Below are 144,179 nucleotides of genomic sequence, written 5' to 3'. Positions count from 1 at the left end.
ATTATTCATCTGAAAGAAAGAAGAAAAGAAGCAAGCAGTTTAGAAACCATGTTCTTAGGTGTTGTACCATTTTCTAACACCCATAAACTTTCTACTTTTGATATCTTGACATTGTCTGATAAGTCAAAACAATGATTTGTCCTGAATTTCAAAGAAATGGGAAAACAAAATCATACCAGGCTCAGCTATCACCTCATTAGGTGACTTAGCAGATATTTATATGATATAGTTACTTCTTAACTGCTCTTGATGGTGGTGGTGATGATAATGATGATACAAGAAGCAACACAATACTAAGAATTAAAGAAGAATGTCTGGGTAAATAATGAACTTGTCATGAAATGCTCAGTACCTCCATGAAAAAATCAAGTGCTGCCTATGTGTGCAAACTCCGAGATTTCATTTAGTAATGAAAACATGATAGGAGAGGCTGAATCCATCAGCTCTCTGATTCATCATTTTGTTTTTACTCAGAAATTAGATGCCACCACAACAATTGCTCAGCAGCACACAGTACTTAAAAAATCCCCAAACATTTTGTTTGCCAGTGTTGGCACCGAGGCAGACTTTCCATGCTGGCCCATCACATCAGTGGTTTATTAGTCACAGATACTGTCCCTTCCCAGCATCAAGAAAATGTGCTTTGCATCACGATAGAAATATCCTCATGTTCCAGAACAAGAAAAGAACCACTTTGAGGCATAACTTTATTTATTTGTTTAGGGCCCAATCAGAGCCAAGGTTTTCTATCCTGCTGTGGGTGTTAAATTAGCAGAGCCAACCTACGAAGATTGGCTGATTGTCAGTTGCTGGTTGCTATCATTTGGTTACTGCATTTCTTGTAAATATTTGGAGCTTTACAGACAAAAGTCACAGGCAATACTTCTTGCATTTCAATTTTTTGGCGTTAAGTTTCGCAGTTTACATGATTCCCTCTTCAGTGTGTGTGTAGTTTCCCTATATTTTAATAAATTAATTACTATATAAACTAAGTGTTTTATTTTATGATTTCTTCCATAGTGATGTGTCATGCATGTTTGGAAAAATAAATAAAGTACAGTAGTTTATTATTGCTCATAATCTTATTCTATGTATTTGTAAGGCAGAACCCCAAAGAAGACCTATTTGCTTAAAGCTCAATGGAACTGATATACAGTGGTACCTTGGGTTAAGAACTTAATTCGTTCTGGAGGTCCATACTGAACCTGAAACTGTTCTTAACCTGAAGCACCACTGTAGCTAATGGGGCCTCCTGCTGCTGCCGCGCCGCCGGAGCCCGATTTCTGTTATCATCCTGAAGCAAAGTTCTTAACCTGAAGCACTATTTCTGGGTTAGTGGAGTCTGTAACCTGAAGCGTATGTAACCTGAAGCATATGTAACCCGAGGTACCACTGTAGTAGAGGGTCTACCTCCCTCTTCAGATTAACTCTAGTGCGCGCACACACACACACACACACACACAGAGAACACACACACACACACACACTCACTCACTCACAAACATGAGTAAGTGAGAGAGACAGAGACTGTCCTGCCCCGCTCCTTTTGTGAAGCTCAGATCTATGTATACTAGAGCACAGGATTTGGCCAAGCCCTGAGACAAATCAGGGATCTTGGAAGTCTGGGGTAAACACAGCCACAAATCGCTGCAAGTCAGAATGGATTGGCTCAGAGTGATCAATGGTTGTCAAGGGGTGGGCCATTTGGAAGGAAGGAGGTGCAAGCAGCAAATTGCAAACTGCAGCCTGGTGTGGAGGAGTGAACTGAAGATTGGAAAAATGAGAGACGTTCATAGATTTGTGCTGCACACCCCACTGATCTCAGGAGGAGAAAGAGTCTCCTCCCTGGAAGGGAGGGGAGTGGTTGTGGGCGGGAGACTGAGCCCCGCCCCTGGTAGGGGGCATTAGCCCCCTCCCCTCCTACCTGGCTGGCGCCCACGCCCACCGGAGGTGGCCAACCAGGTGCCTCCGGGGGGCGTGTGTAGCAGCTTAATGCTGTGGTGCTAGCTCCGCCTCCTCCTCATTCGTCGTCGTCCCTCAGCGAGTCATATATTTATTTATTTATTTATTTTTCCTGGGTAACCTGCCTTTTTCTCCCAGATCAACTACAAGAGCAAGACCACAGCTTTAACAAAATGACAGCCCAAACAGGAAGACACATGGGAGCAATGGTACTGCTTTGAAGTGTTCCAGATCCATTTCCTGTTCTCCCAATTAGTAGGGCAGCTGTGGGCATAATTGCAAAGAAGTACAATAATGATTTAGTCCTTAGTCCTATAATCTAGTAAGCCTTTAAGCCCATTCAATGCTTTAACTATATTAGGGAACATGTATAGTTAGTAAACAAATTGCTAGTTTGGTGAGAAAGAACACTTCACTGAAGTGGATAACGCTTTGGCCAAGAGCTCACCTTTGGCAATCTTCTAGAACATGTTGCATATGTAGCAGTTCTTTCTAGCTCGAGTGAAACTCAAACCTGACATTTACAGTACCAGATAGAAGTGTTCTGGAATGTCCTGGCTGTGTCTGTAGTACAACAGTTTTGGGAAATCTGTAGGAGAGCATCCCACCAATCTCTTGTCATACTAACAACCGTGTTATCAGCTAACAATCAAAAGTGCTAAAATTTTAGCTACATTGGCAACAGGATGTTGGCTAGAAGCAACTGGTTTTCTGAAGCTAAAACTTACAATTTTGTTCTAGGAGTTACTTGATCACAATATAGAACTATTTGTTTATTCATTATGAGTTTTACACATGATGAAAACGTATACTCAAGCAGATATTTTATAATCACTGTACTATATTATGATACAGTGCATAATGGACATCCTCATTCAACTAGTCTGTGTGCCAGCCCCCTTCAGATTCAGCACAGAGAGCACCAAGTGACTCAGAAACAAATCAGAAGTTTAAAAGTCATGATACAAAATGAGGCTTGGGGCCTATGTGCATATCTAACCTTAAAAATAAAATAAAATAACAAAAACAAACAAACAAACAAACAAACCGCACCACAGGGTAAGACTCCCAAAATCAGTTAAGACAAACCTTGAGATCTGGATCACGTTTCTGCAACGCTTCAATGTAGTCTCCTTATGGCAGGAAATCCTCAACCTGTCCTCAAATTGCCAGGTTCACTGATGCCGCTGGGTCTTGGGCTTCAGTTTATTCTTTAGGGGACGCTGGGGTGCTCAACAATGGCCAGCAGAGAAGCAAGGCGAAGCTATCACGTGGAATCTCACTTTTCTGGAGTTTTTTCCCCCTTAGTTGTGGCTATTCACATTTGGACTGAGGAGTTCCAGAATCGCCGGGTGTGCTTCAGATCTGAAAACCAGGCAGTGGTCAACATACTGGCTAAACAGTCATCGCGTTCCGAGAGGGTATCGTGCCTACTCCAATCATTCGTCCTCCAGTGCCTCGCTTCTGAGCATTAGCTCCCAGGGCTCAGCCACTGCCAGAACCCGTTCCGGAGCACCTGTGGAACCTTGGAGACGTGAAGTGATTAAGGGAGTATTAGCATCTGTCGCACCCTCTACGCTTAGATCATATAAGAAGGTCTGGTGTGATTTCATGGGGTTCAGGTCCAAAGTATCCTCCCTTTCCACCAATGTTACACCCTCCACAGAAAACGTTCTGCAACAGTATTAGCGTCTGTCGCACCCTCTATGCTTAGAACATATAAGAAGGTCTGGTGTGATTTCATGGGGTTCAGGTACCTGGAGCACAGCTGTTGCCCGAACCCTTTCCGGAGCACCTGTGGAACGTTGGAGACGCAAAGTGATTAAGGGAGTAATAGCGTCTGTCGCACCCTCCACCCTCAGGTCTTACAAGAAGGCCTGGTACGATTTCTTGGGCTTCAGGTTTGGATCTTCGGGGCTTTCTGCTAGCGCGCCTCCCACCACCTATGACGTTTTTGCAATACCTTTCACACCTTGATGACCTAGGGCGCGCACCTAAAACATTAAAAATACATGTAGCCGCCATTAGCTTCTTTGCTAAGGCCACGTTCTCCTCCGATCCATGCAGTGACTTCCTGGTCCGTAGAGCTATCGAAGGCTGGGGCAGGTTACTACCCCCTAGGGTTCAGGGCCGTAAGCCAATTTCTTACGGGTTGCTCTCTCAAATATGCAAAAAACTCTGGTCAATTTGTTGGTTCCAGTTTGAGGCTCGCCTCTTTTCTGCGGCATATGCCATCGCCTTTTTGCCGCCCTAAGAGTGGGCGGGTCGTAGTCAAAGGTAGTGTGAATGGTGAGATGTGGGGCCTCCTTATGGAAGATGTACAGCTGTCTGAGGCGAGCATGTTGGTACGGATATGACAATCCAAAACTGATCGGGCCGGTAGGGGTGTCCTTCTAAAACTCACAGCGTCCGGGGGCGCAGGGCCCTTGTCCGGTAAAGAACACCAGGCAGTATCTTTGCCTCAGACCACCTGGTCAGGGTCCGCTTCTGCTACACGAAGACGGGTCCCCCTTACTGAGACACCAATTCACCAGGGTACTCCGCAAAGCTATTGATGCTTGCGGTTTAGCTTCCCGGGCTTATGCCGCCCACTCCTTTAGGATCGGTGCTGCCTCAACTGCCGCGTGCCTGGGCTTGCCTGCGGACAAGATTAAAGAAATGGGCCGATGGAAATCCAATGCTTATAAGGGTTATATACGTTAGTTTGCGCTCCGCTACACTGAATCTACTTACCCACTTTCTCCTTTCTTTCGTTCTCAGCTGTTTCCGGGGGCACCGTGTGGATTTGCGGCCACAGTATTGTTCATTGGGCCCACGTTCGGGCTGTCTGCAACGGCCTTACCCATCATCTTGGTTTGCCTCCTGGGATACAAGTTGCCTGGTTGTCGCGACGCGGCATGGGGTGGGAAGAGCTTATGCCATTGCTGATTGACAGAGTTGCCATGTTTGGCCTCCTGACATCCTTATCATTCACTTGGGAGAGAATGATCTGGCCAATAGGTGAAGCGGGGATTTGTTGGGGTGCATAAAAAGAGACTTGGAGTCGATTGCGGCCTTGTGCCCTGGAACAATGGTGTTCTGGTCCTCCTTCTTGAAAAGAATTGTCTGGCGTGGTGCACAGAACTGTATGGCCATTGAAAAAACCAGGAAACTCCTGAACCGGGCGGTAGCCCGTTGGGTGCGTTTTATGAATGGCCGAGTCATTTGTTGTGGCGCATAAAAAGAGACTTGGAGTCGATTGTGGCCTTGTGCCCTGGAACAATGGTGTTCTGGTCCTCCTTCTTGAAAAGAATTGCCTGGCGCGGTGCGCAGAACTGTATGGCCATTGAGAACCGGGCGGTAGCCCGTTGTGTGCGCTTTATTTATGGCCGAGTCATTTATCATGACCGTATCCGGATCGGCGACCAAGCCATGTACCGGAATGACGGAGTTCATCTAACGGACATTGGGAATGATATTTGGTTGGACAGTGTCATTAGCAGCATTAGGGATTGGTTGCAGCTGTTAGGGTATTGGCGGCGAGCCCCTTTGCGGCTCGGGTGGCGGTTAGGCATTGGATTCATGTGTTGTGCTGTGTCAAGGGCTAGGTGTGGCCATCGCCTATGCTATCTACCGTGGGTTATTCCGTTAAAGGAATCTGGAGGTCGTGTATTCCGTCCGATGCCTGCTTGGCGGGAGGCCATGGCACGACCCTCGGTGACATCAGGGAGTGAGCCTATAGTTGGATGAGCATCAACAGGCTCCACCTACTGTTGAATAAACCCACCACCTATAGTCATCCAATGCCTAAGCCAATACCTTTTCACTGCTGTAATCAATAAAGTTGTGGCCTTTTCTTGCCCATTAACCTTATATCACGTGTACTTGTGTATTTATTTCACATAGCAGGGTCGGGCCCTCGATCCACAAATGCAAGCTTGTAGTTAAATGCTTAATATTGAAATCAAATCAATGTGACTTAAAGTGCCTAACTTTAGCAATATCACACCTAATTTAGACCATGGCAGAATTCAAATACAACCCCCATCCTGACGGAAACTTACCATACCCCTCAACTGTCCCGATTTGGCTGAGACAGCCACGGAATTAGTTAAGCTTCTACAGTTTCTGCCTTGCTCCTGGGATGCCACAATTTCTCCTGGCCAGCAGACGGGGGTCGCAGAAGCAGCTACAGTGGTACCTCGGGTTACATACACTTCAGGTTACATACGCTTCAGGTTACACACTCCGCTAACCCAGAAATAGTGTTTCAGGTTAAGAACTTTGCTTCAGGATAAGAACAGAAATCAGGCTCCGGCGGTGTGGCGGCAGCAGGAGGCCCCATTAGCTAAAGTGGTGCTTCAGGTTAAGAACAGTTTCAGGTTAAGTACGGACCTCCGGAATGAATTAAGTACTTAACCCGAGGTACCACTGTACTGGGGCAGCAGCATTGAGAAGGAGGTACGGTGGTTCCTCCCCAAAGCCTAGTTAGTACTTACTAGGCTTTGGGAAGAATACGGGTGGACTCTAGGACCTTGTCAGAGCTCTCACACCCCCTGCCCAAAGCCATACAAGCCCCTCCCCCCCCCCGCTTTCTTCAGGTGAGGGAGAAGGGGCTTGCCTAGCCATCACACTGCTCCCACACCTCTGTGTTGTTTCGCCTGGGCAGTAGTTAAAAATGGTTGTGTAAAGCAGTGCCTTGAAAAAACAACACCCCCAACCCCACCTCACTCCATTCTGCCTCCCCCCACCCCTGCAAAAAGGAAACCTCTTGAAATAGAAACGTGTCCAGGAAACATGGAAGTAGATGAAAAAACACCCTCTGCTGCTTCTAGCAGCAGCAATGAGCCACCCAGACCCCAGGAGGGACAGAGAAATAAAAGTCACATCACGCAAGGCTTGGGAGGCAAGGATGGGGTGGGGGGGGGAGAGAGAGAAACTACCAACTTTTCCCCAATTTTAAAAACTAACAAAACAAACTTTAAATGGTTTTCCTTTCCACCAGTGAGAGATTGGCTTCACTCACCCACCTTTTTAAATATTTGTGTACAACAGCAACCTACAAGATGCATTTGTAATGGAGGAGGGGAATAAGTAGATAAAACAGTGGAGTAACCAGGGTAAGGAGGACTGAAGCTGGGGATCTTGGATTTTTCCATTCCATTTTTCCATTCCATTCCCTCAGAGCTTGGTGCTTTTCAGCAGCCAACAAGAAGGATATTGAGGGAAAAGAATGCAAAACAATAAAACCTTATCCTTTACCCTCCAATGTAAGCTTGCAGGGACTACATTGCCTCTTACAAAGCACTATGAGTACTCAGGGAGAAAAAGTGGGGGCACTGAGAAAGGCAGGTCACAGCCCCTTCATTGCAAGCTGGTCCAGCACCAAGGTTTGCGGGCAGGACTCTTCCCCAACCATCCACTTCATGACCTTCTTCCATTCTCAGGGAAGTGGCACATTTCTCTCTTCCAGCAATGGCGGCCCTAGCTGCAAAACCACGAGGAAGCTGAAGGTGGAGTGGGTCCTGCAGAGTCTACAAGCGGTCACATGGGGGGAGAGGGGAGCTTGTGGAATCCATTTGTTTGTTCAAGCCAGTCAGTTTCACAAATGTCCTTATTTTCATCTGATCCATGTTGAAAGGTATACTTAATCTGTGCTCCTAAAGCCACTCCCTAGAGAATAATTTCCATTGAATTTGTCAGAATTTAGGCTGTAGTCCTATCACCCGTCTTACCTGGGAGTCAGCCTCTTTCACCGACAATGGATGCACTATTATTAGTAAATTTGTGGGGGGCTGCACAGCATGTGAAATATTGCTACTGTACATTAGCATATCATAAAAGATTATTTCCCTCCTTTGCAAATTCAAATGAAAATGCACAGTTAAAGGCTTCAGCTTTTTATCATTATTATTTTGCTTTGCAGAGGAGCAGTTCCATTTATAATTGTTTCCTGACAGGCAGAGGGCTACAATTGGGACAGTGTGTGACCTCTGGGATTGGTGCAAAATGGCTATTCATACAGCAACAATAACAGTGCCTCTGATTATGGCCTTGGATGGGCAGATAAGTAGCTATTGACTCATAGTGGCGGCCAATGGCACGAAGGCTGCACACACAAAAATCACAAATAATAATAAAAACTGAACCTGAAACGCTTCAGGTGCATGCTGGGCATGATTGACTGTCTCAAGCTGTGGGCATTAAATGAAGAAAGATCTTTGTGCCAGATAAGCGTGACTGCCTGGTGTTCATCAGTACAAAAGGGTTAGCAGCAGCATCCTTCTCTCATAAATCTATTTTGCACACGTTTGGGGCCCTTTGCAACCTGAAATCAGATGTAACGCAAAGACAGCACAAAATGTGGCTGGAATCTGCTTCTGGGGGAAAGTAGAGGCTGTTTCCCCCCCCCCCTTTCAAAAAAGAAAAGCCCACACAGAATGGAGCTAAGAAGAAACGGGGAGGTTTTTAAACATCCCTTTGTTATGTGCTCGAATAAGCAAAGCTATTAATTATATAGCACAGGCTGTACAATAGAAGTGACATTTGGATTAGAGAGAAATTAGATCCAGAGTTTCCATAACAGGGGATTCCAGCGACACCACACTTCCCTTATAAAAAGTTACCCTCTGCAAAATACCCAGCAGCTTGACAGGATTATTTGAGAGCTAGGTGAGCAGCAATTCACCCCCACCATACCTTCTTCAGCGTTGATGCCAGCACCTGGCATCCTTGGGCAGCTGCCTATGCTCCTATGCCTAGGCAGAGCCAACTGTTGATGACCGCCCTTGCCCTTAGGTGCTGGTTGCCTACAATATATTAGGAGCATTGCAGGAAATGAAAACAGCAGCTACATCAAGTCACTTGGTGCTGCTGGGAGCACTCTTGTGCTGCCGTCTACCACCAGGTAAATCCAGCTGGTCTCACTGACAGAGAAGGATGATAATCTCTTCCTTATATTTGACAGAAAGGGACATGGGTGGTGCTGTAATCTAAACACTGAGCCTCCCGGGCTTGCAGATTAGAAGGTCAGTGGTTCAAATCCGTGCAATGGGGTGAGCTCCTGTTGCTCTTTCCCAGCTTCTGCCAACCTAGCAGTTCGAAAGCACATCAGTGTAAGTAGATAAATAGGTACTGCTGTGGTGGGAAGGTAAATGGCATTTCCTTATGCTAGAAGCAGTTTAGTCATGCTGGCCACATGACCCAGAAAGCTGTCTGTGGACAAACGCCGGCTCCCTCGGCCTGAAAAGCAAGATGAGCGCCACACCCCAGATTTGCCTTTGACTGGACTTAACCACCCAGGGGTCCTTTACCTTTACTGTTTTTGACTTCCATGTAGGTAACAGGATAGCTCCCCCCTGCCCAGTGCACCTGAGAGCTGCCGCTTTGTTAAGGGGTACATAACAAGCCTTGGAAAAATCTATATCTCTGATCAGGCCCTTTACCTTTTTACCTTATATTTGACATTATTCTTTCACCCGTTTTTATATGATTATGATTACATTTTTCTCCCACCTTTTCCCCAGGCACTACATTGTTCTCTCCCTTTCCATTTACCCCATCCCTATGAATTAGGTTACACTGAAAGATGGTGACTGGCCCAGGGTCACCCAGTGAACTTCATGGCTAAGGGCAGATTTGTACCCTGGTCTCCCAGGTCCTAATCCAGGTCTGATCCCAGGTCTAATCACTACTCCACACTGAACCTTGATGTGTTTTATTTCAAATACTGATATTTGTTTTTAGTCTTCTTGCAAGCAGACGTGAAAACTTGGTTACAGAGTGGCATAGGTATATTCAAAATAAGAACATAACAATAGCCCCGTGGGACCAGACCAAAAGCCTATCTAGACCAGCACTCTCTTTCCCAAAAGACCAACCAGATGCCTGTGGAAAGCTCATAAATAGGACATGAGCCAGATAGAACTCCCTCATTCGAAATCCCTGGCAATTGGTATTCAGAGGCAGACTGGAGGTTCAATGTAGTTGTCACGACTATTAGTCAATGATATCTCCATGACTTTGTCGTACTCCCTTCAAAACTGTTCAGCTTAGTAGCCATCACTACATCTTGCAATAGCAAGTCCCATAGTTTTAACTATGTGCCACATGGCAAACTGCTTGTTTTTAGTTTTCAAAAAAATAACTAAATAAATTCCACAAGGATTAAAATGAAACAAAGTGTTAAGGTCACACCTCATGTACAACATTCAGTTAAGAAACACACACACACACATATATATATCTCATTGCCTATGAAAATAAAATGCTTTGGTGATTGTGGTTTTTAATATCTCTATTTTTAAAAAAGTGCAATGTCAGGAACGAATGAAGCTCAAGTTTCTAACACTAAATAATACCTTATCTAAATAGGAAATCTAGCTTTATGGCCCATGTCTCTAAAAGCCCATTATCAAGAGCAGTGATGCATTAAAAAGTTTATGAGGTCCACCATACAACATACCACTTCAGGTTTTGTTTTTAATCCTTCAGCAGTTATGTGTTTTTTTTAAAAAAAATATACCAGGTTATCAATATAAGAAAGATATTGCTACAAATCAGCCATGCCATCTAAAACTTGGACCGTCCCCAGTTTGGTTTTTTAATAACAGGCGCTATCTGAAAAAAAAGTACTTTCCTCTCTGTTTTTTCCTTTCCTGATCTCAGGTAAGACAGAAGGAATCACAACATTGACTTAGGCCACAATCACACTTTTCATTTAAATCACTATTATACCACTTACATGATCATGGGTTCCCCCCAAATAACCCTGGGACCTGTAGTTTGTTAACGGTGCCGAGAGTTGTTAGGAGATGCTCCTTTCCCCTCAATAGAGCTACAAATCTGAGAGTGGTTTAATATGCAATCCCTTTTCCCAGGGAACTCTGAGAATTTTAGCTCTGTGGTGGGAATAGGAGTCTCCTAACAACTCTCAGCACCCTGAATAGAGTTCCTAGGATGCTTTGGGTGAAACCACATTTGTAAAAGGGGTATCATGGTGCTTTCAGTGTATGGTGCAAATATGGACTTAGTTGGTTCACAATCTGAATGGTTAAAGTGTGGAAGAAGGTTACATTTCTTCCACTCATGGTGACCTGTTCTGGTCCCAAGTTGAAGCTGATGAGGCACAGCAAGGCAGGGCAGTTGTTTCAGCACTACAGAGAGCTCCAGTGAGGTTTGCAAGTGAACGGATTCTTCTTTTTAAAACTATTTATTTAGTTGAATTATTATATCAGAGACACAATGCAATTTCAGTAAATGACTAATTTTCTTGTCATATGAACAAAATGATATTTTCATTCTATCCCTGCAGTTAGTTCCAGAGTGTACCATGAATGCCAGCTGCTGATAAACAAGGTGTGAGAGAGCTACTGCACTCAATTCCTGCTTACAGGCATCTGGTTGGCCAATGTTAGAATAGGACACTGGACTATATGACCCCATGGCCTGATCCAGCATGGCCCTTATATTCTGTATGCCTATCAAGGGCTACTAGTGATGATAATAGTATGAAAACCATACAAACTCATCTCCATATCCTATGTACCTTATTGCTACCAAGTGTTTCATTAATTTCTCTGGTAGAGCAATTTGCCAGCTATAATTACACCATTCATATACAGTTTCTTTTCTGTTTTTCACTGCTTTGTTAAAATGTGGGTGGCCTATCATTTTTTAACATTCTTCAAAATACTTGTACCTTAGGACACCCTCACCACATATGAGCAAGGCCCCTATAGACATTCAATCTCTTCTCCAATGTGATGGATTAAGAATTACATGGATTAGATTTTATTTTCTAGTTTCATATACCAAAGGTGAAGCCCTTTTATTTCCCTTTACCTTTGCACACAAATATTAAAATGTATTTTCATGCCAGATTCCTTCCTGTTTCTCCTGGGTGGTACACATTCCCTTCCCCAACTTTATGTTAGTCCAATTAGAGAGAATGTTAGCTGGAGGGGAAATGGCCTCTTCTCATTCACCTCAGTTTCACAGAAGCTCTCAAATGGATTGGCACTCAGGAACTAAGACTTATACCCTTTTATAACATAAAACAGCAACATACAATGAGGTTGTGGTGTTGGGAAGTTCATAACTCATTTTAAAAAATTCAGGAAACCTCACAACTAACCTCTTTTTCAGGGTTTAGGACCTTAGAGAAAGGGGACAACAGGCATCATCCAAACTGTTTTGAGGTAATGAGCAAGTTACCCAGAATGGAGACTACCCCCCGCCTCAACTGTCCCATTGAGCATGAGCAGCTGTGTTAACATAATATACAACAGTGGGTTACAATTGCACTTAGGCCCCAATTCTGTAGTTAAAGTGCCAGCCATAACGCCACAATGGAACATTTAATAACAGAGGTTTGAGGCTCTGTCCCCTTTGTTTGGGAACTGCAGACTCTCAAAGAGCCAACCCTTTTGGCTTGACCATAACACTTTTGCCTGGTGCACTCCATGTGCTGGAGTATGGGGGACACTGGGTTCCTCAGGCCAGGTAGAATGTGTTGTCCGAGTCCTAGCTCTGCTTCTATGGGTCCTGATGTTGTGGACCCAGCTGCTGTTCTTAGGTTCAGTGAGCTCCTAATTACCTGTATGAACCTCAGAGGCAGGAAATGGATCCAGCTTTTCCAACAGTGGCTCTGCAGTCTCTGAGTTGGTGTCCTGGTCAGGCCTCTTTTCCTGTTCCTAATTCTGTGCTCCACATCATGTGAGGAAGAAGAGCTGGGACACACTCCCTGCCCTTGACAATTCTACTACATTCCCCACCACCTTCCATACATTGTAGCTCCATATATCCTCCATACAGCAGGTCTACAGTGGGCAACCTGCTTTACTTACGCAGTGCTTTCAGAGTTTCAAGGGCCAGACAGAGAGGCCTGCAGAGCTGTATTTGTCCCCTGGGCCTGAGGGCCCGCCTACTCCTGAAACAGAACAAGATCCTCCATAGTATCAGAGCCAAACTAGATGTAATAGGAATGTGCTTAATGTTCACATTGTTCAAAATGTGAAACGTATCCATTAATAGGGTGAGCGGCATAAGAGCACAGGGCATAACATAGAATGGGACAGTTTATCCTTTCCATGTGCCATACTCCTGGTGAAAATTGTCCTCCTGAGGCTGCAGTTTGTATTGGGAGCAAAACTTCAGTTGGAATCAAAGAATGCTTTACTGTATGCTTGGGAGGGAGTGAGATTTTTGCTAGGACCATGGTATTGGTGTGTGTGTGGGGTATCTAAGATCTCTCTTCCTGTTGTGGAGGTAAAAGGGCTATAGCTCAGAGGCAAAACAGCTGTTTTTCATGCAGACAGTCCCAGGTTCAAACCCCGGCATCTCCAGGTATGGCTGAAATCCTGGAGAGCTACTGCTAGTCGGTGTAGACAATTCTGAACTAAATGGACCATTGGCCTGACTCAGTTTAAAGCAGCTACTTATGTTTCCATTCCCTGTGATCCTAAGGCCCCTTGCCTCTCCTTGGCCACTAATCACATTGTATCTACATAAATAACATCGCGTCTAGTTTTGCCCGTAGAGAATGTGAAAAGTGGATCAGTGCTTAGTAGTTATTCTGGCATCCTTCATCCAGTTCAAAGTGCTATGATCTTATATGTGCACCCTAGATTTCTTTGTTCAGCGAATTCCCACAGTATCCTCTTTCATTCCCTTGCTTCCTTGCTTTAGTCTAAGCATGCTGTTTATTCAAGACAAATGCAGAGTATCTTAGCATGAAAATGAACTACATACTCACTGTTGTATTTGAGTGAGGCCACATGTCTACCATTTGCCCTTGGGCTAGCTTGGGGAAGAGCTGGAGTGCCGGACATGATACAGATCAGTGACTCACCCAAACATTTCCCCTCTCCCCATGTGGCCATCGCTCACTTCATTTTGCTACAAATCTAAAGGCCTTTAGAGTAAAATCAGAAGGCGAAAAAGGTGATGCTTGTGTGATGAGATTTGTTAGATGAGAAATATTTTGCATTACCGCACTGTATCTCTGCCCCGCCACCCCACATCTAACACTCCTTTAAAAAGGACCCTCCTACTTAGCCCTCTGCCTCTTTTTCAGCTTCCATCCTTTCCCCCACCTACAGATTGTTCTCTGAAACCAAGGTCACATGTTGTAACTTTTAAAGCCAAGGAATAAATTTTATCTTTCCAAATACACTTCCCTTTAAAAAAAAAAAAGGGGGGGGGGAGAAATCCATTATTTGTCTTTGTGATTTCATAGCAGCTGGGCCTAATAGTGCTTCCTACCATTAAAGCACTTTTTTTCTGGATGGTTAGCTACACATCACATGCAAACACAAGAATTTAGAAGCAGTTTTAAAGAAGGAAAATATAAAGGAAATATTTCACCACGCAAAGGTGCAGAGGTGCAGCAGTCGACAAGGAAGGCTGTGTAGGGCCCCAATCCTCTCAGTGATATTTCATGCCTCTCCCTGAAGGTTTAGTTTCACTTTAGCCCTTGCACTCATGGAATCATAAGAAAAAACATTTCAGGCAGCTTTCTACCCCATGGCTCACTAAGATGCAACTGATTAAACTCTCTTCCCCTGTTATTATTAGACTGATAGTGGTAGTAGAACTGGGTAACTATGCCGTGTCTCTTTTGCTCTGCTATGGATCTAATAGCAACTTTCAAGAGGGAGGGGGAGGGAGGGAGTGGATTTAAATTTGGAAATGGCACAGGAAAGTGCTCACCCTTTCCTTCACTACTGTTCTTATCAAGTTTGGAGGCTCCTGCAGCTGTATTTGGGTAAACACATCAGGCAGTCTAATGGCATCTCATTTTCTCTGGCCACCACAGTGCACCTACCTTTCCCCCTTGACAACCCTTTGCACTCACGTGGTCTGCCAGGACTATTCTCAGTCAGAGCCAGCCCTAACATCAGGTCGAGGTAGATTACTACCTCAGGTGGTGAATAAAGGGGATGGGTAGCAGTAGCAAGAGGTTGGAGGACAGAACTGCACGTGCCATGTGGCTTTCCCTATGCTACCCTGTTACCCTCAGGTGTAATGGAAGTAGAAGTAGGATTCAGTGACCAGTCCAGCTGGCTTTTTCTGTACATGGAGTGGGAACCCATATTTGCGTCAGGCAGCAAAACTTCTGTCTGCAGTCACATTCTGCTTCTTTCATGGGCTCATTAGAATTATCCTGTGGCCTTGGAATAGTCACTGTCTCACTTCTCAGCCTCACTTCTCTTATGTGTGAAAGTAGGGAATTGTAACAACAATGTTGCTGTTGTTGAGGAAAGTCAACAATGAAAACTGTGAGGCATTTTGGGAACCACTCAGGAACCTGTGGGCTTCTTTAAGAAGCTGGATTACAACTTCCATTATCCCTAATCATTGGCCATTCTGGCTGAGACTAATGGGATTTGGAGTTGAACATCTGGAAGCCCCCAGTTTCCCCAGCCCTGCTTTATACAGAGGTAAACAGTAAATATATACTTATATAAAACATAGGTATAGAAATCTTTATCCCCCCCCCGTGAAATTGAATGAATGAATATGTTGTTGCTGCTGAAATATCTTAAATAAACCACAACTAAACAACAACAAAAAGAGACCATCTACATTCTAGAAAACACAATTAACAGCTGAATATCACATCCTCTTTAGCATCAAAGTAAACATTACACATAAAAATCAGCTACAAAAATACAAGGAAAATTATATGTATCACAGAACAGTGATTAAAAAATGGAAAATCAGCTACCTTGAGGCTTTCATCTGTTAGAACACAGTCAGATGTTGGTTTGTTTGTTTTATTTCATTTTAAATATATATAGATAAACTGTGTTAACTTGGGAAGCGAGCAGTGGATCTTTAAAATAATCTCTGAAATGAGCAAATGTCAAAGCACAGAACTGGCAACCTCTTTTCTCTTTAAGTCTTGCAAATCTGTTATCACAGATGTTCCTAACTTTAAGCATATAGACAGATATGGTTGCATAATGTTGAAACTATGTATAAACTTCCTGTGTTTATGTCTGAAACGTATGTCACTCCAACAGTGCATGAGAGAATCTGGGGCATCTGGGCAAACTTTTTTGCTGGAAGGCAATGTAGGTTTTCCTTCCTCTCTTTTGCTAGGGGTACACTGAACTGGATATAGGTTGCAGGCATTACTTAAACCTAGGAGATCCTAAATTACTGCAAGCTATTCCTTAGTTATGCTTAGGGAATTGATGGAAGAACAGAACCATCAAGAGAGGAAATGTAATATAAAAAGATTCCCATTAAAAATTTGAACCTTGTAGGAATGGGGAAGAAATTCAGTTCAGTTCACATTTAAAGGCAAATCTGAACACCACTTTCTGAAATAAGGTCTGAAGTGAATATAGCCATCCTTAAATTTGTGCTTCTCCAGGTTTTGGGACAAAGTTTGCCAGCTAATGTACAACAATGTATATATATGAGAGCCAGTGTGGGGTAGTGCTTAGAATGTTGCACCAAGGTTGAAATCCCCACATGGCCATGCAACTCACTGGGTGACATTGGGACAGTCACTTATATTCAGCTTAACACACCTCACAGGGTTGTTGTGGTGATAAATTGGGGAACAGGAGGACTACGTATGCCGCTTTGAGATCCTTGGAGGAAAGGCAGGTTGTAAATGCAAGAAATAAATGAATATACTAGGTTAAAGTGTAACAATGCACATATTAGTGAAAATAACGTATAAAAATGCATTAGAAAAGACTGCTTTGCAAAAATGTGTGTTAAGGTAAAATGGCATATGGAGATGTGGACAGGAAAAAATCACACAAAAATGCTAATGAATTTTCATAAAGGGAGGGTATGCCCCAACACTTCTTTCAGGTGTCATGAACTGGCAGGAAAATGGGGAGGAGGAAGAGGATCCCAATGAGGGGTGTAGCCAGGACTGGGATGGGGAAGGAGAGGTTGGGGTGATGGAGGAAGATGAGGGGATGGGCATCAGTGCATAGGAACTGGAGCCACAGGGTCCATCACCAGAGCCATAGGGGCCCCTGTCTCCACAAACATGGAGGGATCTGAAGCACAAGGAGCAGTGGGCAGTGTGCTCCAAGAGGCTGAGACAGGCAAGAGCTCACAGCCAAGCTCCTTAGCTGGCCAGGTGGGGCTCACTAGCTCTGGGAGGAGGTGTGTGGAGTAGGCTTGTAACAGGTGAGGGTCACATGCCTCAGCAAGCCCAGATGCTGCAATCAGCAGGCAAAGTATAAAAAGGCTGCAGAGCTGAGGTGCTGTGTCTACTTAACTGCCCATATTGATGGATCTTGACTTGGATACTCCTGGACCTCCACAGGACTCTGCTTCGGGCTTGACTTTGGACTGTATTCTGATTTTACTGGACTTTGGACTTGGCTACTTGGATTGGCCCTCAACCTTGTTTCCTGACCTTTGGACTTTGCTTGTGTGAATTGACCCTCGGAATTGGAACTTTGGACATGATATACTGACTTGCTGTTCAGGACATCAGGTTGGTGGTGGTTCTGCCAGGGGAACTGGAGTTATGCATGATCCAGGCCTGGGCTTCCTCACTTCTGCTATCCCTTAGGTTACACAGATCTTTCATAAGCAGCCTTATGCTGTGATCTTAGGCAAAACAAGACTCAGGTTGGGTGCAATGCAGGGGAGGCCAAATTCAGGCTGCTCTTGTTGTACAGTAGGGTTCTAATATTACTTCAGCATGCAACCAACTGAGTCTGAGCCTTATATAGAACAGCTGCTGCATCCCATTTTCTTGCCACACCCCCACTGAAAGGTGCCTTTTCAATTAAAGGACCCCAGCCTTCTGCATTAGTCTCACTGGGATCTCTGCAACAAAGTCCTTTGAGTCTGAGGGCAGCAACATTACACCCTCAGGCTGAAGGGGCACTTGTTTGGTGGAAGTGCTTCTGGAACAGATTCTGCAAGCTTTTCCTGTTTCCGAGGCCTTGTCTTCATCTCAAAGAATAGGAATTTGATTCTGGGGTTGTGGCAGGTGTAGGAGGGCCTACTCTGAAAGGCACCTCAGCTTGTAAAGCAACCTTTCTCAAACTTGGGTCACCAGATGTTGTTGGACTACAACCCCCATCATCCCTGACCACTGGTCCTGGTAGCTAGGGATGATGGGAGTTGTAGTTCAAGAACATAAGGGGACCAAATGTTGAGAAAGGCTGCTATAGAAGGTTTCATCAGGGGCCAATGCCATGTGTGCATTCTGGCCTGGGCTCCCTCACTTCTGCCTTCCCTCAAGTCACACAGGTCATTGCCCCAGGGAATGTAGGAGAGTATCTGCTCAGGTAGTTCTCTCAGACCATTAATGGTTATCAGGAGATGATGGGACATGCTCCTTGGCCTGGGCACCCCAGCTTGTTGAGGCTGTCACATGGTCTTGGCAAGATGGCAGATCAATTTCTAGCAATTACAAACCTAGGTGCAGTTTGTAATGCTAACACAATTGGGTATTTCATAATACATCTCCTAAAAAAAAGCATTTTTATTTTGTTGCTTTATTGTAAGGGCTTTGGTAGCATTCATGGAAAGGCCCATCGCATGACCTCTATTGTGCTGAAACATTTTATCAGCATTGGTGCTTTTCAAGTTCCAAAATACGGGTCAGTTTGTATTTTAGTTTTTGTGAATATTGTTGATTCAGCTGGACATACATGAAGCATCTCTTCAAGCAGAGTCTATTGATTTTGAAATGAAATTTTGCTTGAGTATCATCTCCTGGGTTGTATCCTCAAACTTATAACTCCTTTAGAAAGTGGAGATGACAAGACAAATGTAATAGGGAAGACACCTGATTAGATTCTGCCTTTGAGATTCCAGCCTAGGAAGCTGAAGCAAACTCTGACCAATCGCTAGCGCCCCATCAAATGTTATTGTATTCATTTGTTAACATGCCTTTTGAAATGTATAATGAAAGGTTTCATTAATTCATCAATAAATGGGTTTTGACTTAAGCATATTAAGCAGGTGCTGCTTTCTGTACTGTGTGCAATTCTATTGGGTTAGCTTTGGCATTTCTTCTGTCTCCCCATCCCATCTCTTATTATGTTTGTTACATGTGACTAGCTGAATTTAAATCTGGATGGTTATGTGTGTTCATATACATACCTGCATTCATACCCAGTGGGAAATAGGGCAATGTGGATTGGGGATGGTAGAGTACTTTAAAGAAAACAGAAATGGGAGGAGAAATTGCTGGTATCTGTTTATCTGGCCCATGTCCAGAATGGAAATCAATCCAGTGAATAAGATCAGTATTTGCTGCTGTTGCTGCTTTTAATCAACAGGCAATACGTGATGGATTGTGCCACCCCTCCCCCATTTGCATTGTTTCCTTTGCACTGAAATGTATGGAGTGGAATCATATAATTGGAAAGTTGCAAGAGACCCCAAGGCTCATGAAGTCCCACCCCATGCAATGCAGGGATCACATGGAATGAAACAATAACTGTTTGACTTACGTAAGTTACATAATAATTACATAAATTATGTACCTTATGTAATTTAGCTACAGTGGACAGTGAGACAAATAACATGGTTTCTGATGGAAGATGAACTGCCCTGGAAATGGAAATGGTGTGGCATGCAATGAGTACAATGGGGAACTGAAGACTGTGCTTCCTTACTTCCCTAATGTGACTACACGCTAGTCCTATTAATGCATTTGGGATGAATGTGTGTTGGCTTAAAATGGGGTAGAGAGCAGGGAAGTGCACACAAGGCCTGCCCCAATGCCTCCCTACCTAGTTCCACTACAGATTTCCTTGCATTCAGTGGCAAGGCCTAAAGTGAATTCTAAGCATACATGTGAATCATGTTCTTTTGGCTATATGATAATCAACACTTAGAGAATGTGTTTGCTCTTAGAATAATGGAGTAGGAAAGCAGTTTTAAGAAAACCATGTAGCTCCTCAGCATCCAAACAGTTGGAGTTAAATCTGGGTCTATCTGCATGAAAGGCTCTAGCACTGGAATGGTGCCCCTTCCCCTACTGTAGTCCCTGGACTCTGTTTTTGCTGATCTCTCATTAGTTCCACTCAGCAGTGAAACTCACTGGAAGCAATATTAGTAGGCCTGGGAGACAATGGAATTAGCTTTGTGTCATCAAGAAACTTTCTATAAATGGCCCATTTGGTTTGAGGCACAAACCTGTATGGGACTGGGAGTCATAACAGCTTAAATAAGACAGTCCCATATTTTGTTAAACGTGTTTGCTCTAAATGCAGAACACATGATGAGAACACGGGAAGGAGGCTGCAAAAAAAAAAAAAAGGCCTATTGAAGTTAATGAGTATGACTAACTGTGATTAACTTCAATAGGTCTGCTTTGAGTTGAACTTTGTTGGCTACAACCTGTAGGATCTAACTTTGGTGAGTCTCCAAGGAAAGGGATGCCCATAGCTTAGGGAAATCCATTGAAAAAACCTCTTCATGCCATGGTGGTACAAACTTGGCACATGGGTAAAAGAGTGGGAGGCCCAGGTAGTTACCAGCTCCTGAAAATACCATTGGTGGTCTGAGAGAAGCCCCACAAACACACTGGGGGTACTTAAAACTTTGTGTGTGCTCTGAGAGAAAGCAGGAAGTGAGGAAGAGTAGGTCTGGAAGCTCCTTCAGGAAACTGTCCTGAGAGTACTTTGTCTGCTTTATATTTATTGTAAAATTTATTATAATACTGAAAAGCACCTTGGGTGCCTTGTCAGAAATATAATGCAATCAATAACAGTTAAGAAAGCACCCTTGGCTGATGTCAACGACAGCAAAAAACTTCTATAAAGCGGATATTTGTGTTGTACACTGAAGTTTACTAGAACGAGACATTTAGAAGTTCTCATATATCACGAGAAACACAGGTTTCTGAGTAGCTACTTCTTGTGGTTAACAAAAGGGGAAATCCTTTTTTTTTTAATGGCAATGCTGCCTAAATGCTCAGCATTCAGAGCAGCTTCAAAATGTATTACGAAGCTTCATCAGCCAAGTTGCTTCCACAGTTGCCTGGTGGTGCTTTGGGAGGAGGAGCAAAATCTGAGATTGCACAATTCCTTTGCTATCTTCTGTGTAGCCTGTCTGTTTGGAAGTTTGTACTTCCATCATAATGGACATACAAAGACTTCTCCTTTGAATGTTACAAGGAGCTTCTTCAACCAACTTCTGCCATAAGCTGTGCATTCATCTGGAAGCAGTGCCTTCTTTGAAAATCAGGGACAGAGGAAGCTGCCTTATACTGAATCAGTCCATTTGCCCCAGTACTGTCCACACTAACCAGCAACAGCTCTCTAAGATTTCAGACAATGGAGCCTCTCCCAGCCCTTACCACTAAGCCACTGCCCTTCCCCAGTTACCAGAGGGGCATGATGGGAACGCAGCTTTTTGTTCTCTTTCCCCATGTTTGACTCACTTCTCCAACGCTGCTCCTGTCTCCCTTGCACAGCCCTTCATCCTTAGGACAAAATCCTCAAATCAGAATACGGCATGCAGATTGGATGTATGCATGCAAATGTCTTTGATTTGAATAATTTATTCCATCCTCTGACTACTTTGGAATGTTTATTTTATTTCATTTTTGGCACTGAGAAATGGGGCTTTGCCTAAGGTTGGTGTGTGTGTGTGTGTGTGTGTGTGTAATCTAGTTTGTACTGAGGTTATGGGAGAACTCATTTGGATTTCAGTGGCATCAGATTGAAAAGCATCAGACACTATCTGCTTTCAATAAGGCAGAAATATTCAAGCAGCCTTGTGAATAATCTTGTTTTTTTAGGAGCCATTGCAGAGCCTGGACACATATTCCAAAGCTTTGACTGACCAGCTCCGATTAAAGTAAAGTTCTTCCCTCTTCACATTCATAAAAACTGCTTTACAGACACATTCCTTTATTTCCCAGCAAACTCCCCTAAGCACATTCCTCTCATTTAAAGAATAACCATCTGGACCTCCCATATCTGTTTATATCTATAATGTTCTTGGGTATGTTCTGTTCTTCTCCCCCTCTCATTATATCCTAATATTTCCATCACGGCCAAAAGACACTGAATCCAGGACATCTAGAGTTCCAAATTACAACTGGCATGTTGCTCATGCAGAACCTGGGAGCTCACTCACAATATGTAGAATTTCTAAAGCCATTGCTTTTTTTCCTAAGCTGGTGAAGTTTCTAGTCCTTAAGGCAATGGAGGAAGCTGTGAAAGCACATGGGAGATATCTGCTGAACTCACTGATGCAAAATGCATAGTGATGGTTAGAGTCTCCTTGTTCTATTTATTTAAGTTTTTCCTAGGCCATCTGTTAGGACAAAGCCCTCACAAAGCAGATTACATTAAAAAACACTATAGAATACAATGTCACCGTTCATTTTTTATTTTTATTTTTTTAAAAAAACTGCACTCTGAAAAAAATCAGAGGTCAGCAACACATCATTGCAGTGAACTAAAATAACTTAAAATAGTTTCAGATCAGCAATGCTATAAATCCTTAACAAAAAAAGTGCAACCTGACACCAGTGTTTTTCAAAGACCCATTATAAAGTCTGTTCCTACACAAATAACTGGGGAGTGAATTCCACAGATACTGAAGCCACCATTGGTCTCTCATGCCCACACCAATATTGCTGATCTTACACGTGGAACTATATACAGGGCCTCCACAGCTGATCACAAGGCTTGAGCAGATTTGTACAGGAGAATCAGTCCAACATCCCACTGTGTGTTGACACCCTGCATTCCACCCTAATTTCAAAGAATCATAGGAGCTGGGGGGCACCTCACAGGTCATCTAGTCCAACCCACTCCTGACGCAAGAAATCTATAGCATCCCTAATAGATGGCCATTCATTTTCTGCTTTAAAGCCTCTAACAAAGGAGTGTTTCTCTCCTGCCAAGGCAGTCTGGTCAACAAAATTTTGAATTAACTAAGTGAGATTAAAATTAATTCTAGAAATAAATTGTGCTTGCAGAACCTTTAAGTGCCTTCAATTCTATCTGTATCTTCTTGTCCCTGCTGACATGGCCACAGCTCTGCGAAAGAAGCAATCTTAGGATGATTGTATGTGAGGGTGCAATCAGGTTTGTTTGCTTTTGGGTGCAATGCTGTGCCTCAGTAAATTCTCCCTCTACTTTCTTTCTCCCTTGCTTTATTGTTTGTAGTGTTCTGCCACAGTATTCCATTCTTTGTTCTCTTGTTCACTCCAAACTCTGGGAAGAAATCCTAAAATACAAACTCCGGCAACAATTCTATTAGCCATTTTCCTGGGAGTAAGCCCTGTTGAACTTGATGTCATGTACTTCTGAATAACAGGGGAAGAGATTGTGCCACCAGCAAATTAGTTTATTTGAAATGTTGCTAACAACACATCATTTATCAGCTCAGGATGCCTTATCCCACTGGTTCAACTTACTCAGCTGCCCTGCTGTTCCAGGACTCCCCCTCTCATTAGAGTGGAACAAGGGGCTGTTGCTAGTGGCCTTGGCTCCTAAGGTTCCTTAGGATCTTTGCCTTTTCTTGCTTTGGTTTCTTATCTAAATCAGAAGGGACATTTTGTGATAAGAGTGTCTGATCATATGTATGTGAACAGGAGATTTGTATTTTTGAATGGTGTGTTAAAGGGAGAATACAAGGAACTGTTTTAGCAGAGTCAACAAACTGCAACCCCCCCCCCGCCCATGTGTCTATATCACACCCCCTTTCACCTGTGTTCTGACAAGGGTATTCTCAGAAATTATATGCAAATAACTTGGAACCCAACTACATGATCAGCAGTGCCTGGTGGCATATCTGCTCTGTTGCTGAGTTCTATGGTTCCAGGAAGATGAATGGTCTGGGTGAACGCTTCTTCATTTTAATTCAGTCTGTCTCAAGATATCAGTCTGTTTCTTAGTTCTCAGCACTTTAAAAGTGATGTCTGTGTGTCACTTATGAAAGAAAAAACTTCTCAGAAAAATAAAATTATGCACACAATAGTGGCTTGAAATACATTAAGTTGTCCCCCCCCCCCGCAACGCCACTGCAATGTTTCAAGCAAATTTTTAATGGTGCTATTCATACCAGAAAGAGGAGAGAGATGTCTTCACCCAATTACCAGATTTAAATTGTCATCAGTGCATACATTGTCATCAGCGCATGTGCAATGGCTGCCTGAAATGTACACACCTCTGCTTCACTGCAGCTTCTGTTTCCTAATCAGAAAATGGGAGCTGGTTTGAGGGAAAGTGCATCAAACAGGAACATTTCTCAAGGAATACTACGATCTGCGGGTAGCATCATGTGTACTCAACATCAAACCCTAGTGGTGGGACCACACTGGAACTAGAGTAAGCAATATTGTGCCTGCAGCCTTCTGGAAAAGAAAGCAATGCACTATCCTGACTTTTCCTTTTTTTAAAAATGTCTACTTCATCCCGTGTGAAGATGGAGGATGGTTGCTAAACTGCCAGTCAACATTTAGCATGTGGGTGTGTTCTTTTTTGGGGGGTGGGGAGTCATAGCAACAGTGTCATGGAACATGCATTGGTTCCCATACTTAATATTCTGGAAGAGGTGACTCCTTCATGCTAGCCATCACCCCAATGAAGATTCATCTGCATGCATTGGAGAGTCCATCCTGTCCCATTTCCAAGAAAGCAGGAGACTAGAAACATACGATAATGCCAGCCAAGTCAGACCATTTGTCGTAACTCAAGGTTTGTCTACATGAGAGATAGGAAACCCTCAGGTCTTCAGATGCTGTGGGACACTAAAAGCCCCAGCCCAATGGTCAATGGTCAGACCAATGGTGAGGGATGATGTGAGTTTTATTACCCCAGCAGTATTTGGTGGGCCACAGGTTCTCATTCCTAGTCTGCATGGACTGGAAGCGACTTTCAGTTGGGGGTCTTTTTCACCCCTGCTTTGAGATCTGAGACATTGAGCCTTGAATCTTCTGCCTACCATGCATGCACACTATATCACTGAATTAAATGGTCCACCTCATGCATTGTGAAGGTGGCTATTTGCAGGTTGGCTAGAGTGGGAGTTGCTTCTGAACGTGCACAGATTGCACATGCCTGACCCAGTGGAAACACCACCTCCATCCTTTGTGCATCTGGGCTTAGGATAGAGAAAAGGAGGCTTCCCAAAAAGGAGGAGAAAAGAAAAATGAGCAGGGCCTCCGCTCCCGCTTTGTTGTGTGGCTGAAGATATCCTGATCCACTCCTGCTTCTCCGCTGCTCTGTGGCAGAGCATCTGCTCAGCAAGCAGAAGGTCTCATGTCCAATCCCCAGGGTCTGTAGGTAAGGCTGAGAAGCTCTCCTGCCAGTAACCCCAGAGAGCCGCTTGGAATAGACCATTCCTCAACCAGATGCACCAGTGCTCTGACTGGGTACATAAAGCGTCCCAAGATCCTAAAGAGTGAGCATTTCCCCAAATGCAAAGAACGCCTTTTCCCAGAGCCTGCACTGCCTTTTCAGGGAAGCCCCATGGAAAGGGAAAGATCTGAGGCCTTGCCGTCCCTTTCTGCCAAAAGAGGACAAGTCAGAGCCTCTAGCTTTTCCTCTTCTTCATCCTGCCTGCCTCCACCCTCCCTCCTTCCCCCTCCCTGCTCTCTCCCCTCCCTCCCCCTTTGCCTCCCTCCTCTCTGTCTCTCTCTCTCTCACTCACTCACTCTCTCCTGTTTCTAATTCCTTCCACTAGCTCGAAGCCTCATTCAGCCGCCGTTGCCAGTGGAGTGGAATTGGCTGGGGATGCTGCTGCCGCTGCTCCTCCTGCGCCTCTAGTTGTGAATGGGACTTGCCTCGGCTCGCTTTCCTCTTGCCAGAGGTGACCCAGGGAGAAGCAGGCAGCCGGACTCGCAGGTAAGAGCTGACTCCGCCTGTCCTAGATTAATTTTTTTTTTTGGGGGGGGGGACTTCTTATATTCTTAATTGGAGCGATGCTCTTTGCTGCATCCATGGAGATTTTTTTTTTGGGGGGGGAGGAGGTTATCAGGAAAGGACTGAGGGTAGGGGGAAGATCTGCAAAGTGGAAGCTGCTGGAAAGAGGGGGTTTGATGGGGGCGCAGAGTTTCCTCTGCCATCGAAGCATCTGAGATTGCAGGGGCGGCGCGGGGAGGGGGGGCAAGGAAAGGATTTGGAAGCCCGGGGGTGGCTGGAAACTGACCTGAAGCCAAAGGCGAAGCTTGGAGGGCTGATCGTTGGTTTGTAGCTGGCGGCGGGGAGTGGGGGGGGGGGAGAAAGAAATTATGCACGCAGATCAGACACCTAGACAGGCAAGATCTCTGGATTGTTTGGGATCCTCTTATCTCTAGCTGGCTGTGAAAGTGCGTGGAGATAGAGCCATATGGGTGTTGTTGTTTTTCCCCCAAGCAGAACCTCCGGAGCAGCCCAGCAGCGCAGCTGGCTACCCCAGAGCAAAATGCCATAGCTGGCTTGCTGAGCATCAATTTGAGGCAATCAGATCAGTACAAATCGAGGCTCTGCGGGCAGGGGGACACTGCACAAGAAACGGCTACAGGAGTCTCACGGGTTCTCCTCTCCCTCAAATCTAGACAGCACCCCAGCCTCAAATCTTTGAGGTTTTATCTCTCTCGTTATGTTTTGTGCAAACCTCTCTCATGTCTTTACAAATTCTTTACAAATATCGCTCTATCGCATGCATTGGCAAATGTTCTTTTTTTGCGGGGGGGGGAGATAAAGTGGGTCGATAGGAACTGTGATTAACTCTGGGTTACTTCTGGAGCCTTCGGCGGTGTTTTTTGTGGGGGGGGGGCGGGCGGCGGCGGCGGAAAGCAGTCGACTGTGTGTGTAGAAGAATTGTGGGGAAGGAGACCCCTTTCAAAACATTATCCCAGAGATTCCCTTTCAGAAGATGCATGGTTGTTACCAGAGAGAGTTTTTGTCGTTGTTTGTTTGGCCAACCGCTCGCATCTTGCAGCAGCCTTCACAAGGTACCCGTGGAGAGGGAGCGAGAGAGTGGTGATGTGGCTTGACTGGAAAACCGTTATGCTCTTTGGCTGATGTATAGGTAATCTCAGCCCCAGGGAAGGTGAAATAAATCAGGCTTTGAGGCTGCCAGTCCATCTACATAACGGTCACTTTTTGAATAAGAACCCTCTTCCTGTGGAATCCTCCCCAGAGCCCATCTTACAATCTGACATCACCAGGCAAGCAACTTTACCTTTCTGGAGTGATGCCCATTTATCATCAGTGCCTTTAAATATTTATTGGGCCAGTACCCAAGCAGAGAGGTGCCAAGTTGGCACAGAGCAAGGAATGGGGGGATATCCTTTATTATATGTATTTGGTACAGTTGCTTTTGCAAAATAAAATAGAAAGGGTAGGTCTCAGTGATGTGACTGAGCTCTTTGCTCTGTGAGGACAAAGGAATCCCTTTAGCAAAAGGCAGGTCAGTAGTTCAGGCGAAACAGCAACCTTTAATTTGGGAAAGGAGAACTAAGTGGTGTTTTTCTTCTTTCTCTTTCACATCCCCGTGGCTCATAGTTCAGCTAGGAAACACATGATTCCTGTTGATTCATTTTGATGGCACAATAAGAATTTCACGGGCCATTGACCCACTGTTAAGGAATCAAATAATTTTAATGGCTTAATAATGAAACTGCAAAGTAATAAGGCTGCAATAGACCTACTCAGGTAGGCTGAGCCATGAGCAGGAGAGGGATTTCTTCCTTGGCTTTTTGTGTACGTATTTTCCCCGCTTCATGTATCCACTTCTCTGGTTTAGAAGCTGTTTCGTCAGAGTTTGGAAAACATGCAATGCTCATTAGGAGGTAGATCTGAAACACTTGGCCTCTTCTCAGATTCAGTTAAGATTTGTCAACAAAGCAAGTTCTCTGCAACAATTAAGCCGAAGTTTGCCTTGGTGACTGCCATCTTTTGGGATTTCAGATGCAAATTATGTCACTCTTAGGATTATTTCAAGCTCCAGAATATGATGGTGATGATGATAAAAGCTGTTTGCTTGCACGCCACGGTCCTGTAGCATTGCATCAGCACATTTCATGGTAAGGCAGTAAAGTAGACCTTAATGCCTGGAAGAGTTCTTCTTTTGTTTCCAACCTCAGAAGGCTGTTTCAGCACATTTTAAAAGGTGCTGCACCCCAGGAAATGTAAAATTGACCACAGTTTGAAAACATTTTGCCTTGCTGCTTCTTGAGAACAAATAAAGTTAGAGAAGGAAGAATTTCAGTCTGCAGGCTTAAAAAAAAACCAAACAAAGACCTCTATGCCCCCAAGAAAACCCGTATGATGGATGTTTCCTTGTTGCAGTTCTGCTTTATATAATTTATATTTAAAACCCAATCCTCTGATAATGCAACCAGAGGAAAAGGGTGATAGGGATGTGCTATTTATAGGCTTCTCGTCAGTTCTGACTTTGCAGAAAATAAATGCACAAAGTTTGCACATTTGGGTGAGTTCATTAGCATAGGAACTATTACAATAAGCTCTGTCAAGAGCGAAGCAAAGAAATTCCCTTTGCAGTGTTGATAGTTGATCTCTCATTGGTGGGTGGGGTGAGGTCTGTGGACAGATAATCTGACAAAGTGCAATGATTTATGTTGTGGAATTATATATGGAAGATGGGATGCATATAGAATGGTGACAGAGGATGGTGGATCTTGGGATTTTTTTCTTCTTCACCTGATAATACCATGTATTTCCCCCCATTTGTCTGACAAAGCATGATTAACATCAGCCTAATAGGAGGGGCTACTTCCTCGCTAATGAATCGTGTTTAGAGTCCAGGCAACTTAGGCTGCATTTTTATACACGCTTCCCTGAGAAATAAGGCCCATCGAATCCAACAGCAATTACTTCTGATCAAATATACATAGGACTGCACTCTTACAAACAAATGCAATTTGATCAAATAAGATAAATTAAATGGAAAGGATTCCTGCCCCCCCCCCATTCTTGTAAAACAGTTCCACTCATTGTCGAATATGGATCTTGCAGAAAGAGGAACTTTGTAACTCAGCAACAAGATTTTGTGAAATTGCAAAGGATGTGCAGATTTCTTTTATTTATTTATTAAAAAGAAACACATTTAAATAAAAACAAAAGAAAAGACAATGAAACGAATTTTAGTTTCTGGAAATGCTAAGAATTCAGGTGTTTTTTAAGAAACAAAAAACAAAAACCCATTGTCTTCTATTTTCAAAACAATTAAACGAATTGTATGTGGGGCACTTGACAAAGAAAATCATGTTTTCACCTAAATAAATGTCATTGGTTCTTTGTCATTTAAGAAAAAGAACAACAGCCAGTTTGGTGTCAAATCAGATGCCTATGTACTGCTGTTAATTCACACTTCACACGGCCTCTCTGGTGTTTATACCACCGAGCTTTAAAAATCCCACTGTTTGATCTTCTTTTACTTTTCATTTCCAGCCTCAGTGAACAATTCCTTTGGATGCCCATTGATTCCTGAGTGAGACAAACCCCCATAGGATTTTTAGGCTGCAATAAAACTATGGATTAGTTGATCAATACTGGAGTGCCATAGCCAAATTAAAATGAAATGGATGAGTGTGTCTATCGGTGGGGCAAAATATCCCAAATTTAAACATCAAACTCTGTTAAGGCTACAATCCTAAGTAATGTTCTGGAAAGTAAGTCCCACCAAGCTCAGTGGAACTAACTTCTGGGTGAACATGTGATTTGTTTTATGTGATTTCATTTTGTTGTAAACTGTCCTCTGGCTTGTGCAAAGGGTAGCATCTAGTTCATTCAAACAAACAAACAAACAAACAAACATGCATAGGGTCAGGCTGTAAATGACAACGGAAATACAGAAGCCTAAAAATTGTCAGAAGCTGCAATCCTATGTACACTGGGAGTTCTATCTATGGGGCTAGTTTCTGAGCAGGCATGCATAAGATTGCACTGTGAGAGTGACAGAATCCTCATGATTTCATCAAGGATATTGTCCCTTGAAAGCTAATCTCCAGAAAGCATAGCAAAAAAACCAACACGTTTTACTTCCATGTACACCAAGGGTTAAAAGCACTTTTAAATCTATTTTTACTGTGCCTGCTTTGTTTATGAATCCTACCATAGTTGCTTTTAATAAAGGGCCTTGTGTTTTTGGAAGGTATTGCTAGACCTAGACCCTCCATGCCTTCAGGCGGTATTAGCAGGGAATCTGTAGCCCTGTCTATATTTAGCAATTTGTTTCCCTAAGAGCCGGGCCTTGTGTGCACTAGAGGGCGCTGGTGCTCTTCAGTATGTCCTTGCTTGTGGCCCATCTGCTTTTTAGGCCACTGTGAAAAGCTGTTTTGTTACCACCGGCATTGCTTGCCCTCTCAGGGGAGACGGAATTCAATCTCTCTGTGGTTCAGGCTAATGCTCAGGCAGTTTGTCAGGATTAACATCTTTCTAGTCGGTCTTTCTAGTGTTACCTTCAGCCGCATACTACCAGTTCTCTGCAAACTTCTGGAATTCTGTCACCCCGGATTCTCTGAAGAACGAAGAAGTAGGCATCAGCCCCACAAATACCTTCAATCGTTTTCTCTCCTGCAGAGAAAGCATCTCCCCAAGCGTGGCTAGCTGTGAGGCTATCCTCCATGCTGCAGCCCAGGCCAGAGTCCCTGCATTAGTGATATAGAATCATAGAATAGAATCATAGAATCATAGAGTTGGAAGAGACCACAAGGGCCATCGAGTCCAACCCCCTGCCAAGCAGGAAACACCATCAGAGCACTCCTGACATATGGTTGTCAAGCCTCTGCTTAAAGACCTCCAAAGTAGGAGACTCCACCACACTCCTTGGCAGCAAATTCCACTGTCGAACAGCTCTTACTGTCAGGAAGTTCTTCCTAATGTTTAGGTGGAATCTTCTTTCTTGTAGTTTGGATCCATTGCTCCGTGTCCGCTTCTCTGGAGCAGCAGAAAACAACCTTTCTCCCTCCTCTATGTGACATCCTTTTATATATTTGAACATGGCTATCATATCACCCCTTAACCTCCTCTTCTCCAGGCTAAACATGCCCAGCTCCCTTAGCCGTTCCTCATAAGGCATCGTTTCCAGGCCTTTGACCATTTTGGTTGCCCTCCTCTGGACACGTTCCAGTTTGTCAGTGTCCTTCTTGAATTGTGGTGCCCAGAACTGAGGCCAGGTTTTATTGGCCAGGGAGAAATTGCCTAGAGGAGGGACAATAGCTCAGTGACAGAGCACATGCTTTGCCTGCAAGGTGGTCACAGGGTTCAGACCCTGACATTTCCAGTTTTAAAAGGACCAGGTAATGGAGAATGGCAGTAGCCCAGGGGTAGAACTGCAGGAGTTTATGGAACTCGGTCTGTGACCTAGTCAGCCCACAACCTTTGCTATGTTTTGACACATACAGACAATGGGACTTACATATGATTTGGGTCCCACTATCTTGGAGCCCGTTGAATGTACACTGCAAATGTTGAGCTATTTACAAGCTGGAGCAGTAAAGATACTCTGAACAATCTCCCCACAACTCATACACACTTCCAATTAAGAAATTCAGCATCTCAAGTAAGCTGAAAGAATTTGGTGTAGGGGTTGAGCCGGCAATAAAACATACTCTCTAATGGTGGCTGCCCCATGATAAAGAACTGTATGGGATACAACCAACAGGATTTAGCTGGGGGAAAGGAGTGCAACTTAAGTAAATGCTGATTTAGTCACCTCGCATTCTCCAAGGAGTGAAATGCAGCTTCTTTCAACTCCTGCAGAAGGGTTTATCAAAATACTTAATTGTTCTGGGAGGGATCCTGGGCTTCAATATCAAAAAATCTCTGTGTGTATGGATTATAGCAGGAAAGGTTAAGTAATCTAGTGGAGAAGCTGGGACTTCCTACATGCAGAGCAGGTGCTCTACCACTGAGCTAAGAGCCCTCCTCCCAATTTGTTGCAAATGTAGGGAGTGGGCCCTGTAAAGAAATGGGGGTGGTGGGGGTAGACGACAGTGAGGTCAGATCTGTGATGAAGTATCACTGTGAGGGATCCCTGTTTTCTTCTTCTTGGCACAACACTGCAATTCAGAAGCGGGCTAAAGTCTTTCACTGACTTATTCACTCTGTACATTTAATGGCTCAATGCAACGTCAACTGGTGAGGTGTGTGCTTTAACTGTGTCACAGACCAAACATCACAGACACAGCTTTCAGGTCACCCAACATCAACTCAAAGGCAGTGCTTTATGTTGGGAGTTTTACACACACACACACACACACACACACACACACACACACACACACACACACACAGCTTTATTGCGGTCCATAGACACAAAATGCTCAGTGTTGGGAGTCCACTTGCACACTGGGCCACAAGTCACCATGCCTGAAATATGAACAGATGTATGGCAGGGTAGAGATACAGTTTTGCAGATTCAAACCCATTCATTGTGGCAGAAGCTTTGGTGGACCAGAGGGCTGGCTTTGTCAAGAGGGCAGTGAGAAAAACGAAATGAGCAATATGAATTATTATAAATAAGTTGCCTAGCAAACATGTGAGCTAATGTTCTAGAACTTTATTCCATTTTGTGATTAAAGGAGGCTCTGTGATCTGTGTAGGATGACCTCTTGCTCATTGTCAAGAAGATAATGTTTTGCATCAAATGTGCATATGCTAACAAGATTGATAGACAGTGCTATATTTGTAAGCGGGGGGGGGGGGGTACCTGAACTAACCATGAATGCCTCACCTCCCTTGTTCTCTTATAATGGCAATGGTGCCCACAAGAGCAGTGCTTTTTTTCTTTTAAAAATGTTTAGGGGTACTCTCATTTTAACTCAAGAAAATCACCATTTTATAGTTCAAATCGGGGAAAATAAATACAGTACTGTAAATGGACAAGTGCAAAGATTCACAGAATGTTTAGAGGTATGCGTACCCCTGCATCTCCCCAGAAAAAAACACTGCACAAGAGAGATGCCAGAACTTAGTTTCTGTGAGATCCGGCTTAAAAAAGCCCTGTATAGATATTCACAAATAACTGTAATGGGGGATGGGGAATCAGTATAGCTCACCATAGTCTCCTGGTCAGCTGCAAACTTTTGATAGGAAACTTTAGTTCCTACTATCCCTTCTTAGAAGCTTTTATCTTTAGACTGGAATTCAGCTGCACAGCCATTCCAGCAGAAGCTGCCCCTTGTAAAGTAACCCTAGGTCTGATTACAGACACAGGGCCAGTTTCTAGGCTAGGCGGAGTCTATTCCTTGGGCTGTAAGAATTGCAGTTCAGCATCCAGAGTCCCTGACTTGAGGCCCACTCTTATAAGGCAGCCACTTCACCAGTGGTGGGGAGATTTTTTTCCCAGACAGAGGGCCCACATTTCTTTATGGGGAACCTTTCCGGGGCCACATTCCCATTGTGGGCAGAACCTAAGGGGAAAGTGGTTGGAATGATGGACGGAGCTCTCACTGGCCGCACAGAAGTGTCTATAAGCCCACTCCAATAAGGCAAGCAATAGGTGTTTTCAGAGTTTAAGGACACATACCAGGAGGAAAAAATACTCCAGGAGGACACAGAGCAGGGCCAGTGAGTGGTGGGACCTGGGGAGAGGGCTTGTTCAGGGACAGTCCCAAGGACCAGATTGGGCTACCTTGCCTGCGATTTCCTAGTGCCTCCTCTGTTTCTCGCAGCAAGATTGCTACCTAGTTTTAAAATCCAAGGGTAGAGGAAAGAGATGGGACCTGGAATAGTTCCAAAATATAGGATTAAAAATAAAAATAAGAAAAAATAATAATGCCAGTTATAAAAGGGCTAGGGAGATCGGCTTCAAGTTTCAAATATGTATAGTCAGCCCCACAGCTCAAAGCCTTTATGCATTTTGCAAGTAATTCTACTCTGCCACCTTGGCAGCTTAATGTATTGTATATACCTGCATGCCTGGAAAGTCCAATTATATAGATATAATAGTTCTCCCCTGCCATTAAGCACAGGAGAAGAGAACCTTAAAGAGATGAAGGAGTGTATTTCAGGAATAAGGCATTTTTTAAGAAAAGCAAAAGTGATACTGAATTCTTCCATATTCTAATCATAATTAGAATTATTCTACTTAATTTAATCAGATTTATTCTAGTTAAGAACATGGCTACCTCTCTAGAATTTCTAGTTAATTTAATAGCTGCACCAAGGTACAGGCAAATCTGATCGAGCCATAGTAGCTGGGTTGAGCTCAAATAATATCGCTGCCCTACCTCCTCCATGTATAGGACTACGTTTTACACCAAAATAGATTTTTGAAATGGATGTTATTAAACATCCAATCTGCACACTTGCGTATATGAGAAATTGCACTAATAGAAGTTTAATTTTCCGATCAAATTGGACCAGAAATGAGGCTTGCTGGAAATAATCAACTAGATAGTAGAAATGCGAATAAGGATACATACAAAAAAGTGAGACAGAGGCCTTTTACAATGGCCAGAACTTTGAAAGCTGCTTTGCTGGAGGTTGAAAAGGAAACCTGTAATTGTTCCTTCCATGGAGGTTTTCAGACCATCTTGTATTTCAAACACCCCAACCCGTATTTCTTATTGGTGACATCAAACGTTACTAATGGTCATAGTAGACCCACTGAGATCAGTGATCTGAAGTAATAATGTATCTTTTATGAGAATGACTTAATGAATGGGTGAGGAACCTCAGGCCCAGGGACCGTGTGTGGCCCTCCATATCTTTCTGGCCCTTGAAACTCTCCTAAGACCACCCCACTCACTGATTTTGCTTTGCATTCTGGAGTGGTTTTGCCTGGCTGGAGTGTGCCCCTGAAGTCTGATATTGCCTTGAACTCTAACAATGCCTCTTGCTTGTCAGGATGAAATATATAGGGGTGTGTGAATGCAAACTTGTCTTCTGTACAAAAGTAAAATGTACACTAGTTCCTACTCCCACTTTCCCCTCTGGTCCTGCCCACCCGTGGCATGTGGTCCCAGGAAACGACTGTGGCTTTCAGACTGACTGAGTTGGATATCACTCTGTGTGCTTTTATATATAGGAAGAAGAAATATGGGTTTTTTGGGTGGGGGGTTAGTTTGGTTGGAGGAAGCTATTTGTCCAGGTAAGATCTCAGTCTTCACCTCCCTGTCGCCACTGGTTTTCTACCATTTCAGCCCTCTCTTCCTAACGCCATGTAACTTATATGGAACTGAGGTGTTGTTTCTTGGAATGAGGAAAGGTAATTTTTCTTTTTCCCCCTGATCCATGCCTGTCAAGCACACACACACACACACACACACACACACACACACACACACGTGCACTTAGTGGGGCTGCTTTACAGAGGACACCTGGGGTCTTGTGTTTATATATCTCAGCATGGACTAGACATCGGAAGTTGCAGGAGGTATGCTATTGGTCATAGAATATAAATGTTACTCTGTGCAGTAAAAAATGGCTCTCTGGAAATGAAAACAAAGTAAGAGCATACTCGGCATAAATGAACTCATTAGGCTGTCTCCACCTGCACTCATTTATCTCTAAACTGAGACCAATGGGCCAGATTTCTGTTATTAAGAAGGCTTCATGTAAAATAATTTTGTGTGTGTGTGTGTGTGTGTGTGTGTGTGTGTGTGTGTGAGAGAGAGCGAGAGAGAGAGAGAGAGAGAGAGAGAGAGAGAGATGGTAGAATTACTATGATTCAAACTGTTATTTGTTATGGAATGCAGAAGTAAAATGGGAATGGGGGTTTGAGGAATTTTTTATGGCAAAAAGATGAGACTTTGGAAAGGCATGAAGGAATCAAGGAAGTAGTGAACTTCTGACTATATCACTGTGTTAGTGATAAAATAACAGGCATAAGGTTTTGTAGTGTGCTATGTAAATGTGATGTTATTCTTACAAGTGGGACCTTCAATAAAACATTGCAGTGTTGAGTGCTTCTAGCCAGCCATACCCTTCCAGAGACTACTGCATTCCATTCCCCTTCCTCTTCCAGCTACCTGAGTATATGCATTTTTGTAAACAATACTTGGCTGGGGAGCAAAAAGAGAAGGGTGTATTTCAAAGGATGGCTGTGTTCAGTATGCATATTTTTTTGGAAAGTGTGAATTAGGTAGATTCACCTTTAAATATGAACTGATCTGAATTTCTGTACTATCCATTACCAGCATTAAATGAACAGAATTCCTGAGAAGACACTTTCCAGAGAAAGGCTGTTGGAGAATGTTAGGTAAAGGTAAAGGTACCTCTGACCGTTAGGTGCAGTTGCGGACAACTCTGGGGTTGCGTGCTCGTCTCGCTCTATAGGCTGAGGGAGATGGCATTTGTCCTCAGACAGCTTCCAGGTTATGTGGCCAGCTTTTGAACTGCTAGGTGGGCAGGAGCTGGGACCGAAGAACGAGAGCTCAGAATGTTACCTCCCAAGAATATCCAGAATGATCCCCTCAGCTTCAACTTCACTGCCCATGAAGAATTCTGGGAGGCCTTTCTTCAGCTCTAGTTTCCATTTGTCAACTACAGTTGACTTAAGCAGAAATTATTATCATTATAAGAGTATTTAGAGATTCCTAAATACACTGTATCAAGAGATGTGTAGTGGGGTGAATGGTTAGCCTTGAGGGTGACTGGGCTGAGCCCCCACCAGCACCCGAGGGGGAAGCATTGATTAGCAATAGCATGCTTCATTAACATCCCACTTTCTCAATCATTGTAATTGTGACTCTTCTCTTAAAATATAAAATAAAATAGAAAAGGTTTCATCCCAACCTAATCAATCTAATGTGTTAACATTTGCATAATTTCCCCTTCAATGTTTTAAAAAGCAGCAGAGTGGGTTTTTAAAAATACATTGTGTGCGTAGACTATAATCAAAGTGTTAAAGAGTGCAAGGTTTACATTTATTATATATGGTGCTGAATTTTCCCTGTGGGTCTCAATGAGATGAACCTTCCCTTTTCTGTTATGCCTACCTCATCTTATCATATGAAAGGTAGATGTTTTCTCCAAACCTCAAGGTCTAGCATGATTGGCATCTGTTAATGCTATGAAGAAATAAGTCGCTAATAAAAATAAAATGTGGAAACCAAGCAAGTGCAGATCATCAGCCCCCTTTTTTATAAGAACATAGTAAGAGTTCTGGTGGATCAGACTGAAAGTATAGGCATCAGCGGCACCATTGAGAATGAGCCTGTTCAAGGTGGCTCCGCAGTTAGGGAAGACTTCCCCCACAGAAATCTTCCTGGTGACAGCATGGTCTTCCGTTGGGCATGAGGCAAAAACAATTCCTCATTATCCAGGCTTGTTCAGGGACGCGGACTTATAAAAAATATTGGGGGGGGGGCCCGGGAAAGCTCATGAATAATAAATAAGCTCATGAATATGCAAATAAAGTGGGTGGAGCTTTTGCTCGGGAGGGAGGGCAGGAGGCATGCAGCCCGACCCTGTGCATTTTGGGCTGGGGGAGGGGCGGCGATGGCGCTCTGCTGGAGGGGCGCCGGAGATTATTGGGGGGGCGGAGCCCCCCCAAACGAATTTTTGAGGGGGCCCGGGGCCCCTCAAGCCCCATGGAGTCGGCGCCTATGGGCTTGTTATTATCTTAGGCCCCATCTGCACTATACATTTAAAGCACCATCATGCCATTTTTAATAGTCATAGCTGACCCCAAAAGAATTTTGAGGACTGTTGATTGTTCAGAGTGTTAAGAATGGTTAGGAAGCCCTTATTGCCCTGACAGAATAACAATTTCCTGAGTGGTTTAAAAATCAGGTTCCTCTTCCCAGGGAACTCTGAGAATTGCAGCTCTGTGAGGCGAAGAGGCTCTCCTAACACCTCAGCACTTTTAACAAACCACAGTTCCTAGTATTCTTTGGGGGGGGGGCAAGAGAAGCCATGACTGTTAAAGTGGTAGAATAATGCTTTGGATGTCTGGTAGAGATGTGCCCATAGTTTCAGGAAACTGTACTTCGCTCACCTGTCAATTCCCTTCATTTCCCCTTTTTTATTCAAGTAAGAATAAAACCAAAAGACCACATATATAAATTCCCTTGTCTAGCTTTCCTTACTAGGGTCAAACTCTCTTTTTTAAAAGATAACAAGCACTTAACAAGACTTTAGACAGACTTTTCCACTACAGTTAAGTAAAATGCAAAATCTTGATAATATCTGTCCTGGATGAAAGTGCTACATGTACAGATCAGCATAATCCATCCATGGGCCTGGGTGCCCGAAGTCTGCAGATAATCACAAATCCAGCAAGAGTCCAAGATTTGCTATTTGCATTTGTGTATTAGTGAAGATATACATAAGAACATTGAACTTTAGTTAGCCTTCTCTCTCACTGCTTTTTAGAGAAATTGAAAAACTGCCTGCTGTGTCTTTCAAATTGCCAGCCAAAGAACAGTATAATGTGTTCCAAGCACACATGGGTAAATTCCTGGTGCCCGGTCTACTGCAGTGATAGGGAACCAATGGAATCTCCTGTTCCTTTTGAACTCCAGCTCTTTTCATCCTTGACCATTGGCCATGCTGGTTGGGGCTGATGGAAGTCCAACAACATCTGGAGAGCCACAGGTCCTCCCTGTCTGCTCTAAAGGCATCTGACGTAGCACAGAATAGGTCAAATAAATATATTACTAAATAGGTACAATGTATCTGAATGTTGCAGTTTGTCTCAGAGTGTGTATGATTGTTTCTAACTTGTCACCTGAGGTATTAAGAATTGGTTCTACTGAGGCTGTTATTTTGTATTGCTTCATATTTTACCTTTTCTTTAATGGTTTGGCAACAAACATTTGGTTAGCTGGCAATTTGCTGAAGCTAAGCAGGTCCAAATCAAGGCTAGGTCCTGGATGAAATAATTACGTGTATTTGCTTTGAAGTTCATCATGAAATAAAAACAAAATATAAGCATATAATAAATTTTAATCTATATAAGAGATTCATGCATTTATTGTGCATCCTGCCTTCAAGATGTGCATGATTTATCCCCTTTAACCCTCACAAGAATCCTGTAACTGTAGTACAGTAGCTTTAGCTGAGAGTGAGGAAATAAATGGCCCGTGGTCACCTAATCTATTTCCTGGCCAAGCAGGGAGCTCCACCCAATCTAGTCCAGCAACAATCCAGTCCACTCATCTCCTCCTTGTGGGTTTCAGATAGGCCACTGAGAGAATACAATGCCGGACTAGACAGGCCTTTAGCTTGATCCAACAGGGCTCTGCTTATGTTCTTATTCACACACTCAGTAGACAATTCCGAAGAGAGGGATGTGTGTTTGGGATGTGCAGTTTTACCCATGCTCAAATAGTTTCCCAATGTGGCACTCACAAGATTTGTACATTTTGTTCAGTCGTCCTTCTTTTGGTTGAAATAATTGAAATCCCTTCTAGGCATCTTGCTGTCACAAATGTACAGTGCACTTAGAAGTGGGCATTTATGATTCTTGACAGCGTAATGGTGTATGAAAGAAATGGAGGAGGACTGCAGTCAGTTTTTCAAATATAATTTAGTGGGTAAGAACAAGATTTGTTTTGTTGTGTATGCACCTTTTTGTGGTTGTTTTCCTCCCTCTTCGGTTTATATGGATGAGAGTGCTTGGATGAGGTGCTCCCTGGAGTGGAAAAAGGTGTGATTAAGAAGAAACGGGGGGGGGGGGGAGGGGAGAGACACCCAACACTATTTTATGCTTCCTTTCCCGCCAAACAAGAAGATGACTGAGAACACCATTTTACAGGCTTAGGTTGCAATCCTAACCCCACTTTCCTAGAAGTAAGCCCCATTGAATTTAATAGAGCTTAGTTATTAGTAGACACGCTTAAGATTGCACTGTTAGTTTTATTGTGATGAGAAAGTTCTGGTTTCTCTTATAGCTGTTTTTTTTAAAAATAACTTGGCAAGTTGAGGGGACTGTGTCCCATGCAGCATTCTCTCAAACTGTCCTAATTTGCCAGGTACAGTGGTGCCTCGCAAGACGAAATTAATTCGTTCCGCAAGTCTCTTCGTCTTGCGAGTTTTTCGTCTTGCGATGCACGGTTTCCCATAGGAATGCATTGAAAATCAATTAATGCGTTCCTAGGGAAACCACCTTCAGACCAGGTCCCCGGACCTCTTCTGAAGGCTGGGGGGGGGGACAAGGGCTTTTCTTCCCACCCCCAGCATTTTAAAAAACCCCGGGACAGTGGAGGACTTCTCCCCTGTCCGGGCGATCTTAAAATGCTGGCGGGCGGCTTTAAAAGCCCCTGGGAAGGCAGGCAGGGGGGACAAAGACTTTCGCCCCCCGCCAGCCTTCAGAAGAGGTCCTGGACCTCTTCTGAAGGCGGGCGGGGGGCGAAAGTCTTTGCTCCCCCCGCCTGCCTTCAAAAGCCCTCCGGGACAGGCAGGCAGGGGGGAGCAAAGACTTTCGCCCCCCGCCCGCCTTCAGAAGGTGTTCCCTCCCCGCCGCCCGGCTTCGGAACGATGCTCCGAAGCCGGGCGGCGGGGGCAGGTGTTCCCTCCCCGCCGCCCGGCTTCGGAGCATCATTCCGAAGCCCAGTGGCGGCGGGAGGAGGCGTTCCCGCCCCACCGCCCGGCTTCGGAGGAGGTCCGAGGACAGTGGGGAAGACGCGCTGCGCTTCCCCGCTGTCCCGGATATTTCCCTATGGGCTGTCGTCTTGCGAAGCAAGCCCATAGGGAAATTCGTCTTGCGAAGCGCCTCCAAAACGGAAAACCCTTTCGTCTAGCGGGTTTTCCGTCTTGCGAGGCGTTCGTCTTGCAAGGTACCACTGTACAGTCTGGATTTTAGGGTAAAAATCAAAGTAGATATTGTGTTAAACACAAACTCGCATTTGATATGAAGATTAGTGTTGTTTTTTTAACTGCAAATAATATATCAGAGGGTTATGACAAATATTGGTATCACAGCAGATGTGGATCCTCCATGATGGCTCCTTCTCTATGGCTGGCTCTAACCAGTTCAGGATTTAAAGGAGGGTTTTAAACCTTATTTGGTTCCCATGGCTCTTATTTGAATGTTTTGTTGTATCTGCTACAACTGGAGTTTTTGTGGCATTTTAAGATGTATCAGGGCAGGAGTCACCAATGTGCTGCCCTCCAGATTCTGTTGGACTCCAACTCCCAGCAGCCTCAGCCAATACAACAAACAACATCAGGAGGGTACTCCATTGCCTTATCCATGCATTATGCCAATTCTTGTTAATTTTTCATTTATTGTTTTATAATATTTTTCTTCGTGTTTTGTATTGTGGTTTTACATATGATGCACTGCTCCCTGACATATTTTTGAAGACCAGTATTTTTTTTAAAGTTATAGCTTTCTTCTCCTGCTGTTCTTCTAACAAAAAATGTTTCTCTGAAGGTGATGTTTGCACCAGGTGGTAATTCCCTATTGGGTTTATTTGGGGCACTTTGCAATCAGCACCATAGCAGAGATAATAGGGTTAAATTGCCCTTCTTGATCACATGAACACTAGGGCACTGTGCAAAGCACTAACATGCCATTCCATGCCCTGCAGCCGTTGGGGTACATTTAGAAGCACTGATAACGTACTATAGGCAGCGGTGGAGCAAGCCGATTGGGCGCCTGGGGCGGCATGTGTGCCCTATGCCTGGGGTGGAGCGAGCCAGGGCAGGACGCTCCATGGGGCCTCCAAGGAGTCTGCCTCCTCCCACTACAGCTGAGGGGGAAGTGGCGGGCGGACCGTTTGAGAACTTGGAGTCTGTGCGCGCCCAAGCCAGTTTCTCTCCCAGGAGAGATGCATGGCTCAGGTGTGCTGCAGGCCTCGCGGTGAGCACCACCCGGCATTTTGTCACACACACCCCTCAGTGGTGACACCCAGGGCAGACCGCCACTACCTTAACCCCCTTCCTCCGCCCCTGATTATAGGGCAATTGTGTGTGTGTTCCCACTTCAGGTATATCTTTAGCACCGAAAACAAGCATTCCCTTCACTTTTAAATGATTGCAGTGTGTTGCACGCTAAAGAAATCCAATAGATAAATAATGCAGAGCTTCCAGCAATAGATAAATAGTGCAATGTGTAATAGTGTGTGTGTGTTTGGAAGGGAGAGGGTTTCCTGTAGTAATCTTTGGGCTCAGAATCAGAGTGTTGCATGCATGTCTCTATTTTCAGTTTCAAAATGCTGGAGGGTTGGAATAAGCAGTACTGAAATACTAGTCTTTAGTCTTGAAACACCAGCAAACTTTACAGCTCCTAGCAGTTTCTTCAAACCAGCCAGCTCAAAGCTGTGCTCAGAGATGCCATCTAAGCAATGCAATCCAACAGGTGATTATTCTTCCTCTGTTGCCATTCTTCCCATATAGATAGATTATACACACAGCAGTTAATACTCTCAAAATATTATTGGCTGAATCTTTTTCTTTCTTTCTTTCTTTCTTTCTTTCTTTCTTTCTTTCTTTCTTTCTTTCTTTCGCTTCTCCTCCCCCCCCCCACTTCACTCATACACATTGTTTTGACCTCTCTTTGTAAAAGAAAACAAAGCACAAATATTTACCTTTCTCCTTTCTTTACTTGGGGTATTAAATACTCTAGCATACCTACCCACTTAGAATAACACTTCATGCATTGAATAAAGATTATGCAACCACAAAGATGGTAGATTTTAAATTCAGTCTTTCTCACACACTCAGATTCATCCTTGGTCTTTCTGCCAAGACTGAACACTTCAAAATGGCTTCCTTTAGCACCTCCAGAGGCATATGGTGAGTGAAAGACGTTCCAAAGGGCTGGAATAACCAATGGCCTTGAAAGAGTATTGACCATGAGCCTATTGTCTGCCATAAAGTTCAGAGCTAAGAAAAGGAATGCTGGATAAGGCAATGCAGCAACCCATTTCTCTGTCCACATTTAGTTATAATCTTTACCAATGAAAATAGATATGCCCTTTTCCCATTACAATTTCCTCCACTTCTAGAAGGCTGCAAGCCTCTGAAATTATCTAGCAACCTCTCCGTGCTCTCTCTCATTTGTCCCAGGCAAGCCCACTCATTTTCAGAAAGCTTCTGGGATCTTTCCAGCAATGCCATAGTTTAGAAATAATGTGGCAGGAAGAAACGCAGAATACAGGGGCTTTGAGGCAGATGATATCTACTAAATCTAACCAGGAGGTTTGAGTTTATAGAGCCTGCATTTCTAAGCAAGCCTGAAAGGCTTGGCGTGATTTCAGCTCCTCCAAACTGAACAAGCTTTTATGAGCTAAGCCTTAAGGTGAAACAAGCTTTACTGAACTGAGCTTTCCAAGAGAATTATGTTGTTTTTACCATCTCCTGCTATTACATTTCATAAATAAAAAGGTGACCAAAGAATGTTCTTCCATTTCTTTGGTTTGAAAATAGCACCATAATTGCATTGCAAGTGGATCCAAAGGAGAATGAAATGTCTGGTCATTTCTAATTTAAAACTAACAATAAGGATATGGAATTACCTCTTGAATTCCAAAGTGTGTCTACCTATATAAAATGGAAGGAAACTTAATTTCTCCACCATTTTAATTTTTTTAAAGTCTACACTATTGCTTCAGTAGATATTGCATTGCATTTATTTCTATTGAGAATGCACCAATTTGCTTTTGCTGGTGGTGAAGCACCTGGAGTGATTGTCTGATCTTCCCCAATGTCACAGAGGGGTGAGACAGGCTCTGACTAGCATTGGATAAACTGCTGGGATTCTGGAATGGGATTTGTTTATACTATGCTAGACAATTTGGCCATCCACCCAGCCCATATTTCTTCAACCTGGTGCCCTCCAGATCTTTTGAAATACAACCCCCATCTGCCACATGCAGCATTGCTAATGGTCATGGGAGTCAGGGTCCAACACATCTGGAGGGCACAAGTTTGGGGAAGGCTGTTCTAGCCCAATGGTGCCTACTCTGGGTAGCAGAAGCACTCTAGTCAGAGGGTAATCAACTAATACTAAATCATTTTAAAATAGGAGAAGCCAGGGACTGAAACTAGGACCATTTATATGTAAAGCAGATGTTCATCAGCTGAGCTATGGCTCCTTCTCTAGATGATGATTTTGGCATTGCTAACTTGTTTTACTGGAACAGGGGAAAGAATAGCAGCAGTAGTGGCACATGAGGTTGGGCAGAGCCACTTTCCCCACAATGGTGGTGCTGATGATTGCCTGGACAGGGCTGGGGTAGGGCAGCAATGAGGTTTGGGACCTGTGGTTGCAACATCAGCAGCTCTGGCTTAGCAGTGTTGTTCATGCCTTTGTGACCATGTGGCCAGATCTTGCCACTGCTCCAGCCCAGACCTGTTCAGAAAAGCAGCAAGGATACTTGTGTTAGAATGGAAGACAGCTCCAGCTCAGCACATGCACCACTATTGGATGAATGCAATGGGAAGACACACCAGCTCCTCTCTACAATTAGAGCTGCTGGGAATTAAATCTGGGATCTTCTGCATGCAAATCCTGAGCTCCACAGCTAGGTTATGACTTATCCCCATAGAATTAGCTCTCACACACAATAGCCTATGGAAGGAGAGGTAAGATACAGTGATGGTCAAAAAGAAAATGCAACACACTGAGTGTTCTAAGCCAGGTGTGCTGAATAAATGGGTGCAGGAGGAATAGAGTAAAAGGGAGGAAAGTGAATGTGAATAGACAGAAAACAAGAGTCCTTAAGACAGCTGAGGATCATAAATTCAGTCAGAGGGATCCTTGTAGACTACAGTGGTGCCTTGCAAGACAAAATTAATTTGTTCTGCAAGATTTGTCGTCTTGCGATTTTTTTCGTCTTGTGAAGCACGGTGTCAGGAAAGTTTTGGAAAAGCTTAAAAAATCACCAAAGTCTTTAAAAACCTCAAAAAAGGCTACCACACCGCGTTCTATGAGTTGCTCCTCGAAGTCAAGTCGCAACTGTATTAACGGTGTTAAGAAAAAGGATACAAACTTGCAAGACGTTTCCGTCTTGCGAAGCAAGCCCATAGGGAAATTCGTCTTGCAAAGCAGCTCAAAAAACAAAAAACCCTTTCATCTAGCGAGTTTTTTGTCTTACGAGGCATTCGTCTTGCGAGGTACCACTGTATCTAATCCAACTGCTTGATGTAGTAGAGCCAGACTTAAATCATCCCCAAGCGATGGTTGTGCAGTCCCTGGTTGAAGTGATACCCACCACCACCCTTCTAAATATTTGGGTCAGTTGTCAAACTGAAAAGATGGAGACAATATTGGCTGTGAGTCCTGGGGTACCTGCTCCCTTCCTTGCAGGCCTTTTCCCACATGGGCTGGGAGGGAGGGGCGATGACTGACTCCAGCTACAAAAGCTGCAGCTGCAGAACAGACTGTTGGGCTGGGGTATTGTTTAGGGAGGGTTGTTGCTGTTGTTGTTATTTGTGTATCTTTAGTTTTAGATCTTATGGTTTATGTGGGAATTGTTCAGTTTGGTTGTGTACTTTTTGAAGTGTTTTGCTTAATGTTTATAAATAATTTTGCGATGTTTATAATTATCTAAATACCTTTATTTTGTAAGCCACATTGAGTTAACGATGGAGAGGCGGCATACAAATAAAATGATGATGAAACTGCTCTTTGGGGAGAGCCTACAGCTCAGTGGTGGAGCATCTGCTTTGCATGTTGAAGGTCCCAGTTTCATTCCCCAGCATAGAAGCCAACTCCTGGGGGCCGTGGGTGCTTGGACACCCACAACAATATAAGTGTGTGGGCTGGGCACCCACAAAGTCAATGAGAAAAGCCAGCAGGCAGCAGTGGTGCTGCTTCCAAGAGAGAAGCATTTCAACTCTGCCCTCCGCAGCCAGCCGGTCAGCACTGGCGGAGGAAGAGGGGAGCGAGGGAGCGCACCACCCCTAGCACCACGATCTCGGTGGGGTGCCATCATGGCTGCTCCCCCCTCGCTGGGTGCCACGCTCCCCAGGATGCATGCCAGCCATACCCCGTCTGCTCTCTGCCACTGCCAGCAAGGCACCCTTTTTGGGGAGTGGGGCTCAGACACAGAGGCAGAGCCTCTCTCCACAGAAAACGGTCCTTGCTGACTGTGGAAAGGAGGAAGAAGAGGAGCAGCTACCACCGGCCACCACAACACGGACTTGCAACATCCATACATGCCTGCACATAGTGCATGTGACGTCACTGAGCTAGATGGACCAATGGCTTGAGTTAGTGTAAGGAAGCTTCTGATGTTCTTATCATCTATCAATTTCCTAACATTCAACCAAAATCCAACGTAAGCCCATTAGACGCTGCTCTGGGCTCTAGAGCAACAGAGATCAGGGGAGTGCCCAGATGTACTACCTCCTATCCCAATTAGAAATAACTAGATATTTATTTATTTATTGGCCTCTCTAGTTGCTAAATGTCTGCGGGTGAGAAGACCAAGAGTTTAATCTAAGGCTGTAATTGAGAAGCGGAATGACTTAACAGGCTGCATCCTGTAATGTGACAGATAACAGGAAGTAATTGCAAAGATCGAGTGATGGTCATTTAAATATTTTAGAGCTGCAGTATGTGCAAATGTGCTCTTGGATTCAAACATACACAGCTCTTTTCTTTAAGCAAGTGCTGCTGACTTAAAGGGATGCTGTCATCTTGAAAATGATTATATCTGAAAATGGTGTACTTACTGTTGCTATTGATTAATATAACTGAAGGATGTTAGAAAAATCTATTTTCCACAGGCTGTTTATTTTGTAGCATAGCCACTCTTTATGGTATTACACTGTTAGCCTGGAGCTGATCTATTTATTCCTGAAGTATGGATGTTCTCAAAAAACCCTCAGCCATGCGGTAGCTGCTTAAAGTTGTGCAACTGACAGTCATATCTCATGGGGATATGGCATTCCATAACCACTGGTCACACAATTAAGCCCCAAATTCCAATATGTCTGCAACTTAACAATGTAGCTGGCAGTGCCACCACACAACCAGCTGTCCATGTGGAACAGATATAGCAAGGCAGCGAACCTTGGATCTGGGGGCCTGCTCCATGACACCCTTGGGTGCTTTTCCCTAGATGGACTTTGTCTTCAAACTGTGATTGTGTCTATTGCCTGCATGGATGAAGGAGATCTCTCTCTGCCTCTGTGTGTGTACACGCGCAAACACCTCAGACTTTTGCATGGCTGGAATGCCACCTATGGCACAAAGATAAGAGCCACATCTGTTGCTTCACCCACTTCTACCTCTGACCCTGCCTACCTCAAAAAGAGAATCAGACACATTCATGGAACAGAGGGATATCAATGACTACTAGCCATGGTGGCTATGATCTGCCTCCGCAATTGGAAGCAGCGGTGCTTCTGAATACCTGTTGCTGGACACCACAGGAAGGGAGACTGCTCTTGTGCCCAAATTCTGCCTGCAGGCTTCCCACAGGCATCTGGCTGGCCACTGTGAGAACAGGATGTTGGACTAGATGGGACACTGGCCTGATCCAGAAAGCTCCTCTTATTCTCTGATGATGAAAACAAACCATGGCCACAAAAAGCAGCTGTAAAATTTGGTTTCCTGAGCTGGGTCTTACTGACTGTGCAAGATGTTCTTGATTCCCTCCTCACCGCCTTTGTTTTTGAAATTTACCATTGTCACAAACAGATTGGGAGCACATTTCGCATGGCTCCCTGACCTGCATTCACTGAAGCACAACAAATCTAAGCGAGCTTGCGAGTCCAGAGACAGCACCATTAAAATAAAAAAAGATACCCCACAAATGCCAAAGCTGTTGTTAGCTGCTGCTGCCTCTGCTTGCTGGTGTTGCTTGATCGGAGAACACAAAACAACTCTTCCATCTGTGTCACTAGATTGAGAAGACAGAGCATCCCTTGTTTGCCCGTAGCCATTTATATGAAATCTAATTGTGTGCTGCGAAGACTGTATATGAATTGTCCTACAAAGATCTGCAGCGCTTCGTTTAGTTACATGACATTTCATTTCTCTGTGTTCCTCCAGAATAAGCATTGCAAGCCATATCCTTGATCCTCCTCTGATTTAAAACCAACAGCTCCCTGAAAACCTATTAAATGCTGAAGATTGGTATGTTTCCTGAATTGAAACAGGATAAAGGCAGAATCAATGCTTACATCAGGAGTCTGTTCGGGCCTGCTAGCCTGCATATTTCCTTTGGAATTGAAAGTTAATCCCTAAAGGAAACTATCAACTGACTTACCATATCTTATTTGTATCATGATATCCTGAACCAGGTGGCTGATTTAAAACAACAAGAAGCTTCCCAATTGTGTGTGCAGTACCTCTATAACTTGTTAGGGCATAGTTTGGTGATAGAATGACCGCTCTCCCATCAACTGGAGGACGCCCTTTGCATGGCCGTGAGCAGCACCTTGATCCCCGAGACAAGTTCCTGGTCTGCCTCCCCACATCACAGCCCTTTGAGGTTCCTGCCAAACCTCTGTTCTAATGAACCTATCTGTGGCGGGGGGAAGGCAGAACTCTTTGCGTAGAATGTCTGCTTTGCAAGCAGAAAGAACAAGGTTCAATTCCAGGCATCTTCAGATAGAGCTGAGGATGCCCCCTGCCTGAAACCTTGGAAAGCCACAGCAGTAGAGAGATAAAATTCTTATCTCATTATATATATATATAGCATATTTGCAAAAATGATTATTCTCATATAGTAATGGGTTACTATTTGGTAAATGACCAACTGCCTAGCCCTGCTGTCTTCTGCTCTTGGCTGCTCATCACAAATTGTAACTTTGGCACAAACTGTAACCTGCACATAACACTCCCCAAAGATTTTGCTTACCTTTCATGTGCAATTTAGCTCAAGGGTGAGGAAGCTGTGACCCTTTAGACATTGTACTACAGCTACCAACTTCTTGACTGCTCCGTGTGGGTTGGGATTAAGGAGAGTTGGAGACCAACAACATCTGGAGAGCCACAGGTTCCCCAGCAGTGAACGAAGTGCTCCTGGTTTTGATTTTTAAGAAGTGTCCTTCTGCATTTCCATTTGCAAACAATGCTGATAATATAATAATAATAATAATAATAATAATAATAATAATAATAATATATGCAACAAGCTTAGATCTAATGCTGTCATCTTCTGAAGAAGGGAAGCTCTCATAGCCTCTTGGGGATCTTGACAGTGGCAGCTGCCAGGAAGGTTAATGAAGAAGATTTGAATTATTTATGCACGAATATTAAAGAGGTATTAAACCCGAGGAGATGTCAGAAGAATGCCTATTGCTGAATGATCAAGATAAAGCCTTTCCAACATTTTCCATTATGTGCCGCATAATTACTAAAACCTGAGCTGATCCTCAGGCACATTTATTTTATTTTATTTTTATTTAGTTCATATACTGGGGAACTTCTGTTGGCAAGGCATAAGGGTGTGCTGTATCTTCAAAGTAAATTCACCAAAGGGCTGAAATAGCAGTGATCTTGTCCTCTAAAGTTTGATATGGGACACATGGACTAACTTCTTGATCAAGACAGGACAACTTTTGTACAACATGAACCTAAATATTTGCATTGGTGTCTATATCTGAACAGCCAGATAAGCATTCCTTCCAATATTTTTGGGTGCAGGAAGTCTTCAGTCTGGACCATTGAGTATCATTGTCAAGTCTGAGTAAGAAACAGTCTAGAGGTAAAAAGAGACTCCGTGTCATGCCTTTTCAATATCTTCGGGCAATTTCTGCAACATTTTCATAATTTCATCATCCTGTTTGGTGGTGGGACAGACGTCAGGGCCTCTAATTGTAACTTATTAGGCCGGCTCATATGGAAAGAACTATCCTGGTCCTAAACTGTATAGGACAAGGGGTGTTGTTGGACTCCACTTTCCATCATTCCAACATCCATGCCTATGCTGGAATAGAGCTTATGGAAGTGGAGTTGAATGATATTCAGAGGACCGCAGGTTCCCCTGATACAGGGCTTATAGGCAAGGACAAATACCTTGAGCAGAGCTCAGAAACTAATTGGAAGCAAGTGCAATTGATGAAAGGCTGGCATAGTATGGCCTGAAATGGTCACACCAGAAAAACATTCTGGTTGCTGTGTTTTGCACCAGCTGCAGTTTTCGAATGCACTTTAAGAACAGCCCTGAGTTCAGAGAGAGTGGAGAGCAACTTGATTATATGTTAGCTCCTCTGATCTGCCAATATTAAGGACGCACGAACAAGAGATTTCAGGCAATCATATCTCAGTCTCTTCTTGCCACCCACAAAACAGACATTACAGCCGGCTCTCTTGCACTTTTCTGTTGTGTTTGAACATGCTTTATTACGCCCGATCAATTACTCCCGATCAATCCCACATTGAAGGTGCTCACTGCCATTCTCCTGCATCATCAATTGACTTAACCAAGAAGAAGGAGAGTGCAGGAAGGGGGGGTGAGGAGATGAGGACTGGTGCTGAAGCAGCGAGCAAGTGCATGAGACAAAGGCACTGAACAAAAACATTTTGGGGAAAATATTTCTATCCCCCTCAAAAATTGCTATGAGACACCTGGAAACAGGCTGACTGTTATTTCCTGCCCTGAAGTCTGGGCTTGTTTATCTTCCTCTGCACCACCCAGCTATATAGGACAGAATAGAGGAACTGGATAGGGGATGTCGCTAGCTCAGCAATGATGTTAACATAATGGGGGAAAAAACCTTATCTAGCTGAGAATTAACCATATGAATGCCAAATACTTTCACAATCATGGTGTGTGTGTATATATGTGTGTATGTGTGAAATGGAGGGTGAGTGGTTTGGGTGCCTTTGAAATACATTACAGTGGATAGGCAATATATAGTTTTGCACAGTTCATGCTGGAAAGCATGTCTTCCAGTCATAGTAGTAGTTGTTAAGAATGCAGGTAGCCATGCCGATCTATAGGAAGGAATCAGATTTGTGAATCTTTAGAAGACATTTGAAGGCAGCCCTGTATAGGGAAGCCTTTTAATATGTCGTGCTTTATTATGGTTTTTATATATGCTGGAAGCCACTCAGAGTGACTGGGGCAGCCCAGTCAGATGGGTGGGGTACTATTATTTTTTTATATACTTACTTACTTACTACTACACTATCCAAGTTAACCACAATCCTTCTCCCAGTTGGATGTTAAGCAAAGAATGTGGGGGATGGTGGGGGATAATGGATACTGGTGCATGTGATGGTTAGATGGTTACAATCTCCAACTTTACTCCTCCCCCACCATACCCACCAACTACTCAATGTGAACGGAATGTGGCTTACTTCTAAGTAAACAGGTTTGGAATTGCAGTGTGCATTTGAAGCAACTTTTCTCATGTTGGTTAGCTGAAACATGACAGATGTGAATCAATGTGGAAATTGAGTGTATTGTGACATTACTATATTTTGCTCCAAAACTTTCTGCTTTGTGGGTTGTACATATTTGGATATTTTGAGTGAATGTGGTTTGTTTTGCATAGGAGAATGGGCAAATGAAATTGACTTAACTGAGTGGAGTGGATAATAGCTGGGTTTATTATTGCTAAGAAATGATTTGTGACATGTTTCTGTCTTTTTATTATTATTGGCTTTAATTAAACTAAATCATTGGAGCACACAGCTTAGTTGCAACCACCTAAAGTCCCATTGATTTCAGTGGGATTTAATTGTGGCTAATTTCTGCTAAATCTAGCCATGTGTGTAGCTGGATTGTAGCAAGCAGGAATGTGCTAAAACACCTGAAAAGGTAGCTATTTTCTTGAAGTTTCGTTCTTTTTTAAAAAAAATAGTGAGGACTGAGAAATGTATTTTACTTCCAGGTTTGTTTGTTTGTTTTTAAAAAATTAGTGCTTTGAATTAACTTTTTCATTATTAAGGCAGATGATTATGACAATTTAAATGGTCATTTTCCGAATGAGCTGTAATAGAATTGTGGAAATAAAGTAAGAATATATAGACACACAAAGTTAGAAAGAAAACCATAGTGTTCATTACGTGAACACTGCTTGCTTTGGTGGCTGATATTTTAATTCTGCAAAAGCATAGGGTTTGCTAATGTAGCGCTGATCAATAAGTCCACCTGTACCTCCTATGGGTGCCATAGGCAGTGTCTAAAATATTCCCCCCAAAATCCACTATGCACAAGAAACCATTTGCTCTTCCCATTCAGTTCCTCTTTGCACTGGCTCAGCCTCTCTGAACACACCTCCTTAAACATGCCCACCTTTCATTCAGTGCTATTACTGGACACTCACCTTCCCTTTTCTGAACAGAGGGAAGGGGCAAAAAGCTTTTCTGTAAGCAGGCATCAGCACAACCGATGTATACACTTTTCCCCTATGGGGGCTGCATGCCTGCATTATTATGCCTGTGGTCTCTTTCCCCACTCTTTCAGATGTGGTAGTCATTTTTTGTTATGCCACACCATGACAATGGGCATTTTCTCAAAAAAAAACCACACCCAAAAAACAACCCAGAAATTTTGTGAAAGGCACCCACAACGCTTCTTCAAAATTCCAAATGTGCCAGACGCCCAAAGAGCGCAGTGATGCCTTAGCATACAGATTGCTCTTCAGTATTACTCTTCAAACAAGCACAAATACATTCTATGATTAGTGGGTATGAATAAAATCTTGCTCAAAACATGAGTTTGATCTTTGAATTTTGAACATACTGTGGAAGCAGTTACATTTCAATAATTATATGAAAAAGAGTTATCAAAGCAAGAAAAGAGAACACCTGTAGTTTGTATTGATTCATTATCTTGTTGGAGATCAAGGCATTCCATTTCAGAGCGGTAAGAGATAATGAACAACAAGAGAAAGATGTCTGTTAGCTGAGTTAAAAGTAAATGATTTGGGGGTTTTGTTTGTAAATATGAATCAAACTTTGCTGTTTTCCTTCCAAATGTCTGTGTCATTCTTTAATACGTGTGTGTTCTCATCAAAGTTAATCAAGATTTCTGTGTCCCATTGTTTGCAATAGGTGAGCGGGGATTGTAAATCACCATCACTGAAAAAACTAGTGAGATGTAAAGATGTTCAACTTGAACTGAATCGGGTGTGTTGTGTTAGTGTAAGAGCCATTATAGAATAAATATTGGTTTGAGGCTAGGAAGACTGGATTCTAATTTCTGTTCAGCCATCAAATGTACAATGGGTGACCTTGGTCCAATTCCTGTCTCTCAGCCAAACCCTCCTCAAAGGCTTGTTATCCAGAGAAGGACAACAAAAGCCCCATTTGCACTATACGGTACATTTAAAGCAGTATAATGCCACTTGAAACATCCATGGCTTTCCCCCAAAGAATCCTGGGAGCTTTAGCTCATTAAAGGTGTTGAGAGTTGTGGGGAAAAAAACCTATTCCCCTAAGGTGGTTAAACAGTCAATCCCTCTTCCCAGGAATGCTGGGACTCCTAGCTCTGTGAGGGAGTCTCTTAACCATGCTATGCGCCCCTAACACACTACAGTTCTCAGGATTCTTTGATGGGAGTCATGGCTATTTAAAGGGGCACGATGCTGCTTTCAATGTGTAGTGCAGAAGAGGCCAAAGATGGTGAGTGGCTTGGAAACCATATCCTATGAGGAAATGTTGATGCCTCTGGGTATTTTTGGAGAAGATATGATAGCATATGGTAATAAATAAATAAATAAATAAATAAATAGCTAGCAGGGCTCAGAGCGACTAATGCCAGTAAAATTACAATAAAAACATAATGGGGGAGGCAATTTAAAATACCGGTTAAAATACAATTTAAATTGCAGCCTCATTTTAATAGTAGTCCATAGATCAAAACCATAAGGGGAGGGGAACATAAGGGTCAGACTGACTCCAAACCAAAGGGCAGGTGGAACAGCTCTGTCTTGCAGGCCCTGTGGAAAGATATCAAGTCCCGCAGGGCCCTAGTCTCTTGTGACAGAGCGTTCTACCAAGTTGAGGCCAGTACTGAAAAGGCCCTGGCCCTAGTTGAGACCAATCTAACCACCTTGCGACTTGGGACCTCCAAAGTGTTGTCATTTGTGGACCTTAAGGTCCTCCACGGGGCATACCAGGAGAGACGGTCCCATAGGTACGTGGGTCGTGGGCTGCATAGTGCTTTAAGCGGTCATATTATAGAGATCTACAAATATCTGCCACATAGATGAGCAAATGTGTTTTGTTTCTGTTGCTCCAGATGGTAAGACCTGAGTCAAAGGGTTCAAATTGCAAGAAAGGGGATTCCACTAAGCAGCAGGAAGAATTTCCTGATGGCATGAGTTCTTGGACTGTGGAACAGACACCTTGTGGGGAGGAGAGGGTGGACTCTCCTTTATTAGAGAATTTGGGGTTGGATGAGCACCCACCAAGAATAAAGGAGCAGTAAATTTCCTCCATCAGTAAGGAGTTGCAATGGGTGATTCTTGAGGTACCTTCCAACTCTGTGATTCTACGAATATTAAACAACCTTCGGATCTTCTTAAACCCTTGGGAGAGCAATGAGACACAAATATGGTAAATAAATAAGAACACATTTTATTACCAAGGGCATATACTTCAGTCAAAGTGATAACTAGTTAATAAAACACATTTAAGATGGTGTAATAAGCAAAATGGAATATTATGATTATTTAATTTAATGATTACCCTTTAAGTTATGTTTTTAATATGGAGACAAAATGATAAGGACTAGTAATACCTCTGCACAAAACAACAGCTTATTGTTATGAAATTATGAACCGCTTCTTCTCTGGAAAGAAAATGACTTTCTTATTTCTTTTGGAAAATGTGTAGTAATAGATGCTTCTATCCACATTCCTGTGAACATTATTTACCAGTTTAATCTCTACAAAATGTTTGAAGTCAGCTATTACATTTATTGATGCCCATAACTTTTCAAATGAAGCAACATCTTTATGAGGGGATTTGTTGTCAAAAAAATACTGCCTGTAGCTTATTTCCAAATTGTTTGTTTGAAATTGCTCCATTCTGAATGAATATACAAGTAAGGTGGGTAGATAAAATACTTATGAAGGCATGTTATACTCAGAGGAGATTGTGTTCAAATAACTTTTGCTCAGAGTATTACTATTGAAACCTAAGTTAGAAATGTCCACTTACTTTATTTTAATATTAAAAGGTAAAGGTAAAGGACCCCTGACAGTTAAGTCCAGTCACGAATGACTCTGGGGTTGCGGCGCTCATCTCGCTTTAATGGCCAAGGGAGCTGGCGTTTGTCTGCAGACAGTTTTTCCAGGTCATGTGGCCAGCATGATGAAGCTGCGTCTGGCGAAACCAGAGCAGCGCACAGAAAACCATTTACCTTCCCGCCGGAGCGGTACCTATTTATCTACTTGCACTTTGACGTGCTTTAGAACTGCTAGATTAGCAGGAACTGGGACCGAGCAATGGGAGCTCACCCCGTCGTGGGGATTTGAACCGCCAACCCTCCGATCGGCAAGCCCTAGGCTCAGTGGTTTAGACCACAGCACCACCCATGCCCCTGATTTTAATATTAGGCACGTCCAAATGACATGTGATCGCCAATATGTAGTAGGTCCTTCTGGACCCAGAAGAGGGAAGGACGAGGATATAATGGAGGTGAGGTGTAACAGAGCGTGTCATGCTTATATGCGCTCCGCCAACAATATTCACATGTTGGCAGCATGTGTACTTTATTTCCCTCCCTTCCTCCAAGGAGCTCAAGGTGGCATACATTGTTTCCCTCATCCTCATTTTATCCCCACCACAAACTTGTGATGAAGTAGGTTAGGCTGAGAGGCAGTGACTAGCCTAAGGTCACCCAGTGAACTTCACAGCTGAGTGGGGATTTGAACCTTGGTCTCCCAGGTCCTAGTCTGACACTCTTACCATTAAGTCACAATGGCTTACCAATGGGTCAGCTTTGGTTAGAACTTAATTGGATACAACCCAATGAAATGAAATAACAAAAACATAAATTTGCCCCCAAACTAAGTGGTATGCATTTAATACTCAAAATACAAATGTTGTCTACAGCCCTTTTGTTTGTTCTCTTCATGACAATTATGTGTCGAGGGAGCAAGCCCATACTTACCTGGACTTTGGCTAGAGAGCTTCACTGCCGTATCAGGATTTACTTTCCACATTCCCAGCAAGGAATGAGACAATGACATCCTAGTGTGTTTTCAGAATGAACGTTCCAATGGGTTTTACTTGGATTTCCATGCCCTGGGATTACATCTGTGAGATAAGAGATTTCACTAAAGCTGTTTTTAGTCACTGCCTTTTTTACTGCCTCAAGGTGAAGAGAATGAGAATGTTTTAGAAAAATGGAAAGAGCCTCAGGAAACAGCTTGAGTGCCTTTGAAGAGGGAGGACTACTGGCAAATAAAAACACATAACCACCCTTGGATTAGTGGTGGAAAGCTCCACCAGCACAAATATCTTATTGGTGGTGTTCCACCAGTTGTGGTGGAAACTGGGCATGCCACAGACATAGATCATCCAGATCCAAAATACACTCATTTCACTGCACCCAGTGCCTAGTGGAGGCTGGGTGAATGTGGCATTGCCCGACCAACATCTGCCTGCTCTCAGCCAGGCCCCACCTGCCTGCGTTTTTACTTACAAGTTGTCCAGAGGTTGCACTGATAATCAGCTCCCCCCTCCTCCTCAGTCTCAGCATTGCCTTTGTAGAACTCAGCAGGAGGATGGGGGCAAAGCCAAAATAAGTTGGCTCTGCTTGTCACTGGCTCTGGTGCCACCTACTATAACCTTCTCACAAGCTTTGTGCAAACAAATTGGGGTGAATGTTCAATAAACCAGTCATCCAAATGGAAGAAAAGCCTACTGGGTCAGGGCATTGGGCCACCTAGTCCAGTATCCTGTTCTTGCAGTGGCCAACCTGATGCACCTGGGAAACCTGCAAGCAGGATTCAAGCACAATAACATTCCCCCCTCCTATGGTTTCTAGCAGCTGATATTGAGAAGCATTACTTCCTCCTGGAGTAGCCATCTATTATGGGGAGCCATCCAAAATTGTATCTTAAAAGCTGGTGGAGGGAGTGAAAAGTCATTGCCTAGCTTCAAAAGCACAAGGAAGTGAATTTGAGGGAACCCACTATGAGGAGAGTGTTCCACACCTGGGTTCCTACCGCTAAGAAAGCTCTCTCTCTGAAAGTCCACTCCCTCACTTCAGACTTCAGTGGCACCAGAAATTTCATTTTTACTATTATTATCATTTTGCTTCCTAAATAATGATGAAAATAATAATTAAAAGGTTCAATAAAATGTAGCTGTGATAATGAAATGATCATTAACTTTGATCATGGTCAATATGTTGTCATCTTTTCAATCCTTTTCTCCCTGCCTCCCCTTCCAGTTCTACCTTGCTTTGCTCCTAAGTCTTCATTAGAGACAGCCTGCGTAGGCATCTGATTTAGAAATCATGACTTATTAAACTGCCAATTGTTTGTTCTACAAAGGATCACTGGAGACACCAGCTTTACTGAACTTCTCTGGAACTTAAATTAAAATCAATGAGAAGTGTGTGACTAACATCCCTCATGGAATTCTTTGAGAATTTAAGGGTTATTTTTAATTTGCTAGCAACCGGACTGCTTTATCCACTTTAAAGTGGAGCCTTATCATCTGCTGACTTCAGTGCTTTACTGCTGTTTCCCTACTGAAGCTTCAGCAAGTTATTTTATTCTGTGCATGTTATTTTTGCTGCTCCTGCAGCATCGTTATCAGTTAATAATATGGCTTGTTTTCCATATCTATCAACGTTAGATTTAGGCAAAGCACTCTGCTGGGCCATATTATTAGTTCTCAGCTGCTGCTTCCGAATTATTGGCAACAGCTATACAGCTCCATGAGCCAACCAAATAAATGTTATGATCCATTGATGTCAATAGGGAAGATAAGGGTGTGCATAGATGCAGCAGTGACACACAAAGGGGCTGGAATTCCCTGTGGTGGCACATCATTTGCCAGGCAAAGGGGCTAGGATGATGATGGTAGCCCCACATGTGTGTTCACATCTTTGGGACAGTCAACTCCACCAAGCTGGAGGCCCCCTGCCTTTGGGCCACCTCACCTCACTTCACCTCACCTCACCCCACTCCACCCCACCCTACCCCTCTTCCAGCTAGTAGCAGTGCCAGAAGCATTGGGAGGATGCTGTGGCCACTCCACCCTCTTCATGCATACTGCTACTGCTTCAGTTTCATTCAATGAAATAAGTAGGGCATAACAGTCTTGCACATAGTACAGGCCTGGCATCAGCAGGGTACTTCACAACATCAACTTAAAAACCACCCCCTGTGATATACAGTGACCAGTAAAAATAGACAAACTTCACAAAATAGAGTAGAGCTGAAACAAGGTGGCACTGGAGGACTACAGTAAACTGAGGTTGCAAGTGAACTGATAGGTCTTAACAGTCCTTCTCAATGTCAGTAATGAGGGAACCCATCACATTTCCTAGGGGAGGCAGCTTAACAAGCAGGGCATCACTCCAGAGAAGGCTAACTGCAGTACTGATTGTAATGGACGTCTTATTGCCATCAGCTGGGAGCAGAGCATCCAGTTACAAATGGGCAGCCAGTTTGTATGTGGACAGGTCATCTCTTCAGCCATCTTGGTCCTAAACCATTTATGACTTTATAGGTAATCGCCAAGGCCTTAAATTGTGCTGGAAATGTAGTGGTAACCAGTTGTGCAGAGAAATATACTGGGATAAGAAGATACCCATTTGAAATACTCCCCTATGTTAGAGATTCCTGTATGAGAGAAAACTAGCATAGCAGGGAGAGGTTTGATCCTATGTATGTATGTTTTCTACTTCCAAAGATATCGGGAACTATTCAAAAGTGAAATTCCCCTCCCCCTTATCATCTGAAGTGGTATAGTCCACCCCTCCATTTCATTCTTTTCTCATTCTGCTGTATGTCTAGACTTGGACCCAGAATTCTGCAGGTAAAGACACTGATTCCAGAGGGAGAGTGTTATTGAAGAACTACTCTATAAATACAAAAGAATGAGAGAGTAATGAGGCAGGTGAATTCTGAGGTAGTATAATAGACTGTTTCATTTAGAACTCTACATTAAAATAAGACACTTAGTATCTTAAAAACTAGTTCAGCAGGGAGTGAACAGGGATCGGCCCTGACCCCCTGATGGGCTAGCCAGTAAATTTGCAGGAGGTTTAGTACATGGGAGAGCACTTAAAAATAATTCCCATCACTGCCACTACAATCTGGTGACTTGCAGTGGCTTTCCAGGTTTTCAAAGCAGGGGTCTTTTTTAACCTTACCTGCAGGAGTCAATGCATGGGACTTTCTGCATGCAAAGCAGATGATATACCATTGAGCTTCACCACTGCCACCTCCTTCAGCTGCTAGTACAGATGAGGTCTGAGTGAGGCAATAGGGGAACATGTCTTGAAGCCACAGGGTGGGAACCCAACCCTACAGCTTCCCTTCCATTTAGCTATGCCTTGTAAAAATGTAGGCAATGCAGTAACTGGTATTTATGCATCATTTTACTCTGTGAACTAGCATTAATAGCAGGAAGAGGGAATTTTGGGTTTTGCTATTTTGAGTGCTGAATCATTCTGACAGAACAACAGCACCCAACACATTGTGGGAGAAAACCAGCTAAATTTCAGTAAACAAGTTTTTATTTATAATCTACCAAGTAATGATCGCTGCTGCTGTTCCGTTTTGCAAGCATAGTTGGCTTCACAGTCGTGGTGGGCAACAGACATTGTTTTATGGAAATTGCAGTGGTTACAATTGGCTAGATCTCTCTAGCCTTGTTGTTTAAGTGCTTTTCAGACACACCTCTGGCTCACTGGCCAGCTTCTGTCTGATTGACTGTTGGGACAATTTAGCAATCCTTTTGGAAGGTCTTGATAGACTTGGCAACAGATGTTAATGTTGCTGCTACATGTTTAAACTTTAAGTCATTCTTATCTGTCAGATTCTGCTTGCATATTTCACCTTCAAACAATTCCCACCCCAAACAATAATAATGAATCCAAAACCAAGCACATTAGCTTCCTTGATCAACATAGCTGCCCATCAGGCTGGCATATCCAGCAAATATTGTTGAACAGCCTGGGAACCCTAAGCATTGTGGACTTACTTTGGAAAAAGCCAGCATGTTTGGACACCTGCTGAGGCCCATACCTTGGCAGCCGTTCCAGTTACTTCCCTTGATTTTGCTGCTACTCCCTTCCACATTTGCCACCTACTGGTTTACTTATTTTTCTGGTCCGAGTGAGCTGTGATGGCAGCAAAGGAGCAGTAGCTGCTGTCGCACCTTCAACAGCCTTTTATTTGTGTTGTTGAGCACACTGGCAGAGGAAGAGGAGGGCGGGGGGAGTGCACCCCCCCAGCACCATGATCCCGGTGGGGTGCCATAGTGGCTGCCCCCCTGCACTGGGTGCCATGCCCCCAGGCGGTGTACCATGCCCCTGCGGGCAGCGCACCACACCCCCAGGATGCACGCCATGCCCCTGCAGGAGGTGCGCCATGCCCCGGGATGCATGCCACACCCCTGTGGGTGGCGCATCCACCACACCCCCACCTGTTCTCCGCCCCCGGTGCTGGAGCATGAAGCTCTGCCTCTGCCACTGGTTGAGCAGTTAGCAGCAATGGCACTGGGTACAGTGGGGGCTATTAAGGGAGGAGGCAGCTTGCTCAATCCCAAATCCCAAATCCTAGAGCCATAACAGACTTTTATTTTCAGTCTGTGAGTTGTCTGCCACCAGCATGCCCTTGACAAACAAAACCATGTTTTAACCATCTTTAGAAGAACTTATGGCAGGACTGGGGGATCCTGTGGTCTTCCTGATGTTAATGGACTACAACTCTCAGCATCAGCATCCCTGACAATCGGCACTGCTGGTTGGGCCTTATGGGAGTTGGCGTTCAGCAATATCTGCAGGGCACAATGTATTGCTTCATTGTGAACAAGTCTTTGGAGCTTTGTACAGATGAGGTCTGGGGAAATCGGCTTCTCATTTCTCTGCTACAGCAAAGATCCCTTTGAAACTTTTTGTTTACTCAGTTCAGCCTGGTAAACATGCATAATCTTTTAAGTTTCTCTATTATTTGCAGCTTTTGTTTGTTTTCTGAGACACACTGCTCTAATATGGATTCATTACAAATGTATCAACAGAAATGATCATCTTAGAATCAATTTTGGCTTGGGCATATTGTTATCCCAAACCAATTTGGAAATGCTTATTGTTCCTCTTTTTTTATTTCTATCAGGATTAACTAGTATAAATCTTCTTTTCTCTAGCATCCCCAAGAGGCACACTTTAAAGGCAGCCTCAATTCAAAATTCTACTGCATGCTTCAAATCCTATCAAAAATACCCTGAATCTTTAGATTAGCTCTTGATGAGGTATCTACCATAACTGATTGCTGGGACCAGTTGCTTGCATACCACATCCCGTTGCCTCTTCAGCCTGCCAGGAATTTGCTCCCATGAATATCTTCTCCTGTCAGAAGGCATCAGCATTCAAGAAGAGAGCATAGGAATAAATATCTAGAAGGACTGCAAAGCAATCTCCATTTAACAAAGGCCTCACATTAAACATTGTGCTGTTAATCAAACTAACGAGTCCTACCTAATACTTTTGCATAAGGAAGGCAATTGGATGCCTTGCATTGGCCACATAATTAAATATAACAGAAAGGCAGATATGTACATCCTCTGCAGCTCATTTTAGCAACCACTTAATGACTGTGGAAGTGTGACACAACCCTGGAAGGAGGAGAGAGAACCAGAGAGGGAGAGAGGAAACAGTCTGTTAAAGAGGAATTTTGGAGGGAAAGAAAGGCAAGAAACATTCAGCCAGTATTGGGACACTCCACCAAAGAGCCCTTCCCTTTAAGGGTCATCAAGGCACTTGTATATCTGGGGGCTGATTCACATGGTTGCCATGAGGAAAGCCTGCCTATTTGGGTGAGCCTGGTTCACTCATGTCAACACCCTTTGATTTCTCAGCTTTTGATCACTGCACGTTAAGGGAAATGGTCTGTAGCTAAATGGCAGAGGACATGCTTTATGCAAAGAGGGTCCCAGGTCCAATCCTGGCAATTGCAGACAAGGAAGATACAGCACACCCTCTGCATTCAGAGCATCCCAAGTTCAATCTTGGCATGTCCAGTTTAAAAATATCAGGCAGTAGGTTCAACATAAGGCCAATATGATTTGTTTCAGGGACTGAGCTGGCAGTGACTCACCAGGAAAGGGCTCTAGGGGTCTGGGTGGATTGCTCAGTGAAGAATGCTGTTAAAAAAAACATTTCTCTGTGTCAGCTTAAATTGCAAGAATATTGTGGATTTTCAAAAATAGGGGTGTTTTGTTTTGTTTTGCTACTTTTACTCCTCCCCCCACAAAACCTCACCACCCTGAAATGTCTGGATTTATGCCCAACATTCTTTCATGAGGACTTTAAAAAAACAAATAAACCTGCAAACAGGTATAGAAATGTCAAGAACTGAATTTAAGATTTGAAAAACGAGAAACAGAGCAAGACCAAAGATAGATTCACTCCTCCATATGCTTCACAAACTTCAGAATGTATTAAGATAGCTCTGGTGCATTTGGTGGGCTCTTGTTCATTCTGCTGAGAGGGACAAGGGGCTCATATCCCAAAGTTCAGCCCTAACAGCATCGCTGCACACAGGTCACCTTGTCACGGTTTCCCCAAGTATGATGAGATATATTTCTATTTAAAAATTGTGTGTGTGTGTGTGTGCCAGCATTTGCAATTTTAATGCAAATTGTTTTTTATCCTCCTTTGATGATGCTTAAGTGGCTGCCCTGACCTACACCTGTGACTTAGTTGACTGTGAAATAAGCCAGGGTCAATGGGTTGTATCCAATGCAGGCTTCTATACAGAGTTGACCCACTGAAATTAATAACTTGACTAACTTTGATCCATTACTATTCCAAGTACAACTTAATTGGATACAACTCCATGTCCCAAGAGATTCCTGACTGTTTGTAAATGACGTGTGCATGCACAGGGGTGAGGGGATTAGTCAATTCATTATTTCTCTGTTGCTTTTCTACACACACACACACACACACACACACACACACACACACAAAAACAGGCTTACAAAGTGAAAAATTAAATACATCAAATGAAAAACCAATAAAATAGATCTAGGAAAACGAATTTAAAAGACATCAGCCAAGACCACTAAATAATGCAGAATACCACATCATAAATGGAAACAGTTAAGGCAGTACGCAGCAATAAACTCACAGCCAACAGCCATTTTTAAAACCAAATTCCATTTCAAAAGGTGGCTGGAGGAAGGTCTTCAGGACTAATCTAAAACTTGTGGCCCTGTTGGACTCCAACTCCACTTGCCCCACTAGCATGGCCAATGACCGTGGATAGGGAAACACTGAGTGGAAAATGTTGGTTTTAAACAACAGCAGATGTTTGAATGAAGCAGGATTGGAGAAAAACTGAAATATGGAAAGTGGTGATTTTAAACAATGGCAGTGGTTTGAGTAGAGTGAGCAGAGGCAGACAGTGGAGGGGGGAAGTGGCAGCTTAAAGGAAGGTTTGAGTACAGCGAGAAAGGCTCTGCTGTGTTAGGTTTCAAGTGTCAGCTTCTGTATTGTACACATCTTTGCTATTTTTTCCGTGTCAAAACTAGCTGTTTTGTTTGAGGGGAATGGTGGGGGGTTGGTGAGCAGTGTGAACCAGGGTGAAGCTCCTAAAGTACCGTCTTAAAGAGGTACTGGAGACAGACTTGAAAATGGTTGAGTCAATGTTTATATATTCCTTCTTTATAGAAACAGTTCTGCCATGACAAAGAGCAAATTGTTTACACAAAAAACACCATCCCCTGACTGATATTGCTGTATGTCAAAAGCCGACATTCTTTTCTCTCTGAAAGGATTGAAGCATTAAAATGTGCAGAAAGTTAAAGGAGAACTCTAAAATGCAATGTGGATACAGATTTGTATGTTTGTTTTTTACAATAGATAAGTATGCACATTGAAAGATGGTCTGGGGCATATATTTGACAATGGCTGAAATAATGTTTGAAGAATCTGAGAACTGTGAGGTGCCATAGATTTTTATTCTGCTGAATGAAGCTTATGTGGATTCAGACAAGTCTAGTACAGTGGTGCCTCGCAAGACGAAATTAATTCGTTCCGCAAGTCTCTTCGTTTTGCGAGTTTTTCGTCTTGCGATGCACGGTTTCCCATAGGAATGCATTGAAAATCAATTAATGCGTTCCTAGGGAAACCACCTTCAGACCAGGTCCGGGGACAGTCTGTCCCCCGACCTCTTCTGAAGGCTGGGGGGGGGGGACAAGGGCTTTTCTTCCCACTGCCAGCCTTCAGAAGGCTGTTCTGAAGGCTGGCGGTGGGAAGAAAAGCCCTTCTTCCCACCTCCCGCCCCGCAAGCTCCGGGGACAGGAGGGCTTTGCTGCCGACCGCCAGCATTTTAAAAGCCCCTGCTGTCCCGGGGCGATTTTAAAATGCTGGCGGGCGGGAGCGAAGCCTCCGCTGTCCCGGGGAGATTTTAAAATGCTGGGGGTCGGCAGCGAACGCTTCGCTCCCGCCCGCCAGCATTTTAAGATCGCCCGGGGCAGCGGAGAAGTCTCCGCTGTCCCGGGAAGGCAGGCGGGGGGGGGAGCAAAGACTTTTGCCCCCCGCCGGCCTTCAGAAGAGGTCCAGGACCTCTTCTGAAGGCCAGCTGTGGGCGAAAGTCTTTGCTCCCGACCGCCAGCAATTTAAAACAGGTCCCCGGAGATTTCCCTATGGGCTTTCGTCTTGCGAAGCAAGCCCATAGGGAAATTCGTCTTGCGAAGCGCCTCCAAAACAGAAAACCCTTTCGTCTTGCGGGTTTTCCGTCTTGCGAGGCATTTGTCTTGCGGGGTACCACTGTAACTAGAAGTGTCAAATACATTTTCCCCTTTCTCTCCTAGGCCTCTTCTGCACCATGCATTTAAAGCAGTATCATACCACTTTAATCCCTTTGGGATTAAACTAGCCACTACTGGGCCAAAGCTTTCCCTTTCTGTTTGCCACAGGTTTCTTAGCCCTGATTTAGAAAAATGGCTCCTGTTGTATTTGCCCAGGGAGTTCCTTGGCTGATCTGTTATGGTCAGGTCAAAATGCATCAGGGCCTCAATTACAATGCATTTTGTCTGACCCAGAATTGACATAGGTCAGCCTTGACCATTGTAATCGACAGTCTGGGGGGATATTCATTGAGCCCTGGGTCTGTTCAACCCAGCCAAGCCCATCTGAAAGTAATTAGTTTGCTGCCACCAAGCTTGGAAGCAGCCCAATGGTTTTGTTGAGATTTGCAAAACTAAAGCAAGAACATGGCCCTGAATATTTAATAAATCGCAGGGGGCAGATTTTAAAAAGGAAGGGGGAAATTGGTAAAATTGTGGATTCAGTTGTGTGTCAAGGCATATAAGAATTTGCAAGGCTTCTCTTGCTTAAGGTATCACACAATGTGAAAATTTGTTTTTAAAAAGTGATAGGCATGAGTGTCTGGGGAATTATTTTATTGCCTATTGCTTGCTTATTGTACATTGAAACTGGATACAAATGTCCAGATATTTGAATTAAATATCATTCAGCAACATTAGTCTGAACTTCTGATAGGCTTTTATTAAATATTTAAGAATTCTCTCTCTTTCCTTTTTAAAAAAACAAACAAACAATGCTCTTATTTCAAACTTTAAAAGTGTTTTAAACTTACCTATTTACCAGTCCCCCCCTTTTTTTTACTCACTGGATTTTCCCTGGAAAGGGTACATCTCAATTAAATGAGGAAAAAATGTCAGTAGCATTTTGTTGCCAATGGCATTTGAAGATGCAGCAAAAAAGAAAAAAGCAAACATCAGGACCGTCAGTCTCACAACCAATACCCATCTGAAAGCACCCTAAAACTGAGAGTGATGTGCCACGTTAATGCATGCACACCTGGCATATACAGTAATGATAAATGTGAGCCTGAGAAAAGGAAACTGCAATGGTCTCATATTTTGTTATAGTTCTTGTTCTTATTGTTACTATTGATGCAGTCATGGTGGCAAACATACTACAAATCTGCAAATATTTATTTAGTTCTCCTCGTCATAGGGTGTTTTTTTCTAATAGGGAATTATTTGGGGACAATGAAAGACATTTGTAAATTAAGCAGATAAGCCCTTTGACAGACAATGATTGTTTTGTTGAACACAAGAATTCTATTGTCCATTGCTTTAGTTGTCAAGAGCCCAGGGAGCTGAGGATTTATGAGGATGTTACAATGGTCTTTTCACTGTGCAGTCTAAGAAGCTGTGAGATTCAGTTCCTCTGCTTTTCAGCCTCTAATCTTTTTATCATGCAAGGACAATACAGGATTCAGCTGGTTCTTGGGACCCAGGACTGTCCATTTAGCATCAGGCACTGTGAAGTAATTACTACAGGGACAATGGGCTGGTTTTTTGGACACCCCGTTTCTTTGCATCCAAAGTACCAACAGTTTCCAAATCCCTACAGTTGCCACTCAGTATAAACCAACTCCTCAATAAATGCCTTACTTAAAAAGAGGAAAAAATAATAATCTTGTTATGAGTTGGGCTAAAAGTACCATTATATCAATTCCATTCAAATTACATGTTTATTGGTGATGAGTTATTGATGATACTTTCCACCACCCCTCCCCTTGATTGTTGCATTTTAACTTTGAACACTGCAACCTGAAATTGGAATAAATAAGCTGGCCTGTCAAAAAATAAATCCAAAAATGGCTGTTATGGATTTTCCATCTGTTGCTTGGAAATCATAATCAATGCCCGTGGTTCTGTCTTATGACAAATATGCTAATCCATAATAGATAAGTATAATTCTTCTTAATGAGTTATTCCTAAGAAATATAACTTAAGAAGTATCAGCTAGTCGGCATTTCTGCCTACAACTGACAAAATGCATAATGCATCCATTTTAATACCCTGGGAGAGAAAAATACAGCTTTCAGTTTAAGTTTCCCATGTTTACCACCTTTGTGGGGGATCATAATTGATTATTTCCTGTAATGTACAAGTTACAAAGGTCCAAGGCAGGATATAAACCCACAACACATTATAGTAGGGATGTCAGAATTCAGAAACTCTGATGCCAATTCAAATATATGCATATCTATCTATCTATCTATCTATCTATCTATCTATCTATCTATCTATCTATCTATCATCTATCCCTTGCTGAGAATCTATCTATCTATCTTCTTGTGAGCCAGTGGGAAAGTAAGTCATCTGAAATCTTGCATATAGCCTGTGGGACAATGGATCAGTGTGTCTGGCTGTTAACCAGAAGGTTGGTGGTTCGAGCCCACCCAGAAATGGCTGTGGTCAGGATTCCTGCATTGCAGTGGCGTAGCGTGGGGGGTGCAGGGGGGGCCGGCCGCACCGAGCGCAACATCTGGGGGTTAGGGTTAGGGGGCGCAAATCCATGGGTTAGGGGGCGCAAATTACTTGCCTTGCCCCGGGTGCTGACAACCCACGCTACGCCACTGCTGCGTTGCATAGGATTGGACTAGATCATGTCCCTTCTGTCTTTACAATTCTATAATAAGATCCTAATAAAAATAATAATAATAGTTGCTGCTGCTGTTGTTATTCAGGGCTGAATAAACTTTCCTCCATACTTTAATCCTCTGCATTCTACCACCATCAGAAGTGTGACTGGTGGGTATATGGGACATGACCTCCTCAGCTGTAGTTCCCAGGCTATGGAACTCCCTGTCCCAGGGATAGCTCTACAGATAATATCCAACCACAGTTCTCATAATCCATTGCCCATTCTGACTCAGGGTAATGGGAGCTGAGTCCAACAATATTTGAAGGGTTCCACAGTGGCTACCTCTGCCATATCTTATTCCATTGAGTACCCCCAGGAAGAAAGGAAGAAAGAAAACCACTGGAAGAAGGTATCCAACCTCTGCTTGGTTTTCTTCTTCTCTGACTTCTACTATGCTAAACTGTCATGAACCAAACTGGAAGTTTCATTCTCATCTTATGCACTTGCTGGAGCAAGGAGGATGGGTCAATTAGCCGGGCAGTTTGGACCATGACATCATCACTCAGAAAGAAAGAAAATAGGTCCTGAAGTTGCACTTCTGCATTCCCTCTCCATAATGCCGATTAGCAAAGAACACCTGGCTAGGGCTTTAATCTCATCCTAAATTGGGGTTTGAGCCCACATCTCCATGGAACTAAGTTCTGAATTCTAACTACAACACTACATTCACTCTCAAGCATCTGTATAGGTATCCAGTCCACACACTGAAGATCAAGCCTGTTTCTCTTTCTCTTCCCTTTCTAATTTACCTCACAGTGCTTCGAAAGGCCTTAGCCAGCAGAATTTTCTAATTGGCTGCTGCGACAAGACTCTAGCTGTTACTTTTGCAACAGTGTCTCTTACACATGGTGATGATTCCAGAACCCATTTTCTTTCATGATACTCTGTTTTGTCTCGAAGGGAAAGAGAACAACATGTGGGATATTGACACAGCCTCCAGCACTTTATTTATGGGAACATTCCCACCCCACCCCCCCAATAATATGTCTGTACTGGTTACTTTTAAATATCGATGTCGAGAGGCTCTTCTCTCCTTCAGAATTCCCCAGGGTCCCAGGAAAGGGGGAATGCTTTAAAGACTTTATTTATTCTTTTATTTAGCCTGTATTGCCATTCTGAATTTCAACTGAACTCCACCCCTCTTTTCTTTTCCAGAAAGAATTGGGATACTGGATACGTTGGCATCACAGAACTTGACTCTTCACTGGGACTGCTGACTTGCTGAAATGGGTGGAATATGCTACTTCAATTGGCAATGGGTTTCCAGTGGTTGAAGGTAAGATGCCTGATCATAACAGCTTGCTCTTCAAGCAAGGATGGAATACTATTTTTTCCAGAGAGAGAGATGTAGTTTCCATTTATTTCTTATATGGAAACCCTTCATGATTCTGATGACTTCCCTATTAAGAGCACCTGTGTGCTTCTCTCACATGATGGTAATCAAAGAAGATTAATACATGTTAATTTGTATGCATTTGGATAACTTTGGCCTACTGACACAAAGAAAATAGTAATGGAAATAGTTGCTAGATTTCTTTTCTTTTTTCCCCTTCCTGCAAAGGAATTTGCTGAATAAATTGTAACTTGGTTGGTTTCTGTTCTTATTTTATATGAGCCCAGCATATTTCAGTTTAGTGTATACTAGAAAATGTACGGTATTGATGTTTTTTACTGTCTGTGACCAGACAAATAACTTTGGTTTACTGTTGTTGGAATCACAATAGAGGAAGAGTGCCCGAACATGGCATGACTGGCACCCTCATCTAAAGATAAGCACAGCTGTGAATCAAAATGGCGCACACCAATTTCAGCCCAGCAGCATCCCACTCAGTGTGTATTCAGCAGCCTTCCCTGCTCTGTGGTATATCCTGTTGGAATGTGACTGCAATAGCTTACTACTAATTGGGAAGCATGCAGGCCAATACCAATGAAGCTTTCCCAGTTAGGGCCAATATGCCTTTAAAACTGTGCACTGCTGGTCCTGCCTTCACTGTGACCTACAGTATTTCTGCATTAAAGTATGGTGCCTATGGTGCTGCAAGGAAATGGTTAGGGAGTGGTCAGGGCGCTACGAAATTGTGAGTGGTTGTACAAGAAGAATGGTTGTAGGAAAGTGGTTGCAGAAGAATAGTCAGAACTACAGTCACCTCACTCAAAGCACAAAAAAGTGCAAGCTATGCCAGCACTTCCTAAAAAAGGGGGGGAGTACCTCCATCATTGCTGAACCATGAATCTCCTTGAGGTTTCTTTTCTTTTATAATTATTATTATTTTAATCTCTTTGACGTTTTTGGTTGCTATTGTTGTTAGAAATAGTGTTGAGCTAGACCAGGGGTGAGGCACCTCACATTTAGGTTCTAGGGCCACCCTCGGGTCCTTCCCCAGCCATGTTCCTCACTGGCATCGCTTTCTACCGCTCTTGACTGTTTTTGCCAGGATGGACTACATCTTTAAACACTGATTAATGTCTCTTGCTTGCATGGATGGAGGATAGAGAGTGGTGTGTGAGTATATATAGAAACTAGCCTCCTGTGTGAAGGTACAGTTTGTATTCATTGATCTGCCCACTTTTGCCTCTGGTCCCATCACTGGCATGTGGCCTCCAAAGGGTTGCCCAGAGAAGGAAGTGCAAACCTTGGAGTGAAAAAGGTTCTCCGCCTCTGAGCTAGAATGGACCATAGACTTGAGATAGCTTGTTAGTCTTTGTATATGTTTTGTACTTGATGTGCAGTTACTACATTTTGAGTTTGTTGATAACCAGTTGTGGTTTTAATCCATAGTGATGGTTCTTGTGTGTGACCCAAATATTTTCCAGTTTCCTGACTGTAAGGCTTATCTTTGGAGCTTATTTTCATCTCATTATTTCATCGGCTCATCATTAACTACTTCATGGAGTGCAACTCATTACAAAACTGTAATAGCTCTGCTGTTCACATGTGACTGTGGATAGAGGAGGAATTTGATTCAGTTCACATTTAAAGGCAAACCAATCTATTTTGCATTTCCCAAAATAGTATGTGAAGGTAACGCAAAAAAAGGGAAAAAAGCAAAAATTAATACGTGAACCCAAACACAGGCATCCTTTGAAATAGGGACTTCTTCAAATTTTGCAATGCAGTCTTCCAGCAAAGTAATGGGTACAGAAATAGATACACTCTGGTATATTGTGCATGGAAATATATATATTAGTGAAAATGTCATTTAAAATGCATTATATCATGAAAATTGCTTCACAAAAAATTGTAAATTAGGGGAAATTGCATACAAAAATGTGTATATCAGGAGAAATTTGCACTAAAATGCTGATGAATTTTCATGAGGACTAGTATTCTTAAACTGATGAGAAAATGTGGGGAACTGAACGTAAGATTTGAAAACTAAGCAAAACTGCAGTTGATAGATTTGTGAATCGCTACACGTGATCAGTCAATGTGGTTTCCCCCCCCCCCTCACTGTTCCAGCCTAAAATCTGGAGAGCAGTGCTGGAGTGTGAAGCAAATAGGATAATAAGGAATTTCACATCTCTACTGTTCTCACTGTTTTGCAGCTATTCTCTGTTCAGTTGTGTTGGTTATTTTTTTTATTTTACCATCTGAGACTCTGTAGATTCATGTTTTCTTTTTTTCTGTCATTGAATATGCATGCTGTTGAAACATAAGAATTTTCACATTTTAACTTGCCCCAAACATTTTTCTGCATTGGCTGTAATAGATATCATGCCAGTAACAGCCTTCTTAGCTGCATCTGATGTTAAGTTCCCAACTGAATTACAATGCTCATAATACAGTGCTTAGGCCTATGACATTACAGCTTAGTGCTTAGCTGACTCATTCATATTGTTTTACAGGCAGGGTAGCAATGTTCTGCTTGACAGCTGCTTCATTTCTGCTCAAAATGTCCTTGAGTGTTGATAATCTTATTTCTGGCAGCTAAATGCCCTGTGTGCTGTGACATCGCTTTAAAAAAAGAAAAAGAAAAACCCTCAATACAGGACAGCGTATGTGACATTCATTTGCCAGTTAAGGTAGACTGCAGCAATTAGTCTCGAGAGTTAGTAACATTGATTTGATGCTTAAACAGACAGTGATCAATTTAATTTGGCAACGACATCTATGTGTCATCTAAGGGGAAAATACAGCACTTCAAGTCTCTCTGTGTGGTGCCTGGGACTCTACCTAGGTTACATCCCACACCAAGCTTCCTTTGTACCCTGCTTGAATATTTTTGCCTGGCTGGAACAAGTCTGTGAACTCTGCTGGTGCTTCTTCCTTGCCTGGATGGTGGGTAGAGAGATGAGCTGTGTGTGTGTGTGTGTGTGTGTGTGTGTGTGTGTGTGTGTGTGTGTAGAAATTGGCCTAACGTGCAAAGGGCTGCTGTACAAATTCACAGTGCTGCTCTGTCAACTTTTGCCTCTAGCCACACCTGCCACTGGCATTTGGCCCCCAGAAGGCTATTGAGGAAGGAATGTGGCCCTTTCCGTGAAAAAGAATCCCTATCCCTTTTTTAAACTATGATATCTTGGGGTCGTTGAACACATTTAATGACAAACTCAAAGCTGTGAAAGCTGGAGAACGTTTCCCTTTTGCTAATGTGCGTATATGTGTATGCTTGCAGGAGAGATAGTGTGTCAGTCTCCACATATGTGTGCTTAGGCCTGTGCGTTTTAGTTTTTTGTTTCATTTTTGTTTTAACTACCTCCACACCATATTTTTCTTCCACCTGTCTCAACTGAGGAAAAGAGGCTGGGGAATGAGCTTCTAGAAATCCTAATTTTGGAAGTGTGGCGTAAGAGGAGTGCTTACTAATTTGGTAAACAAAGGTCCATTTCTTGAAGTTACAATGGAAAAATAGAAGGATAATTGTAAGTTTTGTGCCTCCATCACTCAAAGCTGTATCTACAAATTCATTTTTCTTTTTTCTTTTGCCTCGGTGGCCTTGTTGAGAATCTATTTTAGTCAGCAGGGGAGCTCATGAAGCATGATCACAACCTTGAAATGTCAATACGTGAGGAACAGCAGGAGATTATCAGGTTTCTATAGGTACATGTACATCCATCACGAAATTGTGGTGAAATTATGGAGACAACATCCAAGAGCCACCGCAAGGCAATAACTTTATATCAGGAACAGCTACAGTTTTTGAGTTCCTTAAGAACAGTTACTTTTTCAAAAATCCTAATTTCAAATATATGCTAATTGGATTTGAGCTGACAGAGCAAGACTAAGACTTTGGGAGTTTGGTGAGAAACCCAATGAAGATGTTGACCCAGTGTGTGGCAGCTGCGAAAAAGGCAAAATCCATGTTAGGGATTATTAGGAAAGGGATTGAAATAAAGCTGCCAATATCATAATCCAGTTCTAAAAATCTATAGTGCAGCAATATATGGAATACTGTGTATAGCCCAGGGTGCAGCATCTCAAAAAGGATATTACAGAACTGGTAAATGGTCAAAGAGGCAATGGTTATGACATTGGAGCATTATAGTTTAGGGGAGGGAGCAAGTAAGGGGAAACATGCTAGAGATGTGCAAGATCATGCATGATGTAGATAATCTAAATAGATAGCTGCTTTTTTATCCCTTTGTCACTAGAACCAGGGGCCACCCAATGAAATTGAATGTTGTGAAATTCAGAATACTTATTCACCCAACACATCATTAAACTATGGAATTTGCTCTTACAAGACCGTCATGATGATGTCAAACACCTTGGGTGGCTTTAAAATAAGATTAGACAAATTCATGGACAATAAGGCAGTCGTCTAGTCCCAATGGTTATTTATGTTCTATCTCCAGTATTGGAAGCAGTATGTCTTTGAAGACCAGTTGCTAGGAATCACAAGCTGCATCCAGGTCTTCCTTTTCAGCTTCTCAAAGGCATCCGGGTGTCCCCGGTGTGAACTGCCCCAAGATCTATGGATGGAGGGCAGTATATATTTTGCCAAACATGAGGCTCAAACCCATGACCCTGGGATTAAGAGACTGGGTGGGCCTTTGGGCTGATCCAATTTCTGAAAGGAAACGAGAGAAAGTGTGAAGGATGGGAGTTGTTTAGACTTGTCAAGAAGGGGGGGGGTCTGAGTCAAGCAGCATCCAGTTTTGAGAAGTGTTCCATTGATTTTTGTAGGTGCTTTGAATTTGAAATACAGAGGAAGCTGCCATGCCTATAATAATTTCTGAGAGAAGACTCCCTGCTGGTTGATTTTAGGTGTCCACTCTATTAAGAATTTCAATTGTCTTCCTGAAAAGAAGAACAAGCAAGCACCACTTCTGTTGATTGTCATGTAAACCTGGGTGTCCATATGGCATTTACATTCTGTTTCACTTCATATTTTGTTCTCCCCTGAAATGATTTCATTCCTGCTGTGCTCACTCAAGAATGTAAATTTCCTGTTTCTGTATCTAAATCATCAAAGAGCAGTCAAAGGTGAAATATACAAAAATGGTTATGATTGCTGAGGCAAAAATGAAAAATAGCAGATAGAAATGTTCCATCAACTGGTGACTATAGTGAGGCTTAGCTTGGCCTTATTTGATTGTTTCAACTTTGTTGGACTTTTCTTTTCCCTAATCCCACACTCTAGGTGGGTCTTGAGGACAATTTAGCCTTGTAGGTGCTGTTGCTGGAAATACTGTGGAAGAATCCTTGACTGAGCATACAAATCTTTAGTGTGCATACTCGATCTTAGAATTCTGGCTGTAGGCTACAGTTCAGATGTTTGTGTATTTGGCTTCCATGGTCAGCAATGGGATGACCTGCTTGTATAAATGAAGATGATTGTTTTATAAATCACAGTAATTACTTTCTGATTCATATTTTAAGTAAGTGCAGGTCTCGTTTAATGAATCAGTCCACAGAGACAATTTTGTAGAAGGAAATTGGAATCTACTAAGTGGTAGATTGGAGGATATCATTTAACTTTTGGCTGCCATTGTACTTTGGGTCATTTCCTATAGAGATGTATGTCTCAATTTTTCATCACAGTGCTACTTATTATTTTTTAATGTGTAATGCTGAATGTCTGAGCAGACTGCATAAAAATGTAGTGTTAGAGACAATATAAATCAGGCATAGGCCAACTCGGCCCTCCAGATGTTTTGGGACTACAACTCCCATCACCCCTGACCACTGGTCCTGTTAGCTAGTGATGATGGGAGTTGTAGTCCCAAAACATCTGGAGGGCCGAGCTTGCCTATGCCTAATATAACTCAGTGTGTTTCCAATGCTTAGTTAGGAGTGATATTGCTTTATGTGGCAGAATAGTACAAGAAGGAGGTATATGGAACAGCTGCATATTCCTACATTGCAGGGAGTTGGAGCAGATGATCCTTAGGGTCCCTTCCAACTCTACAATTCTATGACTTTGGGAAACCCTGTGGTTTGAAGGTCCAAAATATTTAGGGATGTAAAAAACAACAACAACCCTAAGTGGGTGGGAAGAAACCTCTCCCTCCAAAAAAACAGACCTATGAAGATATATATTCTCAATAGACATTGAATGATGTGTGACAGTTGAAGGGGGGGCAGTAGAGGGGGCTGGAATGTAGCGGCTGACATCTTGAGCAGCAGCACTCCACACTTTTGTTACGGTTCCCACCTGAGCATGCTCTATTTGCAGTGTTTAATTTGTGATGGTTCATTCAGAAGATGCTAATGTAATCAAATCATCACATGTATCAGTTGGTGGAAGCCAAAGGAGAGAGTGCTGTTGTACCCAGGTCCTGCTTTATTTATTCATGCTATTTAAAATATAAAAATGTAAGTGTGTGTATATGTGTACAGTGGTACCTTGGTTCCCAAACTTAATCCGTTCCGGAAGACTGTTCCAAAACCAAAGTGTTTTAAAACCAAGGCATGCTTTCCCATAGAAAGTAGTGCAAAATGGATTAATCTGCTCCAGACTTTTAAAAACAACCCATAAAACAGCAATTTAACATGAATTTTACTAATGAGACCATTGATCCATAAAATGAAAGCAATAATCAATGATGTTGTTGTTGTTTAGTCGTTTAGTCGTGTCCGACTTTTCATGACCCCCTGGACCAGAGCACGCCAGGCTGTCTTTGTCCATGGAGTATTCTTGGCAGGGATACTGGAGTGGCTTGTCGGTTCCTGCTCTGGGTGGATCATGTTTGGTCAAAACTCTCCACCATGACCTGTCCATCTTGGGTGGCCCTGCACGGCATAGCTCATAGCTTCTCTGAGTTATTCAATCCCCTTCGCCATGGCAAGGCAGTGATCCATGAAGGAGAATAACACTGGGCAGCATTTTTTTACTTTTTGAATGTTGTCTAGATTTCTACAACTGATTTAGGGTCTTTTTGCACTGCTGAATCAGGAAATGGCATCCGTTTCTCTCCATCAGGTCAGGTTTTTGTGCTATGTTGATTTGAAAAAAATCAGATCTTGAGACAAAACCGATTACATTTTTGTGGCATTATCAGCTGATTTTTGTCAACACATATCATCCTAAATATGTTTTTAAGAGAAAAAAAATGTTTTTCCAACAACATATATTGATTACCTGATAGAAATATCGATTACTGTAAACTGAATGGTGGGCATTGATAAAGGTAAGTACACGTAAATTGCATGTTGCTTCACCATTTTTCAAACTTCAGGGCTTGAACTTCTGTTTCTTGGAAATCCTAGAATGCTCAGCGGCATGGAGGTCTCTCTTCAGAGTCCAACAGTAGTCAGCCTTCATGACTGCGTCCCAGCGACCCTGATACCTGGTCTCCATCTCTTTCATGTCCTGATGGAATCTCTCCCCCTGCTCACCACTCATTGAACCCAGGTTCTCAGGAAACCGGTCCATATGTGAAAATAGGTAGTGCATCTTGACGCTCATGTTGCAGCCCAGGTTTCTGAAAGCAGTCAGCATGTTGTTGACAAGTTCTGCGTAGTTTCTGGCCTTATTGTTGCCAAGAAAGTTCTTCACTACCAGAACAAATGCCTTCCACGCTTCCAGTTCCACTTCGTTCATTGAGTTTCCGAACTCTGGATCTCTGATGAGCTGACGGATCTGAGGACCGTCAAAGATGCCAGCTTTCAACTTCTCCATGGTCAATCCTGGAAAAGCCTGGCACAAGTAAGTGAAGTAGTCACCATCCTTGTCCAGAGCCTTGGTGAACTGCTTGATTAAGCCGAGCTTGATGTGCAGCGGTGGGAAGAGTATTCTGTCTCTGTCCACCAGAGGGTCGTTGATGACGTTCCTTTTTCTGCAAGTCACCAATTCCTCCCGCACAGGCCAGTCCTTCTTCGTGTAATGCTGAGCACGGTCCCTACTATCCCTCATGCACAGAAAACATGGGTACTTGGTGAAGCCAGACTGTTGTCCCAACAAAAAGTTCACCATCTTCAGGTCAACACAAATAAGCCACTTATGCTGATCATTGTTAGGGTGTGAAACCTAAGACGCTGGCAAGTTAGCAATGTCATGTAACTTTAAGTAGTCAAGCTCGTTAAGTTGTTAAGTTGCTCAGTATATAAAGAGTGTTTGTTTTCTCTGTGTTTGGGGCGTGAAGCAAAAATGTCCGAAAGCTCCGGAGGTGTTTCTGTTATCTTTCTGCAATAAACCTGTCTTTGGAAAGACAGGCTTCCCTGTGTCGTTATTTCTTTGCTGCTGAGACTCTGAAGCTTGTACTGCAACAAGAATCTCTGCACTGGACTTAATTAATACTCTGCAAAGAGAGCTGTTGCTGGTGGCACAGCGGAAGCGTTTACTGGACCAGTACACAAACTCTCTTAGGTTATGGATCCTTCTACGTTTCTACAGCTGTATTGTGTGCAGAGAAAGTGAAAGCAGCTTTCGGATGAGAGAAGACCGGCTTGGTCATAAATCCAGCTCTTAAAGGAGGCTGGAGGCGTCTGAAAAGTGAGTAAAAAACAAATCCCAAGGGGAAAGAGAAGAAAGGGCACACAGAGGGAGTAGCAGCAGACCCCAAGAATGGCAATGGAAAATTTCCAGGTTCCCTTTACAAAGTTGAACTCTGCTAATTACGTGCAGTGGTCTAAGAGGGTTCAAGTCTGGTTGGAAGCCAAAGAAGTGTGGGCTGACTATGTCCAGAGGCGAAAGCCGTTTGTGGCTGTTGCAGCAGATGCCACAGCAGAGCAACAGGCTGCTGCACATGCCCAGAACAGGGAACATGATAAAATGGACACTAAAGCTAGATGCATGTTGATGGTATCGATAGACGATTCCCAATTACCTCATGTGGAAAATTTAAGGACTGCATTTGAAATTTGGGAAGCTCTTAGGCGAATTCACCATAGAGCCACGCCCGGAGAGAAGGTGAACATTATACGTGCTTTGTATGAGTTGAAACTGAAGCCAGGGGATAGTGTGGTTGAACACACGTCACAGATGACTGAGTATTTCAACCGACTGTCATCTTTAGGTGTGAATTTTCCTGAAAATATTAAAGTTTATACTCTGCTTAGCAGCCTGCATGCAGGGTTTGAAAACTTAGTACTAACTTTACAAGTTTTGCCAGAGGACCAGCTGAATATGAATTATGTGACTGGTAGATTGTGTGAACAAGAATATCAACATCATCGAAAACGTATTGATAATTCAAATACCCCAAGGGCTGGATGTTCAGATAATTCCCAGCGTGGGAAAACTAGCAGGCAGAGCTGTAAGGAAGCCTCACAAGTGTCTGCTATGGCCAGCAAGTCATGTTTTCGATGTGGCAGCAGGTTTCATTTGATAGCAAAGTGTCCAGAAAAGCAACAGGAATTTCAACAGTCCAAGGCCAGTTTCCGGAGTTACAGAGGAAGACGACGTGAGAACTACAAGAATCAACGATCCAGAGGGGGAGCAGGTGCTGATAAGGGACTATCTGCAATGGCAGCACAACAGAGTCCTAAAAGGAGCCAACAAACCTTGAAGTGGATAATTGACAGTGGAGCAAGTCACAGTTTAGTTCCAGCGACATCTAGGGGCCGCTTGATGAACTGCAAGACATTGCCAGTTGCAAAAACCGTGACTATAGCAGACAATAGTAAACGAGAAATGAACCTTAAAGGCACAATTTATGTTAACTGTTTGCAAACTAACCTTCCTGTTTTTGTTCTTCCAGGAATGAAGAATGGACTTTTGAGTGTGTCATGCCTGGTAAAAAGTGGTTTTAAGGTTGAGTTTGAAAATGATGTGTGCACCATTTCGAAACAGGGAAAGGAGCTAGTTAAAATTCCCTGTGAGGATGGGCTTTTTGTTTTGGTTGAAGAGCAGTTAGCAGCAGGTAGATGTTCAACAGGTGAAGCGCAAGCTAAGTGTGTAAATAAGGCTCCTCATACAGGTTGTGCACATCTACTACACAGAAGGTTAGCTCATATATGCTTTAAGTATGTAAGCAAGATGCCAGATTTAGCTGAGGAGTGTAACATTAAACCCTGTCCAAATTTTCTGGATTGTTGTGCTTGTAAACATGCTAAGGTTAAGACATGTAACTATCCTAGATCTGATAGAGTAAGCAAGAAACCCTTTGAACTTGTGCACACAGACGTGTGTGGCCCTATGCCAGTCAAATCGCTTGGAGGTGCGAGATTTATGCAAATTTTGGTGGATGACTTTTCAAGGGCTAGTTGGGTTTTCTTTCTGAAAGAAAAATCACAAGCAGCTTCCATCCTGATGGATTGGATTGACGAAGTCGAATGTAAATTTGACACCAGGGTACGTAAAATACAATCAGATCGTGGTGGGGAATTTGTGAACCACACGCTGGAGACATGGTTAAAAAGGAAAGGTATAGTTCATAGACTTACCAATCCCTATTCACCACAGGAGAATGCAGTTGCCGAAAGAAAATTTCGAACATTACAGGAAGCCATTACTGCTTTGCTGTTTGATTCTGGACTTCCACAGCGTTTTTGGGCTGAGGCTGCACTGTATGCGAATTATACTTTTAACAGAGTGTACAATAGCACAGTAGGCAACACTCCTTACTTCATGCTATTTGGGAAAAAACCAAAAATTGATCATCTAAGAGTTTTTGGATGTCGTGCTTATGTGCTGGTGCCTAGGGCACAACGTAGGAAAGGCGATCCTAGGTCTAAAGAAATGTTTTTCTGTGGTTATCAAGCAAACACAAAAGGTTGGAGATTTGTGAATGTAGAAGGCAATCAAACGAAAATCACAATCAGCAGAAGTGCAGAATTTTGTGAACAGGATGGTTGGAATAAAATTCATGGAAATCCTGACATACTATTTGATGTGGTGAACAGTAGCAATGAAACTCAGGCCCCAGGGCAGGTATTAGTTCCAGAACAGACTAAGGAATTTGAGTCTGAGGACAAGGGTGAGAAATCGCCTAGTTCACCCAAGTCTGTAAAGTCAGAATCTTCTAGCTCTAAAAGTTCACCTGTACAGCAAGAGAGACGTGTAAAGTCAGAATCAGAAAGTTCTTCAACTACTAGTGACAAACAGGTGACGACTAGTGATTCTGGGTCAGAGGGGGAAACTGAAGGAACATCACAGGAACTGTTAAGGCGTTCTCAGCGTACCAACAAAGGTAAACCTCCTGAAAGGTACCAAGCTATTAGTGTTTGGGCTGGTTTGGCAAATTGCGAACCTGAAAGTTTTGAGGAGGTTGAGCAATTACCCCAGGAGGAGGCCAGTAGATGGCGTGAGGCCATGCAAAAGGAGTTGAATTCTATGAAAGAACTGGGTGTGTTTTCCATCACCAAACTGCCAGAAGGTGCCAAGGCAGTAAGTTGTAGGTGGGTGTACAGGATAAAGACAACAGCGATGGGGAAACCAGAGTACAAAGCAAGGCTTGTAGCTCGAGGTTTTACGCAAAGAAAGGGGTTACATTATTCCGAAGTCTATGCACCCACTTCAAGGAGTGAAACCCTACGGGCACTATTAGCAGTTGCTGCTCAGAAAGGGTTCAAAGTGAATCAATTTGATGTCTCTACAGCTTATCTTCATTCAGACTTGGCTGAAGAGCTCTATATGGAGCTACCGCCAGGATTGAAAGTTGGTAAATCAAATCAGGTATGGAAACTACATAAATCTATTTATGGACTCAAGCAATCTGCTCATAATTGGAATGAGTGTTTGAATGACATTTTGGTAGGCATTGGTTTTAGCAGGAGCAAGGCTGACAATTGCTTATATTTCAGAAATTCAGGAGATGCTAAAGAATCTTTGCTTGTCTATGTAGATGACCTGATTTATACTTCAAAGACACAAGAACAAGTAAAAAAACTAGCCAAAGAGTTAAATAAACACTTCAAAGTTAAGAATCTTGGTGATGTGAAGGTCTATCTTGGTGTTCAGATAGATAGGACCAAAAATGGCAGTTTTCTACTGAATCAAAAAGGCAAGATATTGCAAATGTTGAAAAAGTTTAACATGACGGAGTGTGCAGGTGTTAAAACACCAATGGAAATGGGTTTTGTAAAAGACAATGAGTTCAAGGATAGTGCTGAATTCAAGCGTGCTGAAATCTTTCAGTCAGCACTGGGAAGCTTACTTCATCTTTTGCAATGGAGTAGACCAGATATTGCTTACGCTGTTAACTTACTCAGCAGAGAAGCTTCGAAACCTAGTGTAAATGCATGGAAAGGAATTCAAAGAGTGTTAAGATATTTACAATACACCAAAGATTTTTGCCTTGAATTATCTTCAGAAGGACAAGCACAGATTACTTGTTGGACAGATAGTGATTGGGCAAATTTAAAGGATAGAAAATCAGTGTCTGGCTGTGTAATAAAATTTGGTAACTCTCTGATTGGGTGGAGATCCAAGAAACAGAACCTAATTGCTTTGTCGTCAACAGAAGCTGAGTTCTGTGCCTTGTCTGAGTTATGTAGAGATCTAGAATTTTACAAATGCTTGGCACAAGAGATGTATGAAAAGGCCATCACTCCAATCACTGTATGGGGTGATAATCAACCGTGTCTTAAGTTAGCACAAAATGGGCAGTTTAAAGGTCGTACAAAACATTTGGATATCCGCTTTCAAAATGTTTGTCAAACGGTAAAAGCAGGAATTGTTAAATTAAATTACTGTCCCAGTCATGAAAATCAAGCTGATGGTTTTACAAAACCGCTTGGGTTTCAGCGGCATGAAAACTTTTGTGAAGAAATGGGTCTGAAGTAATATTGTTTTTTGTATTGCCAGCGAGAGGGGGTGTTAGGGTGTGAAACCTAAGACGCTGGCAAGTTAGCAATGTCATGTAACTTTAAGTAGTCAAGCTCGTTAAGTTGTTAAGTTGCTCAGTATATAAAGAGTGTTTGTTTTCTCTGTGTTTGGGGCGTGAAGCAAAAATGTCCGAAAGCTCCGGAGGTGTTTCTGTTATCTTTCTGCAATAAACCTGTCTTTGGAAAGACAGGCTTCCCTGTGTCGTTATTTCTTTGCTGCTGAGACTCTGAAGCTTGTACTGCAACAAGAATCTCTGCACTGGACTTAATTAATACTCTGCAAAGAGAGCTGTTGCTGGTGGCACAGCGGAAGCGTTTACTGGACCAGTACACAAACTCTCTTAATCATAACCAATTTTCTCCAGCACATACCGCTTCATAGTTCTCCTTCAGTTTACTTGAGTGAGCCAGGGGTATAGAGACAAACTGGTTGCCGTTGTGTAGCAGAACACATTTCAGTGATCGTTTGCTGCTGTCAATGAACAGTCTCCAATCTTTGGGTTCGTACTGTGGCACTCCAAGCTTGAGCAGAAGCTGCACAATATCTGCACAGTACACCAAGTCCTTCTCTTCTGAGAAAAAACGGAGGTACTCTTGATGCCTGTTGTGGAAGAAGCTGATGCGAGCACTGTCAGAGAGGAGGTTTTTTTCCTTCAATCTGGATGCCAACAGTTTGGCAGAGTCCTTTGACAAGCTGAGGTCACAAACTAGATCATTCAACTCCTTTTGGGAAAATGGATGTGGAGCATCATCTTCAAGAACCACTTCTTCTTCTTCATGTCCTTCAACACTGGAGGCATCTTCGTCACTAATGTCAGGAAGTTCTCCGAAGATAGGCACTGGAATTTCATCACAATTTGCTACAGGACGACGTGCTGATTGAAGATCAGGATACTTGAGGCTGCTCCGGTTCTTTCTGTTGATCCCAGTCACATCAACAGTGCAAATGTAGCAGTCAATGACATGGTTTGTCGGCTCCCTCCAAACCATGGGAATTCCAAAGTTCAGACTCCTCTTGCCATTGGTCCACCCACTTAGAGTCTCAGTGCATGCCTTGCACACCATGTGCGGCGCCCAAGCTTTATCCTGGTCACCAAGTTTAATACCAAAATAACTTTATGCTTTGCCACACCAATTTATGGAAGATTTTGGGGTTTTATGACTTCAAACTGATCCCTTTTCGACATAATCACCCAGAACTATCGGACCTGAATACTTCTTGTCATTAAAATAATCATTTCCAATCAAAACAATTATTCGACATGGCATTTTACCCCCACCAACTTCTTCTAAAATGCTCCACACAAGCGTACATGTGAACAAAAATGTAAAAAAACGACATGTGGCCGTAACTCAAAAACTTGACCTGATTGAGCAAAACCAATGCGATTTTTGGATTCAGCGCATCAGATTCGTCCTAAATCACCTGAAAAAACGCAGACAACAAATTTGTTGTTGACCAGTGTAATCAATATACTGTACTATAAAATAAATAAGAGTATTGTAGATGATAAAAATTACATTTCCCCCCCTTATGTGCACTGATGATAGTTATTGTTTGGCTGGGGGGGGGGGCTTTTATCCATTTCTGCAGTCATGCACTTAATCAATCAATCAGTAGCTGAACAGGGTTCCTCACAGTCACAAAAACGAAGTCACAAGCAACATTCACAAGTCAGTCCCATAAAAGCCACACAAACAAAAATGCAAGGTTTTTTTGCAAAAAAAACCTCAACAGCCGACAGACTCAACAGGAAGCCTCTGATTAGCAGCAGGGACTCAATTTACAAACAGAACACACTCAACAGGAAGCGGAAACATGTTCAGCTTCCAAGGCAAAGTTCACAAACCGGAACACCTACTTCCAGGTTTGCAGTGTTCTATTTCCAAGTTGTTCATATAGCAAGCTGTTCTAAAACCTGTGTGTGTGTGTGTGTGTGTGTGTGTGTGTGTGTGTGTGTGTGTAAAACATGGGTAGGCAAACTAAGGCCCGGGGCCCAGATCTGGTCCAATTGCCTTCTAAATCCGGCCTGCAGATGGTCCGGGAATCAGCGTGTTTTTACATGAGTAGAATGTGTGCTTTTCTTTAAAATGCATCTCTGGGATATTTGTGGGGCATAGGAATTTGTTCCTTTTTCTTTCTTTCAAAGTATAGTCCAGCCCCCCACAAGGTCTGAGGGACAGTGGACCGGTCCCCTGCTGAAAAAGTTTGCTGACCCCTGGTGTAAAATATTTAATCTTCTGAAACATATATATCTAAGTGATGTATGGAAACTAAAGCAGCAACAATTTTTCCAAAAATACATATAAAAAGGATACATTAATGCAATGTAACATTTAATGTAGCATGTTACATTAAATTAAATGTTACATTTAATACAAAGTTACTAATGCACACTAATCTCAGTTCGTTCTCCTGCTGACACATGCACTGTCTCAACTTCCTGGCTTTCACCCAGCTCTCCACCCCCCACCCCCCAGCTCTCAGCTCAAGCAAACCCAAAACTTTTACATTTTTTTAAAAAAACCTCACAAAGAAGGTCCCTGGAAACGGCTGACATCACCCTAGTCTTTCATTATAGGCTTGCATTTTATGGGCAGGCACCAATGTAGATAGTGCTTCTTCAAGCTGCACTCTCACTTCCAGATACAGCAGGTTGGGTGTGTTTGTGAGCTTCCCACTGGAAACTGGTGAGAACAGGATGCTGGAATAGACAGGCCACTGGTCTGATCCAGCCGGGATCTTCTTATGTTCTAAATGAACGTGTGTTTGGGATTCTTGATACGTTGTAGAAAAATGCCACTGCAGTATGTTCTTTTGGATTAGAGGAGGGGATTTTTATTTTATTTTATTTTATCCTGAAGCCTAGTCTCTTATGGGTGTAGTCTTGGCAGGAGTAGGGCACAGAGGGCTGCATTCTGTCCCCAGGCCTGGCGTTTTATGTGCTTTCCTAAAACTTATAGGCAATTGAAACTCTACCAGGGTGGGAGTGGGCATAGATGCAGCATACCTCTGCTGCAATGTGAGGACAGAGAGCAACCTTATTTTAGGGTAAATCGTGCACAAGCCCAGAGAACAGCTTTGCTGATTTCCCTAGATGAGCCTTATTATGCCTCTATTAATTTACTAATTATTTAGACAATTTTTCAGGGTTGCATAGATGAATTGCTAATCAGAAGTATTAGCAATCCCAGAATGTGGTAGCAATTTCTAAAGTATGTGCCTCTTTGCATATAAATATGGGTTTTAGCAGCTTGCATCACAGAGGGAAAATATAATAATATACGTAAGTATCATAAATTGAGATCAAAAGAAGGCAGCACATGTCAATTTTCTGAGTTCATTAGCTTTGGGTATGCAAGGAAATAGTGTAGATACCATGTTACTTAGAAAGAATGTTTTATTTATTCATTTATTTAAAATTATTTATATCTTGCTCTTTGGCCCTCAGGAGATCAGTGTGGCACAGTAAAACAGCATAAAATATGAACTAACTATAGAAAACTGTAAAACTCACAGCAGTCCAAATAACTAGGGCACAGAAGCTTGACTGAATAGAAATGTTTGACTGCCCTCTGACCCAAGCGCTGGGAGGAAGTTACTGGGGTGGGGGGTGACGGCAGAAATGTTGTTAGAAAAGACAGTTCTCACATGTTCTTAGAAACGACAGTTCTCTGGCAACATTATATGGAGAAAAGCAGCCTTTTGAAGCTGCAAAGCACCTTACACCTGACTTCAATGTGGTGCCATGGGATTTACTAGTGGGTGACCTTGCCCTCCTGTCAAATTTGGCCCACAAAGCTAATTTCACTAATGATCTGGTCTGTGGAGTCAAAAATACATGGCCCTGAATCCTTTTCCCTACATGGTTTGCCTTCATACAACTCAAATCTGAAGGAGAATTTATAATTGGGTGTGGTGGTGTCAAGAATGCATTGCTGATATAGGATCTGTTTCACCCCTGACAACTTGCCTTTGCAATCACTCTCCATGCTGTTCAATTATACTCTGGTGCTGGGTGGGTGGGAAAGGGTTTTTTAAATTAATAATAATAATAGCAGCAGCAACAACAATAATAATAGCAATGAAAACAAATGCACTGAATAAGCCATTTATATTGCAGCTCCATCATAGTTCCCATTGCTAAACCAGACTGGACAGTTCATTAAAAAGAAAATGAAAAAATAGCACAAAGTTGGAGGGAAACAATAACAGATTATGACTACCCTGTAGCAGCCTTCTGCCTTTCACATACCTGAATAAAAATGATCTCGCTCTTTCCTTCTCTCTGTCTGCTAATGAAGAGCCGTTTCCAACAAATTTGGCAGAGACCAAATGCTTGCTATGAGCATAAGGAGAAAATCTTTGTTAACAGTGACAAAAGCAAGCCTGCATAATCTGGGATCCACCAAGCTGCCAGCCAGCTGTGCTTGGTGGCTGCTCAAGTGCTCAATAAAATGTCCATTTTTGCCACCTGCCTCTATGGGACTGCCCAGTGGGTAGCTTGCCTAGTAGGATGTCTGCTTATGGAAGAGGAAATTGCCTATCTAAAAACGAAGACATAAGGGGCACAGATTTGCATATAAAATGAAAGAAGTTTGCAAACTGAGAAATAATTTAAGGCAAAACATTTCACCATTATGGGGTGACCTGTGTTCCTGCTCAGTCTCCTGACCAGGTTATGTGTGTAGATGCTTGGGCATCCCCAGGGGAAGTAAATACTCCAAATGAATAAACAAATACACATGAGAAGCAGAAAGATTCACCTGAATCAAACTTCTCCCATGTCCCTATGTTCATACTGAAATATTGCTATGCTTTCCCACTCCACCACTAATCTCAACCACTGCCATCTAAAATGGTACCCCTGCAATAAGGCAGAGCTGAAGCTAACTGGAACACCATTCCAGCACTCTGAAAGTATCTTCAGTTACTTTGTTTAATTGCACATCACAAGAGTATATTCCCAACTGCAACAGTGGATGCATAAAAGGTTTTAATCAATTAAAATCTTATTTTTGCCTTATTTTTGCCTTATTTTTGCCTGCTGCCACTATTATACACAAGTGTTGTTTTGCACAGGGATGAGACATGGTTTGGTTCAATGACCTTTTTCAACTTCCAGAGGTTGTATTAATCTTTAATAATCTTCCTCTCCTCTATCCCCCCCCCCATTTTTATTTTTCAATGGGGCTGGTTTTTCTCTCCTTCCCCACTGCCTGCCCCCACTAGCCTCTAAACACAGGAGAAAAGGAACCCTTACAGGAAGCAGCCTCCCATTCAATGAATCACAATGTTTAAATGGCACCAAGCAGAGCTGAACAAAGATTCTGTTATGCTGTAGTGCAGCACAGCCAACCACGACTGCTGCTTCTGCTGCTTTCTTGAAGCATAAACAAAACGATCCAACAGAAGCCAGTTCAAGACGTTTGCCTGCCGAGTATCACACTCCTTCCCTGATTGTTTTTGTTTTTTTTTTTTAAATATTTTTATTGGGTTTTCACATTTTATATAAACACAAACAAGACACCAAAACAAACATAAAAAACAACGAACATAAATAGTTCCCGAAAATCTTATTTTCTAACCCTAGTCCTTGACTTCCCCCCACCCCCTCCCCTGCATCCCTATTCCCAAACTTATGTCAGCAAGTTGGCATTTCTTCCATCTTAATATTAGTCCTTTTATAAAAAACAAAAATAAATTTTCCCTAAGTTGGACCCCAATTCTCTTCCCTCGATTTCTCATTTTTTCTTACATAATTTTCTTAATACTAAACCCCCTGGTCTTGAGTGTTGTTTAAATTTGATACTTCCCTCCCTCCCCTCCCCGCTTTGCGTCCTTTCCCGAGACATGTCCAAAATAACAGTTTTTAGCCTGGATTCCGGATATCCGAGGCTCTCAATTCTCTTTTAGTCCCTCTCCGCCGGTTTTGTTGGTAGTCCTTTTTGTCTATCATCGAGTCTCGAAAGATTTCCTTGACAATCAATCCAATCAGTCCATAGTCTCTTCCCATATTTAAAAGCAACTGCTGAGGAATTTCCACAAGGCCTAAGTCTTGCTGATAGTCAAAATCAAAGTCTATGTGGAGGCCCCAATTGTACTTCTTTATTTCGAGCTCCTGAATTCCATAAAGTCCCAGGGCCTCCACTTTCATCTTCTGTATCTTTCGTAGGCTTAGAGTGGATTTAATCCAATAGTCTCCTTGCTTGTGTTCTCCAGATGTCGGCTTCTGGTTAGTACTTTCCCAGATAACTTGTTCTCTTTCTTGTTTTGTCTTCTCCTCTTCTTTGTTTATTGTTTCAAATTCAGCTGTGGGTTCTTTCTCACTCAGACCCTCACTACTTTCAGCAGAACTACTTGTTTCCAAATCCAAGGTCGTCAATTGTTTACTCATAGCTGTAGTCTGCTCCTGTAGGGTTCCCACCAGTGAGAACATTCTTTCGATTTCTCTCAGTATCTTTCCACCCACAGCCATTGTAATTCCACAGAATTCCCCCTAGAGGGAATCTGGTTACTGAGTAACCTTTTCTCCAACAATCCTCTGTCCTATTATTGTTTCTTTGTTTCTCAAAATTTTAGTTCAATTGTAACTCCTTTTAATCCGGAGAGGTCTTAAACAGCAATTTTTTTCACTATTAATAGTCCATTTGACAGCTTTTGACAGCTGTCAAATTCTGCTCCTCTATACAGGCTCCAAAGCAGGTCGCTCCCGGGCCCGGGAGGGAGGGTTGTTTACCACAAAACAAAGACTCTTCCAACACTCCACTCTCCTGCTCAAATTTACCTTTCTAAATCTTGGAAGTTACTGTCTTTTTAAAACTCACCCTTTACAGGGTAGGCACTCCAGCTTAGTTCTTATTTCGTTGCTCTGGATCGTCTGCAAGGGGGGGTGTGGGGACTTCCTTTTAGCACACCCCCCGGTCGTCTCAAATTCAAAAGGTAAAAGTTTTAAAGTTCAGTTCCAAATTACTCACGGGTTCTTTTTTCAGTCCGAATTTCAAGGAAGGAAGTCAGCGCTCTCCAGTTATGGCTCGCGGCTTCGCTCAGCGGCGGTAGCGGTCGACTCTCAGTGCCACGCCGTCCCCTGTATCCCCTCCGTAGCCTTTAAAAAGGCTCATTGCGAATCAGGGGGGGCGCTTAAGGCACCCGCCGAGTCTTCAGTCCGCAGGCTTCCGCGCCTGCGGTTTTTAAGGGTCCCCGTGTCGCCGGCACGGCAAAGACCCATCCACCGCTGAGCCGATTCCCTCCGGAGCTCGGAGGGAATCCGCCATTTCCCGATCGCGCCAACCCGGAAGTCTCCTTCCCTGATTGTTTTTGACCCTGTACTAAGCCATTGTCTCCCCTGCCCCCTCAAAGGATATATGGTTATATTTCATCAATAAAATGGGCTCGCTGCAGAGAAATGTTGCACTCTTGGGTCCCAGGTCCCTGGCGGTTGTAAGAATCAGCATGTTGATGTCTCTGATGGGCTTGGGTCAGAACTCAAGCAATGGTGGTTGGGTGGGAAATGGGCACATTATCTAGACTCAAGGATCTTGGTCCAGGATACAAGCCCAGTACTGAGATGGCGGAAAGGGTTATGTGGCAGAATTGAGGGTATACTCTGTCAGTGCATCTATATGGGATATCCAGGGCTTGTAAAATCTAGTGAAGTTTGTTACAACCAGGCAGAAGCAGAAGCCTGTCAAGAAGTGCTGCAACAGAAAATGCAATATTCTGAACAGTGAGCCACATCTATCATGGATCAATTTCAGTTTCTTCCCACCCATCACCCACCCTTTTTCCAATTTAAAGTTCACTTCTCCACATTTCTACATGAGTTACCATTTTTTAAGACCTCAGGAAAATTCACAAGCAGTTATCCAAATACAGTGGTACCTCGGGTTAAGAACTTAATTTGTTCTGGAGATCCGTTCTTAACATGAAACTGTTCTTAACCTGAAGTACCACTTTAGGTAATGGGGCCTCCCGCTGTCCCACCACCACACAATTTCTGTTCTCACCTGAAGCAAAGTTCTTAACCCGAGGTACTATTTTTGGGTTAGCGGAGTCTGTAACCTGAAGCGTCTGTAACCTGAAGTGTCTGTAACCAAGGTACCACTGCATGCAAATTTTATGTGCAAATTTGCCTACCATGCACACTTTTGCAAAACCATTCTCCTTAGTATTGTGCTATTATTATTATTATTATTATTATTATTATTATTATTATTATTATATCCGGCCTTTCCCCTCACAGGGAATCAAGGTGGCTTACAGATAGAATGGGAACAGCTAAAAACATGGGGGGGGGGAGAGAAATATTTTTTAAAAAGAATTAAAACATGTATGTGTGTTTATTGTAATTATCTGTATTAAAACATACAGATAATTACAATAAAAACAACACAGCATCAGCCCTTTCCTTAAAATCAGTCAGCGCTCAAAAGCCTGTTGGAATAATACGATGCATCTGTTTGTTATTATTGCTAATATATGCATTTTTATGCATGGTTATCATTTTGGTGCACATTACTTGGCACAGAAAAATTCAGAGAAGTGCAGATTTCCATGGGGGGCTCTGTTTTGGTTCACATAATGTTTCAGAAAGTGCAAGGTAGGTAGGTTCACCTTTAAGTGATAAATTAATCCAGGTTCCCTCCTTCTGTCTCGAGGTATGGAAATATGTGGCTTTGAATATGCCAGCTAGATGTTTCAGAACACTGTTTTGAATTACAAAAGGACAAAAAAAACAACAACGTGTTTGTGTTGACTGTCTAAAGCAGCAGTAATCTTGGCTATGTTTGGCTGTGGATAGAAAATCAAGGTCAAACTGCGCGCTTATGCTTAATGCGTACCATACAGCTATTTCTCCCTTTCTTCCTTACTAAATAACAAGTGGGGGGAGGGATTGTTAACTATCAGGACAGCAGTGCATCAGGAGGAAAGCTTCATCATTTCTCTTTCCAGCCACACAGCCATCACCACCAAATGGCCACCATCATGGCTACCAGGGTTAGTAAAAACGTTCCTTGGAGCTTTATGGGTGGCAAGATTGTTGGCATGTCGCAGGTCAGGAGATAAGGGACACGTCTCATGCTACTGTGCACTATAACAACTGTCCTTCCACATTTGTACTTAAGGCAGAGGCAGTCAATGGGACACACCCTCCAAATGTTGTAGAATCCCACACCCATAACCCTTGGCTGCTGACTGTTAGCTGGCGGCCAGTGGGAATTGTTGTCCACAACATATGGCTTGGCCACATCAAATATCTCTGAAATAATTAAGAAGAAAAATGAGACCCTTGGGTATAGGGAATTATTACATATTTAATAAAAAATAAAAATGAGATGTAACAGCACACTGTGCATTGAGCAAAATATGTAGTATGGCCTTTCCAGCCAGACACTTCAACAATGCACATTCAATAAAGCAAAAAGGAAGCCAAGCAATTATCCAGTTTTTCAAAACAACAATGAGGTTATTGGATGTTTTTAAGAGCAGAGCTGTGTTTATAGGTTTGCACTGGGCCCCGAAAAACAATATTTCTGTTCTGGGTTGACATATTTTGGTCTAGCTATAAGCCAATTTCTGAATAATTGTTTCCACAACTGCAAATTCAGTACAACGAAAGGCATCAGTTCTGAGTTCTGTGTCCAGTTCTGTGGGCACCACAGTTAAAGAAGGCTGGAACATGTGCAGACGAGAGCAACCAGGATGATAAATGGTCTGGGAAGCAAGTTTTATAGGGAACAGTTGAGGAAGCTAGTGTGTTTAGGCTAAAGAAGAGAAGACTTAGAGCTGCTGCTCCAGAGAGTAGAAAGCAAACTAATGGATTAAAATTACAACAAGGAGATTCAGAGAAAACATTAGGATGAACTTGCTAGAGCTCTTTGACAGTTGAAGAGGACCATGTCAGAAGGTGGTGGACTCTCCTTCATTGGAAGTTGTTGATGTTTTTTTTGAGAAGGTTGGATGGTTAACTTTCAAGAATTGCATAGTTGTGATTCTTGCATCCTGTATCCTGTATTATGCTACATCCCAGCTATATAATTATATGATCACTTATCCTGGGATGGAAATGAACTGATTAAAGAGCTCCAGAGCTTGCCAAGAATTGTTGACACTCAGATCATTTTATCTTCTGAATCCCCTGTAAAGAAATTAATCATTGGTGAAGGATTAACAAAGGTGCCTTTAAAATACAGTTAAATGTGGTAGTTTTTTAGTTTTTTAAAAAATAGCTTGTACAAATATGGGGGGTTGCCATAGCTCTCCCCACCCATTGGGAATAAGGTAGTGGGGGACACACACATTATTTACTCATACAGTGTGATGCAGTTGTTACAATGTTCATGTAGGACCCATGAGACCAGGGTTTAAATCTTGGGTCACCTTGGGCCAGTCACTATCTCCCAGCCTAATCTACCTCATAGGGTTATTGTGAGGATAAATTGGGTAGAAGGAGAGCCCAAGTGACTTCTATGGCCAGCAGTGCCTTCCACCAGCTCCAGATGGTATGCCAGCTGCACCTATTCCTGGACTTGGATAGCCTGACCACAGTGGTCCACACATTGGTAACCTCAATGCTTGATAACTGTAAAACAGTATCTGGTCCAAAAGCTGCAGCTAATTCAGAATGAAGTGGCCATACTTCTCAAAAGAGCAGGCTACTGGCTACATGTTACTCCTTTGCTGAGAGTACCAAATTGCAGTCAGGCAAGGCTCAAGGTTCTTGTGTTAATTCACAAAGCCTTGAATAACTTGGTCCCAAAGCGCTGTAAATGCCATCTAATTTCTTATGATCCACCTCAACTGCTGAGATCTTTGGTGATCCCCCTTCTCCTGAGGTTTGGCTGGCCTTCATGAAAGACTAAGCCTTTAGTGTGATGAGCCATGCCCTGTGGAACTTCTTGCCAAAAGAGGTTCAACAGGAGTCATATCCACTTGTTTTTCGATGTCTACTGCAAGGTGCATTATTCAGACAAGCCTTTCAAACTTGAGATTCTTTGCCAATTAGCTTTTACATTATTTTGTTGTTATTTTGTTGTGTTTTTAAGTTGTATGCCACCTTGCAATATTCTTTATGAAAGTGCACTTCATATTTAAATAAAAATAATGTTTTCTTGAGGTCCATAGAGGAAAGGTGGGGTACAAAGGGAATAATCAAATATATTTCATAAAAACATAAGGAAAGTCCCATCTAGTGGCCAACGTAGATGCCTGTGGGGAACTTTCAAACAGCATCTGACAAAAGGAACACTCTTTCCTTCTGTACTCTTCAGCAACTGCTATTCAATACATGACTTCCCCCAACTGTGGAGGCAAAGCATAGCCATTATAGCTAGTTGCCATTGTTAGCTTTCTCCTGCATGCATTTGACCAATCCTCTTTTAAAGCCATCTAAGTTGGCGGCCATCATTGCCCCCTGTGGATTTAAGTTCCACAGTTTAACAATGTAGTTCATGAAGAAGTACTTTCTTTTATCTGTCTTGAATCTTCCAAAATTCAGCTTCATTGAATGTCCACGAGTTCTGGTGTAATGAGTGAGGGAGGGGCAAAATAATCTCTATCCTCTTTCTCCATGCTATGCATACTTTATAAACTTTTACCATGTTGTCTCTTTCTCAGCTTTTCTCTAAACCAATAAATCCCAAATGTGGCAACCTTTATTTACAAGGGGGTTGCTCCACCACCTCAGTCATTTCGGTTGCCCTTTACTGAACCTTTTCCAACTCTACAATATCTTTTCCGAGGTACGGCAACCAGATCTGTATATACTGTAGTTTTCCAAATGTGGTCACACGATAGTTTTGTAGAACAGCATTATATTTTGGATGACACCTTCTGATTGTCACAAGAAAGACCCATGGATCAAACAGCACTCTTCTTCAGCAGATGTCTAGAAACAAAACAAAACAGTCAAACAGTTATAATATCACTAGACCCCTTCAGTTGCTCGCTTTTGTTTGTAACCTTTCCAAACATATGCTCCCCTCCTATAGAATTAGCTTCCTCCAAAGAAGGTGATCATGATAATCGTATCTTTGCTTAGGCTGATGAGGAGAGCTGCACTTTTCAAAATCCAAAATGTGCAAGCTGTGTGATCTTTAAAAGGTTGCCTAACCTGACTGTGGAGAACCAATTAATTCTCACAGAGTTTAATTAATCTGCACTTAATAGGTAAACATTCTGCATGTGTTTACTTTAGCAATCTTGGCACATCTTCACACATATGAAAATGATGCATGTGGGGTTTTTTTCTTTATAGCATGACATTGCCAGTATCTAGCTGTTTCATATCTAAATCCATGGGGTATGGTTAATGGGAGAGTTAGGCATGTGCTTAATCCCCTCTCATGGTGATCAAGTGATTTAAAAGTGCTTCATGCTAACTAAATGGTGTCCATGGTGTGTAGCATTCCTCTCCAGTCTTTTGTTGCCACCTTGTCCATGTGTGAGGCCTCTTTAAATGATCCTTGAAACTCTCCACATGCCACACATCCTCTCCCTCGATCATACCACTCTCTGGCACTACTTCAGACCCTCCTTGAATGTTTTGTTTTGTTTTGGTTGGCTGGAATGTGTCATAATAATATGCTCTGATAATGCCTCTTGCTTGTTAGGATGAAGGCTAGAGAGAGGTGTATGAGTGTGTGTAGAAACTAGAAATGTTTCTAAGCACAATTCAAAGTGTTGGTGCTGACCTTTAAATCCCTAAACGGCCTCAACCCAGTATACCTGAAGGAGTGTCTCCACCCTCATCGTTCTGCCCGGACACTGAGTTCCAGCGCCGAGGGCCTTCTGGTGGTTCCCTCACTGTGAGAAGCAAAGTTACAGGGAACCAGGCAGAGGGCCTTCTCCGTAGTGGTGCCCGCCCTGTGGAACACCCTCCCATCAGATGTCAAGGAAATAAACAATAATCTGACTTTTACAAGACATCTGAAGGCAGCCCTGTTTAGGGAAGCTTTTAATGTTTGATGTTTTATCACTTATCATTAATATTTATATTTATATTCTGTTGGGAGCTGCCCAGAGTGGCTTGGAAAACCCAGCCACATGGGCTGGGTATAAATAAATAAATAAATAAATTATTATTATTATTATTATTATTATTATTATTATTATTATTATTATTATAGTACAGAGGCAATATTTGCATTCATTGCTTCACCTACTTTTGGCTCTGGTCTTGCCCACCACTGATATGAGACCCTTGGAAGGTTGCCCAGAAAGGAATGTGGACTGAAAAAGTTTCCCCCACTCCTGTAGTACAAGGGACTGCATAGTATAAAGGACTGTTGCTGTACAGCTCAGAGAAAATGGGAGATGCATAGAGGCTCCTGCCCCTTGAACAATTTTCGCCGCAGAAAGATAGTTCTGTGTAGTTTAACTGCTGTTTCTTTATGGTTATCTTGGAAAGAAGGGGGTCAGGACTCAGAATGGCAGCAACCTCTCCTATTACATAATTACTCCAGAAGCAATTGAAAAGTAGAATTTGCAGATCCCAATTATGCAAAGTAATGCTCTAGCCCATTCAGTGAATGAAACTGCTCCTAATTCAAATCTGCAGGATACCTTTGGTACTATTTGATTAATCCCAGATCTTTGGGGTTTTTTAACAGACTTTCGGCACCTTTTGATCAAGACAGTCAGTTCCAAGTCAGGGGATTCAGCTGCAGCCTGCAATTTCTGGCCTCAAGAAGTAGGGGTTGGGGGTTTCCAAAATTTCTGTGTTCATTGACCCCTTATTGAGCTTATAAAGTTGTCATCAGCACCAACCCAAATTCTTAGGAATGTAAGTGAAATAAAGTCAAGAAACACCAATATGTAATCAACATTTTTCAGTCACCAATCTTCATTACTAAAAATTACCATGTGTAAAGAAGAAGAGAATAGTGTTGTATTGTGAAGGTTCCTCACTTGCTGTGGGAACACTCTGTACATGCCCAGAGCCTTTATTTCTGAGGATCGCAGTTCCTAATTGAAGTTTTTTTCTCTGTATTTCACAAATGTATTTTCCATCCTGGGCCCTTTTCAAACCCCAGCCCAGCCCTATTCATCCTGAGGGGTCAATGTCAACCAATTTCAGAAACCAGAGGTTAGATCATCATCTTGTTTATTAGTAGTCTGAAGACAATAAGCTATTAATTCTATGAAAAACAGACAAATATATTACAGTTTGGGTTTCTCTCTTCCTATTTTCTCTTCCAGTCTTAATGGCTGTTCACCCTGTATATGTTTGCATAAACATTAAATCATTGACCCCAAATGTTCCTTTTCCCATCCCTACATTCTTTTGCTCCGTAAGGTTATGTATTTGTAAATTCTGTCTCTTTTGAATCTTTGCTAATGCTATTTTTAACGCTTTTGTGCTGTATTGTGGTATCTATACATTTGTTTTTAATGATAAGATTATTGGCTTTTTTTTTTAGCTGCTTTGTTAGCCCATCTGAGCATCTCCATTGGAAAGCAAAAGTGAGTTAGAAATTTCATTAGAAAAAGGAACCACCAACAAGCCCCAGGGTCAGTGGCAGTTGTGTGTCTGTGCCATTTAATTATTTGTTTATTCTTGTTTATGAATCATTTCCAATGAAACAGCTAGAAGTGATATAAATATATAATTAATGAAAACAATTTCAAATCCAATATAGATGAAGAGTGGGATAAAAATAACAAGCTCCCTTTAAAAGACTTTGTTGAAAAGGCTATAATTTGGAAGGTTATACAGTGGTACCATGGGTTAAGAACTTAATTCATTCTGGAGGTCCGTTCTTAACCTGAAACTGTTCTTAACCTGAAACACTACTTTAGCTAATGGGGCCTCCTGCTGCTGCAGCGCCGCTGCTGTGCGATTTCTGTTTTCATCCTGAAGCAAAGTTCTTAACCCGAGTTACTATTTCTGGGATAGTGGAGTCTGTAACCTGAAGCATCTGTAACCTGAAGCGTCTGTAACCCGAGGTACCACTGTATATGTTTGATATGCTTACACACACACAATTTTTTCTTCTTCATCACTTCTTGTGTCCCCCCTCTAATTCTGAAACAAAATTAAAAATAAATGTTCCAAATGAAAATAAATGAAGAAATGCCTCCAAACAGTTATGCAAAGTCTGCCTCCTTTTGCTCTGTACTAGTTTAGATCTAAAGCATGCAAATTCTGTTGCATGTTGAAATTAGGCTGCTATTGGGGCTGGAAATATTTATAGACTTTTTTCTGCATATACCTGCAAACAAAAAGAAAAGGTCTAAGGTTAATTTTAACCTCCTTAAACACGAGCCCTCTTGTAAATGAAAAGCACTCAGAACTGGCTTATAATGTGAATGCGACATATAATAATTGGCAGCTTCTTGACTTAGGTTATTTCTCCCTCAGGGCCCCATCTACAACCACTCACTTATATAATAGAAAAAAGGCTATTGGAATGGGCAAAGGCTAGGGCGATATTGGATTTTGAGCACACGGTAAATTATGAATTTTCCACTTAGCTCCAAGTCGCACAAGTATACAATTATTATTTAAAGTAAACTCCTCCAAGAGCATAGTCATTATGTCAAATGATACTATCAATCATTGTGTTCGTTAGTAAGACTCCTTTTCTTATGCTGGTTGTTTTCCTATTCCTGCTGAGTGTGTGCTTAAAAATAGACAGTCTATGTCACATTTATCTCAAGTGCATCTCCCCAGGGCAGCTGAAGAATGTAAAACTCAGTTTGCAACCATTTTTCATTTCCCAATCCTTTTAGTCTCTCTCTCTCTCCTATTTTGAAGTCGTTCAGTTTGTTTGTACTTTCAAATTTTGCCTTCACTAGACACTATGTGTGCTTGAAAATGAAACCAAAACCAGAGAAAAAGAATTTCTATGACACCTCTGTTAAACTATTAATATGCGTAAATGCAAATTTAGAAAGTAAAATATCACAATTTAAATTGAAACACAGGACAAAAGGCACAGCTTTTGTCTTAGGGTAGAAATACTGGGCAAAAAATAATAATAGACTTTTGTAAATAGGTGGGGCCAGGCAGAGGTGCCTGTCACAAACCACAGTGTATCCTCTGGATTTATGCACATGCACTTAACCCCTACAACCACATAGCCTTCCTTGCTTGCTTGCCACAGATCTGCTACTCTTGCAAGTGAGAAATCACTCTGTTCTCTCCCTCCATGCTTCTTCAGTTCTCTCCATCTCCCTTATGGTCCACAGTTTCTAATCTTTAATTAGTTTGACCAGCATACAAATCAACCGAATGTTTGGTTGATTGGTGGAGGGAAATTTTAAGCTAAGTAGATAGTAAAATTATGAGATAGGGGTTTTCAGGGGGTTTTGAGGTGCTACTGGAATAAGAATTTAAAAGACAACAGTAAAAGTAGTCTGACAGCAAATGATAAGTTTTGTTTTTCAAATTAAGCTCTCCACACTTTCTCCGGTATTTCTAAAGAGTATATATTGAGGGTTTGTTAATATGCAAATACATTTGCATTTAACTAAGTACTTAATCCATCCATCCATCCATCCATCGTTAAAGACTGGTCAGTAGGCTGGCAATTAAGCAACAAAACATTCTTCATTAGTTGGCAGCCCTAGTTGGTACTCATAGACATAGTTTGCAAGATGCTTCTCATATTTGGAAGCGTAGTACAGTGATACCTCTGGTTACAAACTTAATTCATTCTGGAGTTCCGTTCTTAAGCTGAAACCATTCATATCCTTAGGCGCGCTTTTGCTAATAGGGCCTCCTGCTGCGCGTGCGCCTCTGGCATGTGATTTCTGTTCACATCCTGGGGCAAAGTTTGCAACCAGAAGCAGCTACTTCCAGGTTAGCGGAGCTCGTAACCTAAAGCGTTCGTAACCAGAAGCATTTGTAACCAGAGGTACCACTTTACTTTATTCAAATCAGCCTTTATTCTATCAGTTCTATATACAAAATATCCAACCGACCACAGGGAGAAAGCAACTACAGTATGAAAAGCTATTTTTAGGAACAGTTGGAGTTTACCAGATTTAAATGTTTATCCAATACCAAGCCAAGAGAGATAATTCTTAAATGCAAGGGATTAAAATTTTCATTCATAACTTCTCACAGAATGTAATTTTTAAAGCTGCCCCAAGAGATCTTCAAGGTAAAAGGGAGAGTATTAAAAGAATAAGACTCTAATCCCTTCAAAGATTTACGTGCAGAGGTTTATGCAGAGCATATTAGACTCACACAATTATATTGTGGTCTGAAGCAGCAAAGAGCACCCTGTTGTTAGGAGAAGCTGTAAGCAGCAGGTAGGGTGTGACTCTTGGGCACTCAAATGCTTGATTTTCCACATTTCAGTTATTTCATGGACGTGTTTGCTTTGATTTCTAGCTACCCATAGTAGCACAGGATAAACTGAAAATTTGGGTCATGCACTCCATCCAGTCAATTCCCTTTTTGCTTCTTTGTGCTAACCCACTTAATTCTCCCCCTGCCTTGAATCCATCTTGCAAAATTAGTCTTTCGTCAAGCCCCAGCTACAGAGTTAAGAAATGACTTTTCATGTAACAGTCTCACTCCAACCCCCCCCCAACATTTTATGTACAATTCAGAGCCACACCATACGTTTAAAGAGGACTCAATGCACATATAAAGCATATGACTTTCCCTCAAGAATCCTGGAACTATAGTTTCCCCCTTGCAGACCTACAGTTCCCTTAACAGACTATAGTTGTCCATGATTCTTATCTGATAATCTATGGGATTACATCACTACTAACATCATTATGATTCTCATAGCCATTTCTGTTAATGAATAAGGGAAGGAGGTTGCTTTTTACATATTTCCCCTTTCTCCTACAGCCCTCCATGCTGCTTTCATTTCTGAAACAGATTGGGAGGCAGAGGGGGCAGCAGTGGACAGGGTGGGAGGAATTGGCAAATACACATGCACACACACTACAGACAGACAGGCACACATATTCCCAGCTCAAACAACCTGCATTTAAAGTATCCATTAGAAACTGGAGATAGGAAACCAGGTTATTAGGTCACAGAAGAGAGCTTCTATGCAAAAACAAGGTAACAAAAACCCATTAACACATTAGTGCCATATTATGTTTTCTCATGTGAAACACAATAGAAACAGCCCCCAAAGTGTCCTTAATCTGTTACTGAAGGTTTATTTTGAAAAAGAGGGGGGAAGCTATGTCCCTCCAGGTGTTGTTGAACACCTAGCTCCCATCAGCCTCAGCCAGCATGGCCAGTTGCCAGGAATGGTGGAAGCTGGAGTGCCACTGATTCCCCATACTGGCTTCAGCTAACTACATACTTGAGCAACTTAGTCACAACCATTTTATTTTTTTTACATGTCTTCTCAGAATCAAGCCACACTGAGTTCACTGGGTAAGCTGAGGTTGCTTGAAGTGTAAAATAATTCTTAAATTAGCAGGGAAATGTAAATCTGGTAATAGCTAAGCTGATTGAAGCCACAGTTTTTACTCTATCTCATGAAAATTCTCAGCGGGAGGTAAGCGTACTTAAACACCTTTCCATAATATTTCAGTTCGCTGAGACAGATGATAGGAACAAAGACAATGGTTTATGCTGAAGTGCAGTGAGCCTCAGTGGAATAGTGTCGTTTATCTAGGCACTGTTGAATATATGTAAAATATATATCTGGATGAGATCCTCAGTATTCAATAACATTTGCTTTTAATTAATTCATTTACATTGCAGTTCTGCACACACTTACCTGGGAAGTAAGTAACCCATTGGACTCACTGAAATAAGTGAACATTAAGTTAGTCATATACATTAATTTCAATGTGGCTATTCTGAGTAGGAATGCCACCTAATGAATAGGATTCATAGGATTACACTGTAAAGCTGCAATTCTCCACCCATTTTCCTGGGAATAAGCTCCATTTAACTCAGCCAGGTTTACTTCAGAATTTAAGATTGTACTGCATTAAATGTATTGCTTTTGAAATCACACACTCTGAGAGCTCTAGAAAGAGCTCATTAATGACAGCTACAGGGGACCATGTTGATATGGCCTACAAACCAATCCTGGAAAAATTGTCTCTCTGAACTATTATCACCTACCATTCCCATTCCTCAACCCATCTCCCTCTTTTTTCAGTTTAAGGGCTACATTCATTTCTGGGCAAGCTTTCAGTGGGGACCAAGGGAATACGTGCAGTTGATGGGGCAAGAGGCAAAAGTGGGCGGAGCAATGAATGTAAATTTTACTTCTCTACAGTAGGCTAATTTCTATCCTCCAGCGAGACAAGCAAGAGGTATTATCATAGTTTAAAAATACATTCCAGACAGGGAAAAACATCATATGTGTGAAGAAGGACTGGGGAGAGGGAGTGGCTTGTGGAGAGGGATATGGCCAGAGAAGATTTCTGAGGACCAAATAGAGAGACCTAAAAGGCTGTATTTGGCCCTTAGACCAGTGTTTCCCAACCGGTGTTCTGCGGCACACTAGTGTGCCGCGAGACGTTGCCTGGTGTGCCGTGGGAGGGAGGCGGGCGAGTCGGGCGGCGAGAGGCGGGGCGGCGGCGGCGAGGAGAGGCCGCCCAGCGCGGGGCTCTCGCCGTCTGCCTGCCTGGCTGCCTGCGTGGCGCTGACGTCACGGGGCTGTAACGTGCCCCACATAGGCACACGCGGGGCGGCGAGCGAGCTCCCTCCCACATCCCATCGCCGCTCGCTTCGGCCGGCCTACTGGGCTGTCGCAGGCGGAAGGCCTGCGCATGCGGGGGGTTTTCGCGCCTTCGGGATTCCCTTCACGCCTTCCTCCTCCCGGGTCCTTGAGAGCGCGGGAAGCTGCAGTGCGAGACTGGCGTTGAGCCTGGTAGGTATTGCGCTTGCCAAGGCAGTCATTTGGGAAATGAAAACTTGCAAAGCAAGCAACCAGTTCAATCTGAAGTACGTGTATGCTTAATATCCTGTATCTGAAACCTGTTCTGCCCCCTCCCCCACACTTGGTGCCATTTTCATCTACACATGCAGCAGAGTAAGTTGACCCAGAATAGTACCAATTCAGATGGCAGATGGGAGAATGACAGTGCTGAATGCTTTCCCATATAGAACAGTCCCTGCAAATAAAAACCTAGCATATTTGGAAGAGGGATGCTAGCCTAACCATTACCTTCTATGCTGTTACTATTTTTTTATCTTTTTTTACATAAGTAAAAAGTGACCTTTCCCCATCTGGCATGGTGGTGTGCCTCGAGATTTTTTTCATGAAACAAGTGTGCCTTTGCCCAAAAAAGGTTGGGAAACACTGCCTTAGACCTGCAGTTTCCCACCCATACTATGCTATATTGTTGCATGCTTCCCTTTTCCCACACTGTTGGGGAGTTCAGAAGGCAGTACTACCAGGCTTGATTTTCTTTGGTGGAGAACACTGGAAACGTTTTTGTAATAATTATTTTATTTTAAAATGCACAAGTGTGGTGAAAAACAGTAGTGGAAAATGCAGGTGTTTTTACAAGCAGAAGGTAAACTACCCGGTGTTAGATCCCTAGACTCTCTGAATCCTCTAGGTAACTTTTGCCTTCAGCCAATTCACCATTCACTTTCTGCCTCTTCCAAACTGCTTTTTGACTTTTTACCACCACCATCCTCTCTCTCCCACACACGCACACCCACCCACCCATGTTTCCATCCCTGAGTTCAGGTGCCACTTCCCCAAAGCCCTAGTGTAGAGGTGGTGAACCTCCAGATGTTACTGGTCTCCAACTCCCATCAGCAGAGGTGGATTTAGGGAGTATGACAGGTTTGCCTGCACTGGGTGCCAAGTCAAGAGGGCAACAATGATGAACAATGGAAGGCGAGAGGCGGAGGGACACCGAATTTTGGTGTTGTGCAGGGTGCTGCTGAAATATTAAACACCAAAGTCTGGCATTGCCATAAACCCCATCACATATGACAAGTGGTCAGGGATGATCAGGGGTGTCATGGGGGAGCAGGGGCCCAAGCTCTCCCCCCCTCCCATTTTCAAGGAAGGAATTGGGTTCCCTCAAAATTCTGTGGCAGCCATGCACGCATGTCATGGGGAGTACTGATGTCAGTCGCGCATGCCGCAGGGCACGCCAGCACTACCTTGCAGCATGCACAAGTGATGCCGGCATTCTCTGCAGTGTGTGCGCACATTGTACACACATCATGCAGCCCCAGTCCCTTCAGTCATGAGGGCAAGCCAGCGTGCTTGGGGATGATGGTAGTCATTGGAGGGCCAATGGTTTCCCGTCAATTCTCTAGTGGATATTTTATTCAAACACAGCAAAATACATTACCAGGGTGTTCTGAGCTTCTCACCAGCATTTTGACTATCAAAGGAACGGCCATCCAGCTGTGTAACAATTTTATGGGCAGCCAAAATATCTAAATGGAGGTCTGGCAACCTTCCATTGGTACAAACCCAATAAGCATGAAGAAGAAGGTCTGCGTCTTCTGTGCACTTCCCACTCAGTCATTTATCCAGCTACATACGAGGTTCAGTTATTTGTTCTGTCTGTTTGCCAGAAAATCCCACTTCCCTTATTTCTGCAAACTGTCTCAGAATTACGCTATCCATCATAATGTCATTATATAGCACACTCTAGAAATCTGTCTTGTTAAATACATATCCCCACAGAACAGCTGCTATTTTAATGTATCATGCAGACATGGTGGTTAGACAAATCTAAGGGATTGTTTAGTCTATTGAGCTTCAGCACATGGTGTTTCAAATAAAGGCAGTCACTCGAAACTTTTTTTGTCCTACTGGGATTATATTTGCTATATAGAGAGCATGCTTGAATACCATTGGTCAGACGTGGTTTCCTAGACTCTAGCCTTGTCATCAAATAATAATCCCACTTGCCTCTTTGGGTTTTTGTCTGTGATTCATTTGTTATAATTTCCACCCCCTCTACGGAAATTTAAGATGGAACATTTGAAACATGGGGGGAAAGATATTTATTGAATAGGAAGGAAACAGGAAAAGATTTTGCAAAGTTTTAGGGGATTTAACCTTGACAGCTTATATGTTAATATTTCTTTTACCATTTATTGTGCATGTTAAGTTTTAAAAAGCCACCCTGAACTCTTAGGAACAAAGGAAAGTTCATTCAAGTTAGTTGCATGCTCTTCCAGCACACATTTGATCAGTATTTCAGCTGGATCCTACTTCTAGTAGCAATCAAAATTGGGCCAGCTCTCCAGAACTTAGAATAATTTATGCATCGATTGTTTTAAGATACAATCCAATCACTTAACCAGTATTTGTTGTTGTTTAAATTTCCATACAACCCTACATCCAAGGACCACAAGGTAGCTTAGAATATAAAAAAATAAAAATACATAATATAGTAACGAACAAAAACAACAACAATAGAAAAATGCTTTCCTTGTACAGGCAAATATTCCCACTGAAACATCGTGTCAATCCTGCAAGAAGGATCCATGCATCAGGGCAGATTTCGACACATGAAGTCTGGATCACACTGCTCATCCATGGTCCATCGAACTATAGGTCATGTCTTTTGATGAAAACATAGATCCACGTGCTTTTGTCCTTAGATGTCTATAAGTCTAATTGGACCAGGTCCAGCTCCTCTTACAAAAACCTGCTGTTGAAAAGGATACAGCTCAGTGATAGAGCATGTAAAGGCTCCAGAGTCATCTCAAAGTTGGGATGGGAAGGAAACCTGTTTGAAAAAGGTGAAAGATTTATACGATCTGAGGTGAAACCAGAGTATTTGGAAGGAAACCTGTTTGAAACCCTGGAAAGCCATTCCAGTTAGATAAAGCCCAAGCATTTTCTTTTCAGGTCTGTGTCACATGCCATGCTTCTGTTCATAAGCCTGTTCTGTTTCTCCATGAATATGCTTAAACAAACCAGGATGAAAATTCTTACTTAAATACATATTTTATCTCAAATCGTGCATTTCTCTCTCTCTCTCTCACACACATATATATGAATGAATGAGTTTATAGGTGCACTAGAACATCATAGATGTGTTCAAGCCAGTGGATAACTAATTTCTATTGTGCCCATTATTCTGGAAAGTGTGGATCAGCTCAGCTAGTTTTAGAATTCACAAAAATAGTTTCTTTCAGTATCCATACTTCTATTAAGTATAAAATATCCTGGGCTAGCTGGATGAGTGGGCAAACTCTGAGTAAGGCAACTTTCTATGCTCCCATAAGGTGTGTTTTCTTGCCCAGATATTTTATAGAAATGTTTGCAAAACCCAGATAGTTGGTGAGATAAACCGACAGGAATTGCACTTCTCTGTAGGTCAGCTGAAAATAACCCCCGTGTGCTTTCTTCAGACTGAAAACCTCTGTGTTCCATGCTAGAAAGAAACCCTAGGGTACTGTTGTCATGTCAACAAGACCAGATACAACAGGACTTGAAAAGATTCTGGCCCATTCCTTACCCAACAGAGAGAGATTTACAAAGAAAGGGATTGCAGGCAATTACCACATTAAGCCCTAATTAGTAAATTAAGGATAATGGCTTAGATATGTGGTTAATGTTTTGTGTTTGGTTCTTCATGCCTGAACAACTGATAGTAAACACTTTCATATATCCACACATCTTTTCTATTATTCTAAAGAGTTTCTTGGTAATTACATAATAATCCCAGTAATAAAGTTATACTACATCTTGGCTGTTATTGGAAATATTTGATGATTTTCTTAAACCCATTTGTTGACGGCATCATTTAAAATTAATGGTCTGTGGAAGAAAATTCACTTGTACGTTTCATTTGTCTTCTTTTAATTTCCTCTTATATCTCTCCCCAATCAAACAAAGATAATGAAGCAGAACACCCAAAGCTTCCCTTTGTATGTACTTTCACATGCCCTGAAATACTCCCTTGTGGTGGCTGGAGGAAACTTGGGAGGAGTTTTCATAGAATCATAGAGTTGGAAGAGACCACAAGGGCCATTGAGTCCAACCCCCTGCCAAGCAGGAAACACCATCAGAGCACTCCTGACATATGGTTGTCAAGCCTCTGCTTAAAGACCTCCAAAGTAGGAGACTCCACCACACTCCTTGGCAGCAAATTCCACTGTCGAACAGCTCTTTGATGTGGACCTTCCCCAATATAGTCCTATTTACGGTAGTCACCTTTCTCATGTGGATCGTGTAAGGAGAAGGCCTGCTCTTGTGCTCAACCAAATTGACTGTAGTTCACCAGCTATGTATTGTCATCCAGTCACATTCTTTGATATTTGGGTTTTACATGCTGAGTGTGTGACTGGAGTGAAAAGCAACTCAGTAAAGGGTGGGTGCTAATGTTTTATTCTTGTTGGAAAGTAATCTGGTGAAAGTGGAAAGGGCAGTAGTGGGTTGATATTTGGCTTCGCTTGCTTCTATGTGTTATAAATATGCACATACAGTGGTAACTCAGGTTAAGTACTTAATTCGTTCCGGAGGTCTGTTCTTAACCTGAAACTGTTCTTAACCTGAAGCACCACTTTAGCTAATGGAGCCTCCTGCTGCCACCGCGCCGCCGGAGCCCGATTTCTGTTCTTATCCTGAAGCAAAGTTCTTAACCTGAAGCACTATTTCTGGGTTAGCGCAATGTGTAACCTGAAGCATATGTAACCTGAAGCGTATGTAACCCGAGGTACCACTGTATATATGACTTTCTATGCACTCTACTTGGTGAGTTGATATCATGGTTCTGCAGCCTTAACTCTGGATGCTTGCATTTTGAAAAGGTACTGAGAAGTGGTGAAAGCAAATGCTGACATTATGTCATGCACATTTGATACAGACAATAGCATCTGCCTTGCTTGCAAAATGTCCCAGCATCAATCCTTGGTGTGTCCAGGTAGGGCTGGGAAAGGTTTCTGCCTGAATCCCTGGAGAACCATTGCCAATCAGAGTAAACAATGATGAGCTAGATGGGCCAATGGTCGGACTGTTTTCTGTGGCAGCTTTCTACGCTCTTAGTAGAAAAACAAACAAAAACAGAAGCAAACTCCACTCTTCAATAATCATGAAACTAACTGTAAATGTTTCTAATAACCCGGTGAATCTAGTACAGGGAAAGAAATCATTCATTATAATTAGAATGCATACCTGCAATTTTAAAGAAGTATTATAATATTCTTTTCCTATTCTACCCGATTTCATTTATTATCTTGCAATCGAAAGAGAGAAAGGATATACATCATCAAAAAAGAAGGCATAGATGTGCATAAAATCATGCATCTTAATATGTATGTATATATGCACACTGAGAAATAATTACTGCAATTTAAATAGATATGCAATGCATCTCACCATAGTAAGGAAGAGGATAACCAGGTTACTTTGTGTGTCTGCTTAGTTTGCTAACAGTTGATGGGCATCTACAAGAGTCTATCTCTCCTTTCTTAAGGCTCTTTATCTTTAAAACACCTCTGAACCAGGCAACACTCCAAATAGAGGAATGTCATTGTAATGTATGACACATTGGCCATGCTAACTTGCTTCACATGACATATTCGAAATGATAATTAACTTATAATTGACACAGTGGGCGAAATTAGCCTACATTTCTCACCCTCTTTCTTTTTCTCTCTTTCCTCCCTCTAGGAAATAATTTGGGAATCTATCCAGAATTAAAGTGATGCGCTTAAGGAGTGTTTACATCTCATTTATGGAAAAGTACACCTGAAATTTCAAGAGGATTATATTATTCCTTTTTACTCTTCTGGTGGCCCTGTGAGAAGAAGTGTTAGATTTGTGGATACTCTGGTGCCTATACATTAACCAAAAATGAAGGTGGACAACTGTTTACATGCTACCCTTATCTGCCTGGGAATGCTGTGCTTCAGCCTTGCAATAGAGATCGGGAAATTGAATCATTTCAGGCCATCACTCCATGGTCATCATGAAAAAGGAAAGGAAGGGCAAGTTCTCCACCGTTCAAAAAGAGGATGGGTATGGAACCAGTTCTTTGTAATAGAGGAGTATACGGGACCTGATCCTGTTTTAGTGGGAAGGGTAAGAAAGCCTTTATTCTTTATCAGTTGTTGCATTTTACCTCTTTAGGAACTATTAAGCTGCAGTTCTATAAATCTGTGGTCCTCCAGATGTTGTTGGATGTCAGTTCCCATTATCTGCTGCCCCTATATATTCTGCTGCCTGAGGCGGTTGCCTCACCTTGCCTCATAGCTGGGCCAGCCTTGCATCAGCGTCCCTCTGATGCCCTCCCAAGGACCATATCCTCCAGAGACAGAGCTATCTTTTGAAATGTGCATGTCTTTGTATTTTGTAATGCAGTCCTCTAACCAAATAATGTGTCCATTAGAGGAAAGAGTACACAAAAATGCATATATTGGTGAAAATAACATGCAGAAGTGCATTATAGCAAGTAAAATTGCTTGCAAAACGGTGCATATTTGGCAAAACTACATACAAAAATGTACATATTTGGCAACATAAGAGCCAATTCCTGCGGTTTGAGTGGTCTTTGGTCCCCTCAATAAATATTTGAGGGTGTGGGGCCCCCAAAATTGATGGACACTGCCATTCAAATCATATGCATACACTGTGTCATGTGATCAATTATGTGGGGCGGGACTTCCTGCCCCCTGCATATTTTATTCAAGTTGGCACCCCTGTTTGGAAAAGTGTGTGTTAAAATGGTGACAAATCTTTGTAAGGACTTTTTAAATTTAAATATGCCTATTGATGCATTTCAGTTGAAAAAATGAGAGAAACGGAAATTAACTGAAATTGACCCATCCTAAATTTACCCCTGGGTTGAACCTAGAACCTTCTGTATGCAAAGCAGCCAACCCACCATTGAGTGATAGTCCTTCCTCAGTTTTTCTCTGCTTGTCTGTATTCCCCTTTCCAGGGGAAGGTTCTTCGTGTGTATGAGCATGATGGATGATCAACATTTGTGTGGCAACTCACATTACAGAGCACTCAGATGACTTCTCTATCACAAAAGCAGTAGAACCAGACTTTAAAAAGTCATCCTTGATAGAAGAAAACTGTGTTCATACTTGGGTTGCAGCCTGCATTTGCTCTTACCCAGAATGCAACCTATTTTTCCAAGTTATAACAGAATGATGTAAGCTGCCCTGCTTACATCAAAGGACCTGCACCAGCATTAAACAGCAGGAACGGATTAACCACACTGAGTGACAATTCTTCACTATTGTACCAGCTTGAACATTTGAGGAAGCGAAGATGGTTCCCAGTCTTATACATTACTTTTTTCATATCAATTCACAGAGCCAATGCCTATAAGCATTATGAAAGTGAAGGAAGGCAAGTGGGGCTCCGATTTCATTTTATACTTTAATTGCTTTAGTGCCATTCATTAAAATATCACAATGGGCATTAAGTAGCTGAGAAATTGGAAATGAGGTGGAAGCCAATGGGTGGTTCATTTTTTGCAGCCCCATGCTTCACATATCTCATTTTTTAAAAAGTTCAGATTAAAAAAAGTATCTGATGAATATAAAACCTTTCATAAAAGATACTCTGCTTTTGCCTCTTAATCTCAACAACTAATAATTTTACTTTCCACATTGCCCCCTCCCCCAAAAAAATCCCAAGTACATTTTGAACTAATCCTTAATTCACTTTGTGAATTCTTTCTTCAGGCTATTTAAAATTACTTGCTCATTATATCCATGGCAGAGATGCCCAGAAGCATAATAGAACAGGAGTGTAGAACCTTTTTTCAGCCTAGGATTCCCTTCTGGGCAAACCTTTCCGAGGCCACATGGCAGTGGTGGGCTAAGGGTTAAGGTTTTACTTTGTACAGTAAGCGCTCTCTCTCTCTCTCTCTCTCTCTCTCTCTCTCTCTCTCTCTCTCTCTCTCTCTCTCTCTCACACACACACACACACACACACACACACCTCTATCCTGCATCCAGACAAGGAAGAGGCTGAGGAGAAGGTGTAGCCTAGGGAGAGTCCCAAGGGGGGCATAGAAAGACACATTGGGTTATCAGACTCTCTGCCCATGCTACGGAAAATCAGTTTCTGGAAACAAATAAATTCTGAGTACATATCTGGTTTCAGCCCAATAAATTTACAATATATGGGCAAAAGAAATCTGGGAACCCCAAAAATGTCATTAATATGTTCAAGTCAGTGTGTTGATAAAAAGCATCTTCAAATAATAATAATAGTAATAGTAGGAGGAGTAGTAATAGTAATGATGACAGTAATAATTTTCTTATTTATACCCCACTCATGTTTGTGGGTTGCCCCATCTACTCTGGGCAGCTTCCAACATGTATAAAAACATAATGAAACATCAAACATTAAAAACTTCCCAATACAGGGATTAGGAGAAAGGGATTAGAAGGGAAAAAAAACCATGGAGGGTAATGCTATCAGTGACTCCTGATCACAATGTCAGTATTATCTCCAGTATCAGAGGCAACATGTAGCTGAATACCAGTTGTTGGAACTGCTTTTGCACTCCTGTCCTGCTTGCAGACTTCCCAGAAGCATCTAGTTGCTCACTCTGAGAACAGAATGCTGGACTAGGTAGGCTTTCAGCCTCATCCATCAAAGCTCTTATGTACTTAACATTTTCTTGGCTTTGAAAACAATATGTGTGTATATCTTGCATTTTGCAGCTTCATTCGGACATCGATTCTGGTGACGGGAACATAAAATACATTCTCTCAGGTGAAGGAGCGGGAATCATTTTTGTCATTGATGACAAATCAGGGAACATCCATGCAACAAAGACACTGGATCGGGAAGAAAGAGCTCAGTACACATTAACGGCACAAGCTGTGGACAGGAATACCAACCGACCTCTGGAACCACCCTCAGAATTCATTGTGAAAGTTCAAGATATCAATGACAACCCCCCTGAATTTTTGCATGAAAACTACCATGCCAATGTACCAGAGAGGTCTAATGTAGGTAAGTAACAGAAAACTTGAAATAACAATTAGTTCTCAGGCTGACAAATGAATTTCTAGGACAATCGCTATTGACCTGATCATCAATTATGGTTTACGCTTAGGGCATGAAATTTTCATTCATGCGTATTTTTCACAAATAGGATATCCGTGAGTAAACTTGTGTCTTGACTAGGGATGTCAGAGAATTCTGATGAAAGCACCAGTGGGAGCAGAAATTGCCAATTTTAGGTTCTAAACCTCATGTCAAAGAGAAGTCAATCCAGCAATTACTATACATATAATTGCCAGATACCATGAAATGTTGTTTTTATGAGAGGGAGCCTCTAATAAACACCCCAAATAGTAATATTAAGCAACTGCCAATGAGGTAAAAGGTGATTCAATATAATTTACTGAACAGTGTAATTCAAATAATTCATTGGACAGAGATTTCCCATACCACAGCTGGTGGGTAACCAGTGGTGGTTCACTAATAAGACCTCATCTAGAGAATTTGGAGTTTTTCAGTGCTTATTTAGTACATAATATCCCAATCATTTAGTTTTGTTTTTTAAATAAAAATGAATTTTGAAAATGTTCTCCATGCTTAAATCTGACATTTATAGCTTTAACATGCCTACTTAAATCCTGAAATGTATCACCACACCTTTCTGTTTTCAGGTACATCTGTTATTCAGGTGACTGCCTCAGATGCTGATGATCCCACCTATGGAAATAGTGCCAAACTTGTTTACAGCATCCTTGAAGGTCAGCCGTACTTTTCTGTGGAAGCACAGACAGGTGAGCAATTCTTTTTTGCTACAAGAGAAAGGTGCTTCCTGCATTCCCCTGGGTAACCGGAGCAATGCATCTTTATAAATCTGGAAATATGGTGATCAGACCTGAGCATAAATGAAAATCCAGATACTAATTCATTTTTTTTAAAGAATGGGCATGTCTATCATTCTTTATATTGCTGTGGCAAGTCCTGATACCCTTTAACAGCTGCACCAACATAATGGCATAGAACAGTGGTAGCACATCTGCTTTGCATGTAGAAAGCCCCAGATTAAACCCCTGGTACCTCCAGAGAGTCCCATGGACTGCAAGAAGTTCAAACCTATCCATTCTTAAGGGAATCAGCCCTGAGTGCTTACTGGAAGGACAGATCTTGAAGCTGAGCCTCCAATACTTTGGCCACCTCATGAGAAGAGACGACTCCCTGGAAAAGCCCCTGATGTTGGGAAAGATTGAGGGCACAAGGAGAAGGGGACAACAGAGGACAAGATGGTTGGACAGTGTTCTCGAAGCTACTAACATGAGTTTGACCAAACTGTGGGAGGCAATGGAAGAGAGGAGTGCCTGGTGTGCTCTGGTCCATGGGGTCACGAAGAGTCGGGCATGACTAAACGACTAAACAACAACAAACAACACCTCCAGACAGGACTCTGAATGTCCTCTGTCTGAAGCCCTGGAGAGTTGCTTCCAGACTGAGCTACATGGACTAATGGCCTGACTCAGTGTAAGATAGTATCCTGTATTCCCAGAAGCTTTCAACCACAGATTCCATAATCATTGACCACTGACTACATGTGATGGGCATCCAAAACACCTAGTGATAACCAGGCTGGGGAAGGCTGCTTTAGAAGAAAGGATGAAGTACCAACAATGGGGGGAAAATACTTCTTCCTATTACCAAAGACCATGTGATTTATCTTTGTAATTTATAGGAGCCTGAGCAGTAATTAGTGTCCTGGACTTAGACTAAAAATCCAAACTAAAAACATTTTTGAATATGTGCAGTCTGATTTTGCTATAGAGCTGTAGAAGAATCTCTGAGGGGAAATGTCATTTGATTTGTAACACATTCAAGCATTGTGAGAGAGGCACATTCATATTCTGAACCACCTAGTTACAAACTTTGACAGCACCATTACTTTTCAGTTGTAGATACAGTCTGACATTTCATATCAACAACTGGCTCCAGACAATGGTTGTGCAACACGCAATTCACCAAGCAAAAGCCGTCTATTAACAATGCATTTTAGCCTGCCAAATGCTTGGGATGTGCAGACCTGTATTTTTCCTAGTCCATAACACTTCTGCATGTCTTCACCTCTGTCTATCCCATTTCCACATTTATCTTTGGAGTTGCTTTCTTAAAATACTGAATATATAAATTAAATAAAAATCTACATGAAAAGTCACTTTTAAATATGTATTCTTAACAGACTTCCTTAATTTTAAAGATGTACTTGGTGTTTCTTGAATGGAGAACTGTAATCTAATAAAGTCTGTACTCAAATTTAGAACAGGAACAGAAAATGTGTCTATATTTAACCAGGATTATTCTGGTAGCATATCCTGGCTTCATCATTGTTCTTCCCTAGTATCATGTTTAGAGCTGTTTATATATGACTTCCAGTTTCTCAAAAGTTTTTTTTTCTTCACAAAAGAAACTTCCATTTTTTCTCCCTCTTTCTCAGGGCACTCAATCTTTTTAAAAATATTTTTTGTGGGCACTGGATTGGATTTATCATATTCAGGTCGCTATGGGTGTGTGTGTGCTCCCATTAAACATTTCTCCAGCATTCTGCAGCTTTCCCAGATGCCTATTCTTCCTGATATCAAAAAATCCCCATGGGATAAATTACCTGATAATGTCTTCCCCTGAGCTTTATTTGAAGTATCGTAAGCCAGGCAGGCTTGCTACTGAGTACATGAGTTCAGTGCGGTCACTGGTTTTATTTTAAAGGGAAGTCTAGATCATGGGAGAGTACAGGACTCTAGAGAGATGATTTGTAGGATGAAAGAAAGGACAGTCACATACACCTCTTGGCCACCTTGATAGTAGCCCACCCAGCATAATTTCTCTGAATTTTTTCTCTCCCCTTTCGTAATCTTCAAATACAATCTATTTTCTCATTAACTGGTGAAGAATAGCTGGGAAATGAGAAATTGTTGGCACAGAAATTGACATTGAAATACTTTGTTGTCACTTGTACAACTTGTATACAGTGAGATTACATGAGCACCCCCCACTCAGCTCTCTTAGTCTTAACTCTCCTCGTTTACTGACATACACCCACCAAACCCAAAAGTCAGTTGCCCTGTTGTTATTTTTTCATTCAGCAGCCTAACAGCTCACGGATAGAAGCTGTTCTTTACCCTGTTGGTGTGACTAATCATGCTTCTATATCTTCTGCCTGAGGGGAGCTGATCAAGAAAGTGCCGGCCAGGGTGTGACTCATCCCTGAGAATTTTCCTCACTCTCCTGAGGCAACGTTCTTCCGCTATTTCATCTAGCAGATTCACAGGACAGCCCATAATATCTTGTGCTGGACATACCAGTCACAAGCTCTCACCAAAATCTCCTGATGCAAGGGATAGGATCTGAACAGCTGAATATTACCCAGCCCATGTTGGGCTCATTCTCCCCTTGCTGGCAGTTGCTAGCTATGAGGAATCTGGACCAGTGCTGATGCATCGGAATATGTATGGTTCTCAGTGTAGAGCAGATGTCTAAAGAATGTTTTCTGAACCCTCCTTCTGTGTTTTACCTGCAGGTATTATTAGAACTGCCCTTCCCAACATGGACAGAGAAGCAAAGGAAGAATATCATGTTGTCATACAAGCAAAGGACATGGGAGGACACATGGGAGGGCTCTCAGGGACAACCAAAGTGACAATTACACTTACTGATGTCAATGACAACCCGCCAAAGTTCCCGCAGAGTAAGTAAAGAGCATCAGAAGAGCCCTGTTGAATCATACCAAAGGCCTATGCCAGGCATAGGCAAACTCTGGCCCTCCAAATGCTTGGGACTACAATTCCCATCATCCCTGGCCACTGGTCCTGTTAGCTAGGGATGATGGGAATTGTAGTCCCAAACATCTGGAGGGCCGGAGTTTGCCTATGCCTGGCCTGTGCAGTCCAGCATCACCCTCTTTCTCATGGTCAGTGAGATGATTCTGGATAACCCATAAGCAATACCTTTTCCCCATTGTTGCTACACAAACACACACACAAGTCACTAGTATTTGGTGGCATACTACCTATGAACTAGGAGGTTCCTTATAGCCGCCATGGATAATAGCCATTTAGGGATCTATTTCCCTTGCTGTTCCCTTTTAGCAAGCAGTATTCAGTAGTGAACAGACTCTGAAGTTGGTGTTGCAAGCCTTCTTAAGAATAATGCAGTGGGTTAGGTATTCAGAAGATCACTATCAAAGAACACATGGAATGTCAGCTGGGTATCTTGGCCATCCTGCCTAAGTGCAGTCCTAGAAAGTCTACTCAAAAGTAAAATCTCATTGAACTTAATGGGGACTACATTTAAGTAAGAGTTTCTGGGATCATTGCAGACCAATCCAAAACCAATTAAAAAATGGCATTCTAAAAACAGTTTAAAACTCATTTTTTAAAAAATCCTCTGCTTTCAAACTAATTATTTCCGGTTTACCAGGGACATGACTTTAAGCCATCATGTCCCTGGGTAAACCGGAATGGTTTAGGACAAATGGTGAGTGAGACTGACACACCTCACTAAGAAGGGCATTCCACAAGGGAACAAACACTGAGAAGACCCACTGGGCCTCCATGACTGATCTCAGGGCCCAATATACATGATAGTGGGGAAAGCACTCTTTTAAGCACTTGGGTACCAAACTGTTTAGGGCTTGTATGTTAGTGCTAATACTTTGAATCTGGCCTGGTAGCTTAGGCAGAATTTATCAGTATCACTTGAGCTCCTCTGCCTCACCCTGAAATATGTAGACACATCTATATCAAATTGAGTTTAGGAGTCATTATCAAGACACCCTCTTTAAAAAGGGGGGAGGCAAGCTTATTCATAAAAGGATTAAACCACTTCCTAGTGACTCACAGTGAATTGTTGTTTTTCCCCCCCTCAAAGGCAAGATTAAAACCCAGGGGGAGGTTTTGTGCTTTGTGTCTCACTTTCAAAACATACCGGACAATGATGTTTTAAAAACATACTCCTACTGAGATCAATGGGATGTGGCAAAGACTTTTGTGGAAAGCACTGGAAAAACCTGTTAAATGAGACAGTTGAGACTGCACTGGATGAAAGCAATAAAAATATACTTGAGGGGGGGGGATATCCATTGTAACAAGAGAGGGATGAAAGAAATGGAATCTCACTTCTTCTAGATTGTATATTTATGAGTTTGTGCACACTATGAAACTGACAAGGACACTGTTCTTAAAAGCAATCTCTGTTTAGATTTCATTTCTGTCCCAGTGATGCACAACAATTACATCAGCTGTTTTTCTTTGAATTATCTGACTTTTGGAGGCCCTGATTTCTTAAGTTTTTTGAGGGTTAGGTTGTTGGTTTGGATTGTGAATATCTATGCTCAAAGTATGGCATGTCAAAAATGAAGTGTGCAAACATAATTTTTGGGCCCTGTCCTTCTTTGAAATGCACACAAAAAGAAGGTGTGAATAAATGTTCTGAAACCACCCAGGGAGTTGAAGGTTGTTCTGTGATTTGTTTTTAATGTAATTTTCTCTGGATTTCTGCAGTAACACCTGCAGCATAAATTACAGCCTTCGTGTCACAATATATTCTGCATGGTCTTATAGTGCTCGTGACTGAGATTAAGACATGCATAATTGGAAGGTAATTTTCTATAATTGGTTTACAGGTGAATGAGGTGTAGTTTACAGGTTCTTGTCAGGATTGTTGGAAATAAATTCTCGAAATGCAGTGTGCTGTAGTGGTTAGTGTACCAGATTAGAACCAGTGGGATGTTGGTTCAAATCCCCCCTCAGCTATGAAGCTTGGGAAAATCACTATCTCTCTCTCATTCTAATTTACCTCACAGGGTTGTTATGAGGACAGCAAGGACAAAGGTATATTGTTGGTTGTGTCAGCTGTGCTGACAGAACTTGTACTTAACTAAACAAACAAACAAACAAACAAACAAACAATAAACCTTAATAAGAGCTAGCTTCTTAATCTTCATCTCAAATTGGAAAGCATACCTCATTGGACTTGAATATATTCATAAGGGCTAAGCAAAACTCAGGGAGGGGGGTTCTTTTCAAGAACATTAGAAATATAAATATAAAACAGAATCAGTAATTTGAAAACATATATGCCTACTAAAATCAGATTACATGCCAAACTTGCATACTTAGCTAGGTTTTCTGGAACAGAAAAGGTTTTAGCACATGCTGAAAATAATGTAGTGTAGTTGTCTGCCTACTGTAAATAATGCAGTGAGAGTATTTATTAATGGGCAGGGATTTAGGCGGTAAGTTCTTTGGCTCATCATTCTTGCCTTTGGAACTCAATAAAATGGCAAGCACATTGATGATTTTATATCCCAATTTTAAGAAAAATTAGCTCCAGACCTTACTGTTGCATTTTTAAGTCTGAAAATATGGTGGCAAAAAATAGCAAAGAAGGCAAGTGAAGTATAGCTCAAATGCACTGTGTTTTTTTCAAATGCAAATTAGCGCTGGTAGTAACACTGCAAATGGGTTCCATTTTAAATTCCTCTCTGGGCAGCTGACAATCTGTGCTAAGCCTTACCACGAGGGTCAAGCTGAAGTTATTTTTTGAGGGGAGGATAAAATAACACCTTCCAGTTGGTCTGCTAATCCACTGCACATAAATATAGCAACTGGTGAGCAGGTCACAGACAATGAAGTCATTATGTAAAGGTTGGGGAGGAAATAATTCCATCCTTGCTTGGTGAGCCTTGGGTATGAAGCCAACATGTCCACTGATTCTCTGTTGTTGAGCATTCACCTAAAATACACATGCCAGGCCTAAGGGAAACTCTAACCCTGTCAGGTGTAAAACACTGGTAGATCCCTTAACCCAATAATGTCTCACTTCTCTTACAATTTTCTCTTCCACTTCCTTATCTTTCTGTACTCAGTGCCCACCGCAAAAAATAGAGGGATCCTAAGGCCTCCCCCCACAAACATCCCTATTCAGTCCCTTCAACAAATGACCACCATAAGGAGAGAGGGAAGGAGAGAGGGTGCTGCAAATTCACAAGGAGCAAGACAATGTGGGAGGAGAAGGCTTATAAAGCCAATCTCCCCCCGTTTCCCTATTGGTTCATCAGGCCTCATTTTAGAGAGAGCCGGGTGACGGCAAATACGCTCCCACCTTAGGTGCAGGAATGGGATTCACGAGTAAACCATCGTGTAGAAGCCAGACATTTCTAAGCACCCATCCTAACTCCTTGAGGTTTCGTAAGGCCAGAATGAAGGTTGGAGGTCAGATGGAATGTGTAGTTTGTGGGTAATGGGTACTCTAAATCACAATACCTTTGGGAAGCACCAAAGGTTTTTAAGGTTGTTGTCATCATGTTCTGCCTGTTTGGGGCTGGTGTGGGTTATAATATTGTTGTTGCATTGCACTAGATTTGATCTGTTTTGACATGTCTACCAAGAAAGCCCTGAACGTCTGCCAAATAACTCCTATGCTTTTGGGAGGATTATTGAATGTGTTATGGAGGGCACTTCCAGTTCACCATCAAACCATGTGATCTGAAACTGCATTCTTAAGTACACTCAACACTTTCATGTAGCTGTGCATTGCAGAGGAAAATGAGTAGTGGCAGGTAGACTGTCAGTAGGTCTATACAGAAGTGCCCAACATACAGAAGTTATTTCCAGATGCTGTGGGATTCTGATCACCCCTGACCATAAGCCATGCTGGCTGTGGCATATGGTAGTCCATTGGAGGACAGCACATTGACTACTTCTGCTCTTTGAGATGTCTTGAGTTTTAGCACTTTCTGTGCTGCCTTTTGCACGTATAGATTAAGCAAGTGAAAAGAATGCACGTAAAGAAACTAATAATGGCTCATTTATTAATAAATGCTATTTGCCTAGGTGTTTATCAGATGTCAATATCAGAAGCAGCCATCCCAGGGGAGGAAGCTGGAAGAGTGAAGGCCAAAGATCCAGATATTGGAGAAAATGGCTTAGTAACTTACAACATTATTGATGGAGACGGTATAGAGATGTTTGAAATTACAACCGATTACGAGACTCAGGAAGGGGTTGTGAAGCTTAAGAAGGTAAGCAATGCGATCCTTTCATTCCTGTTAATGGATAATATACTTCATTTTCTTCCCATGCCTTGCAGAAACTATAATAGCCATAGATTATTGCTCATGGTAAGAAAATCACAGCAAATGCAGTTTTGGATAATTTGTTTATGAAGCTATGATTAACTTCCAGCATCCCATTTTACTGTTATCTGCTAATGCCTGGAGCCAGAATGGAAGGAAAGAGATTATGAGAAGAAAGCATTGATGCATAGAAGCTTCTTAACATCTTTTTAAAGTGAAGAAAGTACATTCTTCTTTTACTGATCTTCCACTTGAGAAATCAACACCATTCGTTCTTCAAAGCCTATTGCATATTAACTTGGAAATAAATGATAGGATTGCTTTGGTTATAATCAAGCATTCATTTTCAAGTTGGCAGTACAGTGTGAATTTTCGGATAATGTGAAAATTACAAGAGATTTCTTTTTGTGCCTGCTTTTCTGATGAAAACTTAATTTCTGCTGTCAATATTCCTTCCAAATGCATTCAGTGCTGAGAGAAAGAAAGGGGGAGATGGGAAGAAAGGAAGCCTAGGCTGAACGGCATTATATTCCCATCAAGAGATTCAACCAGCCTAAGCCACTTATCTGGTTTCTGCTTGCAATTCAAAAATGAATTCTTTTATTGTACAGCTGATGTCACTGCTGAAATCAATCTGAACATCTACTAATGCTAAATCCCAAATGAAAGTAGCTATGCTCAGTGTCATTAATGACAAACTTTTCACCAACACTGCAAACTGGTTTCCCAGTATACTTTACTTGGGCCGACTGCTTCTCAGGATGTCCTAAGAGGCCACCAACTTGCATGGCTTTAAAAGAGGATTGGACAAACTCGTGGAGTATATGGCTATCAGTGGCTACAAGCAATGGTGACCATCTTATATTTTCACTGCCAGAGGCAGTATGCCTCTGAATAGCAGTTGCTGAGAATCACAGATGGGGAGCATGCTGTTGCTCTCAACCTCTGCTCGTGGGCTTCTCGTGGCCATCAGGTTGGCCACTGTGAGAACAGATTTCCAAGCAGGATTAAACCTGGGCAGAAATAAGTGGATATCAGTACTAGGAATGAGGAGAAATTTGATGTAGTCTGTGTTTGCCGAAACAATACGCAAACCAAAACACAGTCATCCTTGGAGATTTGCACTTCTCCAAATTTTGCAATGCAGTTTTCCAAGCAAAACTTCTACAACACTGCATATATTCATGAAAAAGCATTAAAATGAATTATATTAAGGAAAATTGTTGTCCTTAGGGAGAGCAAGCTAAAGAATGCTGGAAATGCTGGGGTGTTAATCTCTTGGTCAGCCCTGAGCCACCAGCCTCAACCTTGCTACCATTTATATTAACTTTTAATGTTGATAGGGCATTTCAAATATCCATATTCAATATTATAATATCATGGGTCCTTGCTTCTTCATTCCTTTAAGCTCTGATTTGCAAATTCTGAAAAACTGTGCATGCATAGGAGTCTTTTTGTTTGTGACTCTGTGTACGCACGCACACACACACTTGACTTCTGTAAAAATTGCCATAGCACTGATTCTAATATGCCATGTTTCTGTCTTTTTCAGCATCTTGATTATGAAACCAAAAGGACCTACAGCTTGAAGGTAGAGGCAGCCAATATACACATTGACCCAAAGTTCATCAGCAATGGACCATTCAAGGATACTGTAACCGTGAAAATTAATGTGGAGGATGCTGATGAGCCACCAATATTTTTAGCACCATCTTATATTCTGGAAGTAGAAGAGAATTTGGGCCCTGGTGCTCCAGTTGGGAGGGTTCATGCCAAAGACCCTGATGCAAAAAACAGCCTTATAAGGTATGCTTGCAAAATGGGAAGGATGGTTTCAGTGATGCCCTTATGGAAATCCCCCAAATGGCAATTTAAAAACCTGTAAAGCCATGTTGTATATATTTCCATTGTCTTGTTTGAGTTAAGCCATCCTTCTCTCCTCTCTGCCTTTTCTGGTCTCCCCCCCCCCCAAAAAAAAAAAAAAAAAAATCCAACATGAATCTGGGCCAGAAAAGAAAAATCTGTGCCCCAATTTCATTAATTCTTGCAACTGGAAAGTAACCCCCTACCCCAGGGGGTGCTTTGAAAAATAACTCGGGGATGTGGTGCTCAGTGCAGCCAGTGATCATAATGGCATAACAAGCCAGGCAATTGCAGCCTTCGATAACATCACACTACATACATTGTACCAATGTTAACTATAAAGGGCACATCTGTTTTATGCTATAATAACAGTTTCAAAAGAGATGCCAGATTCCATAAAAGTTTCAGTTTTATTATGCTTTTTATATCCAACTTGTTCAGATGCCAACTGCAATGTCCAAGACTATGGAGTCAGAGTGCATACAGTTTCCCAAGACCTTAACACAGTTATCTTAGCTAATAAAGAGGCTGTATAGATAAATGTACAGTTAATGAACTAGCAATGTTTCAATAAACTGGCAAACCATGAAGCATAAAATAATGTAAATTAAGCTGACACTGGTTGTTTCCAAAATGACTTCATGGGAAATTTGAAAACATATGTGGGGAAAAATGGGTTGCATCCAAATAAGTCCTATTCAGAGCAGACCCATTGAAATTAATAAACTCAAGTTAGTCATGTCAATTAACTTAAATGGATCTATTTTAAGTAGAACTAGCATTGGATACCACCCAATATCTCCACCTTTGAGGAATATATTCACTTTTCACACAATATAGTTAAGCATGGAAACACACATTATTGGGGTTGGGTTTCTGCTGAAAATGGCACACCCCATTGTCCAGCTCTCACCCAAGTGCTAAAACACGAAATAACACCTCCACGAGGTCATGTCATCACATCATTGATTTCCTCAACTCCACTAGTGGTAAACAATGATGTGGAGCAGGTGACAAGAGAACCCAAAGCATTTGTCATGTCACGGGATTGAGTGTTCCTAAACAGCATGTGGGGTTTGTAGAGAACACAACAAACAAATGGATGGAAGAGGCATTTGGTGCTTCCAGTCCAATAGTTCTGCTAATCTTATTTGGGTGTTCTAAATCACATGATCATCATCATATGAAATGGGGGAACAGGGGCACTGTTCATATCATCGTGTTGTCCACATACTGGGTGAAGGTTTGAAAAGAGGAATCTGCTTTATTCATGTAGGTTCCCACTGTAATGTGGCACCCTGGTTGCACAGATTCCAAATAATATGGGGTGGCTATGTACATAGAGGAGGGTCCATTATTCAGGCATTCCCTCAACCTATGGAAATGGTAGCAAAGGAGCCAGAATGTGTTTCAGTGGTAGATGTGGAGCCAACAGTTGCATCCCTGAAGTAACATGCCTCCTGCTTCACACAACTGTAATCACATGATTCAGAATGCACCAATAGGCCACCTGTATCTCTGGCAATGCATAGCTCTACACTTGTAAGTGTTTCTTTCTGCTAAAAAACTGATATGAAAAATGGTGCTCATGTAGGTAATAGAAAAGGAAATCCATTTTGATGCTGGTGATTTAGTTAATTATTTTTTTATCTTGCTCAGCAGAGTGCCTCCAAACAATCCCCCCCCCCAAATAATATGTGGTACACTGTCTAGGAGACACTAAATGAATTGAATAATTCTCTAATTACTTCATTTGCATCCCCTTTTAGTTATATAATTGATCGTCACACTGACCTCGACAGATATTTCAGTATCAGCGCAGAAGATGGTTCAATTACAACCACAAAGAAACTGGATAGGGAAGAAATGGCCTGGCATAATATCTCAGTGTTTGCATATGAACTCCGTAAGTATTCATCAAACAGTTATATATACTTTTTGTATAAATTATATTAAAATGCCACAGTCTCCATTTTGAGCAAAATTTAAGGTACATTTCAGGTAAATTTTGAGCCAATTTATTGGAAGACTTTTCTAAGAAAAGTTCTGAGATTCCCTCCCCCCCAACTCCTGCAGAGTTCTTTCTTGATACTATTCACCATTTTGTAGTGTGTGCATGTTGGTCATCTTAGGTCTGTGCATTGTGGAGGATGCAAAATTGTAGCCAGTCTACCAGAGCAAAAAGAAACATTGTGTGACATCCTGATGTTGCATGTGTGATGTTGTGCAATGTCCTCTGAATATTAAGGGGGCAGCCCCCTAAAAATATATATTTGGGGGGCTGAAACTGCTTCAGCCATAGGAGTTGGTGCCTATGGCAAGAAATGAACTTTGAGGAGCGTTCTTAATGGGGGAGAAAGAAAATGTACTAACGGGGAGCCTTAACCCACAAGAAAATGCTGGATAACTTACCCTTAGAGAAATTCAGTGAAATGTTATCCAGTTTCTTTGTCCATGATTGCCCAGGCAGGTGCATTATGTGACCCATGAGAGCCAGACTGTACAACCAAATCAGGCCAAACCTTTATTGACAGCATCAGGCAGGGCAAGGGTTGGCATGGCATTGGGTTCCAGGATCAGTTCATTATTCCACAAGCTCATGTTGATAGAATGGATCCACTGGGTTTGGATCGCTCCAAACTGGTATGATGGGAGTCAGCCAGTGTTGAACCTTGCCGTGGTGCAAGCCAAGCAAGTAAGGTCTCACTGGGGGACCAGGGTGCAGATTCCAACCAGGCAGATACCGAACCTCCGCTTGGGTTTGTCATAGTCAATCCTCCACTCAGGCACCTTATGGGGGGGACCCCTGTACTATGTTGATCCTGACCAATGCCATTTCCGCTCTCATACAAACAAAGGGAAGTCGTAATTTCACTAAGGTGAAGTAAACCCTGACCAAGTGCCAATACAGTGGTACCTCTGGTTACGAACACTTCTGGTTATGCACGCTTCGGGTTACAAGCTCCGCTAACCCGGAAGTAGCTGCTCCTGGTTGCGAACTTTGTCCCGGGATGCAAGCGAAAATTGTGCCGAAGGCGTGCGCGCAGCGGTAGACCCCATTAGTGAAAGCACACCTCAGGATAAGAACGGTTTCAGTTTAAGAACGGACCTCTGGAACGAATTAAGTTCGTAACCAGAGGTACCACTGTAGTAGATTGAGAGAAAAAAATTCCTTTTCGGCCCTGTCAACCAGTGACCCAAAATTGCTCAGTGACGGCTCTAACCCGAGGGTGGGCAAGTGGGAAGCTATCAAAGTAAAATGGCTCTGAGCTCCAGGGGAAGCAGCCTTATACAGGCTTCCCCTCCACTCTGCAGCAAGGACTCATGGGGCAGCTTTTTCCCATGAGCCCATCACATAGAGAAGATACTGGACAAAACCTTGGGCCTGTCAGCATCACCCTTGAGCCAGTGCCACCAACAGGACTCATCCACTTCAGCCCCGACTGGGCTAGGCAAGCTGGGTAGCACTTCCAGAGACCACCTTCTGCACAGGAACAGGTCAAAGTGCTGTGGACTCACAGCTTAGAGTTGTGAGCTCCGGATTCACTTCCACAAGAAGACAGTCGTCGCACAGCAGAGTCTAGCAGAGTCTAGCAGAGTATATAAACAACTCGGAGAGCAGCTCTGTAGAATATCTTCTTTATTCTATCTACAACTATTATACAACTATATACAGAGCTAAATAGGTCTAAGCATAAATGAATGCTGAACCGCACTGAGTGTCTGCAGCTGCTCTTAGCAGCAACCTTATCTAAACACACAATCTCTCTCTAACGCTCTCTCTCTCCGACACACTGACTGACTGACTCTTTGATGTGGTGCTGGTGCAGAATAAGTAGAGAGCAGAACACGCCTCCTCCTCTCTGGAGAATCAGCAGACTCCTCAGGAGATTCTTGGATATGGGAGGGGTGAAATCTCCTCAGGGCCAGAGTGCTTATTGGGCATGGAATAGGGCATAAATTTGAGATTAAGAGGCCATTTGCTTATAGCTCTAATTAGAACCCAGTTGACCTGTATTTTGGGATGTGGGTGGCACTGTGGTCTAAACCACAGAGCCTAGAGCTTCAAATCCCCACAACGGAATGAGCTCCCATTGCTTGGTCTCTGCTCTTGCCAACCTAGCAGTTCGAAAGCATGTCAAAGTGCAAGTAGATAAATAGGTACCACTCCGGTGGGAAGGTAAACGGCATTTCCGTGTGCTGCTCTGGTTCGCCAGAAGCGGCTTAGTCATGCTGGCCACATGACCTGAAAGCTGTACGCCGGCTCCCTCGGCCAATAAAGCGAAATGAGCACCGCAGCCCCAGAGTCGTCCGCGACTGGACCTAATGGTCAGGGGTCCCTTTACCTTTACCTGACCTGTATTTATTCTGCTCCAATACAGTCTCACATGAACAGAAAAGCTGTTTTATGTATACAAACATCAAAAAAGAAAAGCTTCCTAATGTATGGAAACTCGGGGGGGGGGAATGGGCAAACTTTTGTTTCTCCCGAGAATCATTAATCCCATTCAGATCTTGTTGCCTATTGATGTCTCCTGAAGCTTAGAAGTGGTCAGTGAGAAGGGAACAGCACTGTGCACCTGACCTCCCAGCAATGGAGTCACTGCTGCTTACTAGGAGAGGGGCATGTCAGTGAGGAGCTCAGCACTGTGTGGGCTGATATGCCCACAAAGCACTGATCACCCACCAGTTTGCTCCTGTCCTAGTAACTGGCAGCAACTTTGGTGGTAGGAGGCCCAGTGCACAGCACCATCCCTCCTCACCAACAGTTCCTGCTAATGGGACATTCTGAACTTGTGAGAGTTGGGTGACCTCCACATCCTGACTAACAACCTGAATTAATGCATTCCTTGATTCCCAGGTAGAATTATTGTTATATTTGTTTTTATCTGCTCTTTGAAGTTGGTTAGGTTGCAGCAGAAAACTCATCAAATATGCTTTGTGGCTCTGCAGGGAATTGAATGTCCAGGCTAACACTATGGCTATTTCACCAGTGCCCAGATATATATATAGAAAGAGACTCCTGAGAAATTATGCTTTTATGTTAGTCTATGTAAACATATGCCTTAAGAAAACTTATTAGTCTTAAAGGAGCCAAAGGGCTTTTTGGTTTTGGGGAAAGGCAGGAAAAGAGATTTACTACTCTACTCCTGATATCAGTGGTCAAGGATAGGATTTGTGTGGGTGGGGCAGCTAACTTTGTTTCTTGTGTTTTTACCCCATGTTGTGACTTTTTTCCTTCTAAATAACTGCTGTAGATAATCGGCACCAGGAAGCCAAAGTTCCAGTAGCGATCAAGGTCCTTGATGTAAATGACAATGCTCCAAAATTTGCGTCTTCCTATGAAACAGTTGTTTGTGAGAAACCACAGACCAGTGAGGTAACCTCTGCCACACAAACCTCTCATTTGTGGGTGGGAGAGATTAAATGAGGATGTTCATTTTTCTTAAGTGCAGAGTTGCAAAGAAAATTCAGTTTAACATAGGTTTAGCTTCTGGGGGGTTAATATCCTGTTCTCCAAGACATAGGGCATCTCTAATGTATTCTAATACCAGACTTGAAGCTCATAAATTATCCCTTTTGGAAAGAACTTGTTGCCAAGTTTCTTAGAAGAGCCAATATTGCCTATCTGAGGGCTTTTTTTTTAGAGGTTAATATTTCAGGTTAAGTTTTATTCATATTTTTCAAGGTAGTTAAAATTATAGCACACACATTCCCCCCTTTTAGAATATAGAGAGCTGTTTTATACCAGATCACAGCTCGTTCTAGCTCAGTATTGTCTACATTGACTGGCAATGGTTTTCCAGGTTTCACAAAAAGTTTTTTCCCAGCTCTATCTGGAGATGCCAAAGGTTGGACATGGGACCTTCTGCATGCAAAGCAGATGTTCTACCACTGAGTTGTAGCCTTTTCCCCTTTAAAAGGGTCTAGGCCAGATTCGTGGAGGGAAAGTCTATCAATGGCTACAAGCAATGATGGCTGCATTTTGCATCCAGGTTCAGAGGCTGAATGCCACTGAACAACCAATTTCTGGGAAGCAACAGTGCAAGAAGAAAGTTGCCCATGCACCTTGCTTGTGGGCCTCTTTGTGAAATTGGTTGCTAGACAGGAAAGGACTTTGGTCTGATCCAGCAGGGCTCTGCTTACATTCTTATGATGTAAGATGTGCTGGGCGATAGTTATGAGATTGCACCCTAAAGGAAGCTGCACAATTTTCACTCAAGAGCCAATTTGGTGGGATGGGAAGAGGAATGACTTTTTAGATGCATTGCATGCTCACAAGAGCCTTTCTTTTACAGCCATTAATAACAATTACTGCAGAGGACAAGGATGATGCAGCTAATGGGCCAAGATTTATCTTTGGGTTGCCACCTGATATGATCCAGAAGCCTAATTTTACTCTCCGAGATAACCGAGGTTTGTGAAGACAGGAGCAAACTAATTATTCTTATCATGCCATACTGTAACACTTTAGTTATCCATGCCCGCCTATCTGGGGCTGAGACTTGTTGCAAAGGATGGGCAGTGGGGTGAAATGTGAAAACAATGTTCAGAAGCATTCCTTTAGTGCATCACCACCAGCATTTATCCTAATAAATACATGTAATATAGAATCTATAAGATTAATGCCTTGGGATTGCAAGTGCTGTAGCGATTTCAGGAACATCTGCTAGCACATCATCTCTGAGCTGGTAACAGTGGCGGAGGAAGGGGGTGTGGGCCGCTCCGGGTGTTATCACTGAGGGGGGTGACAAAATAACACACACTAAAAAGAATTTTTAAAAAATGGGCTCATGAACTTTTTAGTTCAGTCAACAAATGTAACAAAACATGGCTAGCACTGGTTGTCACACAGCGGGGGCCAGCACTTACCGCGAGGGCCTGCAGCGTGCCTGAGCCACATGTCTCCTACCCTGAGGGGGAGGCAGTGGAGAGGCTGCATGCAGCATGCCCCGCCCCCATGGGCAACTCGTCTTGCCCCCAGCTGCGTGATGCACGGGCCACACCCAGCACCTGAGCGGCTAGCTATGCCGCTGGCTGGTAACACAAATAAAATGGTCACATGGCAGCCTTCTGATTTGCTGGGGCCTATCAGATTGTAGGAGAATGGTCTGTTGCTTCCAATAGGAGGGAGGATTAATTTTAAAAGAAAAAAAAATGATAAAGGGCAGAAGAACTATGGTACTTACCTCCTAAAGAGGCAATGATGAAAAGAGGATTGGATAAATTCATGGCAGATAAGGCTTTCAATGGCTGCCAGCTATGGTGGCTGTGTTCTACCTTCACTGTCAGAAGCAGTGTGCTTCTGAATACTAGTTAGGTATCACAGGTGGGGAGAGTGCTGTTGGGCTCAGGTTTTGTTTAAGGGTTACCCAAAGGCATCTGGTTAGTCCCTGTGTGAACAGAATGCCAGACTTGAGCCTTTGGCCTGATACAACAGGGCTCTTCTTTTATGTTCTTATGCAATTCTTTCCACTACTGTTATTGTTATTATCACTGGTGTGGTGGAATATTCTGGGAATCTAGCACCAGTTGGAAGTTTCATTTACCTTATCCTAATTGCTGCACATGGGTGGCAATTGTTGTTGTTTTTTACCAGGTTTTTTTTGGGAAGGAGATTTAAGCTTCCTCATGTGTTGCGGGGTCAACCATAGTCACCCCTCCCCATGCACACACCTGTACTTTTTATATTTTAAAAATTGCATGGTTACAAGGTCATGGGCACGTATTCCTGCACAGCAGGGGTTGAGACAAGATGATTCACGGGGTCCCTTCCAACCCTATGATTCTAGATCCTGAGCCATTTATAGAAAAAAATCCCTGCAATTCGTTTCTTCTGTGATGTTAGGGGGAATAGAGGGAAGGACTAACTATGTTAAAGCAGTTAAAGAGGAAGAGAAAAGCATAAACACTAATTTAGAGCTGTGCTTCTTGATTTTGTCAAAAATAGGAAAACCTTACCACCAAGTTACAGCACTGGTCCCTTATAACCCAAAATTACATATTTATTTAATTATTAAAATACTCTTCCCCCCATATTTTTAAAAAACTGCTTCAAACCCTGAAACCATCAAAGCAGTGTAAATAAAAATCTATAAAACAAATCTGTTCCTACAGTGTACAATTACACTGTATCACATCAGGATACACAGAATCTCAGGAACCACTGACACCAATCCTGCTTCCTGAGGCAGCTAGTGGAAATACAAGGGAAAGGGACTGAACATGGGGCCACAAGAATGCCAAATATGTTGCTAAGCTATGACTTCTCTCAAGGCAGGCTGGTGGGACCTATAATAGGCAGAGAGTCTAGGAGGTCCCCATCTTCTTTTGACTTTTATTTTCTTGATCTCTTACAACTCACTCCCCATAAACATCCTAAAGCTATTTCACACACACACACAAAACATCAGCATCCTAAGGGCCCAATTCCTATACTGTACAGAAGGAACCTCCTGATGAGATGGTATTTTCACAAGCCCCTTCCCCCTTCAGAGTGCAGTGATCTTTTGAGTGAATAAGGGGAAAGACCATATTCAACTACCTTCAACTATGTAGTTATGAACTCTTGTACCTTGGTCCAACTTTTTCATTTAGCGTTGCCTTTGGGATGTTTAATGGCAAGTATCCCATTAGAAGTTATAGATTTTAAAAACTGGCTTCCATCCAAATAATCACTTAATGTCTGGGTTGTTTATGGGAGGTGTGGACCATTAGTTGGGTCATGTATTAACTGAACTACAGCTAACCTGTGTCAAGCTGCTATTCATTCTCTGGACTGGCACCACTGGTTTTCTTTTTTTCATTGTTTTCAATCAAAACAAGCAGTGAATTGAATAACATTCCTAACACAGATACTTGATAATCTGTTCAACTGAGTAGCTTTAGCAGACAGCACTCTGGCAGTTTGGTTTTTTTTTTATATAAAAAAACCTCAACAATTTAAGTCAATTGAATTTATCTGGATTGGGGAGGCGGTATGAGCTTTTCATTTACTTTACCAATTCTCCAGCTAAATGATAAATTCTTTAATATATTCATGTCATTTTCATGAGTGTGTGTGTGCGGGAGGGGGGGACCCACAGTGTAGTTAATTTAATTCTTTGTATGTGTGTGCATTTTTAAAAGGTTAAGCTAGAGAGTCAAAGTGAATAGCAGGAATTCTAAAGGCTTCTAGCGAGTAACCTTTTTTCCCTGGTGACAGAATGTCTTGCGATTTGCAAGTCAAATAACTTAAAATTTCTCCTTCTCCCCTCCCGCCATTTGTAAATCAGAGTAATCTTTGTATCATGCCTCCACACTCTTAAGGAATTCACTACTTTAAAAGAAAAATGGCTTTATTAATTGCGAAACCAGTTAATGAAAACTCCTATGTTTAGGCCCCTGCCAGAACTTTTAAAGTGAATACCATCCTATAATGATCATTTAATAGAGTTTCTACTCGTTTCCCAAAAGTAATTACATATTGAAATAATAAAAAAGTCACATTTTACATCCTGTTAATAGTCAGTGGCGTTACCGGCTTTCTCAAGCCCAGCTTGGTTCTATAGAAAGCATGGGATAATGGGTAATTTCATGCTGTGATAAAGCACGACACTGCTTTCATTCAGGGTGTTTACTCACATTGCATCATATTAATAGACAACCATCTTCTTACTTCATACTCTCTCTATACATCTGGTATCATTTTTAATTCCCATGACAGTTTGGGACAGAATGTACCAGTATTGCAGGAAGATCAGAGGCACAGCATTAAAAGTCAGTTGAAACGGATTCTTCATACAAAAATGAACTCCCTTCTACTGTGGCGGAAATTTCCCCTTTGGGGTTCAAGTATGCAGACTCATACCCAATTCCCAATCAGTCAGACTTTATTCAATAATGTACTACAGGGGAGAGTCTGCAAGGACTTTCCATTAGGGCACACACTGTACAGACAAAACATGCATCGCCTTGGCTTTTTCATCCTCTTCCCAGCCACCTTCTGCCATCCCCTTTCCTCACCATCTCTCATCCAGACACAATCCTTGTACACACGTTGTTGTTGTTGTACATGCAGATCCCTTCTTGTGCTCTTAGGTTTTTCCTTAACTGGTTCTTACCAGTTTTATGGTCAGGCCATATTCTTGTGTACATGACACTGGCCTCACTGATAATGGGTAGCAGAAATTCCACTGCAGTAGCAGTGCCCCTTTAGCCTTTAATGGTCAGCATGCCTACATGAGAAAAAGCATGTGCTTTTAGCCCTGTATCTTAAATGTGTGTCCAGGAATGCTGCAAGAAGGAACAAATAATAATAATATCATCTTGCATGGGTCTCTGCCATGCAGCAGAAGTGTTTTGCAGCTTTTCAGGAATCTAATGTGTACATAACCATCTTCAGCCATCAAACCCTTCAGGAGTGGACATACATCATTCCAAGCTGGGGTGGGGGGGGATGCTTATCAATAGGCAAGAATGACAAAAGCCACGGTGGCTATATTCTGCCTGCACTGTAAGAGGCAGAGTGCCTCTGAACACCAGTTTGTGGGAGTTGCAGAAGAGGAAGGAACTGTTGCACTTGAATTCTGCTTGTTGGATTCTCATGGACATCTGAATGGACACTAAGGGAACAGGATCCTGGATTAGATGGGCATACTCTTATGAGCAAAATGCTCTCTTTCTCCCCCCCCCCTCTCTCTCTCTCTCTGTGTGTGTGTGTGTGTGTGTGTGTGAGAGAGAGAGAGAGAGAGAGAGAGAGAGAGAGAGAGAGAGAGATCAGGTATTCTTTGACCTAAAGGTATCTGGTGTAAACTGTTGGAACATTAGTCTTGCCTGGGTAGCAAGTCCTAGCAGCTATGTAGAGTTGCTGTTCTGTTACAAACAACAACAAAAAACAAACAAATAATGTCAAGGTTCTCCTGGAACAGTGACTACTCTATCCAGACACAAACCCACAATATATTATATAAAGAGTTATTAAATGATTTCCAAGCATTATTGATTTTTTATATAAAAAACAAAGAGTATTATATGATGCTGTTTCATACACAGACCAAGCATGTGAATTCCTTTGGAAGGCTTTTAAAGATGGTTAGAGAACTGTACCATAATGAATTGTCTATGGTTTTTTACTTTTATCAATGTGGCCTAATTTGTTTAGTGGCAAAATTCATAGAAACGTAGAATTGGAGGAGTCCTTGTTGGCTTCTAGTTGCAATGCTGAAAACCCAGAGCTAGAGCATCACTAATGCATTGGATCCCCAATTCAGCCTCTACTTGAAGACTTTCATCAAGGAAAAGCCAATCACCTGTCCAGGTCGTTGCTTTATTGGTCTTACCAGCAAGAAGTTCATCCCAAAGTTTGGCTCTTGTAAGCTCATTAGATCTAGTCCTACCTTCTTCCATTACCTGGCATGAAGGCAATTATTCACACAAAAGCTAGAAAAGAAGAGAAGAGAAAACAAATGGAAAAGAATGAATAAGTATGAATTGCACCATGTTAATTGAACAACTTTAGCATGGAGTTCAGCTACGCTATGGAAATGCTTTCTGAAGATGATGATGGCTTTGCTCTTATGAAGCCACTACTGCATCATTCCTAGCCTACAACTAGACATTTCAGAAGTGTTAACAGATAATTGCATCCAACCACATCCAGATGTCCATCTAACCACTGTAAGAATCCTGACATACGTGAACAACAATGACCACTTCTGCAACACGGATTGATATTTGTGAAGTGAACCCTAGATGTGAATGTGCTAAAGCTGCCAGCCCCAAGCTGTGGACTTCCATGCATGCCCAGGCCACCACACTCTTATCTTACTGAGCTCGGGAAAGCTTTCTTTTTGATGCATTTTGTTGTTGTTGTTGGAGTACAGTCAATGATATTTGGTCTGCTGTACAGCAGGTGGTAAAATTCAATAATCTATACCAAACTTCCTTTGACTTGCTTAAAATGAAAAAGAAAGGGCATTTCAATGAATAAACAAACCCACAGACTTTTTTCCCAAGGTGTCTAGAGAAGCATCAAAGAGGAGGAAATAAGTCTTTCTGGAAATACCATAAACATATAAAAGAACTGCAACCAATCTATGAAGAAGGATCGGATCAGGAGATAGCAGCCACCTGCTGGTGCTTTTGAAAGAAAAACAACATTAATGGAGTTTGAAGTTGTTTGGAATGGATCCCCCCCCCCCCCCCGCGCTCTTCTCCTACAGTACATTCAGAGTGGATAATAAAAGTAGTGGCAACTTCATGATTCTAGGGAATGCAAGAATTAAGATTATTATAGACCTTGGAGTAATACATGCACTTGCTGACTGGAGTTGGAGCCCTACAACAACTGGACCGCTGCAGGTTACTTATGCTTGATCTAACACCTCTGTGTGTGCGGATCACATGCCTTTTGCAGTACACAACCATGAAATTTAGAATTGCTATTTCCCCCCTGTGTACGCATATAAGGATTTCATGGCCTTTGAAAAGGGAAAAACGGAAATCACACTATTTGCAGCCCTCTTTTAAAGAAGGAATCCACAGATATTTATCCTGGTACTGATAAACTTACCACATCTGATTACAATCACATGTCTAGGGTGGAAAAAAATTACAGTAATATTTGGCTTGGACCCACCTCTTTTAAATAGTAAATAAAGTCTGAGGAAATGATAGCATTACGAATTAGCTTCTTTGTTGAGCCAAATTTAGTTCCAGGACTGGCTTTATTGGAATTATGCCCAGTGACATTATGTCTGAATAAATGCCATTTCTTTCAAGTGCTTGAATACTATGATGTCTGCCAAAGGCAATACACTGAAAATATAAAGAGGGAAAATATTTATTTTGACAGCTAAATTTAGGTAGGTATTTAGCTCCATTTAGCCATAACACATGAGTCATTTTCATTTTGACTACTATGACTTAAAGGACAACACCATAGCTTAAATTCAGGGTATAGTTCTGCAGACTGCCATGCAGTCTGAAGGGTTCCATTTATTCAGTGGGATATGCATGAAATGGTGATTTAAATTTAAGTGCTTTGATGCATACCCTCCAATGAAAATAGGGACACCCCATTCCATAATGATAATTTTACTATTTATACCCCACATATCTTACTGGGCTGCCCCAGCCTCTCTGGGTGGCTTCCAACATAGATAAAAACACAATAAAGCATTAAACATTAAAAAAACTTCCCTATACAGGATTGCCTTAAGATGGTAAACATGGCAAATGACCGGGATGATGGGAGTTGTAGTTCAGCAACATTTGGAAGGCCAAAGATTCCCCACACCTATTTTGTTTCTCAGCAAAAACAAAGATTGTATTAGGAAGAGGTGGAGATTCTATTCCACAGAAAGCCCCAATTAAATCCCTGGCATCTCCAGTTAAAGAAATCAGGTATGTGATGGAAAAGATCCCCTGCCTGAGACCCTTCCAATAAAGGTACGAGAACACTAGAGGGTAGGTGATAAATAATCTGATGTGGTAGAGAGTACCTAGTAATGTATGTTTTGAAATGAGGTACATTTCCTAAACGACATGCAAACTATAGATACAAATGTGGGGTGAGCCAATGGACATGGGAGGGGGATCACATACAAAATACAATGGTACCTCGGGTTACAGACGCTTCAGGTTACAGACTCCGCCAACCCAGAAATAGTACCTTGGGTTAAGAACTTTGCTTCAGGATGAGAACAGAAATCACGTGGCAGCGGCACGGCAGCAGCGGGAGGCCCCATTAGCTAAAGTGGTACCTCAGGTTAAGAACAGTTTCAGGCTAAGAACAGACCTCCAGAACAAATTAAGTTCTTAACCCAAGGTACCACTGTAGTCTACTAAAATGTACTTTTTGTGAGTCTGCCTTTAAAGATGAACCAGAAGCTTCAGCAGGTATAGGCCCTGCTGGATCAGACCAAAAGCCTGTCTAGTCCAGCATCTAATTTCTCAGGGTTGCTAAGGTAAAGTCAAGTCAAGTCAAGTCAAGTCAAGTCAAGTCAAGTCAAGTCGAGTTGCTTCCCTCTGGGAAGCCCACAAACAGGACAAAGCTCACTCCTACCTCCATGACTGGTACATGGAGACATACTGCCTCTGATCCTGGGGGTAGCCATCATGCCCATCATTTGTAAATCTCTTGTAAAGCCATCTAGTGGCCACCATTAAATATTGTGGATTTAAAAAAAAGCTCAGAGTTTAGATGCTCACATGGTAAAAGGGTGATCAAATGAGAAGGAGGTGTCCCTGCACAGTTTAAAGTAAGGATTTTAACTTGTAGAACCATGAAGAGTTTGTGATCTGGTTACTCTGCCCAGGGTTTAAGATCAGCCACTGATGCCTTGCTCACAGGGCTTTTTCAGTGGTGACCCCATATCTATGGAACATATGTTAAAGATTATTTTGCCCGTGTGCCTTTGGTCAAATTAGGAGCTGGATATTTAAACTGGTATTATTGTCTATTTAAATTGTAACATTTTCTCCCCCATCAGGATTAGAAATCGTTTCATTCTGCTTATTTGGGATTGTTGTATATGATTTTTATTTGTTTGTTTTGTTTCTGTTTGTTTCTAAATATACTGATTTAAGAGATTTTTATTCTGCTGATTGGAAGATGCCCTGAGTAAAGTTTTGTTTTTAAAAGCAGCATATAAACGATTCAAATAAATCTGCCTCTTCTCTGATCTATGTGCATTTTTTTGAGGGTTGAACATAGCCTACTTGCATGCAGCTGTAGACAGATGGGACTTGCTCCACATCTTTGCAAATCCAACCTTTTCAGGTTTTAAAATTGCACAGAGTGTGAACATGTGTAGGGCAGGGATGAGCCTCCAAGTATTATACTACTCCCCACCTTAACTATGTATTAAAGGACTTACAAAGGAGGGACGTGTATTTTCTGCCTGAAAATGACTGACTGAAGCTTCCTAACATTGGACGTGTGCTTTTTGACTAGGGATGGGGCAGAAAGTTGATTCAGAGGCAAATGTAACTAATTTGCACTGTCTCAAACAATGTGAAAACAGAACCACCCTTCAAAATCCCTGCTTCTCTCTTTTTTCACTACAGTTCTCATGCCAAGTAATGTGCACAAAAATGCACATATTTGTGAATATAACATTCATAAATGCCTTGTATTATGGAAAATTGCTTTACAAAAATGTGTGTACTAGAAAAAATGCATTTCAAAATGTGCAAAGTAAGATAAATTCACAAATGGATATGGAAATGTGGAGACCGGGACCCAAAATTAGAATTAAATAGAAATTGAAAGGAACCAAAATTGACAGATTTACCTATCCATGTTCTTGGTATGCATCTCTTTCATACCCCTGCCATTTAGGGATGCGTGTCTCACATTTTACAAGCTCTGTGCAGTAATCAATACCGATAAATGGGTGTGTCCATAATATTATGAGCAAAGTTATATGTTTTATTTTCTTCACCCACTTTCTGTTCTTTTCGCCACTGCATTTTATTCTCAAATAACTGAAATGATGAGAGCACAACAATATGCAGAAGACATAATGTTAAAATGTTGTCATGCCATTAGGACCGAAGTTCTGTGTTTATTTTGGACAAAAGAGCAAATGCAAATTCTTTTTACAAAGGGGTTGGTGCTGGAAGAAGCCTTATAATGATCATTATCTTATTTACAACAGATAACACAGCAAGCGTTTATGCGAAACGCACAAGCTTCAACCGGCAGACGAAGGATTTGTATTCTCTGCCCATTGTGATAAGTGATGGTGGGAACCCGCCACAGAGCAGTACCAACATACTCACAATCCGGGTGTGTGGTTGTGATGGAAATGGACAATTAACCTCTTGCAACCCAGAAGCCTACGTCCTCAATGCCGGACTTAGCACTGGAGCTTTAATTGCCATCCTTGCTTGTATTGTCATTTTGTTAGGTAAGGAAATCTTAACATTTATTTTCCTCTCCCTTTTCTTGCTTCTCCTCCTTCTCCCTTCTCCATCGAAATACGGTGTGTGATCCTACAAAAATATGTTGAACTCAGTATACACCAAACTGAGCACAGCACAGCACAGCAGCCACATCTTGGTGAATCCTGATTTTTTGTAGTGCCAAGCAGGCACCATGTGCCTTTAGTGTCTAGAGTCTCAAGATTTCCCAGCATAATCTCAGGAGTTCCACCATCCCCTTGGCGGAGAGGGCTCATATAGGCACCAGATCAGAGTGTCAGTGCCTGGTGTGTTTCATATCCAGAAAGGAGCTCAGATTGTGTTCCAGACATCCAGCAGGCATATGGGAAATTAACCTGTTAAAATACAAATTCACCCTGCAGTGAGCTCTGCACATCTCTGTTCAAAATGGATTAGATCCAAAAGTTTTGTTCTATTCACAGAAAGGCTTTTCATGCATAGAAGAATTTTGTGAATGGAAGGACAAAAGAAGGCCTTCCATAAGCAGAACTCACTTTCTTAGAACAGAAGCTCATTATGTGAATGGAATGGAATCTTTGGATTCAACCCAGTATTTCTGCCTGTTATTCTAAGATTTGCCCAGTGCACAGGAAGATTGTTTCTTTCACTTGCTTTTTAGTAATAATAATAATAATAATAACCTTCTCATTTCCTCCATCAGTGATTGTAGTGTTATTTGTAACACTTAAACGTCAGAAGAAAGAGCCTCTTATTGTTTTTGAAGAAGAAGATGTTCGAGAGAATATCATTACTTATGATGATGAAGGTGGCGGGGAAGAAGACACTGAAGCTTTTGACATTGCTACTTTGCAAAACCCCGACGGCATCAATGGATTTATTCCTCGCAAAGACATAAAGCCGGAGTACCAGTACATGCCACGGCCAGGGCTTCGGCCTGCTCCAAACAGTGTTGATGTTGATGACTTTATCAACACAAGAATACAAGAAGCAGACAATGACCCAACAGCTCCTCCCTATGACTCTATCCAGATCTATGGCTATGAAGGAAGAGGCTCAGTGGCTGGTTCACTTAGCTCGTTGGAGTCAGCAACGACAGATTCCGATTTGGACTATGACTATCTACAAAATTGGGGACCTCGTTTTAAGAAACTAGCAGACTTATATGGCTCCAAAGACACTTTTGAAGACGATTCTTAACAATAAAGTTAAAATTTGGCCTTAAGAACTGTGTCTAATGTTCTGAGAAAAAGAAATCAGAAGAAATGTAAGCAGGTATTTTTTTAAAATAAAACAAGAAAAGGTTCGTATAAAGCATTTTTGGTTTGGTGGGGTTCAGGAGAGTCCTTAAATTAAAAACGGATGTTAAGAAAAAGTGGTAAATACTGTGAAGAACCTTTTCATGCAAAAGGCAAATATAGGAGTTGGTTATCAACTTCACTAGAAGGGGGACAAAAATAACCACTTGTGAAACACAAAATATTTAAGTGAAGGGAAACTCTTTAAAAAAAATAAAAATAAAAAATCATCCTACAATCGGGCAATCTTTGTATGTATGATGAACAACTAAGTCTTTTATGTCAAAGAAGCTTCCACAAATTAGAAAGGATAACAGTTCTGAGCTGTAATTTCGCCTTAAACTATGGACACTCCGTATGTAGTGCATTTTTAAACTTGAAATATATAATATTCAGCCAGCTTAAACACATATGATGTATGTACAGGACAATGTACAATTATAATGTCTCTTGAGCATCCGACTTGTTTCTGCTGACTCTTGTAAATCTTTTTGCTTATACTTTCATCTTAATCTAATACGTGCCAGATATAAAACTCTGTCTTGTTGCAGTGAGAGGCGCCCTATTTCTATGTCATTTTTAAATGTATCTATTTGTACAATTTTAAAGTTCTTATTTTTAGTATACATACAAATATCAGTATTCTGACATGTAAGAAATGTTACATCACACTTATATTTTATGAACATTGTACTGTTGCTTTAATATGCGCTTCAATATATGAAGCAGACTTTGAAATAAAAAAATGATTCTTTTTTTACTTCTGGTTTTGTTTATTAAAAATTTAAAGGGAAAGTGTTGTTTCTAATGCCCATTTACATATGTATATCTCCCCTCACTACCCATTTGACCTTTTAATAGCCCTATTTATTATGCGTTTGTAGTTCAAGTTGTCTTGTTAAGTGATTATTTAAAATCAATTACAAGTTGTTTTTTAGCGAAATACTGGCAAGCTGGCAGCTGCTCCAAGAATGCAGTAGCACCTTAAATGCAAAATGAGTCAGCTCTGGATTCAGTTCAGTTTTCCTAAGTATTTTTGCCCTGTTATATGCATTTATCTTTCCTCTTGACAGTCTCACAAATGACTTTATAAATGTGCAGGCATGCACTGTACTTATAATTTACTCAGTGCTTTTTAAGCTGACTATCCATTTTAGCCTTCTGTGGACTGCAAGAGACTTAAATCTCAGCCTGACCCAATTTGGGGATGCATGCCCACTAACAATTTTCTACCCAACTTCTACCTAAGAAATATATTAATTAGTGCTTTGATATTTTAGTAGTTGTTTATTTTAGTTCGCCGGGCAGGTATTGCTGCTTCAACGTTTAGAATATAAAACAATGAAAAATAAATACATAGCTTTTTTTATTTAATATTTTCAATGTATTGATTTAATCAATTTTTTAAAGGGACTATAGATTAGTTCTGGATTAGTTTAGACAACAGACCAGATTATGTTCATCTATTTGTTTAACATCTGGAAACAAAATGTAAGCAAGCTAGATTTTAGATAGCCGGTAGGGGAAGGTCAGAGGTCTGAAAATGTAATATAGAAAACAACCATATCATCAGTAAAGCCCATATTTAATGTCCCAGAGGAGATTGGACAGGGGGATAAATGTTGCTTTTGTCTTCAACTGGCTGTGAAGAGTGCCAATATTGGCGAGAGCTGCATTGCTTATGGTACTTTTTGTTTTAACTTAAAGATGTTGATTTAAATTTAATCACTTCAGTATAGTTGTCTTTTGCCATAAGGTCTAAGATTAGTAGATGCCCCACTAGTAGGCTTGAGTGTAAGGAAAAAATGTAACTACTATATCGTGTCCTATTTCAATACTGCATTTTAACAGAATGCACATTCTATATACTTTCACACTCTTTAGTTCAGAGTTCTTTGATTATTGTTATTATTATTTTCCTATTTTTATAATCCAAAGACTATTTTGCTAGATTTGCACATTTCCGTGATATGAATTAAAATTTTGAAAGCTCGCAATTTATATTAACATATAGAGGAAAAGTGAACTTGCTGTTAAGTTGTCATTTCCACCTTTATCTTCAAAATGACAACAATCTTCATCATAATTTTCACTACTTGATAATGTACTTTTTACTGTGTTGTTAGGCAAAAATGTAACACCTTTTCTATATGCTTCTGTTTAATTTTTAAGGGAAACAAGTATTGTCAATTACTTTTTCATAATTTTGAATATTTGAGGGTTTTCTTTTGTCTGTGGTTCTCTCTCTTTCTCACTTATAAGGTTGGAAATAAATTTACTTTCCCGGCTAGTTTTGTCTTTTTTAAATTTAGCTGTCAGAAAACAAATCTGTTTGTAGGAACCCCCTTTTTAAAAATTCAAAATCAAAATGCACATTTGTGATGATACTATCTAGGGGAAAGGCAGTAGCTGAGTGTTTTGCATGCAGTAGGTCCCAATTTCAACCCCCCAGCATCTCTAGTCAGAGCTGAAATTTTCATGTCTGAAGCTCCAGAAAGTTGCGCTTGTGAGTATAGACAAGAAGAGCTAGATAGACCAATGATTTGACTCAATATAAGGAAGATTCCCGTCTTCCTAAACCTACAAAATCACTGAAATACTTGCTAAAATGTTAGAACACACTCACCAATAATATTGTTAATTATATGTTCCAGAGTTCTGTGGACTACTTGCTGTCATCTCAACAATAACCAGCAGGAATCATTCATGTTTCCTTTTATCTTTCGGTTTGAATTTAAGGCTAAGACTTCCTTTCCCCACATGAAGGCTGCCCACTTCATGTGGTTCCTTCTCTAGCAGTCTGGGTCTGTGTAAAGGCTTCCATTTCCTCTGCTACTGTGTTTCATGCAGGATGCAAGCTATTCCTGACCTTTCAGGGGGGAAAGAGTTACTTGCAGGATATGCTAAATGTTCTATACACCAAGAATTGCTACTCTGCCACCCATGGGCCTTTATTGATGCCTGCAGGATCTCCTCCCACCATCTACCCAACTGAAATTAGGGTTGAAAGAAGCATTCTGGTGTGGCTAATAGATTTGGCTCTGGTGCATGCTTTTGTCCAGGGTGCGTGTGTCTGTGTTTGGGGCTCGTAATGGTTTCTTTCCTCTGTAAATATGCCAAGGGGTCCTAAAGGTTGACAACCACTGCTTCTACAAGTGTGGACCTTTATGTGCCAAAAACAGAAATATCCATGAGAGGGAGGTAGCAATTGCCATAGAGTCCATTAGGTTTAATGGGGCATTGCCCCACCAACTCCTGTCTCTTCTCAGCCAGTCCCCATCTACCTGTCTTCTTACCAGTCCAGGGGGTGTCATTGGTTGCCATCCTCCTTAGTCTCCTTTCCCCCTTATAGAATTAGCAAGGAGGAGTAAGATGGGGACAGTGAAATAGTCCATCATCTAGACCTGAGGGATAGCTCAGTTAGGAGAGCATGAGACTCTTAATCTCAAGGTTGTGGGTTCCAGCTTCATGTCAAGCAAAATATTCCTTCATTGCAGGGAGCTGGACTAGATGACCCTCATGGTCTTTTCCAACTCTATAATTCTATGAAAATTAGAATTATTTTTTTCTGCTTGTCATTGACTCTGGTACCACCTACTGTTGATTTCCCTGCCTTCCATTCAGTGGTTGCCAGCCACCATTGATCAGCAGCCTTGTGGAAACCCTACAGGCTTGATGAAGTACAAAAAATATGTAGATGGGGACAAAAACAGTCCAATAGGGACTATTTGCTTGTTGGGCGTGAAATGAGGGAGGAATGAAATGTGGCAGGCAGTGGGGAGAGGAACGAAATGGAATGGACTGTGCTGGAAAATGGCATGGCTGATTGACTGGAATCCTGAACAAGAGCATTGCACACTGTAACATTCCGTTGCAGTTCCTACCTGAACTATCAGAAATAGAAGGAAGCTTTTATATGGATCCTGACTTGCATGGGAGCTACTCACTAGGCAGGGCACTGTAAAGAGGCCCCTTTCGTTACTTGAGAATACAGACAATGAAAATCAGTGCAAATTAATCCAAAATAAATGGTGATTCAAGGAGAAGTCTTGCTGCAGATGACTAGCAATATGCTCTGTGGGCTGATAAGGCTTTTACCATAGCTGGAAATAAGAGGCTCACACATATCCATTGTATTGTAATGAGTTTATCTGAAGGAGCGTCTCCACCCCCATCGTTTTACCCGGACACTGAGGTCCAGCACCGAGGGCCTTCTTGCGGTTCCCTCACTGCAAGAAGCCAAGTTACAGGGAACCAGGCAGAGGGCCTTCTCGGTAGTGGCGCCCTCACTGTGGAATGCCCTCCCATCAGATGTCAAAGCAATAAACAATTACCTGACATTCAGAAGACATCTTAGGGAAGTTCAGGGAAGTTTTTAATGTGTGATTTTAGTGTATTTTTTGTTTCTGTGGAAGCCGCCCAGAGTGGCTGGGGAAACCCAGCCAGATGGGCGGGGTACAAATAATATATTATTATTATTATTATTATTATTATTATTATTATTATTATTATTATTATTATTATATTTTCTGCTTTGATTTAACACTTGAGGGTTGTTGCTTGTTCCATGAACACATGTTTCCCTATGAAATTTTCTCAGATCCATTGCATTACTGTGACTCTGGTTCACTGTACTCTGTATTCCATTCCTCCTAAATTCTAATTATAAGAAGGGCTTATTCTATTATTGTCTGCAGTGACAGGCAGCAGCCATCCAGAGTTTCAGACAGGAAGTATTCCCAGGCCTACCTATACATGCTAGGAATCTAATCTGGGGTCTTCTGCATGCCAAACAGATGTTCTACACTAGTGTGGGCTTCTTGCTGCCAGAATTCCCCTCCCCCCACACACAATTCATGCGTGGTGATAGGGAGGCCCACTTATTCCTCTACACAATGTGAAGTGTATGGATAAATACCAGAAGGCTACTGAACTTGAATATTATAGAGAGAGGGAGAAAAATTCCCACCGACTTTTCTAAAGAAAAAGAACAGATGTCAAACAGCAAATAGTGGTTTCTAGTGATGGGAAAACACCCTGGGTTGGTCTCTGGGGTGGGGGAGAAACTCAGTTTTAATGAGAAACTAACCAGTTCCCACTTATAGAACCAAAACACAACTTTTCTTCAAAACTTGCACTTCTCTGATTTTTTCAATGCTGTTTTTTATGCAATGTGTAGCAAAATCTCTATTTTAGGGGAAAGTGTGCATAAAATGCATTGTATTGTGGGAAATGGCTTGCAAAACTGTGTACAGTGGTACCTCGGGTGTCAGGGAACTGCCATCGGAAGGAAGGGAGGTGGAAGGGCTCACACAGGTTGGGAGAGACTCAGCAGCTGAAGAGGGAACCAGTAGGGGGAGAGGAGCTGAGCTGAGGGAAAGTGAGCAGGAGGGATGGCTCCGAGACACTTGCAGCGAGGGCAGTGGGGAGGTTTCAGGACCTCCCGTAGGGACACCCACTCCTCGCCGGAAACTGTCACGCAGAGAGTCCAGAAGACGTGTTTCCGTTAAGGAGCTTTTATGTTGGAAGCGATTCCGAAAGCAACCACTGTCGGAATCTGCCAGCGACTGAGGGAGCCATGTTTAAGGGGCTCCGTTACAGACAGAGGTTTGCAAACTTGATCAAACTCTGAGGGACTTGGATTTTACGCACAAGCAGCTCATCGTCCCATCACATCGGGTTACAGACACTTCAAGTTACAGACGCTTCAGGTTACAGACGCTTCAGGTTACAGACTCCGCTAACCCAGAAATAGTACCTTGGGTTAAGAACTTTGTTTCAGGATGAGAACAGAAATCACGTGGCTGTGGCACGGCAGCAGCAGAAGGCCCCATTAGCTAAAGTGGTACCTCAGGTTAAGAACAGTTTCAGGTTAAGAATGGACCTCCAGAACGAATTAAGTTATTATCCCGAGGTACTACTGTATGTTAGTCAAAACAGCATAAAATATATTAGGAAAAAATGGCACTAAAACAATGAATTTGCATTAGGATTTATTCTTAATATGCATTGCTGCAGAAATGTGGGAAACTGGATTTAGGATTGGAAACTAACAAATTATTCCATACCCAGATGTGCTTAATTCAGATTTAGGTTTGGCTAGCTGAGTTAGTTTCCTAAAGAACTGGAAAATAGTTTGACTAATTCCAGGCTGAATTAGGAGCCATTTTCTAATCCCACTGCAAAGGCAAGGGCATTAGAATTTCAATTCTACTTCTGTGATGCTCACCTAGGAGCAGAGGAGACCATCAGAAGATTTGTATTCCCAGCCAACTTCGGTAACATCACTAGCATTCACTTCCTTATGTTGGAAAACGAAATGTGTTTCTTTGTAGTTGACTAGGGCTTAAAAGAGCTTCATTAGCACACATCTCCACTGTGTCATCCACATCCTCCTTTCCTGTGCTTAGCTCTTTTGTCACGTCATATCGCATAGCTGGGCAGAAAATGAAGCTACATTCATCAAATACATTATTTATTGTGAGCTCTTTCTCACCACTTAAGATACATGCTGACTACATCCGCACGACGGCCTGTCAACTCTTATCAGAAGGATCGCTTAAAAGTGTTCTGGGAAAAACAGGCTTTGCTTTTTTCCACAACTGACTGAAGGTGAATCTCGTGCCCAAAGAGAAAAGCTGAACCTGATTCGATTAGTTACCACTGCAATCAGAGATCTGGAACACTCTTACA

At 42.2% G+C, this 144,179-nt stretch overlaps 1 protein-coding gene across 2 annotated transcripts; it reads left to right on the top strand.

Annotated features, from left to right (window-relative positions):
- The first annotated feature begins 25,554 nt into the window (after window positions 1-25,554).
- CDH11 (cadherin 11) lies at window positions 25,555-138,246 on the top strand. Of its 2 annotated transcripts, none has more exons than XM_081202708.1 (13): window positions 25,555-25,754; window positions 68,487-68,603; window positions 107,022-107,432; window positions 110,039-110,333; window positions 110,996-111,115; window positions 113,881-114,048; window positions 118,196-118,383; window positions 119,990-120,243; window positions 122,070-122,206; window positions 125,559-125,680; window positions 126,600-126,717; window positions 135,945-136,196; window positions 136,892-138,246. In XM_081202708.1, the coding sequence occupies exons 3-13, from the start codon at window positions 107,205-107,207 to the stop codon at window positions 137,386-137,388; spliced, it is 2,379 nt and encodes a 792-aa protein (XP_081058834.1). In that variant the 5' UTR covers window positions 25,555-25,754; window positions 68,487-68,603; window positions 107,022-107,204; the 3' UTR covers window positions 137,389-138,246. The 2 variants fall into 2 exon arrangements, with proteins under 2 accessions (XP_081058834.1, XP_081058833.1); XM_081202707.1 differs by having other exon boundaries at window positions 68,483-68,603.
- The last annotated feature ends 5,933 nt before the right edge of the window (window positions 138,247-144,179 follow it).

This window comes from Podarcis bocagei (assembly GCF_964188305.1).
Source record: "Podarcis bocagei genome assembly, chromosome: 7".
Classification (NCBI taxonomy): Eukaryota; Metazoa; Chordata; class Lepidosauria; order Squamata; family Lacertidae; genus Podarcis; species Podarcis bocagei.
Note: the sequence above shows the minus strand (reverse complement) of the source record. Positions and strands in the feature narration are given on the sequence as shown.

Bases quoted from the DNA above. Each gene is read 5' to 3' on its own strand.
- CDH11 (XM_081202708.1), top strand. From the start codon at position 107,205: ATGAAGGTGGACAACTGTTTACATGCTACCCTTATCTGCCTGGGAATG. The intron at 111,116-113,880 runs GTGAGCAATTCT...TTTTACCTGCAG, and splicing joins TTCTGTGGAAGCACAGACAG to GTATTATTAGAACTGCCCTT. The intron at 114,049-118,195 runs GTAAGTAAAGAG...CTATTTGCCTAG, and splicing joins CCCGCCAAAGTTCCCGCAGA to GTGTTTATCAGATGTCAATA.